We start from the raw sequence: 101,041 nt of genomic DNA, 5'->3' as shown, positions 1-101,041 counted from the left end.
AACATCCCACCAGGGGGACCGGAGATAGAGCAACATGCTTTGATCACATCTACACCAACATCCCACGTCAGTGCTCTGAAGTGACCCACACGAAGGTGGGTTTCAGCACCCATGATCTACTGACTGTGAGCGTGAAGACATCTGCAGCTGATCAACCAGAAGTGGACGACCTCACTGAGGGAGTTGCAGGAATTAATGTCAATGCAAACTAGCAGTGATCAACAGAAACCTGAGCTGTCAGCAGTCATCTTTGAGATGCTTCATCCTGAACCTGTAACTACCAAGGGGGGGGTCTACAACAGTGATTCTCAACCGAGAGCCCGCGGACCCCTAGTGGTCCGTGGTGTAATTGCAAGGGGTCCGTATATCCGTGATGATAAAATGTATATGTTTTAAAAAGATTCTCTGACATTTATAGAAATATATAATTATTTTACTCAAATGTGACCAAGACCTTTATGTACCTAAAGTACAGAGGGTAACATGACCTTCTTTTACTCTTTACAAGTGTAATTCGTTGTATTTAAATAAGAAATCTTGCGCCTGTTTGCAATGTTGAAGTTACTGCATGACACTGTTGATACACACTTACTCATCTGCATCCTTTTCAGATTATAAGCCCCCAAGCATTTCAGGGGGAATACGCCCTTGATCTCTTTAAAATACTTTTATTGTGAAATATTTTAAGCTGTTGGGGGAACTCTTGCAAAGTTCAAGTTAGCGCTCGAAGTTGCAATAATGTTTTTTTTTTAAAAAGACAATAAGCAGAGTAAAACAAAGAAGAATAAGAAAAAAAAAGAAGTAAACGATGATGGCTCGTATTAAAAAAAAAAATGCTTGTTCCGGACGTAGCAGACTTTGAGCCACCGGAAAAGAAAAAGAAAACAGACGGAAAAAACAGATTTTATAAAGAAGGATATATCATGTTGGGATTTACAGGGACTGATTGGGACCATCAGCAGCCTCTGTGTTCTTTATGTGGAGAGGTTCTGTCAGACCTAGCCATGAAACCAGCACATGCAGCAGCATCTGAGCACCAGGAACATCATCAGTGAGCAAGGCTGCTCACTTTTTCACTTGAAACTTAACAGGGTTCAGGGCAGCTGCCACTAGTAAGACTTCAGCAACTTTTCTTCAAGCTTCGTAGCAGGTGTTATTTGAAAGTGTAGCAGGGTGGATGCTACAGGGGCCCGACCGAAGGATGGAGAGGACACAGAGTTTCGTGCAGACCCTTCTTTATTAGCAATCACCAGACACCACACAGTGCACAAGCATGGCACAGCAGCAGCTTCTCCGTCTCCCACCTCCCCAGCTGCAGTCTCCCAGTCCTTATCAAGGCTGGCAGGCTGATGGGACACACCTGTTTCCCATCCACCTGAGTGGCTGCAGCTACTCCACTCTGCCACAGAAAGTTACTGCATATATTCTGTTTCATGGTTTACCGGTAGTCTAAATGTGGTCGTGCTCAGCTGTGTGATTGTGGTTAAGTAGATGAGCTGTGCACCGATTCTCTCTTTCATCATGTAATCAATCAATCTTTTCACTATTTGATTTGAACAAATGTAAAAAGTCCTGCAGCTATGTTTGTTCTCTGTCACTGAGCTCTGTGGTCAAGGTTCTCTGTCACATTTCTTCCTTGGTGCTAATAAAGTGTGAATTATACCTCCTCAACCTCTGAGTGTCTTCTTTCCGGAACGGAGAACCTATCCAAGGTGAGAGGACTGTCCTGTCAGAGACACTTCCATCCACCAGGACACTGAGTCCGGTCGGTGAGGAGGTCCGGCAGCAGAGTCAGAACCTGGTGTGAGAGATGAAAGTGTCTTCTAATTAAAACATGAGGCTGCATTTAGTCCAGATCCACAGACATCTGAGACGTTCAGTGAGAACCCCACTGAGCTGCTCGGCAGTGATGCCAAGTCGACCACAGACTTCTCTTGATACCTGCCCTCTGTCTGTAAGATCACCTGGGTAGTCTCAGGACTATTCTCAGGTATTTATGGATTTAAACAAATAAAGTTGATCTTTATTGAAATGAACTTGAAAAGTGATATGACTGGAAGTTAGAATCAGGACAAACACAAAAAACCTGGACTGATCAGTTTTGATTTTCAAGCTAAATGCACTTTATTTGACCCTGAAATGCTTAAATTTTTTAAACATTTAAATAAAACACATAAAAGACAATTGGAGGAAATAAGAAGGAAGTTGAAGGGTTTAAAGTTCAAACTGCATTTTAGAGTCAGAAAAGACTCAACAGGAAGTCAGCGGTGAGTTGCAGGTAAACAGCTGTTAAAACTTCTGTTTGTTCTGATATCATTTCCTGTCCCCAGGTGGCAGCTGTGTTCATGGATCAGCTGTTGTAGGTCAGCACACCGGCCTGCAGCAGGACCTCAGTCCTGCAATGGTTTTTTTTTTGTCTCAGAGGTGATTACAGGTGATTTTCAGCCTCATCCGGGTCAGTCACAGCAGTATCCGGATCGGTTTCGGCTGTATCCGGTTCAGTTTCAGCAGTACCCGGGTCAGTTTCAGCAGTATCCGGGTCAGTTTCAGCTGTATCTGGGTCAGTTTCAGCAGTACCCGGGTCAGTTTCAGCAGTACCCGGGTCAGTTTCAGCCGTATCTGGGTCAGTCTCGTTAGGGGTGGGCAAAAATATCGATATGTCAATATATCACAATACTTTGCTGGCTGATTCGATATGGATATTCAAGATTTGAATATGGATTTAAACATTTTTATTTCTGGCCTGTATCAGGGTCAGTCTCGGTTGTAGCCGGGCCCCTCTCAGGTGTTTAGCACAGTGACATTCGTTTGCGGTACTGCTCCACCAGCGGCACCAGGCACCTCGGGGGACCCGCCTGCAGCAGGAACGGGTGCTCCAACAGGTCAACGGCGCTGCTGCGCTGCAGCGTGTCACGAGTCAACATGCAGTCCAGGAAATCCTTCAAAACCGGAGACACCTGGACACAAACACAGGGATATAATTTAGTAGACTGATCAACTCAAATCAGAATTTTATAGATAAAGTTCTTACGGTAAAAACAGATTAGCTCGACCCCTCCACCCTCCTACTTTCCCTCCACCCGTGGATGCAAATACTGCACATGAGAGGTCACTAGGACAAAGTCTGTGTTTACTAAAGGAGGGTTGAGTGGATTGTCAAAGGGAGGAAACATGATTCTGGGGTTATTTTTATTTTCAGAAATTAGTATTTATTTAATTAGTCAACTTTTGTGTGGTAGATTTTTAGTTGTCCTTGTAGTATTTGATCATTTATTGGTAGTTTATTTTCCTCCAATGTCTTTTGGATTTTCCTGCCGTTTCTTTTACACTAGTAGACTGTAGTTTTGACTCTTTTTGTTTTTACTGTGTCAATGATCACAGGAAATCACAGGAAACAGGTCAAACTTGCAACACCTTCTGGCCTCAGATAGCGTTTCCTCATAACATCAACCGAGATCTCTGATTCCTCACAGAACAAACCGAGGTCTGGCGTACCCTCAGAGTCTGAACCCACTGTAGAGGACACACTGCAGTGGAGCAGTTTACGATAACATTTATTTTAGCATAAATATCACCAGATAAACAGCAGAAATCTGACTAAATCTTCCACTTCCAGATCTCATATCTGGTTGGATTCATGTAGTCTGAACACTCCAATCCATCCCAGAACCTCTCACCGTCTACTAGACCAGGACTGATGCTCCTGATGAGGAGCTTGTGCTACATTTAGTCACAATTGTGTCACTGAGGTTTTTCATCTTTAATTTGATATAGATGGAACTAAATGATTCCTTTCAAACAGAGGAGTTTATGTTTGTCTGCATCAGTGGCGTCTTCACGAGCTGTTGGACGATGACACAAACCTGGAAACCCAGACCTGTTCTGGGTGATGTGCTGAGATAACTGATGTGTTTAGCTGGGTTTCGGAAACAAATGAATAAACAAAACTACATTTGGATGCAATTAAAGACAGTAGGTCATCCAAGAGTGCGTTATAAAACTGAAAACGTCCAGGGAACGTCCGAGCCTAAAGAACCGGTCAGAAGAACCGGTCAGAAGATTTATGGGGGAATTATGGGGTTCTGGTCTGGAGACCTCGCCCTGTCTGTGTCAGTATGTGTGTCTGACCTTCTGGATTTTCCTGACGCTCGGTGCTGCCTCGTCCCGCAGCTTCTTCATGGCGTTCATGGGTGTTTCATTGAAATACGGGGGCTCTCCATCCACCATCTCCACCACCATTATCCCCAGAGACCACACGTCCACCTGGGGGACGCAGGGTGCTGTCAGAGACGAGTACCAGGACCGTCCACGTGTCCTCCACTTACACATGAACGTGTTTCAGCAGGTTTACAGCTCAACTGGACCTGAAATCACTTTCAACCTAGCAGAGGGTCGGAGACCAGGGAGTTTCTCACAGCAGCTGTCCTCCCTCACGGTTTTCATGGGCGTCTCTGTTTCCAATGGGGAGAGGGTTCGGAGGGTGGACACAGCTGAGGGACCAGTTCTGAACATGTTGGTCACATGATTGATGAGCTGCTGCTGCCCCCGGAGACTAATGGGACCAGTGATGAAGAACTCCCCACCATGTCTCCTCATCATGTCTCTCCATCACGTCTCCCTATCATGTCTCCCTATCAGGTCTCCCTATCATGTCTCTTAATCACATCTCCCCATCGTGTCTCCCTATTGTGTCTCTCATCACATCTCCCTATCATGTCTCCCTATTGTGTCTCCCCATCATGTCTCCCCATCATGTCTCCCTATCATGTCTCCCCACCTTGTCTCCTCATCATGTCTCCCCATCACATCTCCCCATCATGTCTCCATCACATCTCCCCATCATGTCTCCCCATCAGGTCTTCCCCATCATGTCTCCCTATCATGTCTCCCTATCATGTCTCCCCATCATGTCTCCCCATCATGTCTCCCCATCATGTCTCCCTATCATGTCTCCCTATCATGTCTCCCTATCATGTCTCCCCATCATGTCTCCCCATCATGTCTCCCTATCATGTCTCCCCACCTTGTCTCCTCCTCATGTCTCCCCACCGTGTCTCCTCATCATGTCTCCCCACCGTGTCTCCTCATCATGTCTCCCCATCATGTCTCCCCACCGTGTCTCCTCATCATGTCTCCCCATCACGTCTCCCCACCGTGTCTCCTCATCATGTCTCCCCATCATGTCTCCCCACCCACTGTGTCTCCTCATTACATCTCCCCATCACGTCTCCCCACCGTGTCCTCATCATGTCTCCTCATCATGTCTCTCCATCACGTCTCTCCATCACGCCCCCCCACCGTGTCTCCTCATACTGTCTCTCCATCATGTCTCCCCACCGTGTCTCCATCATGTCTCCCCATCATGTCTCCCCATCGTGTCTCCCCATCATGTCTCCCCACCGTGTCTCCCTATCATGTCTCCCTATCGTGTCTCTCCATCATTTCTCCCCACCATGTCTCTCCCTCATGTATCTCCCTCATGTCTCCCCACCGTGTCTCTCCCTCATGTCTCTCCATCATTTCTCCCCACCACTCTCTTTGTATCTTCCTCGTCTAAGTTTAGTCTTGAGTTCGTCACAGCTGTTCCTGTCCAGGTCCAGAACACACAGATGCAGAGGGTCCCTGCAGCCACCAGGGGGCCCCCAAGCTGCAGGACCAACTTCAATATCTTCATTTATTGCTTCCTAATAACATTAAGAACCTTAGTCAGGGGAACTTACAACTCAGATATGCAGCCTCTTAGAGAGTTAGAGTTTTTAAAGTGAGATGTCTTGATGTGCACTGATTGTTCGTCTATCAGTGTCCCATTCAACAGCCCCATTTACATCACCAGATTCCTGTGTTTTACCCCAAATTCAGAGTTTTTTTATCAGACCCGGTTACTTTCCCTGGATGAAGAACTTGTCAGAGTACATGTAAGGGGTGTTATTGTCTCTCTGGGCGCCTGAAGCCAAGTTCAGGCCAGGGGCAGGATCATCCAGAGGTACAATGTAACATGACGTCTCCGTTTGGTCGACCTCGCTGGCCTCGCCAACATCAGAAGAGCTGGCTGATACAGCGCTGGTGTAAATGCTGGATCAGATCCTGGATCAGATCCTGGACCAGATGCTGTATCAGATCCTGGACCAGATCCTGGATCAGATGCCTCTCTTGCTGTTGTGGTCGTTGACCACCAAGAACCATATAGCTTTGAGGATGAGGAGCTCACAGACTCATTGTTAGAATAATTGAACATAAAGTAAGTTCATATTTACTCCAATTGCCTTTACAACTTAAATGTGCAGAGTTTGCTCTGCAGACAGGAGGTGTCAGATGTCAGACAGCGGACTAAGTTATCAAGGAGGCATCTGTGCAAAACAAGAACTGCTCCCCCGGTTGAAGATATACCGGCTGTTTCAAGGTCAAGCACCAGCAGCATGTATCAAGTTGAAGATAAGGAGTTGTGTAAATGTGAATAGTTGCAGCTGCGTGGGTCCCAGTGGCCCCCACCAGTCCTCCTTTCAGATCTAGAAACACTTGTTTCCACATCCAGTTAGCAGCCTGTTTTATTGACTTCAACCATGCAGAGCGGAGCCTGCAGCACCACCTGCTGACCACACCTACACGTACCAGTGTATTAATTCCAAGTCTGACCAGAGTTACTTCAGAACGGATGCTTCACAAGTTAAAGTAAACCTTTCTGTCATTCTGTTGACCTGGGCATGCTCTGGTTCTCACCTCAGTACTGTACGGGGTTTTGGAGATCACCTCAGGAGCCATCCAATACGGCGTCCCAACCAGAGACTTCCTCTTTGGGACGTCTTTACTGATCTGAGCACAGAAACCAAAGTCTGACAGCTTGATCTGCAAAACAGAGAAGCAGCAGTGTTGGATTCTTGTAATCCACACCAGCAGACTCCTGTCAGACCCAGACCTGCAGGTCTGGATCCAGACCATGATCCAGACCAGACTGCAGGTGTTACGACTGCGTGTGTGTGTTACCCTGCCGTCCAGCGCGAGCAGGATGGAGTCGCTCTTGAGGTCTCGATGAATGACTCCCTGAGAGTGCAGGTAGGCCAGCGCCTGCAGGACACCTTCACACACGGTCGCCATCTGCTCCTCGTCCAACCTGAAGACCACAAACGCTGTAAAACCTGAAATAAATGATGGAGAGAACGTTGGTAACTGTCCGCTCACCTGGCCTCGCTGATGAGGTGCGTTAGAGCGCCGCCCTGCAGGTACTCCATGATGACCCACAGCTCCTCCTCCACCAGAGCACTGCGGAACATCTCCACCACGTTCGGGTGCTGGTAGTCCCTCATGATCACCACCTGGGACACAAAAGACAGGTGCTAGAGTCAATCACCTGGGTGTAGCAGGCTGCTGGGATAGATGAAGCTTTCTAGGCACAACATTCAAATCAATTCAACGATACTTTATCAATCTAACGAGAAACTGGTCAATAAAACATGATGATCAACCCAACCCAACAAAGACTCGATTTAAAAACAGGCTCATGTGTCTGTTCCAGACGTTTCCGTCAGTGCCCCACATGTCATAGATGTTCTTGTGGTTGCTAAGCAACACATCAACCAGGGGGCAGCGAAAGGTAAAATACTGACAAACATGTCAAACATGACGACTGAAGAGGAAGTTGTTTTACTTGCTCTTATTCTGAGTCAAACAGTACCGATGAGAAGAGGAACCGCAGGTCTGGATCCAGGTCCTAGTGGTCAGAATAGGATCCGTAGGGCTGGATCCAGGTCCTTGACTAGGAGGTCGACAACCCTGGTCCTAGAGAGCAATAGTCCTGCATGTTTAGGTATTTCTCTGCTGCATCACAGCGTGATACAAGTAGCTGTGTCATGAACGGACTTGAGCGGACCGGGATTTGTACCTGACTGTGACGTTTAATTAGAATCAGGTGTGTTTATCCAGAGAGACATCGAAAACATGCAGGGCTGCAGCTCTTTAGGACCAGGGTTGTCGACCCCTGTCCTAGAGGAAGAACAGGTCCGGATCCTGAGCCTGGTGGTCAGTAGAGGAATTTCAGGTCTGGATCCAGGTCCTACTGGAACTGAAAACACTAGTGGTCTCTGGAGGAACTAGTTTCAACACTTGGTGTTGACGAGTGATGTTTTTTTGTCCCTGATGGATTATCGTGTCATGAATCAGTCTCTGAAGGTAAAATCGACTAATGAAAAACAGTGACAGAGTTACCAAGAACCCGAACCCCCGACTGTACCTCATTAAAGAGCAGTTCTCTGCGCTGCTGCTTCCTCAGGTCCATCATCTTTACTGCCACCTGGCGGCCACTCTGCCTCTCACGGGCGATGCACACAACACCTGTGGAGCCCTCGCCTATCTTCACAAAGTTCTCCAGAGTCTTCCTTGGGTCGCCTGGGTCCACCACCATCTGCAGTGCTTCCTTGAACTGCTCATGTGTCACCTTCTGCGGACCTCCATCAGGTCTGGTCTGAGGGGCGGAGGACTGGGGCAGAGCCGGGGAGCTGGTGGGGGAGGGCCGTGACATGGCGGGGCTGACCCGAGGTGTGGGAGGTGCAGTTCTTTTATGAACACTGACGTTGGGGGAGGAGCCATGTGAGGGTGGAGGTAACACTCTACCTGTGATGACGGGACTGCTGGAGCTGTTGGGTGGGGGCAGCTGAGGGTGAAAGAGAAAAGGTGCTGTTAAACTTTGTGCAAACATAATACATAATTAAAGCTGCAAGCAGCTATGAACGGGCCCTCGCACTCAAGGCCACCGCCCCCCATAAGCATTACAGAAATGACACCACCCACGACTTCCTATGTTAAACCATTCAAAAGTTATAGCAGAAAAAAGGTACAACCAATCAGAAGAATGGGCGGGGCTAATTCAGGCCAATGAAAGTCAAGGACTCCATACAGAATCTGATGACACCACCCACGACTCTCTATGTCAAACCATTCAAAAGTTATAGTAGAAAATCGGGAAAACCAATCAGAAGAAGGGGCGGGGTTAATTCAGGCCAATGAAAGTCAAGGACTCCATACAGAATCTGATGACACCACCCACGACTGTCTATGTTAAACCATTCAAAAGTTATAGTAGAAAATCGGGACAACCAATCAGAAGAAGGGGCGGGGCTAATTCAGGCCAATGAAGCTCAAGGACTCAATACCGATTCAGGTGACATCACCCACAACTCTCTATGTCAAAACATTCAAAATTTATGGCAGGAAATATGGACAACCAATCAGAAGAAGGGGCGGGGCTAATTTTCACCAATTATGGTCAAGGACTCAATATCGAGTCCCATGACACAACCCACAACTCTCTATGTCAAACCATTCAAAAGTTATGGCAGAGAAAAGTATTCTAGGGGGCGCTGTTGAGCCGTTAGGCAACGCCCATTAATGCAAACCATGAAATATCAAATGTATCGCCAGGCCTGGCTTGCATGCAAAATTTGGTGACTATCAAATATGGACCAATCAGTTGAAGGGGGGGCGCGCCTTTTGGCGTCTAGCGTCGCCACGGTAACGCTTTTGAAAGAGAAAAGTAATGCGTGGTGTCGCAGGATGGAGACGCACATTTTGATGTATAACACACCTGGGTGCACGTTACGGTTCGGGCCGAATTAACTGCCGAAGGAATGGCATAAATTTCGCCAAAATGACACGATTAATTCAAAATGGCCGACATCCTGTTCGGTTTCGGCCATGGCACCAAGAGACTTTTCTTTAAGTTGGGCCATGATACAGGTGTGTACCGATTTTCGTGCATGTACATCTAACCGTATTGTGGGGCTTGAGGCACAAAGTTTTCAAGGGGGCGCTGTTGAGCCATTTTACCACGCCCATTAATGCAAACCATTAAATATCAAATTTTTCGCCAGGTCTGGCTTGGGTGCAAAATTTGGTGACTTTTTGGGCACGTTTAGGGGGTCAAAAAGGCCTTCCTTTTGTCAGAAGAATATTAATAAAAATAAAAATTCCTGCAAATACAATAGGGCCTTCGCACTGAAGGTGCTCGGGCCCTAATAAATAATACATAAGAGTTAATAAATACATACTAATACTTAAATACGTAGAAAACCCATCTCACTGTTGTAGTTTTGGCTGGTTGTTAAAAGAAGATCCAGTGAGGGAACACTATCACACCATCACATGGTTAGAGCTGCTACACTGGGTGGCAGACGGCATGGTAGGGACCACAACCCACCCCCGGGTGGGATAGAGTGCCACCATCTCTGTTGGATGGATGTTTGGATGTGTGGAATCCAGAGAAAGGTTGGGGTGGTCATCGCTATGACAACCAGAGTCAACAGCCCTCCCAATGCATAGGACTTCTGGGGACTGCATGGTGGAGTCAGGAAGGAGAAATGTTCTCCTCACTCACTCCCCCTCTTCATCGATTCCCCTCACTGAGTGAGAGGTATTCAAACTTAAACACAGCTCCATCAAACCTACAGTACTCCAAGCCATAGCTCAAACGGCTATGCCGGTGCTCACAAGCAGGATAAATTCTTAACTCGGACACATTTCCACCAGCCTTCGATCACGCCGAAGGAGAGTAACACCTGTCTTGACACCTGACAGGTCTTTGCTGAAGAACCTTCCATAAACTGATAGCTGAGCATTGTCAGACACATCAGTGGACTCGTCTCCAGCTAAGCCTGCACACGAGTCCTGATGGATAGCTTCATCCAGCTGGGTTAGCATCCTGTGGCTAAGATTTCTGCTTTCTCTGTGGTCGATGACGACCACATAGGTACTTGCCTAATTTTGTCAGAGCTCTTCTTTTTGTTTTCCCTCAAGTGAGGTCTGCTACTGCACTCATGCACTCCTTGACATCCCCCCACCCCCCCCCCCCCCCCCCCCCCCCCATCAGTAAATGGCTTTTTGTGTCGACTCAAAATCCAAGCTGGGGGAACATTCATTAGCACGTTGTCGGGCAGTGAATGAACGGGTGAGGATCCTGGTTGATTGCTCATGTTGGGATCTGAGAATGCTTATTTTCTGACCTCAGTTCAGACTTCAGTGGATATGTTTGATGAGAAACTTTGTGTTTTGTCTCATAGTGGCGTTTCACATTGGCACTTTTAATGAGCACCACGGTCTCTGAACATATGAGACACTGGTTTTGTGTCCCAGTGGGAAGACTGAACAAGGATGAATCTGTCCATCCCGGGTCAAAGCTCTATTTTCACTGTTTCACTTTTCTCTTCTTAGAGAGCGCCATTGCTTTTCTCTGTCTTTCTCTGTTCCTCCCGTTCACTCGTCTCTGTCTTTCTTCTTGTCTCCCGCTCACTTGTCTCTCTGTCTTTCTTCTTGTCTCCCGCTTACTTGTCTCTCCATGTCCTCTCCCTCTATTGCTGACTTCCCTTTCCACCTGTTACGTTTCTCTCATCTCTGTAGAGTCAAGCTGTTTACAGAGATTTGATTGGCTGAACAGCATCACGTGGGTACAATCCTTCAGTAATTTATAGATCATAGGTCTGGGTCCGCGTAGGACGGCGTCTGGGTCCGGACCAGAACCGCGGTCCACCTGTTAGTGACATCTGCTTTAAAGGGTTATGTGGCTCAACACCTTCAACTTCTAAGTCTAGGAGGTCCTAGTTATCCCTGGCCATCATTCGCTCAGCCTCGATATCAACATAAATGTTGTTTTCTCTCTAAAACATTCAATAAATAAGACTGTACCTGACTCAATATACAGCTCAACTCCTCGTCCAGGTCATAAGACGTCTTTCCAGGTTATGCTATCAAACCACTACAAAAGGTCCATGAAGGGAGAAAAAATAAATTTTGTGTCCTGAGGATGCCCTAGATTCCCAAAACACAGCTTTAGTTTTTAGTCAGCCACGCACCTGCTGTTTATCATAGCAAATGCCTGTTTTTCTGTGAGAAAGAGCCTGGTTCGCACGGGATTTTGGTCCCGTGGGAGCCGAAACTTGTTTTGAGAGCTTGCGGATGGGGGGGCGAATAGGCCTTCCCCCCCCTCCGCAAGGTGCTGAGGGAAAGGTATAAAGACGCGGTAGCCGGAAGTAGATTTTAGAGTCTGCCGTGGGTTAGTGGAGAACGCTCAGCGCAGGTTTTTTTTCCTTGGCTTACTCAAACCGGACTGCTGGCTCTCCAGTCCCTTTGTCGAGGTAAGATAGGCCTTAAAAACCTTTGTAGTTGTCTGTGATGAATATTGCTCAGCCACTTGCGGGGGGTAACCCGACACTTTATCCTAGCAAACGAGTAATCTTGTGTGTACTGCTGTTTTGCGGGGGGGTAACCCGACAAATTATTCTAGCAAACGAGTAATCTTGTGTGTACTGCTGTTTTGCGGGGGGTGACTTGGCCCGTTATCCTAGCAAACGGGTAGTTTTGTGGATGTCTTCTATGTAAATGCTTGCTTTTTGCTAATAAATGTATTCATATCTCATAGCAAAGAAGAGGTGTGTGTGTGTGTGATTCATTTTGGTACAGCCGACCACTCCTAGAACCTAATTGAGATTTCTCCCAAAACAGTCCAGAATGCAGGGGTGCGTCTGGTCTTTAACCAACTCGCGTCACACCTCTGTTCACTGATCTCCACTGGCTACCTGTGGCTGCTCCAATTAAACTAGTCTCTGTCCCTGGTCTACAAGGTGGTCTCGGGGTCCACACCTGCCTATATGAACTGGAGCGTAAAGGTTTATCCGCCTTCAGGAGCACTGCGCTCTTCACAAGGACACAGACAGGCCTTGTCCTGTCCTCACACAAGGAGGTCTTGGTCCAGACGGTTCTCCACGTGGTCCCTCAGTGGAGACGAGAGCAGTCATCCCCCTCTACGTTCATGATGGTATCGTCCTCTTCCAAGAACTGTCATGAATTGCTCTCTTTAACTTCCTGAACTGCACTTGAGTGCCGTCATAGCTGAACTTATCTGAATGTTTACTTAACTTGACTTTTTGATCTATGATGTTACTTAACTGTAAGTCACTTTAAAATCAAATCAAATCAAATCAACAAAGGCCAAAAGGTACCCAAAGTGCTTTACATGAAAGTCCCAGAACAATAAGCTATAAAAGGGATCATTAAAACCAATGCATAAAAATGGTTAATAATACAGTATGTAAAATGGCACATCATATTATATTGTTTTATAAATTAATTTCTGAGACATCTGAACGAATGTGGAACAAAAAACGTTTTATACAACAAAATAAATCAATCAAAAGAATTCCTGAATGCATTCACAATGATACCAAAAAGTATTTATAAACCCCATTAAAACCTTTTCTGTCGATTATTTCATATGTCAGGCTTTAGAGGGATAAAAATAGTTTGAATGATTTCGGCGTCATTACACTAGTTAAACTCACAGTAAAGTCTCACCTTGAGGTCGTAGGACGAGTGTGGCCTTCCTGAGGACGACAGCAGGTCGGGCAGGTGACTAGGACCTGTGCCTGTCCTCAGGTGAGCCCTGCTGCTCTCTGTCGTCTGCAGGTTGTAGAGACAGGAAGTTGGCCTCTTTCTTTGCCCTGCTGCCTCACTGTGGGTGAACTGTCTCCCTGGGTCACCTGGTCTCTGAGGTTCTGTGGGCGTGGGCTCAGACGGAGAGTTCACCTGGCACGTGGACTTGGCTTTTGGCAGGGCTCCGTTCAGTTTGGGGCTGCCGCTCTCGCTGCGCACCTGTCGAATCCGGTCCTGCCAGTAGGTTGAGCGCCCGCCGTCCTTCGTGCTGTTGCTGCGACCACCAATCTCTTCGTACTGGTAGTGCTCTACCTCTGGCAGCTCTCCCAGACGACCCATTGACCGTGCCCGTCTCCGTGCTGACGGGCTGCCACGGCGCAGGGAGTTGGAGCTGGTGGCAGACAGACGGCTCATCTCAGAGATCACATGACTGATATAGTCACCGTGACCGATGAAGCTGCCACGAACGATATTCTGCAGACACAAACGTTACACGTTTCCCACCACAACTCTTCCAGAATGATAGCTATCACAAGGGATTTAAATCTGATCTCTGACCTTCTTGGGCCCAAGGTTAACATCTGTGATCCTGGACGGGTCCACCAGGGGGCGTGGCCTCTTCAGCGTTTCAATCAGGCTTTGCCACTGCGGCGGCAAACCCACGTACTGTCCCGTGACAACGTCAAACGATGTGTGGACCCGGTGCTGGAAGTCCTTCGGTGCCGAGATCTCCAGCTGCCGCTTCTTTTTCTTGCGGCGGAACATCGCCACGGCAACTCAGCAGCGGCAGCTGGGCAATGAGGCCTGAAGGAAATAATAAAAAAAGCTTTGATCGGCAGATGATCAGAGATGGTGCAGACGCAGCGATAGTCGGAGGAAAGAACCGCGTCCTCCCTGACAAACACAAACCAATCAAACATCCCGGGCAGTAGTTACTGTAGCTACGTGTGGAACTGAGCATTTTCAGAGGTTGTTGATGACAAATGTCGACAAACAAAGAAAAACTTTTTCTACATTTAGTCACACTTCTAAGTATTTGGGCCACATCATCACTGATGATGATTTTGTGATGATGAGGATATGTATAGGCAACGGCGTGTTTTATATACACAAGCAAATGTGCTGAAACGTACATTTTCCTGGTGTTCTGATGAAGTTAAAGTTAATCTCTTCAGAGCATACTGTACCCCACTCTACACTGCCCCCTTGTGGGTTAAGTTAAAAAAGGCAAGCATCCGCAAACTGCAGGTTGCCTATAATGATTGCCTACGTATTTTGATGGGAAAACCCAGGTGGTGTAGTGCGAGTGAGTTATTCTGTCAAATGCGTATACACTTTTCATGCTCTGTTGAGAAAATTGATGTATAGATTCATTTGTCGACTGAATGACACACAAAACTCTGTTTTAATGCTGTTGACCAATCCTGGACTGAGTGCTGTGAGATATCAATCAGCAATGTGGAAACACTGGCATGACTGTCTTTTTTTAATTTTTATGTGTGTTTGTCTTTTTTAAATGGACCCTGAGTCTATTAATAAAGTATATCTATATCACACCTGTGTCATTGAGGTTTTTCAAACTATAAAACTGCTTTTATTTGACATAAATGTCATTAAATGAACAGAGCAGTTTAGGGTTTATTTGTATCAGTGAGCTCTTCAGGACGTTCTAGCGATGATGGACACCTTTATGGATCAGAGTCACAAAGACGTAATTTCAGGCACGAGCCAATCAGAACGTGAATGTTCAGTGGGTAAACCATCAGAAACTGTCTGATTGACCAAAATGGCTTGGATTTGTCTCAGTCTTGTGACTCCATGATCCTAGAGTTTTCCACTGGAATTTGTTTTTTGATGGTGAAACACCAAGGATAAGACTGAATTCAGAAATGGACTGTAGGAGGTAAAATAGTTTTTTGTTAATATAGTACTGCTAGTTCACGCTGCGGTCCTCAAGTCTGATGGGGAGCGTTTCAAAGGCACTGCACTTCCGTCTACTTGTTTAAAGACGTTTATCTCACCATGTACCACTGGTATTTGTACTACTGATCGCAGGTACCAGAGGTACTTGTACTACTGATTCCAGGTACCAGAGGTACTTGTACTACTGATTCCAGGTATCAGAGGTACTTGTACTACTGATTCCAGGTATCAGAGGTACTTGTACTACTGATTCCAGGTATCAGAGGTACTTGTACTACTGATTCCAGGTATCAGAGGTACTTGTACTACTGATTCCAGGTATCAGAGGTACTTGTACTACTGATTCCAGGTATCCAGAGAAATATCCAGAGATATTTAAAATTATTTTTGGATTTTACTTTACTTTACAGTTTTACTTTGGATTAAACTGTCAACTGAATGTCCAGAAGATCAACAAGGACGTCTACATTTGTTCTATGATAAATCAACGCAGTGTTAGATAGTAAAGTTATAACTTTAAGTATAGTATTAGGCAGAAAATAGTGGATCAGAAGTCCAGATTGAACTAATTTTTTTATTTATTTATTTTTTCTACCTTGTCTGCACACATATTAATGATTGATACCACGACGGTAGAAACCAAAGGTATATATATGTGCATTATTACTATATTTAATATATATACATATATATACGCATACATATGCATACACATACATAAATATACACGTACAAACCCAGTTATTTTTTTTTTGGGGGGGGGGGAATTGAACTAATTAAAGTAAATTAATTAAATCTTCCCAGGCGGTACATGAACCCTGTTGATCCTGGATGTTGTCATCTGTAACCATGACGACAGAGAAAGCTTCTGTAAACCCTCACCTCCAGTTTTACCTTACTACCAACTAGATTTATTTTTAGATTTTCTACGTTTCCCTCCAGGACGTATTTAAGTCCATTTGAATGTTCCTCCATGAAAGATGGTCCTAGCCTGAAACATCTGGACATCTTGGACATAAGTTTTCACGGTTGTAAAACTGTTGCTGAAAGACTGATGAGTTTGCAATGGTAACAAAGGGGGCGGGGCTAACATCATGATGATTGGTGTCACATAAAATGAGCTTCGACTTCTTATCTTATCTCCTCTGCGTGTGTGATTACTCTTAAAACCCTGGGAGTTGTTTACCCACAGATCCACAGGTTCATGGAGGCAGCGTCCCTGTGGGCTTTACACCGTTGTGATGACAGCGTGTAGCAGCTGCTTGTGGCGGTTTTCTGATGTGTTTTCGTCTCTTTATGATGCCTTCGTAAGAAGATAGTTCACAATAAGATCACTAAAGTGAATGGTGTTTTAGCTGGAGCCAGCAGAAGGATCTCAGAACAGGACTGATGTGTTCTCGCCTCCAGATGTTTGTCAGTATTCTTCTGAATGAGCTCTATATGTCTGATGCTCTTATTAATAATAATAATGACTTGGATTTATATAGCGCCCTTCAAGGTACCCAGAGCGCTTTACAGAAATCATTATTCATTCATACACATTCTCACCAGTGGTGGTAAGCTACGTTTGTAGCCACAGCTGCCCTGGGGCAGACTGACAGAAGCGTGGCTGCCATATCGCGCCAAACGGCCCCTCCGACCACCACCAAACATTCATACACATTCAAACACATTCACACGGGGCAAGGTGGGCAAGGTGTCTTGCCCAAGGACGCTACGACAGCAAACTGGGACAGAGCGGGATTCGAACTGCTGACCTTCCGATCATTGGACGACCCACTCTACCACCTCAGCTACTGTCACCCGTAAGAAGAGAGGCCAGTAGAGGCCAGTAAGAAATGCATTATGGTTATTATTATTATCATGATTATCATGATATCATGATCAGTATCATATCCTGGATAATCACTCCATTGGCTCCCCGTAAAATGCGGAATCCAATTCAAAATGTTATTACTTGCGTATAAAGATCAAAGCGGCTTAGCTCCAAAATATTAGTTAGTACCTTATGTTCCTAACAGAGCTCTCCGTTCTCACAAACTACAAGAACAATGGAGAACAGTGATGGTTATGACATACTTATAATTAATAACTGAGAAAGGAAAGAGAAAAAGGGGTGATGGGCCCCGCTCAGTGGATCATGTTGGAGTCCCCCTGCAGCGTAGCTCTATAGCAGCATATCTAGGATGAAGCTCTGTTTCAGACCAGTTGCTCTAGTCTGGTCCTGCAGCTGCAGCTATGACTACTGGCCCTAACACACTAGAGTTTACTAACTAGAGGTTTACTAAACATTAACTAGAGGTTTACTGAACACTAACTAGAGGTTAACTAAACAGAAAAGTTTTAAGTTTAGTTTTAAAGGTGGAGGTGGTGTCAGCCTCCTTAACCCAGATTGTAAGTTGGTTCCATAGTAATGGTGCCTGATAGCAGAACGCCCGCCCTCCAAATCTACATTTAGATACTCTAGGAACTACGAGTAAACCTGCACTCTGAGAACGGAGAGCTCTGCCAGGAACATAAGGCACTATCAGGTCTTGGAGAAATCAGGAGTTTGGACGTTTTAAAATCCTTTTATTTGTTTTTAAATAGACTGTTGTGGGCTTTATACGCAAGTAATAAAATGTTGAATTGGATTGGAGTTTTACGGGGACCAATGGAGTGAGGCTAACACTGGAAAGACGTGGTCTCTTTTCAGCACTCGTGCCACTGCATTTTGGATCTGCTGGAGGATATTCAGAGAATGACTTGGACATCCTGCTAATAACACATTACAGTAATCTAGTCTAGAAGATACAAATGCATGAATTAGTTTTTCTGCATCACTCTGCGAGAGGATTTTCCTAATCTTTGAGGTATTACAGAGATGGAACAAAGCTATTTTACAAACCTGATTAATATACGGTTTAAACGACAACGAAAACAACACCAAGGTTTCTCACAGTTGCACTGGAAGCCATTGCAACACCATCTAATCCCTTCCTAAAATGCTCTGGACCAAGAATAATAACCTCTGAATCTGAACCTCTGAAACCATCTGAATTTAGAAGCACAGAATTTCCTGATATCCAGTCATTGATGTCCCTAAGTCATGCCTGAAGTTTAGCTAACGGTCCTTTTTAAATAGAGCTGCGTATCATCAGCATAACAATGAAAGTGTATGCCGTGGTTCTGGATTATACTTCCCAATGACTGCATGTATAAACTGAACAAGATTGGCCCTAGCACTGAACCCTGCGGAACACCATAACAGACCCTCGACTGTTCTGAAGAAACCTCATGTACATGAACAAACTGGAACCTGTCAGATAGATATGATTAAAACCAACGTAGAGCTGTCCCTTTAATCCCAACAACATGCTCTAACCTGTGCAGTAAGATGCTGATCTACAGTGTCAAAAGCAGCACAGAGGTCCAGTAGAACCAATATGGACACTAATCCCTTATCTGAGGCCATAAGGAGGTCATTCGTGACTCGAACCAGTGCTGTCTCTGTGTTATGATGCATTCTGAACCCTGACTGAAAAACTTCAAACAAATCATTTCTATACAAATGGTTACATAACTGACTGCAACTACCTTTTCCAGAATTTTATATACAAATGGAGGGCTGGAATTAATATATTCATATATATTAAGCGTTTTGGTGCCATCTGTTATTATTATTATTTAGTCCACTTCATAAGCTACACCAAGACCTGAAAATCTGCCTGTTGTTCATCCTTTAAATGGGTCAAATGACAATAAAGAAGTTTGAGTGTGAAGGTAACAGAAGAGTGACAATGTGATAAAGACACAACCTGCTTCAACAAAGCTTAAACTTCCAGTCAACATCTGGACCTGCCAGTCAACATCTGGACCTGCTAGTCAACATCTGGACCTGCCAGTCAACATCTGGAGCAGCTCCTCATCTGGATGTGATACCCACCTGGATTTGGTTCCAATTTGGACCTGCTGGTCAACATCTGGGCCTGGTTCTCATTGAACAATGGTCCCGCTCTGAAGTTTAAAGTCCTCACAAGTTTTGAAACTCCAGCTGCTCCTCACAAAGACACACACGCACACAAGTCTCTCACCTGTGTATGTGTTAGTCTGCCGCCCTCAGGTGTTCCAGGTCCAAGTCCCGGTCCAGGTCCAGGCCCTGGTCCAGGTCCCGGTCCAGGTCAGGTCAATCTCCTTTGCCCTGGAGGGAAACAGAAGAGATGACGCTCCTCTTCATCACCCATAATCATCATCCTCCTCCGTCTGACCGGATCAGACCTCTCCACATCCTCCTCCACCCCCCAGAGCAAATAGGAGGGAGGAACAGTCCAGCTGTTGGTCATGTGATCATCTCTTAAACATCAGAGAGAGACAGAGTCCTCCCTCAGCTCTGATTGGCTGCAGCTTCACTCATGTGACTGACACCTGAAAACACCTGAACACACAGATGTTGAAATCACCATTTATAAAAGATATGTGCTTATTTTCATGTGTTTCTTTCCTCTTCCTCTCCTCTGCATACATTTCCTGGACTTCATGTCAGGTATGTGCAGACCGAGAAGAGAACCAAAAAGATCCACTTTGTTGTTCTCTTGAAAGAGTTTATTCACAATAAACCAGATTATCACCAATCATTGTCCTGTGTTGCTGGAGAGATATTCCAGCAGCTGGATCCTGTTACACAACCGCTTGGAGATTCAGTGATGTGACACCTGTGACCACCAGGTGGCAGCATTACTCTGCTTTGCCCCGCAAACAGTGACCATCCATCCATCCATCCATCCATCCATCCATCCATCCATCCATCCATCCATCCATCCATCCATCCATCCATCCATCCATCCATCCATCCATCCATCCATCCATCCATCCATCCATCCACAGACCAGCACAAACCACACAGACCCACACAGTATTAACCATAAATATATATGTAGACAGTTGTTAAATAAAAGCTTGTTTTTACTCATACTGCATGGCGTAATGTTGCAAATATTATATATATATATATATATATATATATATATATATATATATATATATATATATATATATATATATATATATATATATATATATATATATATATATATATATATATATATATAGTATATATAGTATATATAGTATATATAGTATTTTTAGATCTGAAAAAGGCTTTTGATACCATCAATCATGGCGTACTTGGTAAACTTTCCACATTTAATTTTTCATCAGGCACCATTAACTGGATAAAGTCATATTTAGCAAATAGGTCTCAGTTTGTTCGCATAAAGAATTATCAGTCCGAAACTATTTCCTTAGTGGCAGGTGTTCCCCAGGGATCCATTTTGGGTCCACTTTTATTTTCTTTATATGTGAATGATTTGCCAACTGTGTGCCCTAATTCAAACACCATAATGTATGCAGATGACACTGTCATTTTTATGCATGGTAGCAGCGCAGCCCAAGTCACTGATCGCTTAACCAACTCATGGCAATGCATCACAAAATGGTTAAAGCAAAACTGCCTTCAACTCAATGTCACTAAAACAGTTTGTATGTTTTTTAGTAAAACTAAAACTCACTCTCCAGAGCCCGATGTGGTTGTAGATGGGGAGCGACTATGTGTTGTCTCAGATTTTAAATACCTCGGGGTGGTCATTGATAGTAATCTTACATTTAAAGAACATATCAAAAAGGTTTCTAAGTGCATCAAATTTAATCTGGCAAACTTTAGACATGTTCGCAGTTGCATGTCAACCAAAGCTGCACTAATGTACATGCACTCAATGATCTTCTCCCATATAACATACTGCTTGACAACCTGGTCTCAAGCTAGTAACACTGCACTTAAACCACTACTTTATTTATATAAAAAACCATTAAGGTACTGGACAAGAAATCCAATGACTATCATGACTGCCATATTTTATTGAAATATAAGTTGTTACATCTGGAAAATGTCATCAAATACTCACACTTATGTCTAATGTATAAAATCATTCATGGACTTGCTCCTCCTGTACTGAACCAGTTTATAAAGGAGCAGCTAGAGGAGATTGTGTGGTCCAGTTTAGGAAAAGTGCTTTTAGCCAGTCTGCATTTTCAATCAGGGCTGCTCGTGAGTGGAACTTCATACCAAGTGAGATTAGAAACAAATCAAATTATTCTTCTTTTAAATTTTATTTAAAAAAGTGGTTAAAGCGACACTACGTAACTTTTCCACCTTAATATCATATTTCCAGAGTCATTGTGATGGAACATCAACTTCCAACAGGTTTAATGAAACCTCTGTCATGGTCTGCGGGGGTCTGTATCGCCTTCACTGGCACTATGTAACTTTGAGGAGCATGGTAGGAACCCTGCCACACTACAAATCGTTACGACTTTGACTGCTTTACGGCATACGTCACTTCCCCCTCCTTCCCGATTCGCAGTAGAGACGAAAATGGGCGGGGCGTGGAGCTCAGAGCTCCGCAGAAGCTGGTAACCCGTTGCTGCGTTGTGGCTGCAGCAGCTCCACACAACAGACGTGGGGAAAAGATCCTAATGGTTTAACTTTTCAACGGTTTCCTGCTCGGAGGCAGAACCACGCAGGCCAAGTATCTGATATAACAAAGTAAAAGAGTGAAAGAGTCGTCGGCTCGCTTTGGATCGCGGCTGTAACGACCAAACACCGGCTTCCACACAGTAAAGCCTGAATTATGGTTCTGCGTTAGATCGACGCAGACCTACGGCGTAGGGTACGTGGCGACACGCAACGTACGGTGCGTGTCGCCGCGTACCCTACGCCGTAGGTCTGCGTCGATTTAACGCAGAACCATAAACAGCCTTAAACCACAAACACTCACACAGACGGGCGTCGGATCAAAACACAGGTTTTATTCCCCACTTCGCCAGCTAAACGCAGTTGCTGGCCAGCTCTCTGCGGTGCAATTAACCCCAATCTTCAGATAAAACTAGTTTGTTGAGGAAAAAATATTAACTCTTATTTGTAGCTGCAGAGGAAACAAATAATCTCACGAGGAAAACAAAAATATTGCTCACGCCTCGGAGCTTCTTCAACATAATATAGCAGTCAAAAAAAAGAAAAGAAAAGTAAGAGGGATACAAAACATGTACTGTATGTTGTACTATTATACACATTTATTGAAACACATGGCTCTTCAGTAGGGATTAATTATTATTATAATAATAATAATTAATAATCATTATTTTCTCCATATACTGCTCCCGGGCTCCCTTGTTTAAGGTATCCCGGTAAATTCCAGTTCCTTTCCAGCAGTTTAACATCTTTTTTTTTGCGTTCCGTCTGTTCACTTGGTGAAACAGAAAAGCGTCCAGTCTCCTCTCATCAAAACAAATGCAGCGACGGGACAGGAGTTTTCCGGCAGTACGCGCTGGTGCTCATGGGAAACGTAGTGTTCTTTCTGGTAAAGCACTACCGCTTTTGTCCAAAAGATGCCGCCAAACTCAGAAAAGCTGAAAGTTACGTTGTGCTGCTTTAATTAGTGGCCAAGGCTGTCAACATTGAATTTTAGTGCGTAATTTTCCTGGCTTGCTGCCCTGCCTGTCGGTGTTTGTTTGATGTCACCTGTCATGTTGCCTATTAGTTTGTCTAGTTATAATGTTGCTTTTTGTGAATGGCTTTTTATTCTGTGTTTAGTGCTTTTGTCTTGTTTGGTTTTGGCCTGTTAGTGTGTTACTGTGTCTCGTGTTATTAATGTTGATGTTACTGTTGCTGCTTCATGTGGTTTCTGTTTTCGTTTGTAGCAATTGTCTGTTGTTGAGCTTATGTTAACCTGTGTGTGTATGTATTTTAGCTTAGTTTTTACCTTTTAGTCTTTGTTCTGATATAGCCTTTTTATTAGGAAATGTTTTATTGATTGTATCTATTTTTTCTTTTAGGTTGACTATTTTTACACCAGTCCAGGGACAGCGGACACCTACATCAGTCACAGTGAGCTATTCTAGCTTGGCAGCCTTATGCTAACCGGTGATACTAATTTACATGACTACAGTGGAGCTCCACTGGAAGAGGTGTTTGCTTAGTTAGTCCAGTTGTCCCTAACCAAGGCTTGACCCGCTGCTGTTATGGCCTCGCCATGCAGGCAACAGGCTGAGTGATGGCAAATCTCTGCTAGTCTCTGCTACATGTATTCCTCTTACTGTTTTATGCTGGGTGGTGATTTAACTTTAAAAGAAAATGCAATCTAAGTACTTAAATCCAGGTAGTTCTCTGTTGGGATGGTGATCTCTGAGCAGTTGCTGGAAGAAAAACCTGTTAACAGTCTGGAAACTTGCCGACTGGTTACCGGGACAACGCCGATCGTAAAAACTAGAACTGGTGTCAGATGCAGCCAGGTGGTGATTTCAGGGCGTGACTCAGTTAAATACCTGATAAGTCAAACACAACAAGACCAGACAGATCCGTCATGACTCCCCGTCTGACTGGGACAAGACTGAGACCAGACTCAAACCAGGATGGAAACAGGCTGGAACCAGAGTAAACCAACCATGAGATTTTTTATAGGTATAAAGGTATAAAGCATTGTATAATATGTTGTGCTGAGATTTTCACACTCACAGTTAACATTAAAACAAAAATTGCAAGTGAATCTCCAAATGTATTTTGGGTAAAATCGTTGGTCATCAACAGCCGTCTATCAACGTCATACGTCATCATCGATCACGTGTCAATAGAGCACAGTAATCCTACAGCCTAAACATGAGCGGGAGGGAAGAAAAAGAAAAAAGGGAGCAAGAAAAGGCCAAATTGCCCAAGCTAGACACATATTTTGTTGGCCCTAATCCTCCTCCTGTGGCAGATGAACCTGAGGTTGTTAGCAGCGATTCAGCCCCGGGGATGAATGACGAGAGGCTCCAGGCTGCAAAGGGCCGGTCATACGCCCCGCCCCCCGGCCCGGCTCTGATATGTTCCACTACTGCTGGGAACAAACTGAAACCAGGATGGAACCAGGCTGGAACCAGACTAAAAAATTGACTGGGACCAGACTGGGACCAAACTGAAACCAGGATGGAATTAGGCCGGAACCAGAATACAAACCAGACTGGGACCAATTGGGACCAGACTGAAACCAGGATGCAACAAGGCTGGAACCAGACTAAAATCCAGACTGGGACCAGACTGAAACCAGGGAGGAACCAGGATGTAACCAGAATAAAAACCAAACTGGGACCAAACTGAAACCAGGATGGAGTATGAACGTTTACATGAAGATCCCAAACTTGCCATCATGGATGACAATTAATTGTAGATTCTACTTTTTAGGTTTTAAAGCAGATACAATTTATTTATATAAAGTCCTTATTATGATAACTGACCAACCTGTTGGCCCCTCCCCTGTAACACCCTGGAAGGTCACAACAGATGTAAGGGAGTAAGGGAGGTGCAATGAGTGGTGTGATATTTGGCATTGTGGAAGGTGTATCTGGGCATGAAGGATGAAATCAGTCCATCCACAGAGACGAGACACGGTCCATCTGACAGCCATAGCAAATGCAGCAATGGTGATAGATGTAGACACCAGTGGGACAGGCTGGGCCACAAACTTTGTTACTTGACATGTGGGGTCGCTGTTGCTTAGCAACCTGGAAGAACTTTCTGAAAGCTGAAACCAGTCTCCCTCCAGCTGAAGATCCTCCTCCAGCATCACAAACTCTCAATTCCTCTACCGACCACCAGGGTCCTGATGAAACAGTGAGTTCATCTTCATTGACCTTTATGTTAAAATGTTCAACTTTAAAAGAGCATGAGGCTCCTTTTAAGAAATGAGACTCATTAGCGCCCACAAATAAAAAAAAAAGAGATATAAATTAAGAATAAAATAAATAAACAAATAAGATTAAGATAAGAAATAATTTAAAGAAATGTAAATAACAAGTTAATCAACATCTCATACTGGGCTAAAAGCCTGGCAGAAAAAGTCCTAAGAGATGATCTAAAAAGGCCAAAGAAGGAGAGGGTGATATTTACTCGTAACACATTCCACAGCGTCCTACCCCCCGAGCCTCCACAAGTCCTCGGTATGGCCAGAACCAGCCAGAACCAGCCGGTCCGCTGATCTGAGAGACGGAAGTGTAAATGCAGCAGCTCAGAGAGGTGGTAGCGGGGCGAGAACATGGGGAAATTTAAAAACAAATAAAAGAATTTTAAAACGTCCAAACTCCTGGTTTCTCCAAGACCTGATAGTACCTTATGTTCCTAACAGAGCTCTCTGCTCTCAGAGTGCAGGTTTACTCGTAGTTCCTAGAGTATCCAAATGTAGATTTGGAGGACGGCGTTCTGCTATCAGGAACCATTACTATGGAACCAACTTCCAATCTGGGTTAAGGAGGCTGACACCACCTCCACCTTTAAAACCAAACTTAAAACGTTTCTTTCTAGTAAAGCCTATAGTTAGTGTTTAGTAAACCTCTAGTTGGTGCTAGTAAACCTCTGAATTGGAAACTGAATTGAAGTAAACTGAACTGAAGCATGATGTCCTTTGTAGACCATCAGACATCTGTCTGACAGGTGAAGACTGACTGAAACTGGGTCATGTGACAGGAAATTATCTCAAACACAGCAGAACACAGAACCTGGTTGAGAAGCTATGGTGGACCTTCAGAGTCCTGTGGAGACGTGAAGGTCCAAGAACCTCAATGACTTGAAGCAACATTGGCCAGAAGAACTAAGTGACACTGACAACATCAGACAGGAAACATCTACTGAAACAACTTTTGTGTGAGTGGTTTGAAAATGTTCATACAGATACCATGCAGGTTCAGAACCAGACGACAGAACCAGGCGAGACAACCAGGTGACAGAATCAGACGGCAGAACCAGATGACAGCATGTTACCGGTGCTATTCTGAGAACCAGGAACCATGGTGAAAGATTTGTTTGCGGAGAAAAACCTGGAATCCCACAGCTGGAGATCAGCTTCCAACCAAACTGGAGCAACGTGGAGGTCAGACACCTCTCGGATCAGTTACACATTCACACCCAGATCAGCTTACTAGCACACACCTGCAGACAGGTGTAACACCAACACGCTGCCCTCAGTGCTCTCAAGCAAACAGGGTCTGCCAGGAAATCTGACAGGCTAAAGAACCGGCCGGTCCAACAGTTCCTGGTTCTGAGTCTGGTCCTGGTGTGGGTATGAGAGTTAAATCCTGATGTCAATGTCAATGTCAATTTTATTTATAAAGCACATTTAAAAACGACCGAGGTCGACCAAAGTGCTGTACAGCATACAACAAAATAAAACCATACCAAAAGAAAAACACTGTACGCACTGTAGAAACAATAAAACTGAGTCTAAGTCTTTCTCCGAGACCCCCCTCATCCCTAACGTTGTGTTTCCCAACCCTCGAGGGACACTGTCCTGCATGTTTTAGACATTTCTCTGCTCAAACACACCTGACTAATATCCGTCGGCTTGTCAACAAGGTCTACACAGGTCTGGTAAAGGGCCACTCCTGTGGGCCAGGTGTGATGGAGAGGAGACGTTCATGCATCATTACTGTACCGGATTAGCTATCATGATAAGTCATCCATCCATCCATCCATCCATCATCCATCCATCCATCCATCCATCCATCCATCCATCCATCATCCATCATCCATCCATCCATCCATCCATCCATCCATCCACCATCCATCCATCCATCCATCCATCCATCCACCATCCATCCATCCATCCATCCATCCATCCATCATCCATCATCCATCCATCCATCCATCCATCCATCCATCCATCCACCATCCATCCATCCATCCATCCATCCATCCATCCATCCTGGCCCTGCACCTTCTCAATCTTTCCCCGACCCTGCACCCCAACCTGGGACTTGCTGATTGGGCCGGAGCTTCGGGAGCTGCGTCTGGCCTGCGGTCCCCACCCCTGGTCATCCCGTTGCTGCTTCCACCTGCCTGCTGTGCTGTTGCCGTCCCCGACCCCCAGTCTGGCCCTCGGCAGGAGGGTCCCCCCTTAAGATCCAGGTCATGGTCCAGGTTTCTTCCCTCCTAAAGGGGAGTTTTTCTTGCCACTGTTTGGCTTAAGGTTTTTCTCCCACTAGGGGAGTTTTTACCTGCCATTGTTTATGTAATAACTGCTCTGGGGTCATGTTCTGGGTCTCTGGAATGCGTCTAGAGACATCTTTTGCTGTATTAGACGGTATATAAATAAAATTGAATTGAATTGAATTGAATTGAATTGAATTGAATTGAATCCATCCATCCATCCCTCCATCCATCCATCCATCCATCCATCCATCCATCCATCCATCCATCCATCCATCCATCCCTCTGCTCCTCCAAGGTCAGTCCACAGTCCAGACTTCTCTCTTCCAGAAAATCTTCACCAGCTTTTCCGAGCAAATACTAAGGCCTCCCCAGGCCAGCCCAGAGATATCGTCTCTCCAGCCTGCCCTGCGTCTTCCATGGGGCCTTCTCCCGTTGGACATGCCGAAACACACCCTGTGAGGGAGGTTGTCAATGATCTTTGTCATTTTCTAAAGTACCCTCCTTTGCACAATCAACTGAGATGGCGTAAGTGAGCTATTCTAGCTTAGCTTTTACTAACATATGATGCTTATAGGGCAGCTTAGTGGTTAGCACTGTTGCCTCACAGCAAGAAGGTTCCCGGTTCCACTTCCAGGCCCAGCAGGGTCTTTCTGTGTGGAGTTTGCATGTTCTCCCAGTGCTTGCGTGGGTTCACCTCCGGGTACTCCGGCTTCCTCCCACAGTCCAAAAACATGCATATTAGGTTAATTGGTGATTCTAAATTGCCCGTAGGTGTGAGTCTGGTTGTTTGTCTGTCTGTGTATGTGGCCCTGCGATGGACTGGCGACCTGTCCAGGGTGAACCCCTGCCTCTCACCTGAAATGAGCTGGGATGGGCTCCAGCAGCCCCCCGTGACCCTGCAAAGGTTAAAGCGGGTATAGAAAATGGATGGATGATGCTTATAAATATTATTAACAGTATGACATTCGTCCACATTAAATCTGTCCAAACATTGTGATTTCAACTACTAAACATTTGAAACAAGTGGATCTGAAACCTCTGCCAAGCAGCACCAGAACCTTCACTTCATTGCAGCCTCTGGGTCCACTGAGCTCCTCAGCGCCCCCTGCTGGTAGAGGTCCTGGTAGAGTCCAGAACTGAAATGGTTCAGGTCAACCGTCTGTGCTGCAGGACCCGACCGGTCCAGCTGCTGCCGGTGGTGACAGAGACCACCACCTTCTGCCCAGGTGGGCTTCATCCTCAGACCCTTCCGCTGTTAGTCAACATGTTCATGGACCGTGGGAAGAAGCTGGAGAACCCCGGGGGGAACAAGCAAGCGCCACACAGAAAGACTCCCGCTGCCCCAGGAGTCGAACCAGGAACCTTGTTGCTCTGAGGCAACAGTGCTAACCACTGAACCACATGCTACATTGTGACATTAACGGCACAATAACCCCACAAACCAGATGCTGAACCGGTCTTCAGAAACCTCTGGATGACCTCACTGAGGGTGCGTCAGGATTGGTGGACGAGGTGAGAAAGGAAAAGCAGCTGGAGGACGATGTGGAGGACTGAGTGAGGTGGAAGGCAGAAATGCACCAGAAGAAGAAGAATAAGAAGAAGAAGAAGAAGAAGAACTTGGAGGGAAACCTAAGAGTTCTATGGAGAACAGCATTTTTTAGAGAAAATGAGTCACATGAAGTTTCTTATTGATCAGTAGACCCTGGTTCTTTAGAGAACGGATGAACAGGAAGGTTGTAGTTTAAAGTTGCTTACCTGGTACAGGTGAGGCAAGTGCTGCTGGAGCTGAAAGGTGAGTCCAGGAGAGTCCAGGAGAGCCCAGGGGAGCTGGTCCCCTCACTCGTTCTCCTCCGACTTCTTCTCTCAGCTCCTCTCTTTCGTCCCACTGTCTGCCTCTCTCCTCTTCTACACCAGTCATCCCTGTTTCACCTGGTTCCAGGTGGAGGGAGGCGGAGCTAGTCTTGACTACATATTTCAAATTCAAACCAGCTTTATCGACACAGACGGAGAAAAGGAGCCAGAGCTGCACATCGGAGTAGAAAGTGAAGAATTCCTGGATTTCTGGAGGGAGTTTGGTGTGAGACCTCAGCTCAGCTGTCCAGACTCCAACACCTTCACCTCTACATGTCCAAAACATGAACCAGAGGCAGGGAAGCGTGGCGTCAGGCAGCAGTGCAGAAACAAAGCGATGAAGAGGACGATCCTTCCTCTCTCTGCAGGCTGCAGCATGTCCTGCTGCCCTCGGGCGCAGCACGACATGACTCAACCAGACTCCATTCACTTTACTCCACGTTTCACTCAGAACTCCACATCTGCTGCAACCACACCTGTGGATCTGGCATGCTACTTTTAACTCCTTCTGTTCACAGGACTTGACGTATTCTTGTTCATTATTTTCTATCCTTGTAAATCCCCTCAGCTTTAACCTGTAGGATAAGGTGTAACGTGTGAGAAATACACTTGTCAGATTCTGGAGCTTCTGAGGTCAGAAACTAAACTGGAAACCTGAGGAAAAACTGGAAAAGCTGCAGGTTCAGGTTTCGTGTTTTATTTGGGGTCTAAACTCCTTCACACTGGAGCTGCTGCTTCCATGGTGCCCTCTGCTGGTTAAGAGTCAGAATGCTGAAAGAACCTGAGCACTGTCCTGGATGTTATTGAATAAATTCAGATAAACTCTACAATGTATTTTGTAGCATTGCAGTATAGAGCGACAGGTTGGGACTCGAACCTGCGCTCCCGTACGAGGACTACAGCCTCTACAAATGGCGCCTGCTCAACCCACTGAGCTATCCAGGGCCCGTTTTCAACTCTTTCATTTTTATTTGTATTATTGGGACTGCTATGAAAGAGAACACCATTCCTCTCTTGCTCTCCTTCTCTCCTCTTCATCAGGAGGGAGAGCAGGGCCCAGGACTGACGTGGCTAAGTGGTTAGCACTTATCGGGGATAAAAGTTGAAAAAATAAGAAAAAAAACATTTAAAAAAAAGGAATGTCCAAGCTCAGGTGTAAATAATTAAATACAAAGGGAAAACGTTTTCTGAACCTTTGTGGACAGTTTTCCAGAACCTCAGTAGCTTTTGGGCCGGCCCAGGACCGATGGCCTCCAGACCGCCACCATTTCTTCAACAGCCACTTCCTATGTTTCTGCGTTTCTTTTGCGGTGGTAACGTAGCAGATTATATTTTTCAGTTGGATGGGCAGGTGGTTTTGCACATCGATTCCCAATCTTATATACAGTATATACATATCTATACATATCTATATGTCGATATATAGGTTTATAGTAATTTTTATGTATATAATTGGAGGTAAATATATGAACCAGTGTATATAGCATATCTACTCTTATATAGTTATTCAAGGATATTGTTATACCATTGCTGTTTATTTTTCTCTATTATATTGTAGTATTATAGTAAAGTAATGATAATGTAATACTATGCATTATAATTACTTCTATTAGTACATACATAGTAGCACAACTAAATGATGGGCGTTTGTTTTGTTTTCTTTAGTTTACCTTGATTTGTTTGATTTTGACTATATTTATATAATTGAGTATTATATCACAGTATTGAACAGTTATTAAAGTAGGTATGGGTGGTTTATAAGTAAGCTTATTGAAACTCGTCTTGTTATAGAATGTATGTAGATTCAGGGTTAGGACTCGATAAGTGTTTACTTCAATCCTACTCCGTTTTGAGCATGTTGGTGGATCCGTGAGGTCTGCCCCAGTGCTGTACATATATATATATATATATATATATATATATATATATATATATATATATATATATATAATATATATATATATATACATATACAGTGGGGAGAACAAGTATTTGATACACTGCCGATTTTGCAGGTTTTCCCAATTGCAAAGCATGTAGAAGTCTGTCATTTTTATCATAGGTACTCTTCAACTGTGAGTGACAGAATCTAAAAAAATATAATAAAATGCAAACTGATGTCTCAGCGGGACCTGGAGACACTAGTCCAGCATCCATATTTAGTAGCTTGATTATTGTAACAGCATCTTTACAGTCCACCTTAAAAGTCAGTTAGACAACTGAAGCTCTTTCAGAACTCTCTTTCTCCAGTCCTCACTAAGACCAACAAAGTGGACCCCATCAGTCCATCTCAGAGGTCTCTACACTGGCCGCCTGTCTCTCACAGGACTTTAAAGTTCTGATGCTGGTTTATAAAGATCTGAAATATCCATGACCAGAACACATCAGGAACCTCCTGACCCAGTATGAACCTTCCAGACCCCTCGGGTCATCTGGATATGGTTTTTTATTAGTTCCTAGAGTCAGAACCAGATATGGGGAAGCTGCGTTCAGCTTCTATTGGCGCTTTTCCACTAGTACCTACTCAGCCCAACTCGACTCGCCTCCACTCGGCTTGGTCTTTCTCACTAGGGGTCTAGCCGTACCGAGTAGATACTTTTTCTGCAACTATTCTGCCGAGGTTGTAAGTGGCTGAGTCGGCTGTATCTGCCGTCATCACACTACAGGCCACCAATTGGTCGGGGGGTTGGAGTCAGACGTCTGAGTCAGGAGGAGGAAATCAGTGAAAGAGTGACTCTGACGGATTCTTGTTCATTTTATTAGACAGGCAATGGCAACACAAAAGTCTGTTTCGTGGTCCAACTCTGAGGTGCAGATGTTCATAAACCTGGTGCTGAGGAGAGAATTAAAAAGGGATCTAGACGGAGATAAGGAACGACCAGATCTACCAGGAGCTCTGTCACTTCATAGCTGCTCGCGGCTCCAGCTGACTTTCCAGCAGCGCCTAGACAAACTAAAATAAATTAAAAAGCGTCGCTGCTTGCAGCCTCTCTCTCTCATTTTTTAACTTGATATCGAACACAAGCCACAGACCCAGCAGCACATCTATCATCTCCTGCAGGTTCTACATCTTTAGTGTTGTCTTCTTCCTTTAGATACACAATCAAATACATCACAGCAGCTTCACTCCAACCTCCTACTTCTGCTCCAGGTGCTGATTGTTATGGAAAAGAAACCAGGCCAAGTTGAGTCGAGCAGAGCTGAGATGAGTAGAGCAGAGTAGGTGCTTGTGGAAAAGCATCATATGCTCCACATGTCTGGAACAAACTCCCAGGAAGCCTCAGATCAGCTGAAAATCTCTGTATATTTAAGTCCAGGTTGAAGACTCACCTGTTCTCAGCTGCACCTGAATAAAAGATCCAAACCTGACAGGTACTTTTAAACTTTAGAAACTGGATCATATTTTAACTACTGATTTTATCTGTTGTTCGTATTTCTCTTTTTTGATTAAACTTTAAATCATGATTTTTATTTCTATGTGATGTTTTAATGTCTCTGTAAAGCACTTTGAATCACCTCATTGAACTGTGACATACAAATAAACTTGCCTCGCCTAATGTTCTGTATCGTGGCCCAGGTTTTTCCCTTCACCATGTAAATGATCCTGGGACATTTGTTGTTTAGAAACTTGAATCCAAGGTTTGATAAAGACGATGTGAGGCGGTGAAATGCAGGTTTTTACAGATTCTGGTGTCAGTTAGCCCCAGCGTTGCTGTACGACCGTAGTTGTTCTCTAAAAGGTGTTTTATGTGGCTACATAATACCACACCCAGATACTTTACACAACACACAAGTACACACAAATTCTGCTGGTCACTGTTGTCTTTAAAGTGCCTTATACAGGACTGTCTCAGAAAAGTGATAAAGTCCTTTATTTTTGTAATGCAATTAAAAAAAAAAAAAAAAAAGAGAAAAAGGTCATACATTCTGGATTCATTACAAATCAACTGAAATATTGCAAGCCTTTTATTATTTTAATATTGCTGATCATGGCTTACAGTTTAAGATTAAGATTCCCAGAATATTCAAATTTTTTGAGATGGGATATTTGAGTTTTCTTTAGCTGTAAGCCATGATCAGCAATATTAAAATAATAAAAGGCTTGCAATATTTCAGTTGATTTGTAATGAATCCAGAATGTATGACATTTTTGCATTACAGAAAATAAAGGGAGAGAGACAGAGGGGAAACTACCCAACTGAAGTTATTGACATTCTTTCAGGTCCAGTTTTTGAGGGGATTCCTTCAACATCTCAGTAAATGAGCAGAAAGGTGTTTCAAATTGTATTTATTGAGTAGATTTAAGAACATAGATACGAAAACATAGACGAACAGACAGACGTCTCAGCGGTTTACAGGTAAAGTGAGGACAGCTGCTCCTTCAGCTCCGACAGGATGGACGAGGACGACCGACCGCCGGCGTTCAACAGCGAGCGGAAAAACCTCCTCCACATCCCGGAGTACAGGTCGCTGCAGAACAGGGAGAGTTACTTCAACAGGGGCCGGTTTAACGTTTTACTGGTTCAGCACGCTCTCAACAAGACAATAATAAAAACTGGACCGCAACGTTGACATGAGCACGGAAAGAAGGTGAAGACGAGGACTACAGGCAGACGCCGGGGGTTTCCTTGACCCCATTTCCTAAATGAAAATACCCCCACAAAGCAGAATGTCTTCCACAGCGCCCCCATGGATGAAACTGGACCAGATTGGCCAGTAGCCGCTTCCCCACCACAGATCCAGGCTGTGCCGACGCTGAAATCCACAAACCAACCGAGCTTCAACAAGGCCCAGTCCCAATCCCCCCCTACCCCTACTTTTCATCCCTACCCCTAAATTTTGCGCGTTCCCGTGAGGGTAGTGGTGTACCAATTCCTCTTTTCACCTAGGGGGAGTGGCTATGAATCTGGCCCTTCAGAGCGAGGGTTTTCCGATGCTGACTAGCTGATCTAGGGCCAGAAAAATTTCCCAGAATGCTTTTCGTCGTCATTTGCGGACTGAATTTAAAAAAAAAACATGGCGGACATTTCTTATTTTTTGGTGAATAAAATCAATATTTTGAGTTAGTTTCTGCATAAAAATGCGTTTTGATTACATTTCTAGCGAGAAATATATATTTTACTTTCATAATATTCACTCAGTGAATGTACATAATCACTCGTTTGCCCGTTGTTGCGAAGTCTTTTTCAAACCTCGCCTGATTTATGGTTCCGCGTTACACCAACGCAGAGCCTACGGCGTAGGTTACGTGGCGACGCGCGCCATATGCCGTACCCTACGCCGTAGGCTCTGCATCGATTCGTGGAACCATAAATCAGCTCCCGAGCCGGCTCTCTTTTTTAGGGGTAGTGATAGTTAGGGAGGGCTAGTGGTAGAAAGTAGGGGCTGTATTGGGATTGGCCCCAAGACTCGCAAAAACTCCTTCCAGACAAACATCTACCTCCCTGATGTCTGAACACACCCTCTCAATCAACATCCTTAAAGGGGACCTATTATGAAAAACAGGTCTTCTCTTGCTTTAACATATATAAAGTGGTCTCCCCTCAGTCTGCCAACTCAGAGAAGGAAGAAAGCAACCAAATTCTGCAGTGTCTGTACAGCCGCCCGGATGATCCATCCAGTGTGATGTGGATCTACGAGCCGTTCAGATTCTGCTCCCGTCGTTGCGTAACCAAAATGCAATTTGCATCGGTTGGCCTCCGATGCGTGAAACCACACCCACAACTAACTCTGGCCGGAAAAACAACAACTAACTCTGCCGGCTGGAGCTTCCACCATTTTTTCGTAGTGGTGTATCGCGTCATTCAGGCAGCCAATCAGCACAGAGCCTCATTATCATAGCCCCGCCCACTCAGAATCCCTCATAGATAATGAGGTTAGAGAACGGGAAGAGATAGACATGGTTTAGAGGCTGAATTTCTAATTTATTTAGCAAAAACAATCAAAAGCTTGTTTTTAAAGGAGCATGAGGCAAGAATAAGAAAGGAGACTCATTAGCGCCACGACGGCCGTCGGGGTTACTGCAGCCAACAGCGAAGCCGGCACGGGAGCGCGCACGGACTCCTTAATTCTTTGCGGCTAACGCTACTTAGCACGTTAGGCCACTCCGACTCCTTTGTAATCTCATGTGATTTTCAAATCAAGCTTTAAATATGACTTACAATGTTATCTTACCTGGTCAGTAGGAAATGAGCCATGTCAGCATCTGTTTTCAGTCCCCATTCAAGTTGAAGCTGCATCCATGACTCAAACGCGTATCTAATGTTTACTCGTGTGCCTGCCCGTTTTTGCACGTAATTTCTTTTCGATTCGCGACTTGTCTCTGATAAAGGCTTCGTTTTCTTCTTGGTAGCACTCTTTAGTGGGCTTTGAGTGGCGCTGGGTCGTTTGCCGGCTATGGAAGTATCCATGTCTACCCAAACAGAAGTTTGGATCTACCGCGCTCGTCTTCTTCCTGTATCCAAGCCGAGAACGCGCATGCAGCGTCATTTGACGTCACGTCAGCGCGGGAAACTCGGCCCCAGCATTGCAGCACATTTTGCAGCACACAGCCTGTTCAAGGCAACGGAGAGATACACTAGAGGGCTCATTCTTTTGGGTTTGGAACGCTTCATCTGACATTATTACTAGAAAACTTAAAACGTTTACAAATTATTTTCATAAATCCTGCCTCAAGCTCCTTTAAGACATTCAAGGCCTGTTAAAAATAGGTATTAGATGCAATAATAGGTCCCCTTTAAATAGATAAACCCAGAGGAAGAGAAGAGAAGAGACATCGGTGAAGCTGACATTCTGACCCGACGACCACCCGAATGTGGTCATCTACCCAGAGTTCACCAGTAGTGTAACTGAGAAGAGGCTCCGGGTGAGTACCAGGGCTCGCTGCTGCTGAAGCTCTCTGCTGTCCAGCCGCTGGAGTCTTTCACCGGAACCATCCTGCTGTCGGTCAGCAGCAGGTGAGCCGTCTCCGCCACACCCACCAGGTCCACCTGACAGGGAGAGACAGGGAGGCATCAAGGTCTGCTGATCTCAGGGAAGTGGGGGGGGGGTTTCTACGGAGAACAGGTCCGTACCAGCTGCGGGGGTGCGGTTGGTTCCAGGAGACCCAGACTGACGTAGGCCTGAGCCGATGGGAGGTTCTGGACGGCCAAGACGTCCCGCTGCACACCCAGGTGCACTGATGACGACCAATCCACTGGGAAGATCCAGTCAGAGTCCTGGAAACCTCTGGAAGGACGACAGAAGCGTCAGCCTCAGAGCCTCTGAGAGCACACCCCCACCCCCGTGATACTGGCGTACATGTGGCAGCAGGCGAGGATGTCCGGCTGCAGCGCCGCGTGCAGCAGCCCGCAGGAGTGAAGCTGCAGCACCAACTGTAACAACCCCACCACTTTACACCCGACTGACAGCTTGGTGAAGACCGACGCCGGCAGCTCCTGGAACGAAAACACCACAGCTCACAGGGTCGTGTGGTTCCCGGTAGGAATGGGCGATATTTTACCGTTCACGATATACCGTCACGTGACGTTTTTGTGTAAAGCTGATTTGAGCCAAAAAGAAAGAAAGAAATGAGCCAAAAAGAAAGAAAGAAATGAGCCAAAAAGAAAGAAATGAGCCAAAAAGAAAGAAAGAAATGAGCCAGAAAGAAATGAGCCAAAAAGAAAGAAATGAGCCAAAAAGAAAGAAAGAAATGAGCCAGAAAGAAAGAAAGAAAGAAAGAAAGAAATGAGCCAAAAAGAAAGAAATGAGCCAAAAAGAAAGAAAGAAATGAGCCAAAAAAGAAAGAAAGAAATAAAGAAAGAAATGAGCCAAAAAGAAAGAAATGAGCCAGAAAGAAAGAAAGAAAGAAATGAGCCAGAAAGAAATGAGCCAAAAAGAAAGAAATGAGCCAAAAAGAAAGAAAGAAATGAGCCAAAAAGAAAGAAAGAAATGAGCCAAAAAAGAAAGAAAGAAAGAAAGAAAGAAAGAAATGAGCCAAAAAGAAAGAAATGAGCCAGAAAGAAAGAAAGAAAGGAGCCAAAAAGAAAGAAATGAGCCAAAAAGAAAGAAAGAAAGAAATGAGCCAAAAAGAAAGAAATGAGCCAAAAAGAAAGAAATGAGCCAAAAAGAAAAGAAAGAAATGAGCCAGAAAGAAATGAGCCAAAAAGAAAGAAAGAAAGAAATGAGCCAAAAAGAAAGAAAGAAAGAAAGAAAGAAAGAAAGAAAGAAAGAAAGAAAGAAAGAAAGAAAGAAAGAAAGAAAGAAATCGATGAGGTTTTTATGTAACAAACACGGCGGATCTGAGTCATTACAGTTTTGCAGTACAGGTTAATTGGTTTTTATCAATTCAATTTATTTGGAGTAGTTTAGTAGCATTCAGTATTCTTTTAGAGCAGTGATTTGGGGGCTCCAAAGACTGAATGTGGTGATAGATTTATAGTTAAAAAGATGGAGTTGAATTGGTATTTTTTTTTTAAATCGTCATTTTTATCGTTATCAGGATAAAAGCCAGAAATTATTGTGATACATTTTTTAGTCCATACCGCCCATCCCTAGTTCCCGGTCACATGACCCGTCGATGGCCAAGACTCACTGTGAACATGTGATCCTTGGGGGTGGTGTACACTGTGATGCAGCCGTCCGCAAACAGGAAACAGCTGACCAGAGGAAGTCCTTCAGGACGCGAACAGCCCCCCTTCAGACGATTAAACTGATAAAAATCCCAGGGGGCCGAGCAACTGTCCACCTGCAGCAGGTAAGCACAAGATACCACCCATTACCACCTTAAATGGGGGGAGAATGAGGGCTGCAAAGACAAATAGGGTTCGGGACCTCTCAGGACCGTGTTCCCTGCAGGGCTCAGTTCAGGTCTCCGGCAGAGGTGTCAAGTAACAAAGTACAAATACTTTGTTACCTTACTTAAGTAGAAATTTTGGTTATCTATACTTCACTGGACGACTTTTTACTTTTACTCCTTACATTTTCACACAATTATCTGTACTTTTTACTCCTTACATTTTAAAAACAGCCTTTCATTTCGGCCTTTAAATAAAAACTATCCAGTTAAATTGCTCCATCTGGATAGAGTGAATTTGGTTGTGGTTGTTTCAGATGTTCTTGTCCAGTTTTGTTCTTACATCCGTTCCCTCAGATTCCTGCAACTAAACTTGGATGTACATTCCAATAAAGGTTAGGATAAATGATAACATGCCTCTGAAGTTTGACTTTTTTCACCATTACAATACTTATAGGCAACTAGTCATCATATCTCCTGCTCTCTGAAACACATGTTAATGCTCAATAGTACACATATATGGTTCTTTAATATATTTGCATTATACTAAGATGCATTCATTTTCAATGGCTTTTGTCCTTAATGGCTTTTTTCCCCCTTACATTACTTTTATACTTTAAGTAGTTTTGAAACCAGTACTTTTATACTTTTACTTGAGTAAAAAACTTGAGTTCATACTTCAACTTCTACAGGAGTATTTTTAAACTCTAGTGTCTATACTTCTACCTGAGTAATGAATGTGAATACTGAAGACACCTCTGGTCTCACTTTTCCACTAGTACCTACTCAGCCAGACTCGCCTTTGCACTTTCCCACTAGGGGTCTAACGTGCCGGGTAGATACTTTTTCTGCAACTATTCTGCAGAGGTTCTAAGTGGCCGAGTCTGCTGTATCTGACATCATCATCACACTACAGACCACCGATTGGTCGGGGGGTTGGAGTCAGACGTCTGAGTCAGGATGTGACATCAGCGAAGGAGTGACTCGCGGATTCTTGTTCATTTTATTTGACCAGCAACGGCAGCAGAAGTCTGTTTGTTGATCTAACTCTGAGGTGCAGATGTTCATAAACCTGGTGCTGAGGAGAGAATTAAAAAGGGATCTAGACGGAGATAAGGAACGACCAGATCTACCAGGAGCTCTGTCTCTTCATAGCTGCTCGCGGCTCCAGCTGACTTTTCTTTTCAATTAAAAAGCGTCGCTTGAAGCTTCTCTCTCTCTCATTTTTAACTTGATATCGAACACAAGCCACAGACCCAGGAGCACATCTATCATCTCCTCCAGGTTCTACATCTTTAGTGTTGTTGTCTTCTTCCTTTAGATACACAATCAAGTACGTCACAGCAGCTTCACTCCAACCTCCTACTTCTGCTCCAGGTGCTGAATTGTTGTGGAAAAGAAACCAGGCCGAGTTGAGATGAGCAGAGCCGAGTAGGTTCTAGTGGAAAAGTGCCATTTGTCTCGGCCCCTGCAGCGCTCAGACGCCACCCCAGTCCTGGTAGTCAGAGGAATGTTCAGACTCACCTTGAGGAAGACGTAGTCGTCTTCAGTAGATCCTTTAAAAATGGACCAACGGCCTCCATCCAGGACTCTGGATTGGATGTAAACCATGTCGCCCCCTGATGGACAAAATGAGACAACACCACCGTCAACATCCATTTAAAGAAGACTGGGTTGTCCAGTCACCTCTGAAAACCAATCTTGCTGCCAGCTTTCAAAACATTCAATATCACCCCCATAGCAGTCGGTCATTAAGGAACAGGTAACTCCGCCCATGAAGGTTTACCTGTACCCCCGTTTTATTATACGACGTTGCTGTTCTTCACTAGGCCTGTGTTGAGGGGGGGGGGAAACCAAAAGATTTTCCCATTCTAAATCGATTCTCATATTCATTCCTAAAAATCGATTCATATGTCTAAAGATCGATTTTTTTTCATCATTACATTACAACTTTTTGGTATTTTTTTGTTTATGAATGTTTTGTTGGACACGAGAATAACTGGTGCCATGTTTTGGCCTTTGAAGATGTTTTAAAAGGTATGAAAACATTAAAGTTTTCAATTATAGTTGCATACATTGTCTATATTTCATTACTTTATATACTGTCTTGGGGTTACATTTGCATAAAATGCTTAAAACCAAATTCTCAAAAATTAAAAACTGAAATAAACTGAAAATGGAAAAAATTTAAACGGAATGTGGGAAAAAATAAAAGCGATTTCATCCGTCTCCGTTTCCTCCCTGGATCTGTTTGGTAATTCTGACCTACATGATGTTTCTGAAAGCAGTTCTATCAGCATTCTGGGAGCTGATTGGTCCTTACAGCATCATTAGCTGCCAATACTTCCTGTTGAATCTCAATATAATACTAGTATTAACATGTTGCATAACTTCACAGTCATACAATTCATGCAACAGATGAAAAAACAGTTTTAATAACACTAACACAAATCGATATCTGAATCGAATCAAATCTTGGGCCCAATCCCAATACACCCCCTACTTTCTACCACTAGCCCTCCCTCACTACCACTACCCCTAAAAAAGAAGGCACAGATTTTAGGGCACTTGAAATCTTCCCAGGGCCCTGTCCCAATACTCCCACTCCCACTACTCCTACTTTCAGCCCCCCCCCTAAAATCAGGAAGCTGAGAGTCAAAAGCTGTTTTAATTTCAGCTGTAGCGCTGTTAATATGCCACTTTATTAAGTTTTAATATTTTTTCAGGCGTAAAAGTAACCGTTAAGATCCCCAACCTGGGCTCAGTTTATCCAAATAACGCCTGTTAAGAAATTTGACCCGATGTTTTCAGAGATGATAAGAGCCGCCGGCTCGGAGCAGCAGCAGCAGCAGCCGCCGGAGTACAGATGTGATCGCCCTGCGCCGTCGTCCCGGGGGAGAAACCTGCAGCTCTGTTGAGAATTACCGCTGGCTGAAATAAATCATTTAGGAAAATAAATGTTGGTTTAATAGATGAAATTTAACAGTTGTAGCTACGCCTGTTAAGAAATTTGCTCCGAAAATTTCGAGATTTCTGCCTGCCGGCTCTGGAGCTGATTTATGGGTCCGCGTTAAATCGACGCAGAACCTACGGCGTGGGGTACGGCGTACGGCACGCGTTGCCGCGTAACACCGATGCAGAGCCTACGGCGTAGGTTACGTAACCTACACCGTAGGCTCTGCGTTGGTGTAACGCGGGACCATAAATCAGCCTTTATTCTGGCGAGGTTTGAAAAAGACTTTGCAACAACGGGCAAACGAGTGATTATGTACATTCACTGAGTGAATATTATGAAAGTAAAACATATATGTCTCGCTAGAAATGTAATCAAAATGCATTTTTATGCAGAAACTAACTCAAAATATTGATTTTATTCACTAAAAAATAAGAAATGTCCATTTTTTTTTTTTGATTCAGTCCACAAACGAAAAGCATTCTGGGAAATTTTTCTAGCCCTCGGCCATCTAGTGTGCATCTGAAAACCCTCGCTCTGAAGGGCCAGATTCATAACCACTCGCCCTCGATATGTGCACTCCCCCTAGGTGAAAAGAGGAATTGGGACACCAGTACCCTCATGGGAACGTGCAAAATTTAGGGGTAGTGATGAAAACGAGGGGTAGGGGGAGTATTGGGACAGGCCCTTGATAATAGATTCTGAATCTTAAGAATCGGAATCGATTCTTGACATTTGAATGGATCCCCAGCCCTGTTCTTCACTGGACATTTGTCTTTCATTCCCTCATGAACCAACAGATGACCCGGTTCTGAAAGTGAGGCGTGAAGAAACGGTACCCAGCTCTAAGAAGCTGCGCTCCTCCACGTCAGGAAGGGGGCGGGGCTCCGAGTGCAGGTCTGGGGAGGAAGTGATGTCGCCCAGGTCCAACAGCCGTCGTCGAACATCCGGGTCGCAGGGATCCACTGCGTCTGCAAACACGAGAAACCAGGACCACACGGCTCAGAACAGGGCCTGATGGGAAATGTACGGTGGCCTGGAAGTGCAAAACACAACAGCAAAAGAGAAAACACAACGACAAAAGAGAAAACAACACATTAACCAAAACGGAAAGGGTAGGACCCTTGGAGCGACATGACTCGTCGCTGATTGGACGAAGGAACGTTTGACCCGGAAGTACATGACATAAACATGAGCGCTGATAGCGATAGCCTACTCGTTATTATCAAACAATATTTTGATGCAGGACACAAATATGATGTTAGTCGACATGCTGTCAACTACTCACAACATTAATATGAGTGTTTGAACGCTGAAGACCCGTTTGAAAGATGCAGGGTTATTTAGAACAGTGATGCATCAAAATATTGTTTGATAACAACAAGTAAGCTATCGCTATCGGCGCTCATGTTTTTAATGGCCCTTTTCCATTAGTACCTACCCAGCTCGCTTCTACTCGCCACGCCCCCGTCTTGCGCTTTTCCACTACGGGCCGAGGCGGGTGGAGCCGTGCCAAGCAGATACCTACTTTTTCTGCATCTATTCTGCCGAGGCTCTAACCGGGCTGAGCCGGCACTATTTCTGACGTCACCACAATACACGCCACTGATTGGTCAGGGGGCCGTCAGACGTTTGAATCAGGAGTCAGCGCGAGAATGACTCGCGGCGATTTTAATATACAGCGCAAACGTCTGTTTTATGATCCAACTCTGAGGTGCAGATGTTCATAAACCTGGTGGCTGAAGAGAGAATTAAAAAAGGGATGTAGACGGGCGATAAGGAACGATCAAATCAACCAGGAGCTCTGTTTTACTCTCAGCCGCTCGCGGCTCCAGCTGATTTCTGATCAGCGCCGACACGAACAAAGGGGTTGCCCAATCGAGTACGTCACAGCAGCTTCACCCCAACCCGCAAACTTCTCACCTGGCTGTGGAAAAACAAACGAGGACAAAGCGGGTAGAGGCGTGACGAGCCGAGTCGGGCTGAGTAGGAACTAGTGGAAAAGCGCCATAAGTCATGTACTTCCAGTTCTAACGTTCCTTCATCCAATTCTCTTTGCCGTTGTGTTTTGCACTTCCAGGCCACCGTAGAAATGTGTTCAGGTTCTACCGCGGCCAAAGTCTGGAGCAGAAACCACCTGATCTGGTGCAACCAGCTGTGATCAGTTCTGAATGATCTAGACCCGTTCTGGAGGACATGTACGTCGGTCCACCACCCAGCCTGGAACCGGTCCAGACTGCAGTTGGACCAGATCAGGTGTTTCTGTGAACCGTTGGTCTGCAGGGACCCTACCGGTCCCTGCAGTGTGATCACTCTCCGGGTCCAGCTGGTCCAGGTTCTGGCTGGGCGGGTCCTGGTCCAGGTTCTGGCTGGGCGGGTCCTGGTCCAGTGGACTGCAGTTCCCAGCAGACAGTCCCCCCGCTGAGCTCTGGGATCCGGCCTCTACGCTGGCCTCGTGGATTGGACTCAGCTTCTCTCTGGGTTTGGACGCAGCCTTCTGGGAGACGGCTAAGGGACCGGGTGGGTCCGGCTGGACCTGGACGTCCTCGCTGGTCCGGCCTTGCTGACCTGGGAGTCACACGTTCACATGATCAACACATGATTGCAAGACATTCGTCTCGGATAAACACTGAACTCAGTAACTTTCTCCATCAGTCCTATCTTACGCCACTGAAATTGCATAAATATAAACCTGAGATATCCAGCCTGTGTTTTAGATGTGGGATAGAAGAGTAGCTCATTCCTGCACTGCACTTGGTTATGCACAAAACTTAACACATTCTGGCAGGATTTTTCTGACATCATGACAAAACTTCTAGGAGTGCGTCTTCCATTAGATCCTCAAACATCCTTATTAGGAGATACTACAAATATGGATGCTCAATTAAGAAAATCTCAAAAGAAGTTTCTCGCTCTGGCCTTGTGTGTTGCCAGGAAGTGAATCGCCATCACATGGAAGTCCGACTCCCATCTTTCTATAGGAAGATGGTTTCAGAAATGAATAGCTGTGTTCCACTTGAAAAGATTACATATACACTCAGGAAAGATACAAACTTTTACAGAGATGTGGCAACCCTATTTGGCATATATGGACACATTGTCAGCCTCTATGATGGACGGGTTGTAGATTTATAAGCTTTTTTTGCTGTCAGTGCTTACTGTTGTCTATCTTGCCTCTCAACCTCATTTATTTGTTGTTTATGTTTTCTCTCTCTCCCTTTTTTTTGGGGGGGGGGGGGTTTCAAGTTCTGTCTGTGTGTTCATGTATATACTTTGAAAAATGCTGAAAATAAAATAATCTAAAAAAAAAAACAAAAAAACTCTGAACTCAGACCAGTCTGTGGACCTTCCGACATGCAAGTTCTGACCCAAACCATGAAGCAGCACAGCAGAACACAAACATGTCTGGATCTGAAGGCTCTTCTACCTCCAAGAGTCCTACACACTTCAGCCAACGTCGTTTAGCTCAAACTTCAGAACCAGACACCTAATTGATCCTTCTCATAGAGGCAGGGCAAGTTTACTAGTATCACATTTCAGCAACAAGGCAATTCAAGCCTGCAGAGAACTGTGACATCACAGATCAGAACCGGGTTAGAAAACTCCAGAAACTTTCCACAAGAATCAACAATAACAAACCAGAATTGTACAAAACTTTGTAGATGTCATTTAGTTTTTTTGAGTGCACTCTTCAGATAAAATAAAAAATCCAGCTGGTCGTTCCTGAAATCAGAGGTTCGGATCATCTCTAGAGTTCAGGAACAACTGAGGCCCAAGTCCTGGAATATCCTGGGTTTTTAACGTGGCAGCGATGCCCATCCTCAAGGAACTCCTGACATATTAATGTGATTTCAGGGAACTGCACCGATGAAAACAAGAAGCAACAACCAGTTTCCACTACTCTCTACGTCAGTTAAAAACCCTTTGTACTGAATCTGATCCGTCACAAATACGAGGATCGGGATCTGCGAGATCTCTGTTAGGCAAGGCAAGTTTATTTGTATAGCACAATTCAAAACAAGGTAATTCAAATGCTTTACATCAACATTAAAAGCGGAAAGACACAATTAAACTGTAAATAAATACAATGGAATAAAATGATAAGAAAAGAGGTAAAATAATAGAAAGCACAAATTGTTAAAAAGTAAGGGCAGTAGAGTACAGCAGGTACATCTCATTCTTACAATGGCAAGAATTACGTTTCTATACGGTCAAAAGATACAAAGACCGGGTCAAATACATAATTACAAAAGTAATCTGTAACAATTCGTACGGTGAATTAAACTAATTTGACAATTCTATTCTACAATGCCTGTTTCCAGGTCTTATTTCACACAACTGACGATAATTACGTTTATACATACGGTCAAAACGTAAAAAGACCAGGTCAAATACAGTATTACAAAAGTAATCTGTGCCGATTCTGTTAGAGTTTTAAAGACCGGATCTACTCTGAAAATTATTTGCTGACGTCAAATACCACCCCCTCCCCTCCTCCTCCTCCTCCTCCTCCTCCCTCCATGGACCGGTCTCAGGAGGGAGACCAGTCTGGGACCCAAAAGAGGGAGCAGCAGCAAAACAAGATCAGTTTAAACCCGAAGGTGTGAAATGACCTAGGAACAGCGAACTCACCGTCAGTGGTTCTGATCGGAGCACACTCCGGTTCTGTGTTTGGGAGCCCAGGCTGGACCGGGTCTGCGGTCTGGCAGGAACCCAGCAGAAGCAACAGAAAGAGGAACGATGATCAGCGAGCGGAGGGGGAAGGAAATGACTTCTCACAACAAAACATGAACAGAACCAGAGGTTTGTGGTGAGCTGGCAGGTTCTGGAGGTGACGGCAGAGACAAGGTCCCACATGCACGCCAGTGAAGGACGAGACGTCTGGCGGACTCACCTGAGACGGTTCAGAGGGGGGGACAGCACCTGAGGGACAGAACCAGACGGACATCAGGACACCGGAGCTTGGACCCCAATTATATTCCCCAGATATTCTCATTTTATGACGGAATAAAGTTGCACTTTTTTAATGCAAATAGAGCTGAAGTATTAGAAAAAGAATTCTCTCATTTTTACAGAAATTATTTTTCAAATTGTTAATTTCCAAGATTTCTTCTGAATTTTGTAAATTTATATAAAATGCAAAATAAAATGTGAATTTGAGATTTAAAAAAAAAAGTCAAATCATCACTTACAAACACCTGATCACTGCCCACCCTTTGAGCACCTGTGTGCGTGTGCGTGTGCGTGTGTGTGTGTGTGTGTGTGTGCGCGCACTTGCATCCTTTTTGCTTTGTGTTTTTGTCAAGTGTATTTGGGTACCTAGAAAAGCGCCACATAAACAGAAGGTCATGTGACCTGCAGGCGTGTCCATATAAACATGTAGCTAGCAGATGGACCGGAGAATCTTTAACCTCAAACTCTCCTGAACGAGCCTCAGGTGAGAGAACAGGAAGGTAGAGCGCGTCTCACCTGGTCGTCCTGGCAACCGGACCTGCACACAGAGCCCCCTCTCGTCAGGTTGCAGGAAGACATCGTCCGGCAGCTGGTTTGGACTTGCCGCATCGTTCCTGCTGAAAAGACTTGGTCAGATCTGTTACGTCAGCTGACACAGAGATGACGTGTGTGTGTGTGTGGCGCATTCTTTACCCAGCAGGCCGTGCAGCAGCAGACTCGTCATATATGTGGAAGGAGGAGGTGGCAGCAGGAGGCATACCCGCGTCCTTGACAGGAGGGGAGTCATCCTGGCGGACAGAAACCATGTCATGTTCCACGGTTGGTGTTGCACAACATTCAATCACAACGCTCAACTCCATTTCCCATAATTCAACTGTCGCCACCTTGTCCATGAACGATCGGTGCGTCCGAAATGCCATACTAAACAGTATATACTCAAAATGTATACTTAAGTTCGGCACACTTTAGAGTAAATATCAGTAGTATTATGCATTAATTGGGACGTACTACTCAGATCGCACACGGCACTTCCTGCCGTTGGGAGGGGGAGATGTTGCCATGGTAACAACTCCTGTCACAGCAGCAGTAGCAGCGCCGCACTTTCCCGTTTATCCTGGCCGAAATAAGAAATAATGTGAAAAATGATGAACCATCTGCTTAATATGTTATGTTAAATTCTTTTTAGCTTTCTGATCCTTGTATGTTTTATGTTTGTTTCTTGTTTTGATATTTTTTTATTTTTTGTAAAGTTACTTGTCCTTGTATGTATTTTCTTTTATATGAAACTGAATTTATTTTTTGCTGCTATCTTGACCAGGACTCCCTGGCAGAAGAGATATTGTATCTCAATGGGACTTTCCTGGATAAATAAAATGGAAACCAAAGCAAAATCACACCCTATTACTCACATTTGAATAGTAGCGTGATGGTGCTGCTGCTGCAGCTTTGCTTGGTACCGCCAACGTTATCCTCCATTTTTGTTGGTTGCCAAGTATCTGCGCAGCACTTAGCAACCAAACACAGCTGCATTGCATTGTGGGAAGTTTCTGCTTAGCTAGTGTCCATCAATCCATACTAATAAATTTCTCCGGAATGAGTATGGATAGCGCAAACTATTGTGTACGTACTAATGTTTTGGACGCAGTAAAAAAATCTCACATACTGTTTTTGCTACTCATTAGGGTGGAAGTATGGAATTTCAATCGCAGCTATGGTTCTGTCACACATCTATTATTCCTGTCATAACGGTCATCACTTTGAAGTCGGTGCTCGTCCCCCCATGGAAGTCACGTTAAAACCCTGTTACGACTAGGGCTGTTCGATTTTGCCCAAAAATAAAATCTCGATTTTTTTCTCTCAAAATCCAATTTTCGATTATTTTGTGAATTGACAAAAGGCAAAGAAATGATTTCAAATATGCTGTTTTTTTATTGAACATTTGCCCCATTGGGCTTTAAGTGCAAACTTTGCTCTTATTAAACCAAAAATGAATGAATAAAGTGCAAAACTCTGTAAAATAAGTTGAAAAAAAGTTTTAAAAAATATAATAAAATATAAAGTTTTATCTCTGAAATAAAAAAAAAAATCAGCAAATCAGCACTTGCAAACATACAGTAAGTTATATTTCCAATTAAATAAAACAAGACATTTTCTAATTAAACTAAACTGGGTCTTTGCATGCTAAATAATAATGCAACCCATGAAGGAGGTAGAGGTGTGTAATGTCAGTCATTACATTTGCTGTTCACATTTGCAAGTTTTTTGCAAGTAACACGAGCCGGTCTACTGCATCTGTCTTGAGGGATGCCCGGTGGCATGTTCCAACGCCCCCTCCTACACTAAAGAGCCTCTCCGATGGGGCACTTGTCGCAGGTATTGAGAGGTATTTCCATCAATCATTAATATGGTATCAATCATTAATGTGTGCAGACAAGGTTAAAAAAAAAAAAAAAAAAAAGTGAAAAATCGATTTTACGAGTTTCACGTTTTAACATCGTTCTAATAACATAATCGCGATTACGATTTAAAATCGATTAATCAAACAGCCCTAGTTACGACTATTCTGACACAGCCTCTAAAAAACTGGGGCTCTTGTACTTTGGTGTAGTACTGCGAGTCCAGTCCTGAAGTACCTGATGGGTTATGAGCTGTAGCAGCTGCTTCTTCTGCTGCAGCTCCTGCCTGAGCTGCTCCGCTTCCTCCTTCAAACGTCTCAGCCTCTCTGAAACAGAAAAACAGCAGTTGACACAAAACTACAAGTGGCCCTGCTGTCCCAGGGTCATGAACGTGTCACCAACGTCCTGCTGTCCCGTGGACATACACCCACCCTCATTCTCCTTCTGCTTCAGCTGTCTGTATCTCTCAGCCCTCAGCTCCTCAAAGCTGAGCTCCTCCCCTCCTCTCATCAGCAGATCTATACAGTACGCACTGGTCTGGTTGGCCCCGCCCTCATCCTGAAGCCACATCCTGCTGCTCACATGTACCTCGCTCCGATTGGCTGACCTGTAGCTAATAGAAGGAAAAATGGAAGTAAGATTTTCCTCCGCACTTGGATTTTCAGTCACTTTTCCAAGTGAGACTCAGTTACCGTGGTAACAGACTCAAGTAAACCTGTTCCTGACCAGGTTTACCTCACAGACTCAGTTACCATGGTAACAGACTCTGAAGTAAACCTGCTCTTGAGCCTGCCCAGGTTTACTAATTAATTAATTAGCTGCGTCCGAAATCCCATCCTTCCACCCTAATGAGTAGCAAAAACAGTATGTGACATTTTTTTAGTGCGTCCGAAACATTAGTACGTACACAATAGCAGAGACGTTCTATAAACCGAGACAGCCCACTACGGTTGTGTTTTCTGTATCTGTGTCACGTGACTGCCACGCCCCCTTAGGAGACCGGAAGTAGGTCTTGAGTCTATTGAGTCCTATGGGAAAAGTGAACGTGAGCACAGATTATTACCAATTCCTTCGCCCCATAGTAACCTAAGTAAATATGGGACCCATTTTTCAAAAGCCACAAACCTTCTGAACATTCTGACACCAAAATGGAAATTTTCAGACCGACAGATTAGGAGAAAATGAACTTTGTTTGAGACCTGTCTCTGTCTGAGCAACACACTCTCGCGAGATTTGGCTCTCATCGTTTTCCCATCGGATAAAATGAAGTTTAAAACTAAAATAAAACTTCCTTCTTTGGTTAATAATACTGTTATTTTTATTATTTAAGCCTTTTTTGGAAGAAAGTTGTACTGTATCTAGTGTTGTATGTTCCAAAACGATGTGGGGAGAGGGGCGGCCACGAGACCGGAAGTGTATACCATTCCATACCATTGGCAGTAACGGCAATGCGCTATCTTTTGTATAGAGGATCTTTGACAATAGTATGCTCTATCCATACTCATTCCGGAGAAATTCATTAGTATGGATTGATGGACACCAGCAGAAACTTCCCACAATGCAATGCAGCGGTGTTTGGTTGCTAAGTGCTGCACAGATACTTACAGGACCGTCTCAGAAAATTAGAATATTGTGATTTTCTGTAATGCAATTACAAAAACAAAAATGTCATACATTCTGGGTTCATTACAAATCAACTGAAATATTACAAGCCTTTTATTATTTTAATATTGCTGATCATGGCTTACAGTTTAAGAAAACTCAAATATCCTAACTCAAAAAATTTGAATATTCTGGGAATCTTAATCTTCAACTGTAAGCCATAATCAGCAATATTAAAATAATAAAAGGCTTGCAATATTTCAGTTGATTTGTAATGAATCCAGAATGTATGACATTTTTTTTTTTTTTTTTTAAATTGCATTACAGAAAATAAAGAACTTTATCACAATATTCTAATTTTCTGAGACAGTCCTGTATATGTCATAAGTATAATATTAAGTATAATAATATTATATAATATTAATATTATAATATTCGTATATAATAATATTATATAATGTCATCTTGTTTGGGCCAGGATAAACGGGAAAGAGCGGAGCGGTGATGCTGCTACTGCTGCTTGTTACCATGGTAACAACTTCCCTCCCAACGGCAGGAAGGTCCGTGTGGTTCTGAGTAGTACGTCCCAATGAATGCATACTACTGATATTTACTCTAAAGTGTGCCGAACTTAAGTATACTTTTTGAGTATATACTGTTTAGGATGGCATTCCGGACGCACCGCAGGTTTACTTGACAGACTCGGTTACCATGGTAACTGACTCCGAGGCTCAGCCGACCCTCCGATCGGGCTGAAGTCACCTCGGTCTGTCCCCGAGCTCAGGGGGGCGAAACCAGAACCAGCTCTGTGAAACTGCAGTTCTTCTCTGAACTGGAAAATAAACCTTAACATGACAACAAAAGAATGAAAAATAACCCTACAAAAAAATAAAAAACTCAGAGAATCGGGGAGAAAATGAAATCGTAATAAACAAGAACATTTATAGGACAGAAAAAAAATCCAAAGTCAAACCCTGTTAATGTTTAGTGTTGTTGGTATCGAGCTGAAGCCTGGAGCAGGTAGAATTAAACACATCTCTGTCTGTTTGACGCGTTGAACTAAACTCCCTGATGACGTTTGTTTAACAACGCAAACGCTTCTCAACAGTTTGGTGAAACTTCCAGGTCAAACGTCGTTATTGGAGCCGTTAGAGAGCGTTATTAAACCCCGACACCCTGAACCACAACATCCACCACGCCTGGCTGCACCAGGGTTTGAACCCGCGACCACCTACCTGTTATTTTCATGAGAAGTCACGAAAACACCTGTGAAAACCGGGTTTAAACCTCGTCCGCAGCCTGTGATTGGACAAGGCGGTGACGCGACTTCAGGCCGGAGGAGGCTGCAGCGCCGCCGCTGGTGAGAGCCGGTACTGCACACCCAGGAGCACTGTTGTGGTCTCCAGACCCGTCTATCTCAGGTAGACACCTAAACATGTCAGTTTTAATGATCTCTTCACGTTGATGGTTTTTACTTGGGAAAATCAGCAAAAAGTCTAAACAGTCAGGACTTTAAAAAACAGGACTGTTATGGAAATTATTTCTTTAAGGTTACCAAAGTTATACTGCTTCACATAAACTGCCTATGGACATCCACTTAGAAACACCAGGAAACTGGACCACATTACACCGGTCATGAAATCACTACACTGGCTTCCAGTGAGTCAAAGAATAGAGTTTAAAATCTTACTGCTGGTCTACAAAGACCTGAATGGTCTTGGACCAAAATCCATGGTTGATCTGTTAGTTCCTATGAAGCTCCCAGACCCCTGAGGTTCATCTGGATCTGGTTTGTTGTGGCTCCAGAACCAGAACCAAGCAAGGTGAGGCAGCGTTCAGTTATTCTGCTCCTCACCGGTGGAACAAACTTCCTGTAGACCTGAGGTCTGCTCCAACTGTAGATCCTTTAAATCAGGATAAAAACATTACTGTTTACTGAAGCCTACTCCTAAATTAAACACTTATCTGCTGTACTCTACTGCAGGGGCGATTTTAGCATCAGAGCTTTGGGGGGGCTCAGCCTCCCCAAAGTTCATGGACCACAGAACCCCTAGGGGGGTCCGGGGGCATGCCCCCCCGGAAGAAAAATTTGTAGATTTTAAGTAAAAATGGATCAATCTGGTGCACTTTGAGGTCAAAATGAAGAGACTAGATCTATGAAGACCTATACACATCAATATCTTCTTTACTGTTCTGTGGTTTTACAGCGATGAAAAAATAATTGTTTCCCTATATACATTCTGCATACAGGTTATGGTAGAATTTTGCTTGCATAAATAATACCAAAATCACTTCAGGGGAGACTCAAGTAAAGTAACATTTTGCTTTGTAGGCAAAACAAAAGTAAAATTAAATCAAATCAAATGGAACTTCCTAACTTATTGGCTGGAATAATATTCCGACAAGATAATAATATACTGTAAGCTAAAGCAGGAGTTTGCAGTCAACTAGTTGAAATTAATATGTGGCAGTATTTGTGGGGGTCAAAATCTATTTAGGGTGTACCTACTACCACAAATAGATCAGTGTATTGGAAACACTGACTATTCAATTGTGTGACTAGAAAGACACCAATAAATCTGAGAAAATGTACTTTAAGACTTAATTGTCTTGGAAACGAACATTTGAAAATCACATTGTATTATTAAGTTGGGCTACTTAAGGCCATTTCATCACACATTCATGCAAATTGTCTCTTTTTGGATTCACTCAAACTCTTGTGTGTGAATCAGCTTATATAGCAATCAATCATACACATTTTCTACAAATCAGACTGGTTAGAAGTTGGTAGGCTTCAAAATAGGGAAAGAAAGAAAGAAAGAAAGAAAGAAAGAAAGAAAGAAAGAAAGAAAGAAAGAAAGAAAGAAAGAAAGAAAGAAAGAAAGAAAGAAAGAAAGAAAGAAAGAAAGAAAGAAAGAAAGAAAGAAAGAAAGAAAGAAAGAAAGAAAGAAAGAAAGAAAGAAAGAAAGAAAGGCGTGCCAAGCTATAGCATATCGTCATCATCACATCAGACAGGCTGTGTAAAGCAGCCACTTGCGATTCTGAAGGGCTTAATTTCATTCAGAAAACAAGAGACCCGTTTGAAAATATGTTCTTCACTTATGCCCATATTGTTTCTCAAAAGACATTGCATCCATTTAGACCCGCTTTACTGCGAGCTAGCATGATGGCTGGCTGGCTGGGTGTGTCATGGTAGCCTTGCCTATAGTCACCAGATAGTCACCTGTCTGGCAGGCACACTGACAAGTTATTTTGTTTAGCTACTACAACGGTATGCGCTAATTTGCATATCAATATGCGCTAATTGAGTAACTAACGACTCTGACTGCTCAATGCTCACCTCACAGTTTCATCATGAGTGGGGACTGGGGAGAACGATTGTTGACTGTGAAGGGCTACTTCCTTGCTGCAGTGTGTGTGTGACCTGTGTGAAGTGAAGGGATTAGGCACATAGATAGAGGAGGGAGCGCCTGGCAGTAGCGGTTCTAGAAACTTTTCGGGTGGGCTTGAGTCAGGGCCCCCTTGGTGGGCTGAACCCCCTAAATGTTTGTCAGCACACCCTAAGAACATAGAAGGGGGAACTCACACACAGCGCATTGAGTGTAATCAGAAACTGCTAGTAATGACCACCAGAGGGGGAAATAAAAAAAAAAAAAAAAAATTTTTTTTTTTTTTTTTTTGGGGGGGCTGAGACTTCTTTTGGGGGGGCTCAAGCCCCCCCAAAAAGGGCCTAGTGGCGCCCCTGCTCTACTGCCCTTATTTTTAAACAACTTGTGCTTTTTATTATTTTACCTCTTTTCTTATCATTTTATTTCATTTTATTTGTTATTTAAGCGTACTCTTAAATTAAATACTTATGATTTTTGAAAACCGCGCGAAGTTATGGATAAGCCCTGAATGCAGGCATTGTGACGTAGAATTGTCAAATTGGTTTGATTCACCGCTCGAATCGGCACAGATTACTTTTGTAATACTGTATTTGACCCGGTCTTTGTACGTTTTGACCGTATAAAAATGTAATTCTTGCCATTGTAAGAATGAGATGTACCTGCTGTACTCTACTGCCCTTACTTTTTTAACAACTTGTGCTTTTTATTATTTTACCTCTTTTCTTATCATTTTATTTGTTATTTACTGTTTAATTGTGTCTCACTGCTTTTAATGTTGATGTAAAGCACTTTGAATTACCTTGTGTTGAATCGTGCTGTACAAATAAACTTGCCATGCCTAGGACATAAATCCATGGACACGGAGCCGTCTCTTTTTTTTTTTTTTTATATATTTTTATCCCGGTTTTTCCCCCATTTTTATCACCCAGTGCTCCTACCTAACAGTCCTGGGCATTGCTCCCCTCTACCAACCCCGGGAGGGCCCTGCACTGAGCTCAGGTCTCCTCCTTAACCTGAGGAGTGAGCAGGCCGCATCTTTTCACCAGACAGGGTGGGGTTTCTCCGGCCGAACGTAGCGCGTGGGAGCCGTCTCTTATGGTCCAGGACTCGCTGCAGCTCGGACGAGCTCAAAAAAGGTCAAATGATCGAGGCCTAAAGATTACAATCCTCATGGAGCCAGAATGTAGCATCTATAAAAAAAAAACCTTTCAAATCTTAACATGTGGTTTTATTTTATCACAGGCCTAAGAGTTGTAATGATTCAACATGTTTGTATTTTCAAGAGAAAGATGATTCTAAAACAGGAATGCTGGCGGCAGTCTTGAGTGGAGTTGGATGTACGTTTCCGCCGTGTGCTGCCAATCACCAGCATTGATGAAATGATCACCAGCATTGATGACCTGATCACCAGCATTGATGAAATGATCACCAGCATTAATGAAATGATCACCAGCATTGACGACCTGATCACCAGCATTGATGAAATGATCATCAGCATTGATGAACTGATCGGCAGGATTGATGAACCGATCAGCAGGATTGATGACCTGATCAGCAGGATTGATGAACCGATCAGCAGGATTGATGAACCGATCAGCAGGATTGATGAACCGATCAGCAGGATTGATGACCTGATCAGCAGCATTGATGAACTGATCACCAGCATTGATGAACCGATCAGTAGGATTGATGACCTGATCAGCAGCATTGATGAACTGATTCTTCATCATACATTATAGATGAATCACATTTATAATGTATGTGAGAATGTGATAGCGGATTAATTATGAAACTTGACCCAACAGTAACGATGTCCTCATGGTTAATTATTAAACAGATAACGATAACCATCATAATATTAAAACAATTATAGGACTTGACTGAATGTCAAAATGAATCAGTGATTTATTATTGAAGGCTGATTTTGAAAGTAATTCTAAAACAGACAGATAAGAAACATTCACACACAAATGCATCTATAAATATTGAGACTGTTTTAACTCCACAACAAAACATGTTGGTTTCTGATCGGTGTGACCGCTGACTAAACAGATGAGGACCCAGGCTTACCTTACCTGGCTGTTAGCCTGGTGTGGAGCAGGAAATATCGCCATGGTAACGTATGTGCTGCCTACTGCTGTTGTGAAACCGAATCCAGGCTTAATTCAGCCAGGATATCCAGAAAATCCCCACTTAATCCGCTATCCTGGTTTTGTGACACAGCCCAAAATGGCTCAACAGCGCCCCCCGGAAAACTTTGTGCCTCAAGCCCCACAATACGGTTTGACGTACATGCACGAAAATCGCTACACACCTGTATCAGTACACAACCTAAAGAAAAGTCTCTTGGCGACATGGCCGAAACCGAACAGGAATTCAGCCATTTTGAATTAATCGTGTCACTTTGGCGCAATTTATGCCATTCCTTCGGCAGTTAATACGGCCCGAACCGTAACGTGCCCCCAAGTGTGTTATACATCAAAACGTGCGTCTCCATCCTGCGACAACACGCATTACTTTTCTCTTTCAAAAGCGTTACCGTGGCGACGCTAGACACCAAAAAGCGCGCCCACCCTTCATCTGGTTGGTTCAGACAGAAAAAACTTTGTGCCTCAAGCCCCAGAATACGGTTTGACGTACATGAACGAAAATCGGTACACACCTGTATCATGTCGCAACTTAAAGAAAAGTCTCTTGGCGCCATGGCCGAAACCGAACAGGAAGTCGGCCATTTTGAATTAATTGCGTAATTTTGGCGCAATTTATGCCATTCCTTCGGCAATTAATACGGCCCGAACCGTAATGTGCACCCAGGTGTGTTATACATCAAAATGTGCGTCTCCATCCTGCGACTACGCGCATTACTTTTCTCTTTCAAAAGTGTTACCGTGGCGACGCTAGACGCCAAAAGGCGCGCCCCCCCTTCATCTGATTGGTCCATATTTGATAGTCACCAAATTTTGCATGCAAGCCAGGCCTGGCGATACATTTGATATTTCATGGTTTGCATTAATGGGCGTGGCCTAACGGCTCAACAGCGCCCCCTAGAATACTATTCTCTGCCATAACTTTTGAATGGTTTCACATAAAGAGTTGTGGGTGGTGTCATGGGACTCTGTATTGAGTCCTTTACCATAATTGGTGAAAATTAGCCCCGCCCCTTCTTCTGATTGGTTGTCCCTATTTCCCACTATAACTTTTGAATGTTTTGACATAGAGAGTAGTGGGTGGTGTCATCTGACTCTGTATTGAGTCCTTGAGCTTCATTGGCCTGAATTAGCCCCGCCCCTTCTTCTGATAGGTTGTCCGATTTTCTGCTATAACTTTTGAATGGTTTGACGTAGGAAGTCGTGGGTGGTGTCATTTCTGATATGCTTATGGGGGGCGGTGGCCGTGAGTGCGAGGGCCCGTTCATCGCTGCTTGCAGCTTTAATTGTCTGTGGTCTTGTAGAAAAATACAGCGATTTTGGCAGGTTGTCAGACAGGAAATCAGTGAGATTCTATCCATTACTGTCGACTGTGATCCGCTATACATGTTACTTGGGATACCAATTGATGGTAATACTGACAAGTATAAAGGGAAACTCTTCAAAATGTTAACATTTTGTGCCAGAAAGTGTATTCTTTTGAACTGGATAACTGATAGAGCTCCATCTAAATCAGGCTGGCACAACTGGAATATGTTTCATTGGACTATCTGACACGTATGTTACATCACAAGGACAATAACTTTCTCAGAGTATGGGAGCCTTTCATGTCATACATCGGTTTAGACATATCTACAATTCTTACACAAAGCTTTACATAATTGATACCTGTGGAGCACTTGCTGCCCAGACATTTGTTATTCTTGTTATTATTTTTATTTTCATGTCATTCCTGAGTCTCCTGCCTGATTTTTGTGTGTTTGCGTGCCGACTTGTTCTGTTCTGTTTTGTTTCGATTGTGTTTTTATTTATATTTTATTTCTGTCTTTTGGCAACTGCTATTTTGTTCTTGTTTTTTTTCTGCTGGTTTGCTTTGTCTGGACAATATTGTGTGTCTTACTTGTTTTGTTTTGTTTTTCTATTTTAAAAATCAATAAAACATATGTATATAAAAAAAAAAAACGTGCGTGGGTTACGCACTGATCCACACAAAGTTGATTTGTGAACATCCCGACGTGTGCACGATGGCGCACGTTTTTTGTGACTTTCTGTACATGAGGCCCCCCGGGTAAGGGATGATTCCAAGGCCACACACAACTGCTTCCAAATAAATTGTATTTAATTCATAAAAATAATAATATCTACCCACATCTAATGAATTGGGTTATGTGAAAAATGTACACAAATAAAAAACAAAAACAAAAAAAAAAACGGACAGTGCACCAAGAACTTCCCTGACCTCCCATCAAAGTCCATGACTCTGCTTGAGCTGCTTACTTTCATCCATGAGAAAGAGCTCGCAGAAATCTACCCCAATCTGTGGACTGCACTCAGAATTGGTCTGACCCTTCCAGTGACAGCAGCGGAAGCAGAAAGGAGTTTTTCCAAGCTGAAGCTCATTAAAACATACTCTAGGTCCACTATGTCACAGGAGCGTCTCTCTGGACCTGCCATCATCAGCATCAGTCATACAGTTGCACAACAGATGTCGTATGATGATGTAATTGATGATTTTGCTGCAAAGAAGGCTAGAAAAGTCAAGTTCTAGATTGCACTTTACCACTTTACACTTGTTGTGAAAGGGTGAAAGAGCCAGGTTAAAAAATCTGCTACAGTCAGAGCACTCAATTCAGATTATGTGAATAAGCCTGTGTATGTTTTTTATTTATTAATTCTATTTTATTCATTATTTATACATTTGAATGTGTGAAGGATTAGTGTAATTTACACATGTTTTTTTTATACACACTTTATTTTATTTATTTGTCATTCATTTATTTATTAAAGATATATGGCTGTGCATTGATGGGGTGTGGGTTTTTTATCTTTGCAGCGCGGGGGGGCGTTTGATGGACAGTTCGCCCAGGGCCCAGAAGTAGCCAGGACCGCCTCTGTCAGGAGGAACATGTTTAGGTGAATAAAGTTACACTGTTTTACTGTCAGAGGTGTCAAGTAGCGAAGTACAAATACTTTGTTACCTTACTTAAGTAGAAATTTTGGTTACCGGTATCTATACTTCACTGGAGTAATTATTTTTCAGACGACTTTTTACTTTTACTCCTTTTCACACAATTATCTGTACTTTTTACTCCTTACATTTTAAAAACAGCCTCGTTACTCTATTTCATTTCAGCCTTTAAAAAAAAACTATCCAGTTAAATTGCTCCATCCGGATAGAGTGAATTTGGTTGTGGTTGTTTCAGATGTTCTTGTCCAGTTTTGTTCTTACATCCGTTCCCTCAGATTCCTGCAACTAAACTTGGATGTACATTCCAATAAAGGTTAGGATAAATGATAACATGCCTCTGAAGTTTGACTTTTTGCACCATTACAATACTTATAGGCAACTAGTCATCATATCTCCTGCTCTCTGTAACACATGTTAATGCTCAATAGTACACATATATGGTTCTTTAATATATTTGCATTATACTAAGATGCATTCATTTTCAATGGCTTTTGTCCCCCTTACATTACTTTTACTTTTATACTTTAAGTAGTTTTGAAACCAGTACTTTTACACTTTTACTCGGGTAAAAAACTTGAGTTGATACTTCAACTTCTACAGGAGTATTTTTAAACTCTAGTATGATACTAGTATCTATACTAGAAGTATAGATACTAGTAGTATCTATACTTCTACCTGAGTAATGAATGTGAATACTGAAGACACCTCTGTTTACTGTTGGTTCTGTCAACTGACAACATGTGCATGGGGGTTCAGATCAAAGTTGATTTGTGAACGTCCCGACGTTCCCACGTTTTTTGTGACTGTTTTTGTGACTGTTTTTGTGACTGTGTAGCCTACACGAGGCCCCGGGCTGCACCGACATTGCTTCACCTGCATGGCGGGCCGCACCTGAGTGACGTCACGCGCCGCACGGCCTCATTGGGCCTCGGCAGGGAGTGTTCCCTCCTCCTGTCAGCGAACAGGTGACACGCACCTGGGACACACCTGAGACACACCTGAGCGGCGGCGACAGAGTCCAGCTGGAAATAACCTTCTACAGTCCAGACGCGGAAGACGACGCGGGTTCTGTTCTTTCTCCTTTCTTCACCAGAGAGATGCGTCTGTGGGGCTCTTCCTCTCTCCTCCTCCTCCTCCTCCTCGTCCCCCGCTCGGCGGCGGCGCCGGAGGACTGGGAGGACTCGGAGGACTCTGAAGAGTGCGCCGACGGCGGCGGGTTCCGCTCCGGAAAGCGCGACTTCGTCCTGGACGCGGAGGACGCGGTGCGCGCCGGCGCGGCCCCGCTGGCCACGGCGCGCGTCCCCGCCGCGGCGGACTGCGAGCGCATGTGCTGCGCGCTCCCGCGCTGCAACCTGGCGTTGCTGGAGCCGCGCGCGGCCCCGGCGGACGAGGCGCGCACCTGCGCGCTGTTCGACTGCGTGCACAGGAACCGCTTCGTGTGCCGGTTCGTGAACCGGGAGGGCTACGAGAGCTTCATCCGGGGATCCGTGTACCAGACGCACCTGCGGGGCCCAGGTGAGGGCGGGGTGTGTGGGGGTGTGGCTGAGAGAGGGCAGAGGGTTCCATAGAACCAGGGCCGGTGTTGTGCCAAAAAGTGATTGCCTGCCAGAATCTGATTTGTGGCCGCGGGAGCGCGCACAGCAGCCCGTTGAACGATAGTGCTGAAACGTCAGATTTTCAGTTTATGAAGCTCAATAATGAGATCAAGTCATATTTAGGCAGAAACAACTTTTCATTAACTGTATTTGGCCTTCAATCAATTTTTGGCAGGTGAAAATGCCTATTTTGTGTTGTAATGGTCCTTTAAAAGAGTTAAAAGCAATCCTGTGAGCTCTAGTGTTTATATTATGACGCTCAAGAATGAGATCAAATCATATTTAGGTAGAAACAACCTTTCATTAACTGTATTTTGGCCTTCAATCAATTTTTGGCAGGTAAAAAGACCCATTTTCAGGAGAGAAATCAGATTCTGGCAAGCAATCACTTTTTGGCACGACCCCGGCCCAAGCCTCCATGGGGCCCTAAGCAAAATTAGATTTTGGGGCCCTCTATTACTGCCAATAATACTGATTATTGATCCTTCACACACCCACTATAAATAGGGTTGTCACCTTTCAGAAATAGAAATAAGGGACTTCCCGATTTCAGCTGCGCAGTTGCCAAAAAAAGAGACATCCCCAAAACTTCTAAACTGCATAGAAATTTATTTATTTTATATGAAAAAATAAAATGCCTTGACTTAAAGTTTAAAGTGCCTTAATAGCATTGGACTTGCATGACTCTGCAGACAGCCAACCATATAGCAACTGAAATATCCTCCTATATATGTATGTCCACATCAGCCAAGATGTATAGCTACATGTGAAGGTCGGAACATTAGGTGTAAAAGTGAATATATTTCAATAATTCAACTTAAAAGATGAAACTAATATATTACATAGTCTCATTACATGCAAAGCAAGATGTGTTAAACCTTTATTTGTTATAATTTTGATGATTGAATTGTTTATTGATTTCATAATATAGAGATTTTTTATTTGGGGTTTTCATAAACTGTGAGCCTTAATCACCAAAATTATAACAAATAAAGGCTTGAAATATCTCACTTTGAATGTAGTGGGAAATATGTGTTTCACCTTTAGTTGAATTAACTACGAAAGAAGTTTTGCAATATATTCATATTTTCCGACCTTCACCTGTATATTATGACATCAATAAATAATAGCATAATATATGTCCGAATAGGTTAAATACGGAACGCGACTTTTAATTCCCAATTACGTAACAATTCCGTATTTCAAGGGACGGGTGGCGAGCCTAACTATAAACTTATTTCATGTTCTTCCCTGTCATTACAAATACACTTGTAAAACTAGATGTAAGAACTTTTTATTGTAGTTACATCCTAATCCACAGACCATGGAAGTAGACAACAGATTAACAAACTTGCAGAAAAATCTTTCAATTCATATTTTGCAAAGTCAGCAACTGCCCCTACTGGCCACACAGAGATGCAATAGATAAAAGGTCAAAGAGCTGCACAGTTGCAGCAGTGTTGTTTACATCATCCTACTGTCAGCGACCCAGAATATGCAGTCATGGAAAGAAAATGTTGGACCGCCCTTGTTTTCTTCAGTTTCTTGTTCATTTTAATGCCTGGTACCACTAAACTGTATCATGTGACTAAAACAGACAGAAAAGAAAACATTGAATGCATAAAAGCACTGTTTCTGGCACTACAATGCCATAGCTATTGATGTAAAAACTTAAGTGATTTAGGTTATTATCAAGAAAGCCATGGAAAATGGCTAGATATCAGCTCTTAAATATAACTCTTATGAGCTATTTTTGTGGTTATCATTATGTTTGTCCAAACAAATGTAGGGTGGTGCCGGGCATTGGAGTGGGCGGGAGGTTGAGGAAAACAAAGGTGGTGTAATAATCCATGACTGTATATATATATATATATATATATATATATATATATATATATATATATATGCCTTCAACCTACTCCTCAGATGTGAAGTGTTGTGAGCAATGCAGGGTTGAATGAACACATGACCAGCAGCTCTGGAGCCGAGAGGCAGCAGTCAATACGCCAGCAGTATCTACTCTAGTCTGTTAACATAATATTGTTTATGTAATAATATTAATTATTGTGTTTTTGTACAATAACATACCTTTGATAATGTATGAATCATCACTCACACATAAAAAAATAATTGTATTTATTTATTTTAACTCTTGGGGGCCCCCTAGTGGTCCCAGGGCCCTAAGCAGCCACTTAGTTTGCTTATGCCTTGGGCCGGCTCTGCCCCCAGTCCCAGGTCTGGGTCCAGTTGGAGGAGCAGATGTTAGGACCAGCTGATGAGCGGTTCCACACCTAGCAGCTGTAATCAGTCATGTGTAGAAGGTGGATTGAGCGTCCTGGGTGGAGACGTGTGAAGGGTGTCTGATGGAGAGGTGGAGGTGAAGCCTGCAGATCTCAGCTGGAACCTTTGGTTCGGTTTTAGAGTTTAGGTGTAGCCTTGGTTCGGTTTAAAGGCCCTGATCGTGTTGATTCAGTACCAGCAGCCTTTCTACTGGGCTTGATCGGCTCCCTGCTTACTCTGTTATCAATGACCCTTTTAAACCAATCAGGGTGGGTAGATGGATGGTTGGATGGATGTGTGGTGGATGGACGGGTGTTTGGATGGATGGGTGGATGGATCATCCCCAAAGGGTAATGAATTTTATGTTTATGTTTTATGAAAAGCACTTTGTGTTACATTTTTTTGTATGAAAGGTGCTTTACAAATAAAGTTTGATTTGATTTGAGATGAATAGAAACATGGTTCATGAAACAGAGCATGGGATCTGTCGAATGTTGGCACCTAAGATTTAAAGCTAGGCTGCCCCCCCAACACACACACACACACACACACACACACACACAACACACTTCAGAAATGTATACACACTTTTGTTGACAGAAACCAACGCTTGGCAAGATGTGAGAAGGTGTGGGGACTTGTACATGAAATAATGTCTGTTAGCAGAGTATTCTATTGAGTCATTGCAATCCAGGAGAATGATGACTTCCCAAATGCAGTTTTACACTCACCCCTTGTAACCAAAAGTGCTCAGTAGCTAAATTGACAGCGAGCCGTTTGAGAGGCTGCTGCTACTGTGTGTGCCAGACGACCGTTCCATCATGAGCCCCTGTGTCTCCTCAGGTGAACAATCTCCGCCCATTGCCAACGCAGGCCGTGATGTCATCATTCGGCCTGGAGAGATGGTGACGCTCAACGGTATCGAGAGTCTGGCACTGAATGGAGCTCAGATCACCGACTACAGCTGGACGCAGCAGGGTGGCGATGGTGACGTCACAATGGAGGTAACACGGCCGGGGGCGTGGCCTCATACAGGTGTCACACGGACTAAGTGGGCTTTGCTGTAACCATCACATCACACCAAACTCAGTTTGCTTGGTCCTTAACCAGGTCGGCCATTAAAGTGCAAAACCTCACACCTTTATAGAGGGTATGCATTGACGTCACTTCCCCACTGGACCACGCCCCCTTACTTGCACTGAGTGGCAAAACAAACAACACAAAACAAAAAAATGGCTGCAACTAGTGGAGAAGACGGGATAACAGCCGATTATCGGCTTAAATTAAAGGCAGTTGGACTTGACAGTGACCCGTACAGTTACCCCAAGAACCAGTGGTCCATGGACATTAATATTTGGTTTCCTGATATTTATATGTACTTAATTTCTACGCTGGGGAAATACACGAAGCAAAGCTTGAAGGCATACAAAAGTCTTGATGCTTGGTCCTACTTCAAGCAGGATTTGTTGTAGAAATTAAAGTGATGAGGACACCGAACTTTATGATTTGACCGTTTAACATTAGCTACCCAAAAATCCAACAAAATGGTACAAAATTATACAAAATGGGAACCGCAAATCCCCGTTTCGGTGTCTGGAATCCAGTTGTTTCTGAGAATTGCATCGACCCATTTGTCTCTCTTAAGCCTATTTTTTGGCAGTCTGTAAAACGATAACTCAGATTTCTTGCTAAATCTATGAGTACAGTCTATCCCACAACAGCTCTTTCCCATTTTAGATGTTTTCCAGTTGCTCAAACTGAAAGTTTACGCTGACACTCAGTCTTTCTGACACTCAGTCTTTCTACCACTCAGTGGGCGTAACCCGCTGTGAAGTCGCATCTATGACGTCATGCGCATTCCCTCTATTCTGTAGAGGTGTGAGTGCAGGTGAATCAGCAAGACCCACCCCCTGTCCCCCACCCCCTCACAACTCTGCTTCAGCATCTAAACACTGTTGTTTCTGAATGGAATTCCACAGAAGACGGACCTACCTGACCAGGTGAGGCTCTCCAACCTGCAGACGGGCTCATACATCTTCCAGCTGACCGTCACCGACTCCGTCGGCCAATCAGGAACTGCCAAGGTCAGCGTCCTCGTCCTTCGCCCGGAGCAGTCCACCTGTGAGTGCTTATGGGAAATGTAGTCCTCTGTCTGTGTCAGAACTGGATCTTTAGATACCCGAAATGGTTGTTTTTCTCTTTACTGTGACTTTATCGATGAGCCTCTTCCCAACGAGCGCCTCTGAGACCACAGATCCTCCAGGTCCTTCACGCCTGTAAACACATGCTGTAGAATATACGCCAGCCCTGATAGCAGCCCTGTGATGACAGAAACAAGCTAAAGATGGGCCATGTGCCGAAATATGTAAACAGACGTACGAGTGATGGGTAAGATGCAAGTGCTTCAGAAAAGTTGCGGAGAGGCAGGAACAGTGGATGCAGCAACGAAGGCAGGAGCAGCAGAGCCACGTAAACGCCGTCTTTGGATATTCCCACTCTGCACCTCGCTTCAAAAATGCTCGTTTACAGACTCCCAAAACGCCGGCTTAGGACGGACAATACGCTGGTTCTATACGATACTTGAACCTTGAAACCCAACACATAACCTTGAAACCCAACACATAACCTTGAAACCCAACATGTAACCTTGAAACCCAACACATAACCTTGAAACCCAACACATAACCTTGAAACCCAACACATAACCTTGAAACCCCACGTGTAACCTTGAAACCCCACGTGTAACCTTGGAACCCCAACCGTAACCTTGAAACCCCACGTGTAACCTTGGAACCCCAACCGTAACCTTGGAACCCAACCTGTAACCTTGAAACCACCAATTAGCCGTCAGTTGCTAAATGCTTCACACACTAGCCTGTTAGAGCGGGCTGACACCGCAGCGCCATGGCAACACTCAGCGGTGGTCTTTGCCTGCGCTGGTTAGATCCTGGATTAATTCACACAAACCTTGTAGCTGGTCAGATCAACTCAGATTAGTTGTGTCACATGACACCCGACCCACCGACCCAGCTGTGTCAGAAACGGGCCGTGAGGACGGCTTATTGATCAGTCTGAGGACGATGAAGTGGATCAGTGTGTTTTTTAAACCTGATGAGTCACACGCCTCCTCCAGACTGGTCAGACCAGATATCTCTCTCACACACGCTCTGCAGGAACTTGCTCCACCAGGTTTCTGTTTCTATTTTTATTCCAGCAGGTTTCAGTTGATGCTCGTCACATAACTGATCGATTAAGTATTGATCGCTGCTCTGACCAGAGTTGGCTCAGTAACTGAGCTGACGGCAGCAGTGAAGGGCAGTAAACGCCACCCGTTACCGTGGTTACTGAGCGCCAGCACCGCGGAGCTGCCTGCGCTCACATATCCTGCAGATTCATGTTTACATTCAACACATGCATATGTCAGCTGAAACAGGAAGTGATGTCATGCACCTGTTCTCCATCAGCCTACTGTCTGGCTCCGCCCAAGGTGGGCCCGTGTCGCGCGGCGCTCACTCGCTGGCGTTACGACGCTGCGACAGGAAGCTGCCAGGAGTTCATGTTCGGAGGCTGCAAACCCAACAAGAACAACTACCTGTCCAAAGACGAGTGTTTGCTGGCCTGCAGAGACGTCACGGGTAGGACACACACACACACACACACACACACACACACACACACACACACACACCTGACAGGACACACACAGATGGCGCCTGTGACTGGCAGTGCCACGGCTCGTCTCCTGCTGTATAGCTTTCAAATGGTCATTTTTACAACATACTGTATGTGATCATATCAGCCCGTATTTCATATGGATGTGTCTCAGCTTGACGGATCTATGATCGGGACTCTCTGAGTCGATGGAGGGCATGTTTGATACACAGGGCAGGTACAAACAAGCATTCCCTCCTCACTTTTTCATCAACCCCAACTCACCTGAGTTCTGGCTGCTTTGTCGGGCCCCGGGCCCAGTCCGTAAGAAATCAAGGAAAAGAGGCTTGCGTTCCGGTGTCCAGGTTAAGCGAAGACGCGCTGCAGCACGCCTGGGCTCTGCCATCGTCAGCCATGGACAACGTGTAAGGTGTCTGCGCCGGATCCCTCTCCTCAATGTGTGCGACAGCACATTCATGCTTTCGTCTGCTTGGACCACAAGGACAGTCTTGGAGCCTACACAGCGCTGGAGTAGTGGTCAATGGTCCTCATCGCCTCCACGCTCTTCCGTGTTTACACCGGCTCCCGCAAGGTCCAGCTGGAGGCCACGTGGCCGCTGGACGTGCCTTCGACCAATCCCGATGCGCTCCGCGGACACTGCCTCCCTGACGTCATCGACCCTGCGTATCCGCCTGTTGAATGCCCGGTCTATTGCAAATAAATCCTTCTCTCTGAATGATCTTTTCACAAGAGAAAAGCTGGATTTAATGTGTCTTTCGGAGACATGGCAGAGAGAGGAATAGTTTATGCATCTTAATGAACTCTGTCCAGTTGGCTGCTCTGTTGTCGGGAAACCCCGCCCCTGTCGTCGTGGGGGGGGGGGGGGGGGGGGGGGGTCTGGCCGTTATATATATATATATATATATATATATATATATATATATATATATATATATATATATAAGGACAGTTGCACATGCAAAATGACTCAGACCCAGGAACTCACATCATTTGAGTCCCAAATGGTCATGGTGGGATCTTCAAATCCATTCTACTGTGTGACAATCTACCGTCCCCCTGGACCTGCTGCTGTGTTTTTGAAAGATTTTAGTGACTTTGTATCCTCCATAATAAAGTTGGAATCTGTTCTTATCCTTGGAGATTTTAACCTTCATGTTGATGACGGCTCATCTTGCTCCGCAAAGGAACTTTTATCATTGACTGAAGCTTTTAATTTTGAGCAACGTGTTTCTTAGCCCACACACCAAAAAGGCCACATTTTAGACTTAGTTTTTACCCTTGGACTAGACATTTCAAATGTGTCTGTACAGGACGTCCAGCTCAGTGATCATTGTTTTGTTCTGTTTGATCTCCACTTCAGCCCTGAGCCTAAGCCCATAGAAGTTAGGTCTCAGAGGCGTGTTATCTCTGCTAATACTGCAGACAGTTTCTCTGCTATGTTTGACCCTCTTTTGTTCATGGACTGCCTTGATGTGGACAATTTTACTCAGTGTTTTACCAATCATTGTGTTAAAATTCTGGATCAGGTGGCACCTGTTAAATCAAACTGGTCAATACAGAAAAAAGTGTGCCCTTGGACAAATGAAGATACCATGAGTCTAAGGAGACTTTGTCGAAAGACTGAACGTCTGTGGAAATCCACTAACCTTGAGGTGCACAGACTTCATCTCAGGGATCTTGTGGCCTCATACAATGAGATGGTGGAAAATGCCAGATCAGACTATATTCGTCAACTGGTAACAGATAATAAGAAAAATCCCAAAGTGCTATTTGACACAATCAATTCTCTTGTATGTCCTGCTGCGCCAGTTACTCCTGTTTTTTGTGAAGCGGACAGCAATGCATTGTTGAGATTTTTTACTGACAAAATTAAGGCGATCAAGGAGAAAATCCCTCCCCTTTTGTGCGGAACCCCTCCTGTCGTTGACCAGTCACCAGCTTGTGGTCCTCATTTAGGTCTTTGACTCTTGCTGATATCTCAGCACTGGTGACCAAGATGAAACTCTCCTCTTGCTCATCGGATGTCCTTCCATGTAGGCTTTTTGTGAAAGTGTTTGATGTAATTGGCCCCTGGGATACCAAAATGGTTAACCTCTCTCTTTCTTCCGGTGTGTTTCCCAATGCATTTAAGCATGCTATAGTGGAGCCTTTACTTAAAAAGACAGACTTAGACCTGACTGACCTTAGTAATTTTAGGCTGATCTCTAAGCTACCAATCTTGTCCAAGATCCTAGAGAAGGTGGTCTCTGAGCAACTGTCATAATTCCTGGATCAAAATAACATCCATGAGACATTTCAGTCTGGTTTCCGCAAACATCACTCTACGGAGACAGCCTTGCTGAAAGTGTCCAGTGACATTATGATGTCTGCTGATTCGGGAAAATGCACTGTTCTAGTTCTCTTAGATCTGTCCTCAGCCTTTGACACCGTCAACCACCAAATCCTGTTGAGAAGAATGAGGGATGAAGTAGGACTGTCAGGTTCAGTTTTTCATTGGTTCTTGTCATGCCTTTCTGGGCATAGCTTTAGTGTCAAAGCTAACCAAATAAGGTCTGGGTCAGCAGATCTGTTGTGTGGAGTCCCCCAAGGTTCTGTTTTGGGTCCTGTATTATTTTTGTTGTATTTGATCCTCTTGGGAAAAATCCTCCAGAGATTTCCTGATGTCTCTTATCACATGTTTGCGGATGATATTCCGCTTTACTGCTCTTTTAAGCCTACTGAGCTCCACAGGCTAAATTGCTTGGTGGAGATAAAACAATGGCTAAGTGTGAACACCTTGCAGCTAAATGTGGACAAAACAGAAACCCTGGTTATTGTCCATGATTACTCCATTCCTGGCATTAACCAGTATTTTGGTGACTTGGGCCAGTCTGTTAAACCGAGCCTAAGAAACCTGGGTGTTGTTTGACAAAGACATGTCATTATTGCAACACTGCAAACAGCTGACAAGAAATGGCTTTTTTCATCTGAGGAATATCTCTAAACTCAGGAAAATGGTGTCACAAAATGATTTGGAGCTGATCATTCACACATTTGTGTCTTCGCGTTTGGACTATTGTAATAGTTTGTTTTCATGTCTAACCAAGAAGGAGCTGTCTCGCCTGCAGCTAGTGCAAAATTCTGCAGCAAGAACTCTGACCTGCTCTAATAGGAGGACACACATAACCCCTATTCTTAAAGCTCTTCATTGGCCTCTAGGATCAATTTTAAAATTCTGGTTTTAACTTTCAGAGCTTTGCATGGTCAGGCTCCACCTTACATCAGCAAAGTGAAGGGTGCTGTGCCCTAAAATGTACTTACTTACTTACACAACTGACAGGTCACACACACACCTGATGATGATGATGATGATGGCAAATGTTTGTTTTTTTTATTTTGCAGCTTCTTCAGAGAGGAGTCTGTCTCTTCCTGCTACAGGTGAGTCCCTCATCCATCAATCAATCAATCAATCAATCAATCAATCTTTGTTTAGCTTTTTAATTACAACACACAATACAAACAAAAAACAAAACCCTTCCAGCTTCAACCACAACATATTATTACGATTGTGCACATAAAAACATGCACATGGACACGTGCTACTAACATAAAAATAGAGCAACACACACATATACACACACACAATGCACCTCTTCATATCAGCTCCTCAGGATTTCCCCATGTTTATCGTGTGTGTGTGTGTGCGTGCAGAAGAGTGCGACGTTGCGTGTCGTCCCAATCAGCTGATCTGCAAAAACGGCTGCTGTCTGGACCGAAGTTTGGAGTGTGACGGCGTGCAGCACTGCAGCGACGGCTCCGACGAGGACCACTGCACCAAACGTAACACACACACACACACACACACGCCAGTCCTCAGTGCAATACCAGGATAACCAGAGTGGACCTCATCTTCCTCCTCCTCTTCCTCAGTGAACCAGACCTTCAGCCGCCTCCTGAGCATCGACGTGAATCAGAACAAAGGTCAGTTCTGTCTCTACTCCGTAAAGGTCTCCATGGTTACCAGACATCAAGTGAGTCTTAAACCCGCACCTGCGTCTCCTCCTCTCCGTCAGCCCGGTGCACGGAGCCGCCCAGCACCGGCCCGTGTCGGGCCAGCTTCACCCGCTGGTACTACGACCCTCTGAACAGGAAGTGCTACAGCTTCACGTACGGCGGCTGCTACGGGAACGACAACAACTTCGAGGAAGAGCAGAAATGTAGTGAAATGTGCGAAGGAGTGACCGGTAGGCATCACACACCTCTAACCCCACCCCCAACATGTGGTGCCAGTACGAGAACAACCACACATCCTGTGCTACACTAAAAATACTGTCCAGACTAATGTGCAGCACGCGGCTGACCAGTTTAACTCACATCCTCTATCCCATAATGCTATGGGACTGGTCAAAGCTGTCACTTGACTTCCAGTTACAGCTTCACTCCTGTCTTTACGATGGAATGTTACGGCCCAGGGGCCTCATTTCTAAAGCTTGCATGCACACAAAACGGGGCTTGAAAGATGCACATGCCACCTTTTACATTGTTGGCATTTAAAAAAAAAAAACTAACGGGAAAATGTGCGTATCTTTACGCAAACTTTGATCCTAGTGCACAAACATTTTGAAGATATGGGGAACTGGCGACGCAGACGGTGAGGTGATGAAATGAAGCCGGATTCATGTCATACTTTTAATGTCATCACATATCAGACTTGTAATATAATAGCGCTGATCGTGTCCCTCTGTGTTTGAAGCACAGCGTCAGTCAGGACGCTCAGCTGCTGCTGGTGCTCATTTTTGGAGTTTTGGTTGTCCAGGGAACTTTGTTGTCAACCTCCTCCTTTTGTGTCAGACTTTTTATATATATATATATATATATATATATATATATATATATATATACACATACATACAGTGGGGAGAACAAGTATTTGATACACTGCCGATTTTGCAGGTTTTCCCACTTGCAAAGCATGTAGAAGTCTGTAATTTTTATCATAGGTACTCTTCAACTGTGAGTGACAGAATCTAAAAAAAAATCCAGAAAATCACGTTGTATGATTTTTAAGTAATTAATTTGCATTTTATTGCATGACATAAGTATTTGATACATCAGAAAAACAGAACTTAATATTTGGTACAGAAACCTTTGTTTGCAATTACAGAGATCAGACGTTTCTTGTAGTTCTTGACCAGGTTTGCACACACTGCAGCAGGGATTTTGGCCCACTCCTCCATACAGATCTTCTCCAGATCCTTCAAGTTTCGGGGCTGTCGCTGGGTAATACAGACTTTCAGCTCCCTCCAAAGATTTTCTATTGGGTTCAGGTCTGGAGACTGGCTAGGCCACTCCAGGACCTTGAAATGCTTCTTACGGAGCCACTCCTTAGTTGCCCTGGCTGTGTGTTTCGGGTCGTTGTCATGCTGGAAGACCCAGCCACGACCCATCTTCAATGCTCTTACTGAGGGAAGGAGGTTGTTGGCCAAGATCTCGTGATACATGGCCCCATCCATCCCTCCCTCAATACGGTGCAGTCGTCCTGTCCCCTTTGCAGAAAAGCATCCCCAAAGAATGATGTTTCCACCTCCATGCTTCACGGTTGGGATGGTGTTCTTGGGGTTGTACTCATCCTTCTTCTTCCTCCAAACACGGCGAATGGAGTTTAGACCAAAAAGCTCTATTTTAGTCTCATCAGACCACATGACCTTCTCCCATTCCTCCTCTGGATCATCCAGATGGTCATTGGCAAACTTCAGACGGGCCTTGACATGCACTGGCTTGAGCAGGGGGACCTTGCGTGCGCTGCAGGATTTTAATCCATGCCGGCGTAGTGTGTTACTAATGGTTTTCTTTGAGACTGTGGTCCCAGCTCTCTTCAGGTCATTGACCAGGTCCTGCCGTGTAGTTCTGGGCTGATCCCTCACCTTCCTCATGATCATTGATGCCCCACCAGGTGATATTTTGCATGGAGCCCCAGACCGAGGGAGATTGACCGTCATCTTGAACTTCTTCCATTTTCTAATAATTGTGCAACAGTTGTTGCCTTCTCACCAAGCTGCTTGCCTATTGTCCTGTAGCCCATCCCAGCCTTGTGCAGGTCTACAATTTTATCCCTGATGATTTATCCCTGTCCTTACACAGCTCTCTGGTCTTGGCCATTGTGGAGAGGTTGGAGTTTGTTTGATTGAGTGTGTGGACAGGTGTCTTTTATACAGGTAACGAGTTCAAACAGGTGCAGTTAATACAGGTAATGAGTGGAGAACAGGAGGGCTTCTTAAAGAAGAACTAACAGGTCTGTGAGAGCCGGAAGTCTTACTGGTTGACAGGTGATCAAATACTTATGTCATGCAATAAAATGCAAATTAATTACTTAAAAATCATACAATGTGATTTTCTGGATTTTTTCATTTTGATTCTGTCACTCACAGTTGAAGAGTACCTATGATAAAAATTACAGACTTCTAAACTCTTCCTCTATATATATATATATATATATGAGCTTTGCCAACAATAGTTAGCGGCACCAACGGCTAGTCAGATGCTTGCAGAGGTTAATTTTCCAGCTTTACAACTGGAACCTGGTCAGGTCGGCCATGATGTCATTTTGACCGCAGAGGTAAATCCAAGGTCCCCCAGGTTTAGCCCCTCATTGCAGATGGTATGATTCCCCTGATGAGCATCAACTGTTCTTAGAAAAACCTGAAGAGAGAGCAGGAAGATTTATAATAAAACCAAGGACATTTTTGGAGGCTTTTTATTTAATTTGACACTTTAAAAAATTTTTGCTGTTTTTGTGTACATAACTGTAAAGTTTCTTTTTGTGTCCCTGCAGAGAAAAATGTGTTTTCCAGGGGGATGTTTGACCGATTTGAGACGGAAGAGGAATCCAAATCAGGTATTTTCACAAGTATTACCTGTTATGTGTACTTGGGTGTGTTAATACGGAAATGTAATTACTGAAATAACTCTTGATGACCAACCTGCGCTACCAAAGACCAAGACAAACTCTGACCAACGCACGCTGCTAAAGACAAACTCTGACCAACCTGTGCTACCAATGACCAACCTGCCCTACCAAAGACAAACTCTGACCAACCTGCGCTACCAATGACCAACCTGCGCTACCAATGACCAACCCGCCCTACCAAAGACAAACTCTGACCAACCTGCGCTACCAATGACCAACCCGCCCTACCAAAGACAAACTCTGACCAACCTGTGCTACCAATGACCAACCCGCCCTACCAAAGACAAACTCTGACCAACCTGTGCTACCAATGACCAACCCGCCCTACCAAAGACCAACTCTGACCAACCTGCGCTACCAATGACCAACCTGTGCTACCAATGACCAACCCGCCCTACCAAAGACAAACTCTGACCAACCTGCGCTACCAATGACCAACCTGTGCTACCAATGACCAACCCACCCTACCAAAGACAAACTCTGACCAACCTGTGCTACCAATGACCAACCCGCCCTACCAAAGACAAACTCTGACCAACCTGCGCTACCAATGACCAACCTGTGCTACCAATGACCAACCCGCCCTACCAAAGACAAACTCTGACCAACCTGTGCTACCAATGACCAACCCGCCCTACCAAAGACAAACTCTGACCAACCTGTGCTACCAATGACCAACCCGCCCTACCAAAGACAAACTCTGACCAACCTGCGCTACCAATGACCAACCTGTGCTACCAATGACCAACCCGCCCTACCAAAGACAAACTCTGACCAACCTGCGCTACCAATGACCAACCTGTGCTACCAATGACCAACCCGCCCTACCAAAGACAAACTCTGACCAACCTGTGCTACCAATGACCAACCCGCCCTACCAAAGACAAACTCTGACCAACCTGTGCTACCAATGACCAACCCGCCCTACCAAAGACAAACTCTGACCAACCTGCGCTACCAATGACCAACCTGTGCTACCAATGACCAACCCGCCCTACCAAAGACAAACTCTGACCAACCTGTGCTACCAATGACCAACCCGCCCTACCAAAGACAAACTCTGACCAACCTGTGCTACCAATGACCAACCCGCCCTACCAAAGACAAACTCTGACCAACCTGCGCTACCAATGACCAACCTGTGCTACCAATGACCAACCCGCCCTACCAAAGACAAACTCTGACCAACCTGCGCTACCAATGACCAACCTGTGCTACCAATGACCAACCCGCCCTACCAAAGACAAACTCTGACCAACCTGCGCTACCAATGACCAACCTGTGCTACCAATGACCAACCCGCCCTACCAAAGACAAACTCTGACCAACCTGTGCTACCAATGACCAACCCGCCCTACCAAAGACAAACTCTGACCAACCTGTGCTACCAATGACCAACCCGCCCTACCAAAGACAAACTCTGACCAACCTGCGCTACCAATGACCAACCTGTGCTACCAATGACCAACCCACCCTACCAAAGACAAACTCTGACCAACCTGCGCTACCAATGACCAACCTGTGCTACCAATGACCAACCCGCCCTACCAAAGACAAACTCTGACCAACCTGCGCTACCAATGACCAACCTGTGCTACCAATGACCAACCCTCCTTACCAAAGACCAACTGTGACCAACCTGCGCTACCAATGACCAACCAGCACTGGTGCTTCTCTTTGTGCTCCTCAGGCTCTGTCGCATTGGCTGTGTTCCTGTCGGTGGCCATATTGGCACTGCTTGCTATCATGTCCTACTGCTTCATGCGGGCGCGCAAGAAACGCTCCCATAGGCCAGTCTCCACAAACCCCAACCACACGGTGCTGTCAGAGCAGGAAGCCTTCGTTTATAACAGCACCACCAAACCTGTGTGATTTGGTTTCCATGACAACCTGAGCTGGTGCTGATGTCATAGTGTTTTTGTTGTTTTTACCTCAGGGCAGGGGAGGGGAAGTCTCAGGATGTTAGTGAATAACATATACTTTTAGAAAAAACAGCTGGCTTTTATTCCTGACTTGATGGAATCAAGGCAGCTGTTTGTTCCTTTGTTGATTAATCCAATTGATGAAGTCCAAGACGATTAGACTGGATCGTATTCATTTATCCTTTTTTATGTTTCTGGGATTTTGTAGGTCTGTCCTTTCTGAACTGAACTGTGTTGAAGATATTTATAAATCATGTGGGTTTCAGCTTTAACTCATTTTCATGGAAACTGTGTGTAAATATAAAGTTCAGTTTGTTGTAAATACTCCTTCTGTTTTATGTTTTAATGTTTGATATTTGAATAAATGCAAATTAAAGTGTTGTTGACAACGTCTGTGTGGAGCTTCAGTCGCCTAAACCCTGTCCTGTGCGGGTCTCTCTAGTCTCGGTATGTCATGTGAGAATGAGCTGGAGCAACAGGCAAATCCTTATTTGTGCTCATAACAACACTCTCACTGGTGAATCTTCTGAGAGAATCCACTTTGTCCATAAAATAATAATAAAAAGGTGTTTATTGATACGTCAGTCACAGCAGAAGTGCATGGGTTAACAACAATGGGAGGAGCTAGAGAACGTGCTGTTATCACCTGGTTTCACCTGGTGGAGTAATCAACGGAGCCTTGGAAGTCGTAAGTGGCGGTCATACATCAGTAGTAGTCATTTGTGAGATAAAAATGTTAAAAACAGGACAATACACAGAATAGGTAGCAGCGGTAGATGGCCAGCCACACACAACGGTGCCATCTTTGGACTATCACAGCTGGACAGTTGGCTTACTTATACCCCCCAGCTCAGAGCCAGTACATTGGTGTTTAGAAGGTACTCTCCCTACGCCTTTGGGTTGGGGAGTAGGTGCTAACTGTTTGAGCGTATACACCAAAGAGCAGTTGGCATGCCCAGCCGTTGAGTCCCTAGCAAGTGTGCTGGGAAATGCACTTAAAGGAAACTCCATTGTCCTACTGGGAGACTTCGACGCTCATGTTGGTAATGACAGCATTACCTGGAAGGGCGTGATTGGGAGAACAAACCTCTCTGATCTCAACCTGAGTGGGTTTTTTTTTTTGTTGGACTTGTCTGTCTATAACAAAAACCATGTTTGGACATTAGGGTGTTCACAAGTGCAAGGGCGGAGGGGGTGGCCTAGTGGTTGGGGCTTCGGCCTCAAGATCTGAAGGTCGTGGGCTCGAACCCTGGCACTGATGTCACTTTGTGCATCCTTGGGAAAGATGCTTTACTCTCGGCTTTCCTCACTTCACCCAGGTGTATGAATAGGTACCTAGCTTTGCTAGGGGAAGTATCCAGCGACAGACTAGATTCAGAAAACTTTATTTACCCCCGAGGGGCAATTGCAGGACAACTGAGCAGCAATTTTCTATTTGAAAATATCGAATAGAATAAGAAGTAAAATAGAATAAAATGAACAGATAAATGGGGCATGTTTCGTTATGTACAAAAAAAATATATAAATATAAGAATGTCAACAAAATTTTTACAATAGAGTGACTGTAGTCGTATAAATAAAATATAAAGTATAAAAGTGTCAGTGTAAAGTGTTGACAGTGGATGTAAACAGTCCAACAGAAGTATAGAGTAGTCTGGGGGGGGGGGGTCTGTGGATGTGGGGGATGGTGGTTAGCAGCTGGAGTTATAAAGCAGAGTAGCTTTAGGGACAAAAGTGGCTCTCCTCCTCTCAGTCCTGCAGGCGATGCAGCGGAGGCGCCGCCTGGAGGGGAGCCACTGAAATGCGGGGTGAAGTATGTGGGAGGGATCCTTGATGATTTTGGCTGCCTGGCTGAGGGCCTGCTGGTTGAAAACCTGGGACAGAGTACTGACCGGCAGGCCGATGATTTTAGAGCATAGTGATGCAGTGCTCTGCAGTCTGTTCCTGTTCTGGGTGCTGAGGGAGTGGAACCAGCAGGTCATAAAGAAGGTCATGATGCTTTCCAGGAAGGCATAGTAAAAAGTCATCATGATGTGTGTGCTGACTGCGAAGGAGTTGAGTTTCCTGAGGAGGTACAGCCGTTGGTGACACTTCCTGAGAATCTCCTCTGTGTTGGCAGAGAATTTCAGGAGGTTGTCAAAGATGGTGCCCAGGTATTTGTATTCCACGACTGACTCCACTGGCTTCCCGTGGATGGTGGTGGTGACTGCAGCAAAACGTAAATCTGCTCAGCTGACCGACCGGTCGACCACATGAGCAGCGACCCGGAACCGGAAGCGTCCTATCCTGGGGGTGGTTAACACCTGTTCGAAACCAGAGATAAACACTGGCTCTCTGGGCCACAAGGCTCGAAAAGGACATACTACAAGTGCAAGGGCACCAGCACACCCTGGGTTGTAGGTCGATGATTGAGTATATAATTGTATCATCAGATTTGTGACCATATGGTAAATGGCTTACAATGGTGAGTTGGATGGATGGCAAGGGAAGATGCCAGACAGGCCTAGTAGGCCCAAACGTATAGCGAGGGTTTGCTGGGAACATTTAGAGGAAGAACCTGTCAGAAAAGTCTTCAACTCAAACCTCCAGCAGAGCTTCAATCACATCCCAAGGGAGGTCCTGTGCCCCCATTGTTGAGGCAGCTGACCAGAGCTGTGCCTGCAAGGTTGTGAGTAACTATCATTGGGTTAGTTACCGAACTGTAGAAACCTAAATTCAGTTTAGTTCATTCAGATGCGGAGGGTAATTTAAGTTCATGTGTCTAAAGCCAAGGTATCCCCAGACCCGTCCAGGCCAACCTCACGTCATCTCTGAAAACTTAAACTGAAAAACCACATTTGGTGCAGTCTCTGCTGGACGGACAATTTAAAGGTAGATTGTAAAACTTTCAGAATAAAAGCCTCAGCTCGTGTGGTTTCTATCAGACTTTTATTGTGAACGGCACAGCTGAGAGGTTTCGCTGATGAAATCTTGGTGTTTGTCTTGTTTGTGCTCTGACAGGCTGAGACTCGACTCTGAGCTCAGGTTGTGTAACTATTTACTGACTCTGCAGACAGAACTGCTGCGTTTTAATTCTTTGTTTACAGTCGAGGGCAGAAAAGTTGTCCAGCTGGTTTCTGGCAAGAAGAAGCGACAAGGCTCTCAGAAGAACCTAAGAACATGAAAGGGTCAAAGTCATACAAGGAACTTCTCTGGACACCGATTACTCACTCACTACTCACACTATTTTATATTAATCATCCACCAAAATGAGTGTCTAATCATGTTTGAAGTGAGAACTAAACAGCAACTTTACTCATACTTTATAACTTTAAGTCATTAAGCAATAGCAAGGAACTACTGAGTTTAATGTTATACCACAGAAGAAGAGGCCCCTGGCTTATACATGGTTTTACAAAACATAATGAAAAGATAAATCAAGAATAGAGTGAATTATATAGTAAAATATGTATTGCAACTTACATCTGAAACTTACAGGAACGCTACCACAGGTCCTTCATCACGACAGCCATCAGACTCTACAACAACCAACTCGTCATTCAAGTGCAATAACCTGTTTTTTCTGAAAGCACCACCTGTATATTTTCTCTGTTTCATTATGTGTATATATATATATATATATATATATATATATATATGTATACATATTTTACGGTCAGCATTTTTGTCAATTGCTTTCCCTTTAAGCAATGTCTCACATCACTTGAAAAGTAGGGCCTGCAGTTTAAAAGTGCAATAACCTTCTCCCTCTAAATACATCACTGGTATTTTTGTCTCTTTGCACATATATATATTATTTGTTTTTCGGGTTTAGTATTTCTTATGTACATTGCTAATTTTTTAATATTGCTTTTTAATTACTTAGGTATTTATTGTTTTTTTTTTAGGATATACTTTTTTTTATACCTTTTCATACTTTCGTGTATATTTGGTAAAAATTGTTGAGCGTGTGTATGTTTGCTGCTGCACAAGTGAATTTCCCCTCTGGGGGATCAATAAAGTTTATTCTATTCTATTCTATCAAATAACTATAAAATCTTTAATGTAGTATCTTTAATGTAATAGAAAAAATGCACACATATTAAACAAAAAAATAATAAAATAAAATAAAAAAGTACAATGGGATAACAGTTTTGAATAAGATACTTTTTAGGAAGTCAACATTACAATTTCAATAAATACTATAATAAATGTTCCGCCTCTTGTCGGGACTCTGTCTCCCTCTGCTGGTCACACTCGTGCACTGCAGCTCCCAACTTTATCATCAACATTTGGACACTCAATCAAAGTCCGTGGCGGCAGAACTTTTAGGATCCCGGCCCAGGTTCGGTCCGGCGCCAGACCAGGAGCAGAACCAGGAGCAGAGCTGGAACCAGAACCAGCACGCAGGTCCAACTTCTGCACTCAGCTGGGTTCGGCGTTTTGAACGGAGCGCATGCGCGGTGGGCGGCAGCTGTCTCCAGTCACACTTTGAGGAAATCAGTTTAGTTTGAGTTGGAATTGCGCCGGAGGCTCGGAATATTTATTGAACCAAACCAAACCGAACCTGCGGCCCAGGTGAGTCGCCCACGCGCTGCTTCACGCGCGTGTCCGTCTCCCCCGGGGACGCGCAGGTTGGTGTCTGTCACAGCTGGATCCGCTCCGACACACCTGGGACACTTCCGTGTCTCCTGCACAGCTTCACCTGTCAACACGGAACCGGAACCAGCACTGAGATCGGAACCGAACCTGTAGTGGCGGTTAAAAGTGGCTGTGTGCGCACAAGCCCCAACTTCACAGGGTAGGTGGGGCTCCAGTACAGAACTCCTTAGGGAAAACTGGATATTAAAGAACCACGCTTTTTTTAAACCTGAAAAATAAGGCGATCTTTCCAAATGTCATTGTTTTCTACATTAATACAACCATCGTTTAATTCGGCAGATGCCTGGAACTGAACCGAGTTGTCGTTTAAACTAGGTGAAAACTTTTCCTGCGCTCTCAGAGCGGTCCGTGGATAGAAACGGCGTGACGGCAGCAGCGAGCCGGGCTCGGCAGGGCCAGCCTGAACTCTCCTTGTTTGACATGATTAAGAGGTTCCCGGTAATACTGGTTGAGCCGAAGATAGTAGTGTCGAACAGTCTCACGGGCGGCTCAGAAACAGCTTTGATGATGTCTGTGTTGTTGCAGAAAATCCTCTGAATCCTAAAATGGGGAATTGTGAACGGAAGTTCTGTACGGTGGCGGCAGCAGCTGTTGCAACATGTGTTTGGCTGGGAAACATGAAAACTTTATCAAAGCCAGCAAGACTAGTAGAAACTTGCCAGTGTGTTGCCATGGTAACCATATCTGCCGATGGCATGCTGTTTCAGCCAGGACTTGCTGATAGCTGTGGTTGTCATGGGAAGGGGGTAAGCTGGTGGCTGAAAAGATCACTGGGGAGTTAGACGAAACTTTCCTGTTTCAGGTGGATGTGCTTCAGAAACAAGTCCCGTCTGAGGAAGTTAGCAGCAGTTCATCATCGTCGCTCTTGGACAGGAACTGAAGCTGGTTCCCTGCAGGTTCTGACAGAACACAGTTCTGTTGACAGACGATCAAATAGAAGAGTCCAGATGGTTGTGTGTGTGTCACATAGGGGCCGTCATCTGGTTGGTCTACTGAGAAAAACGGATAAGGTTTGTTTTTAGAAGGGTCAGCACCCCTGCCGATGATCGAGTCGTCCTGGACTGATGCTCAGCAGCACCGGGCCGCAGCTTACCCGCTTCCATCTGACAGAAGCACTAATGGCTACTTAGTATTGTCAAAATGTAAAAAATAGATGGAAGGATGGAGTCATAGATGGAGGGATGGAGTCATAGATGGAGGGATGGAGTCATAGATGGAGGGATGGAGTCATAGATGGAGGGATGGAGTCATAGATGGAGGGATGGAGTCATGGATGGAGGGATGGAGTCATAGATGGAGGGATGGAGTCATGGATGGAGGGATGGAGTCATAGATGGAGGGATGGAGTCGTAGATGGAGGGATGGAGTCGTAGATGGAGGGATGGAGTCATAGATGGAGGGATGGAGTCATAGATGGAGGGATGGAGTCAGGGATGGTGGGATGGAGTCATAGATGGAGGGATGGAGTCAGGGATGGTGGGATGGAGTCATAGATGGAGGGATGGAGTCATAGATGGAGGGATGGAGTCAGGGATGGAGGGATGGAGTCATAGATGGAGGGATGGAGTCATAGATGGAGGGATGGAGTCAGGGATGGTGGGATGGAGTCATAGATGGAGGGATGGAGTCATAGATGGAGGGATGGAGTCATAGATGGAGGGATGGAGTCATAGATGGAGGGATGGAGTCGTAGATGGAGGGATGGAGTTGTAGATGGAGGGATGGAGTTGTAGATGGAGGGATGGAGTTGTAGATGGAGTCATAGATGGAGGGATGGAGTTGTAGATGGAGGGATGGAGTCATAGATGGAGGGATGGAGTCATAGATGGTGGGATGGAGTTGTAGATGGAGGGATGGAGTTGTAGATGGAGTCATAGATGGAGGGATGGAGTCATAGATGGAGGGATGGAGTTGTAGATGGAGGGATGGAGTCATAGATGGAGGGATGGAGTCATAGATGGTGGGATGGAGTTGTAGATGGAGGGATGGAGTCATAGATGGTGGGATGGAGTTGTAGATGGAGTCATAGATGGAGGGATGGAGTCATAGATGGTGGGATGGAGTTGTAGATGGAGGGATGGAGTCATAGATGGTGGGATGGAGTTGTAGATGGAGGGATGGAGTTGTAGATGGAGTCATAGATGGAGGGATGGAGTCATAGATGGAGGGATGGAGTTGTAGATGGAAGGATGGAGTCATAGATGGAGGGATGGAGTCATAGATGGAGGGATGGAGTTGTAGATGGAGTCATAGATTCATAGATCAATAGATTCATAGATGGAAGGATGGACTCATGGATTTTTAGGTTCCAATGCGTTTGAATCTTTGCATGCTTCCTTTTGGTGATGTCATCAGGAGTGACGACATCAGATTTCATAGCTACGCTGATGAAACAAGACTTTATATGCGTTGCTGAATTCAGGAGATTCAGGGTCTCTGGTCGTTTCATCAGAGTGTAAATACTCGTGAAACACCAAGGAGGCGGAGCTAACTATGGATGGAGCACGATACTCCGCCCTCTCTCCTCCCTCAAGTAAACCAATCTGAATATGATAATGAGAATAAACATCCATTAAAAACCACTCATCCTAACAAGGAACTTGCAAAAACAAGTGAAATTAATTTAAAAAAAACATCAGCTGTGAGCTGGAGACACTCCTGTCAGAAATTTAGGCTGGAAAAATAATTTGTTTGGGGGCATTTATTCTGATTTAAGCTGTAAAAGAAAACAGAGTAACGCGTGTGTAGTTGTGTTGACCGCATTGCATTATGGGTTAGATTGTTCTTTGCTTTGTGGTCTTATTATGTTTGTAAGGGTTTGTGAATGTTTATGGGCAGCATTAGTGCATCATTACACTCTCCTTTTCTTGTTTGTATTTGTGGCAGGGTGGAGAGGTTGATGGGACACACGCACCTGTGTCCCGTCCGCCTGAGTGGCTGCCGGGCCTCCACCCTGCCTGCCTTATAAGGCAGAGCTGGACAGCAGCAAGGGGGTCGGAGGAGTTGCTGCTGGCGTGAGGTGCTTGTGCACTGTGTCCTGGGTGATTTGGATTAATAAAAAGGGTTCTGCACGAAACTCTGTGTCTCTCCATCCTGTTGGTCGGGCCCCGTGGCACTCACACTGCTACACTGGCGCCCAACGTGGGGCCCGATGGGATGAGAGGCACGGAGCGGGCCCTGGAGGTGCTCGCCCTCGCCATGGCGGACCTGACAGCCGTTTTCCGTGAGCAGGGCGAGCAGCAGCTGGCGAGGCTAGAGGCGCTCGTGGCCGCGGGGAGACCCACCCCTGCGCCACGCCGGAGGGTCGCCGCAGCAGCGCGGGAGGAGCTGGCGGCGCCGCAGCTGAGAGGCCGGGAGGCAGAAGCTGCGGGCCGCCAAGCGACGGCTCCCGAGGCGGCGGGACCCGCGGAGCGACCCACCCCTGCACCCCGTCTGAGGTGAAGTTGGTGGGACGAAAATCGTGTCCTCGTTCTGTTTTATTGTCATGTGATAAACATACTAACAGATTAAGCTCAACGTACACGTGTTTTGAGTTTTACAACTTGTAGAATATGTGTCCATGATATCCACTCTCATAAGTATAACGTGAACAACATAAACTTATATTTAAAACATGAAGCATCACAAACTCGGAGTGTTGCAGCCGCAGGAGAAACCGGTCTAGATCCCAGTCCATCACCGGGAGGAGAGGGGTCCAGTTCAGGGCAGAGATCCAGAAGGATCCTCTTGGTGACCTAAACCAGCTGATGGTCCAGTCTTAGTCCTGGACCAGCAGGTCTACATGGTCCTTGAAGACTCCCTCCTGATCCTGCATCAGCAGGTTCCTCTAAGGCTGCTGTTGTGATTGACAGGTTCCATCGTTGTGATTGAAAGGTTCCATCGTTGTGATTGACAGGTTCCATCGTTGAGCTCCTACCTTTATGTTCATGTGGTTGATTGTGAGATTGTTGCAGCTCCACTCTTGTGTAACTTATCTGGTGATGTGGGGACTGTCGTGTCCTTCTTGTGGTCGTGAACTTTTTGCTGACGTCACGTTTCCTAGGCCCATGTTTCAGTAGCAACATCTGAACTGAGGACGTTTGGACGGATGTGATCAGAATGAATAACAAATGACCTAATCATAGGTTAGCCTCAGCTAACCCAGCCAAGCTAAAACAGCAAGCTTGACGTAACTGAACTAAGGTGGGCGTGTTCCAGTCGGCTTCTATGCCTGTTCACTCCGCCCATCTGGCCATTTTTTATTTACAGAGGTTGGGTGCGGTAAGATGAAATAGAGGATTCAAAAGGGTGATGCCACAGACTAAGGGTGCTTTCACACCTGTCCCATTTGGAGCAGTTGTTCCAAAACAGGGAACGTTTCCCCCTAAAGATCAGTTTGTTTGGTATATGTGAACACAGCAATCGCGCTCGGATGCGGGACAAAACAAGCGAACCGAGATCTCCTAGGAGAGGTGGTCTCGGCTCGCTTCCATTCCAGACCTGGAGCGGTTCGTTTGCAGTGAGAACATAATCGACAGCAACCGACACAACTCACTCATAACTGTTATGTTGTCTTGTCATGTGTTTTTCCCGGGGTACGGAAGAGGAAACTCCTTCCGCGTTCATTTCTCAGAGTCAGAGTCATTTTTATTGTCCCTCTAGGGGAAATTCTTTTAGCAGTCTGGGAAAACAGTCATCATACAAACACAGACATACCAATAAGAACAATTAAAACATTAAAACGTGACATAGTAACCATAATAAATGAGTAAAAGCAAAAGTGCTTTCAGCAGTGCAGGCAGAATGATAAAAATGTATTAAAAATATTAAAATTTATGCGAGTTGATCATTTTAACAGCGGTTGGTATAAAAGAAAATGTATACCTATTGCTATTGGCCTTGGGAAGCCTATAGCGCCGCCCAGAAGGGAGAAGGACAAACTCTTTTGACAGGGGGTGATCAGGACTGGCCAAGATATCTTGTGCCTTATTCAGGACTCGACCTTCGTAGATGTCAGTCAGAGAGAGCTGCTGAGTGCCAATGATTTTACTGGCTGCTCTGACAATGTCCTGCATCCTCTTTTTGTTCTGCACTGTCAAGTTGCCATACCACAATACAGTACAGAAAGTTAAAATTGATTCAATAAAAGACTTATAAAATAACACCATTAGTGTTTTCTCCACATTAAAAGTGTTCAATCTGACCAATGAGAGAACAGTTGGTTCGCGCATGGCATTTGTTAACCGCTTTGAACCGCTACAGACGGTTGCCTTGTGAACACAAACGCCACAAACGAAAAACGAAACAACTGCATCGATTTAACCCCTGAATCGGAACAAAACAAACGGGCCACAGGTCTGAAAGCACCTTAAAACTGCCCCTGGACGTCACTGGATTGTCATCCAACCAATCAGAGAAAGGAAATATGACATAGGTGGAGCTACAATCAGAATAATCCTAAGAAAATACATCTTGCAGATTATGCAGATTGGTTGCAGTTCCTCGACTGGCCGCTAGAGGCTGCAAAAACAGGTCCATCTCTACTGACCTCCACTAACCTCCACTGACCGCCATGTTAAAATGTCCAATTTTAGAGCAGTGTCATACCACATCAGGAGAGTTTATATAAAGCAGAAAATGTATTTTGAATACGGTTGATTGACAGTTGGTTCAGCCAATGACTAGCCGTTATCACTTCCAGCCTCGGCTAAACGTGACGGTCACCTCAACTTTGTTTCACTGCCAGGTTGACATGTTTCACGGTTTATCCTGGTGGAAACGTCTCGGTGGAAACGTCTGGTGGACGTTGGAGATCTTTCAGCTGATGGAAGTGGAAACAAAGCTAAGCTTTGATTGAAATTGGGTTGCTGAGCAACACAACAGGTCCGGATCTGGACCCTAGTGGTCAGTAGAGGAACCGCAGGTCCTGATCCGGACCGTAATAGTCGGTAGAATAACTACAGATCTGGATCCGGACCCTAGTGGTCAGTACAAGAACCGTAGGTCCTGACCCGGAGCCTAGTGGTCAGTAGAGGTACTGCAGGTATGGATCCGGACCTTGGTTCTTACGCTCCCTTCACACAGGATTAAAATTATCTAATCTCGTCTGTTTCAAATCCGAATGCGTCCTGTCTGTGATTTGAAAAGTACAATTTACAATTCAAGCTTAACTCTGAGACTTTTGAGAAAAGGGCAGTTTCTCAACCTGCGTCCTTGAGGGTGCTAGTGTTCCTGTGGGTTCTTGTGGATTCTCGTGTCCTTGTTTGGCCCCGATCCGATTCCGAGTCATTGAATTTTGAGTATCTGCCGATACCGAGTCCCGATCCAATACCCTCGTAACACATTTAAAATAATGGACAAATGCAAAACAAACGGATCCAGGTTGTCCCTTATTTTATTTTTTTTTATTCTTATTTTATCATTTAGCACTTAAACAGTGCAGTTTTCTTCAAGGTACCTTCAACAAGCAAGTAATAATAGTGCAACTATTAACTAGTAAAAATAGTGCAAATTTAAACATAAATTGCATTAAATAAAAACAGCAGCCCAACTTAAAATACCCAGCAGGCATGTAAACAAATAAGCAAATAAAAGTGCAACAGTGTTTATAAAGTAAGGCAGTAATGTGCTTTTTAGACTGTACTCTTACTTCTTACTGTCCTTTTCTGTCTTAAAGAATAAAACGTTTGTGTTTGAAGGACCTACGATTTTCCTCGCAGTAGCAGGGTGTCCATCACGCTGGCCTCGTGCCGTAAAGTCTGCAAAAATGCGCGACGCCGCCTGCAGCGTGTTTCTGAACACTCAGCTGAGGATGTTGACACAAACGCTTCGTTCGGGTTTCAGTCACAGTTGTAACTTAACTTTTATTTATTTGCCTCTGCTGTAACACTTCTTTGTGCATAGCTTTCTACATATTAGCAGCGTTGTCGCGCACAATTACATGGACCCGTTGCTTGTTGATACTCCGGTTGTGTTTTTCATTTTCAGGGGTCTGGGAGCTTCATAGGAACTAACAGATCCAGCATGTATTTTGGTCCAAGACCATTCAGGTCTTTGTAGACCAGCAGGAAGATTTTAAACTCTATCCTTTGACTCACTGGAAGCCAGTGTAGTGATTTCATGACCGGTGTAATGTGGTCCAGTTTCCTGGGGTTTGTAAGGACTCTGGCGGCAGCGTTCTGGATCAGCTGCAGCTGCCTGATAGATTTCTTGTTAAGGCCTGTAAAGATGCCATTGCAATAATCCAACCTACTGAAAATGAATGCATGAATAGGTTTTTCCATGTCTTGTTTAGACAGAATCCCCTTTCAATTCTAGCAATGTTTTTCATTTGGTAACAGGCAGATTTAGTGATAAACTTTAGATGGCTGTTGAAGTTCAGATCTGAGTCAATAATTACACCAAGTTTTCTGGCTTGATTTGTAGCTGTCAATGACACGGAGCCAAGGTGACACAAAAGGTAGTCGTTTAATGAAAATGCAAGGCTTCGATCCAGGGGCGGGCGACACGCCAAACATATATCAGGATTTTTTTTAAATAAAATCGCAATTTTGATTTTATCACAATCTTAAATTGGAAAAACCCCTCCTTTTCTACCTTCTTGAACGGTACCATATCCTTTGCCATATAAAAGGCAACATCTTCTGCTACCTCTTTCCATCGCTTGCTTGACTTGTCAAATGTTAATGTTGTCGGTTTGGTCTCACTATGCTGCTGCCTGCGGCGCCGCTGGGCCCCTGGCCGTTTGGCCCTCACCAGACTGCTCGGGGTGCTTCCTCTTCAGGGGATTAAACCGATTCATCGTGTTACCACCCGACATGCGAACGGGTTCCATGCAAACTTTGCAAATTACATTTGCTTGAGCTCGATCACAAAATCCAACCGATTCCATATAATTGAGGTGGATTTTTTGCGACCAACTCCGTTTGGCTTTCAGCCATCTCTCTCCATGCGCTACCTCTACATGCACAAACAAGGAGGCGGGTAGGAAAGCAGGTCACTGCCCGTAATTTGCTATGATTGGTCGGTCAGGTTGACAAGGTCAATACGCCTGGTGAGTCGGTGCGTCAGCATAGAACTGCAATTTCTAGAATGTGCCTAGATGATCCCACGATCTCTGCAGTTTGAAAGATCATCTTCACGTTGTAATCCTTCACGATCTAATATCGTCATATCGCTCACCCCTAGTTCGACGTCACTTCCGGCATCGATGTCGGGGTGTGGTTTCAGAATTACTGCAGGTCCTGGAGTCATCTAGTGTGAACAGGACAACAGTTGTAATTCACCCACTAAAGTAAATTGGTCATCGTTACATCGTTGCTCGTCGCCTCAGTCATTGGTATATGTTCATTTATAAAGCCATTCTGGGTAAAATTCCTTCTTATTTATCTTCTCTTTTAACATGGAAACAAGGAGGTTACAATCTCCGCTCAATGAACATTTTGCATTTGGTTGTTCCAAAAATAAGAAGGGAATTTGGGAAGAATGCTTTTAGGTTTTCAGCACCAGATGCTTGGAGTAAACTTCAATCCGAACTGCTTTTATGAAAGTTCAGACTGTCTGTATGCAAGTGTTTTAATTAATTATGTCTTTATGTAATTAATGTATTTGTTTGTCTGTTTTTTATCTTTGAATTCTGTAACTATGTTGCTGCTATCTTGGCCAGGTCTCCCTTGTAAAAGAGACCCCCGATCTCAATGGGACTAACCTGGTTAAATAAAGGCTAAATAAAAAAAATCTCCTTCCTGTCTTCATATGTGTCGAAGAAGAAAATAAAATTAATTGATTAAGTATTTTGAATTTGAACTAGGGCTGCAACTAACGACTATTTTAATAGTCGACTAGTCGCCGACTATTGAAACGATTAGTCGCCTAATCGGATAATTAATATTTTTTCCTTAAATTTAGTACGAGGTTGCTTTAATTATGTGGCAAATGATAATAAACGCAAGAAAGATGGGTAATTCAATGAAAACTAGATATTTTATTCAACTTCTTCGGACTACATGCATTTAATTTAAAATACTTTTGTCAGGCACAGTCAGGCATAACGTTAAAGCTCTCTTTTAAAGCCAAAATACGCTTAATATCTTACCAAGGCAAGTCCGTTTCGTTCAACTGTCAGAGGTGCTTTCTCTTCAAATGCTCGTGCATTACCGACGTGCTCCCGTGATAAGCAAGGTCGGCTTTGCAAACCTTGCAAGTCATCTTTTCGCTGTATCCAGGCTAAAAGGCTCCCAAACATTTGAAGCTTTGTTACATGCAGCTGCTGTACAGGACGCCGTCATTTTTGTTTACCCAATACCACTCGGCCGAGACGCTATTGTGCATGCTCGACTCTTTGTATTGAAATGAGATTGTATTGAAGTGAGATGCCTCACTCCATTGGAAAAAACACGTCTGGCGACAATTGTCGACAATGGAATTCATTGTCGACAATCTAGATTATCGATTTTTGTCGACAACGTCGATGAATCGTTGCAGCCCTAATTTGAACTTGTGTGTTGTTGTGTGTGTTTGGGACAGGTGATGCCTGAGGGATCTCGTAGCTCCGCCCCCCACAACTCCATGGGTGAAGGTAAGAACCTCCTCCTCCGACTGCACAGACTCATCTGTGGTTGAAGATTTCCTGGCCCTCCTGACCGAGAGCTGGCGGTTCAGTTCTGGTTCTGGTTTTAAACAGCTGAAACAGAAGAACCAGGGGAGGTTCTGTTCTGGTTCCTGTAGACCCGTGTCTTCCAACGTCTCAGAGTTCAGTTTCTAGGAGTCCGTCGTGGTTTGGTTAGTCTTACGATGAAGGCGACCTTCAGAAGGACTGTGAGGGTTGGAGGTGGACGGGTTTCAGAGGACGCTGTGATTGGATGGAAACTTCTAGAACTGCAGGCCGTCCCTGCAGCCGATGCGGGATCTGCACGTCTGCAGCTCCAGCGGATCACAGATCCGTCTTTGTCAGACAGAATCAGAGCCCTCTTTCTTCTCGGGAGGGGGGAGCCGGCGGCGCTCACGTCCCATCGACTGTCTGCAGGACAAAAGACCAGTGTCCGCAGAGCGTGGGGGGCGGAGCCAACAGTACACCTGTTACACAGGTGTGGGATGTCCTGGTGCTGAGGGAGGACCACGCAGACAGGAAGTACACGTCAGTCTGAGGTGGTTTACGCCGAAGTGCTTCCTGTTTTGGTCCAGGTTCAGGTTCAGTCCTCCTCTGGAGGAAGGCGGTTCTGTCGCATCTAGGAGGTGGCGTCTCTCTCTGCTGCTCTCTCTGAGGATTACGCAGACAGGAAGTACAAACATCCTCAATCAGCATGTTTATCAGTAGCTGACTCACCACTGCCCCCTGGTGGATATGTTGCTCAGCGACCAAGACGAACGCAGTCTCAGGTACAAAGAGAAGTGACGTTAACAACGTTAACGGACAGAAGTACAGACGTATGAACCTGGATCCAGACCCCGGTGGTCAGTAGAGGGACTGCAGGTCTGGATCCAGACCCTGGTCCATTATGTACCAGGTACCCAGTTGTTATGTGTCTGCTGCAGTGACAAAACAGTTTCCATCCATCCACCCATTCATCCATCCATCCATCCGTCCATGCATCCATCCATCCATCCATCCATCCATCCATCCACCCATGCATCCATCCACCCATGCATCCATCCACCCATGCATCCATCCACCCATCCATCCATCCACCCATGCATCCATCCATCCACCCATCCATCATCCATCCATCCACCCATGCATCCATCCATCCACCCATGCATCCATCCATCCACCCATCCATCATCCATCCATCCACCCATGCATCCATCCATCCACCCATCCATCCATCCATCCATCCACCCATCCATCATCCATCCATCCACCCATGCATCCATGCATCCATCCATCCACCCATCCATCATCCATCCATCCACCCATGCATCCATCCATCCATCCATCCACCCATCCATCCATCCATCCATCCACCCATCCATCATCCATCCATCCACCCATGCATCATCCATCCATCCACCCATGCATCCATCCATCCACCCATCCATCATCCATCCATCCATCCATGCATCATCCATCCATCCACCCATCCATCCACCCATGCATCCATCCATCCATCCACCCATGCATCCATCCATCCACCCATCCATCATCCATCCATCCACCCATGCATCATCCATCCATCCACCCATGCATCCATCCATCCACCCATGCATCCATCCATCCACCCATGCATCCATCCATCCACCCATGCATCATCCATCCATCCACCCATGCATCATCCATCCATCCACCCATGCATCCATCCATCCACCCAACCATCATCCATCCATCCATCCATCCATCCATCATCCATCCATCCACCCATCCACCCATCCATCCACCCATGCATCCATCCATCCACCCATGCATCATCCATCCATCCACCCATGCATCATCCATCCATCCATCCATCCATCATCCATCCATCCACCCATGCATCATCCATCCATCCATCCATCATCCATCCATCCACCCATGCATCATCCATCCATCCATCCACCCATCATCCATCCATCCACCCATGCATCCATCCATCCACCCATTCATCCATCCATCCACCCATCATCCATCCATCCACCCATGCATCCATCCATCCACCCATTCATCCATCCATCCACCCATGCATCCATCCATCAATCCACCCATCCATAAAGGTCCTGTCACTGATTGAGGTCTGGGTTTCGGGTTCTCTTCTGGGTCCGGGCCCTGGTCCATGCACTGGTCCTGGTCCTGGTCCAGGTCCTGGTCCTGGTCCTGGTCCTGGTCCTGGTCCAGGCCCTGACCAGGTCCTGGTCCAGCTCCTGGTCCAGGTCCAGGTCCTGGTCCAGGTCCTGGTCCAGGTCCTGGTCCTGGTCCTGGTCCAGCCCCTGGTCCTGGTCCAGGTCCTGGTCCAGGTCCAGGTCCTGGTCCTGGTCCTGGTCCAGCAGGGTCTTACTCCGTGGGTGGAGGCGGCTCCACCTCCTGACCTCCAGCAGGTGGTGTTTGTCTCTGCTGCTCCTCTAAAGCTAATTGGATTAAGCCCCGCCCTCCTCGCGCCGGGCCAGCAGGTGGATTCTGTCAGGCCAAATAGACCAGAGTCGGCTTGGATCAGACAGTCCTGGTCCTGGTTTCCGCGGGACCTTTTCCCTCTGCAAACGGCGCTTCCTTCCAGGTAGCCTGGGACTTTACAGCTTGGTGCAGGACTGTTTCCAGAGCAGAGCAGTCTGAAGGTACGTTCTGCAGGTGGACCGGCCCTTCTGTGTTTGTGTTGGTGCAGCCGGACCCTCTGGTGGGGTCTGTTGGGGGGTTCTGGTGGAGCAGGGGGTCCAGAGACACCTGTGGCTCAAATCTGAGGGTGTTGTCAGCTAAGCTTGGTTGTGGGGGGGGGTCCCTGCAGGACAGCAGCTCTTTCATCCTGAAGGTCAGAGCTCTAAATGGAGCGGTCACCGTAGCAACAGCCTGTGACACAGAGCAGAGAGGGGGAACCTGTGATTGGATATTGATCTGATTATTAGATATTGATCGCAGCAGGGGTTGTGTGACTGTGTGTGTGTGTATGTGTGCGTGCATGTCCTATCTCTCTCTGCACTTGAGGCTAATCCCAGGTCACATGATTCTTAATCACCATGGGAACCAGCTGGCCGTAACTGTGTTACATAAGACAGGTGCTGCAATGTCACGCATGCTTCATCATCACCATGGCAACAATGGTTTATAGTGAACTGATGCCGTTTTGTACTGGTCTTCCCCGAACCACCGCTGATCCACCGCTGAGAAAGACATGATCAATATCTGCTCCAGTAGGATGCAGCTGCAGCCAGGTGCTGCTAATCATCATCATTGATAAGCGCGTTTACTGGTCTGGAGTTTACTGGTCTGGAGTTTACTGGTCTGGAGTTTACTGGTCTGGAGTTTACTGGTCTGGAGTAGTAGCAAAAGGGAAGGACAACAACAGTGACCTTAGAGAAGCAACTGCTGCCGCATCAGTCTGGAAAGGGTTAGAAAACATTTCCAGACTGTTCTCATTTCCTGAGTTCTTTATTATATAATGAAAAGAAGATTTTTGAGTGACAGTTGTCAGTGTTCCCAGTAGTGGACATCCCAGATCAGACCATGACACGGTCAAAGAAATACAAAAACCCCAAGAGCTGAGGTGTCTGCATGTTGTGCAGGTGAAGTCCTGCCTTTTTTTTTTTAATATTTATAATTTTTATTTTTCAAAATTTAGACAAAGAAAAAAAAGTTAACACCACATTTCACATAACAAAAAGAAAAACATTACAATGACAAAAAAAAAGACGGGGGGGGCGGGGAGGAAGGGTTGGTACAGATAAACTTTGGAGATGGTGGTGCCTCTAGCGTCAGTTCAGGTCCAGCTCTAAAAGAAAAATAAGTAACATAAAATAAAAAGCATATTCATTGTCTTTAAGGATTGAGGTTGCCTTTTCCATTGACAATAAATCCAAAAAGTCCTTCAGCCAATTATATTTATGAAAGCAGTTTGACTTGCGAATCTTCCAATTCATAAGTATTGTCCTCTTCACAGACAGAAAAGCTAGGGCAATGATACGTTGCATGATTTTTACATGTATATTTTCCACTGAACTCCCCAATACACATACAACAGGACATTGAGGAATATGAATATTCAAAATAGCTTTTAAAATGTCAATTACTTCAGACCAGAATTGTTGGACCGCTGGGCAGAACCATAGTAGATGCATAAATGTACCAAGCTCACCACAGCCATTAGTCCTGCCTTTAACCCAAAGAGAGCTGGGAGGGATGGACTCCAGCAGATCCTGGTGGCCCTGAATGAGCATGAGTCTCCTGGAGGAAACCTCCTCTGTCTAAAGAGAACCTGGAAGCAGGACGGAGGTACAGAAACCTGCACCTGAACAAACCAGCAGACTTATGGACCCATGAGACCAACGTGGACATGTTTGGTTTGGTCAGACCAACTGTCAAGCACGGAGGTGGAGGGATGCTGGTCTGGACCTGGACACCTGTCAGTCACTGAGGAGACCATGAACTCCTCTGTAGAGCAGAGTCTTCTAGAGACACATGTGGGGACTTCTGACTGATGGATGAAGACTGAAACCGGGTCATGTGACAGGAAATGATCCCAAACACAGCAGCAGGTCTACATCAGAATGATGAAAATAAAAGAATCCAGGGGCCAGATTCACCAAAATGTTCTTAAGAACGATCTTAAGAAATGTCTTAAGATCTAAAATTAAAGAGTTCATAAGAAAGTTCTTAAGTGCAATTCCTCAATATTTTCTTAAGAACCGTCTTAAGAACTGTCATTTCTTATGGATTTCTTATTTTTATTCTTATTTTTCCTACTTAAGAACTTCTTAAAATATGTCATTGCATTGCACGCGCGAACAAACAACATTTATACAGGTAGTTTGCATCTTAACCCTCAGTCACTCACTAAACATGGAGAAGGAGAGAAAGAGATGCAGGAACTTTTCAAGGTTATGGTGGATGAGATTAATGTGCGAAAAAAAAACTATTGGGGAAAATTAATAATAATTAACTACCACGCTAACTAACATGCTAAAAAACAGTTAACAGGCTCTTTATGTAATTAATTACAAAGTATATCCTCAAACTATGACCTACTAGTCTAAACTTGTCTAAAATGTGTTGAAAAAGATGATATTAGAGGCTTTACCTTTTCACAGAGGAAACTTTAAGACAGGTCAAGGTTGTCTTAAAGTTAAGAAAAAAGTCAAGAACAAATTTGAGAACTTTTATTTCAAGAATACCACCAAGTTTTTTCTTAAGAAGAAACTTAATAAGAAAGTTGAGAAAATACTTAAGAACTTTTTTGGATAATATGACTTCTTGTCTTTTTTCTTCTTAAGACTGAACTTAAGAAAAAAAAATGACACTTAAGAAGATTTTTTTTCTTAAGAATGTTTTGTGAATCCGGCCCCTGTTCTGAAACGACCTGGTCCAAGTCCAGACCCGGACCTGGTTTGGATGCTGAGTGCCCCCTCCCCCTGCTATCCTCTCTTTCTGTCATTGATTATCTTCCTAAACCACTCAGACACATTACTGCCAGTCACGTTGCCATGGCGATGTTTGAGAAGCAGGAAATTGTTTCATGGGGCTCCTTCCTGTTCAGGTCACATGACTCAGGCGAGCTTCCCCTGACTGTTGTTGGTTCACCTGGTCAGAGCTGCAGCCGGCGGGTTGTGGAGTCAGCTGACTGATTGGTGGGCTCAGGACCGGTGTGGCTGCTTTCATCCGAGCAGATGGGTTCTGCGTTCTGGATTAAGCGGCGACCTCATCCTCATTAGATTACACAGATTACACGTTAACTCGGCCGTGTTCCTGACCTGTGAGGACATTCCTCCCGCCAAACATCCTGCTGACCTTTGAAGACGTGGTGTGTTCAGGGACAGGTCGATGTCAGACTCCTGATAGGACTGACAGTCTAGCTCTGACCTCAGAAAGGTTCTTGCTGGAGATATAATAGTAATAATAATGATAATAAACTTTATTTATATAGCACCTTTATTAAAAAGGTTACAAAGTGCTTCCCAAGAACAATAAAATACATCAAGATAAAAATACAGTGCTGAAAGATCCTACGTGTTCGTTTGTCTGATGCACCATAAGAAAACCAGTGAACATAAATCAAAGTTATTACAAGCTTTATTATATCATGCACAATGTTTTCCAGCCGGAGGTGCACTTTTCTCAAACCACATAGGTAGGAGAGAAAAATGCATGCGGTAGTCATCGATCCAGTCGTATTTATACTAAAAAGGGAGGTGTTCTTTGTACGTAAACCCCATCTACCAAACATATCAGACCTTCAGTTGTATGTCCCTGTTTATTGCTTCCTACTTAAGATGTCAACCCAGATTACGGATGAGACCCATCAGTGTTAAAACATCTGTTTATCTTCATTGTCTTCACTTAACGAAGAGTAAATATCTGAACTATTTTAAAAGCCTAGTCATAAACCCTGCAACTAGAGAAAACAGCCTAAACTATAGCTGAACTCCTGAACAGGCAAACAGAGAAAAACCACCAGTGTAGAATCTTATAGAAAAACCCTTCAAACTCTTAAACAATTTAATAAAATCCTAACAGTGCATAGTGGATAAGAACATAAGACAGCAACAACCAGGTCTAAAATTAATACCAATATTCACACCACAATGAAAGCTTTTCTAAAAAGGAATGTTTTTAGTAAATATTTAAAGCAGTGGGGGATTTAGCTGATCTCAGCAGGTAAAGAGTTCCAAAGTTTGGGCCCTGGGAACGATCAGATAATAATAATACCTTTATTTATAGAGCACTTTTCAAAAACAAGTCACAAAGTGCTTTACATGCAATTAAAAACAGGAAACAAACAATTAGTACAATATTAAGACACAATTGAGAGATAATAAAAACAGACAAATAATACAATCAGTTAAATGCAAGTCTAAAATAGTGAGTTTTTAAAAGTGACTTAAAAGAAGACAATGTGTTAGCTCCCCTGATCTCCTCCGGCAGGTCATTCCATAAGCGAGGGGCTAAAACAGAAAAGGCCCGGTCACCCTTGGTCTTTAAGTTAGACCAAGGAATGGCCAGGAATGACCCACCAGAGGATCTCAGGGTGCGTTCAGGCTCGTATGAGGTCAGGATCAGAGGCCACTACTGGCTGATCTGAGGGAGCCCTGGCAGGTAGGGGGTTAAAAGTTCTTTAAAATAACTAGCGGCTTGGTTATTTAGGGCCTTAAAAGTCAGCAATAGAATTTTAAAATCAATGCTATATTGAACAGGAAACCAGTGAAGGGACAACAGAATTGGAGTGATATGTTCCAATTTTCTTGAGGCAGTGATCAGACGAGCAGCGGCGTTTTATACTGACTGAAGGCTCATGGAGATGTGGTGTTCATGTTCTCTAAAAGGGGCATTTGAGGCCTGCAGGAACCCAGAGGCTCCTCGCTGACAATCACCCCCTCTTCTATCTCTTGTGGTGCAGTTAGCCGACCTGGGAGGGTTCTGGAATGATCTGGTTGCTGCCAGAGCTAGAACCCGATGATCCGGAGACAGTCCAGCGCTGGTTCCTGCTGGTTCCTGCTGGTTCCAGCTGGTTCCTGCTGGTTCCTGCTGGTTCCAGCTGGTTCCTGCTGGTTCCAGCTGGTTCCTGCTGGTTAACAGCTTTCAGCCAGAGATGATTCAAGGATTCAAGGAAACTTTATTGTCATTCGAATCACATTTGCGTGAGGTGGAACGAAATTGCGTACACACGGTCCCGGTTAATCCAATATAATGAAAGAACATGTAAACATGTGAAAACTAATAAAAATAGAAGAAAATAAGTAAAAGTAGAAGTGATAAAATGAGTGCAACAACTTGAGTATCAATATCCGTGTATATATAATACATGGAGTGTAGGTATGATAAATTATATAACAAAATGACTTGGCTTGATGACCAGCATCGATAAAGTGAGTGTCCATTAAAGTTTCAGTAAATTGACAGGACAGTGTCAGTAAAATGTTAGTAAAGTGACATTCAAATTTTAATAAAGTGACAGTAAGAGTCAGTAAAGTGTCAGCAGTGATCACAGCGACAGCTATAATTTCTGTCCATTTGTATTCAAGAGACTTCCAGCTTCCAGAATGAAGCTGTTTCTCAGTGTGGTGGTTTTACTTGATGCTCCTGCCTGAGGGGACTGGGACCAAGAGTGTGTGTGTTCTGGGTGAAGGGGAAGGGGGTCCGGCGTGATGCATCTGGGGGTGTATATGTCCGTAATGGTGGCTGTAGGTGCACCAGTCCTCCAAGTGTTCCACCTCCTGCCAGTAGCCAGACTCGTTTATTGTTTGTGATGCATCCAAGCGCTGCTATGTCGTCTGCAAACGTTACGATATAACAGTCTGGACAGGTGAGCGGTCATATGTAAGTAGCTTGTAAAGGAAGGGACTTGGCACACAGCCCTGAGGGGAGCTGAGGACTATGGGAGATGAGGAGACACTGACTACGTTTCCATGCATCAATAACCCTTTTCTAACTGCAATATTAGCAATAACCCGGTTTTGCACGGCCATGTAAACACCAATAACCCCTTTGAATAACTGGAATTTGCTCATATTCCGGTTTTTAAAAACCCCAAAATGACCCCTGGGTTACTCCTTTTCTAACCCGTGTATTTGGTCATGTAAACGCCTAACGGGATATCCATATCAAAAGGAACAGGAATTTGTTTTCTGGGCATGTTCTTTTTGCAAGGAATCTTGGTCTTTTGAGTCCAGGAAGTTCTTATAAACACGGAGAAACGCAAGACCAGGAGGAGACTAATCACTTCATAAATGTAATGAACAATATGAACATTTTGGCATTTGTAGACGGTAGAAAGTACCGGGATAGCCAGATTTACAAAAAGGTGAATCAAAAGATGCGCGAAGCAGGATTTGTAGGAACGCCAGACCAGATCAAGCTCCGCTGGAAGACGCTGGAAAAGGAGAACTACAGGACCGAGAAACAAAACGACTTCTACTTGGCTGTTCATTATCCACCGTGCTGCTGTTATTGTTGTTTTGGATTTGGATACAGGAAGAAGAAGCGGAAATGACGGTAATTGCGTCATGACGTTCTCCGCGCGTCGCTGGTTTGATCCAGATATCCCAAATGATTAATTTCCATGTATACAGGGATAACCCCGTTTGCTCATACATGGAAACAGATTATTCCCAATGTTTCAGTAACCGGAATATTGACCTTAACCCGAATTTTGGCTGCATGTAAACGTAGTCACAGTGGGTCCTCACAGGCCTGTTGGTCAGTAAATCCAGAAGATAGCTGCTTCATGCTGGTTAGCTAAGCTTTAACCCAGAACCTTTCCAGACCAGAACAGGTGTAGACGACAGACAATGACTGCGTTTACATGCACTCAATAACCCTTTTAAAACCTGAATATTGGCAATAACCCGAATTTGCACGGCCATGTAAACACCAATAACCCCTTTGAATAACCCGAATTTGCTCATATTCCAGTTTTAAAAAACCAGAATACTGGGTCATGTAAACGCCAAACGGAATATCCCCATCAAAAGGAACAGGAATTTGTTTTCTGTGCATGCTCTTTTCGCAAGGAATCCTGGTCTTTTGAGTCCAGGAAGTTCTTATAAACATGGAGAAACACAAGACTAATCACTTCATAAATGTAATGAAGGATATGAACATTTCTGCATTTGTAGACGGTAGAAAGTACCGGGATAGAAGATTTACAAGAAGGTGAGCGAAAAGTTGCACGAAGCAGCATTTGTTTTGAATTTGGATACAGGAAGAAGAAGCGGAAATGACGGGAATTACGTCATCACCTTCTCTGCGCGTCGCTGGTTTGATCGGGATATCCCAAATGATTAATCACCATGTATACAGGGATAACCCTGTTTGCTCACGCATGGAAACAGAATATTCCGAATGTTTCAGTAACCGGAATATTAGTAATAACCCGAATTTTGACTGCATGTAAACGTAGTCACAGAGGTGTTCAGAGGGGGGGACTGCAGGTCAGGGTGCAGCTCTGGAAGCTCTGGATGCTCTTGAAGCTCTGGCCTGCAGACGTGTACAGAAGAGAGAAAGAGGGGCAGACCAGCACAACAAACTACCAGAACAATGCAACCCAGTTCATCCTAGAAACATTGCTTGTGTTAGTTGTTTAACTTTATTCATTCTTTGAGTCCAGAAAAAATGTGTCATGAAACCTCCAAGGCTGTTTGCAGTTTCAGCTGCGTTTCAGGGTCCCCGTGTTTGTTTTTATTGAGTCCGTGTCCACAGACGGCCCTGGCACTCGGTCCTGGTGGTGATGAAAGTCACAGCATGACGACACGTCACAGCTGAAGAGCCCCGTTGTCTCCGGAACAGCTGACCATTGTACTGAGCCGTAGCTCCGCCCCCCTGAGACGCTGCGAGACACAAACAAACAAACCAGAGACGCTGCTTTCAGGTCCGCAGAGACTCGGTTTCTGTCCTACGCTCAGACCGAAACCAGACACAGTTCTGCAGATGCACAGGAAGTGTTCTGGTCTCGGGGGTGAAGCAGCGCCTCCTGCTGGTGAACGTCAGGATCTGACGCTGAAGAACCAGCTGGGACCAGTGGATCTCCAATCACACCTCATCCAGAGGGATCGTCTCAGCTCCGGTGCCTTGGCTGTTGTTTGTTCGTGTAGTTAGACCAAGCTCTTAGTGGTTTTATTCTCTTCGGAGCACAAGCTGAAGATTGGATGAAGGTTGTAATAAATCTACGCAACCGCTCAAATGTTTGAACATACTTTCCCAGCCAATAAATAAGATAAGATAAGACTTTATTGATCCCACAGGGGGAGTTTTGTGCATATCCACAGCTCAAGAACAAAGAAAGATGAATGAAATTAGATAAGACAAAATACAATACTATATACAACGGTAGCTGATATTTATGTACAAGCATACACCGTACGTATTATGAATGGAGGGTTGCGAAGATATCGAAATAAATAATGTTTTACTATAAATAAGACACACATATATATATATACACACGCACACACACACACACACGCACACACACACACACACACACACACACACACACACAGTGGGGCAAGTCAGACACCAATTGTGCAAGTTCTCCAACTTAAAAAGATAAGAGAGGCCTGTAATTTTCATCACAGGTAACTTCAACTATGTTACACGGATCAGTCGTCCTGGTCCCTTTGCAGAAAAACATCCCCAAAGCATGATGTTTCCACCCCCGTGCTTCACAGTAGGTTTGGTGTTCTTTGGATGCAACTCAGCTTTCTTTCTCCTCCAAACACAACAAGTTTCTACCAAAAAGTTCTATTTTGGTTTCATCTCACCATATAACATTCTCCCAATCCTCTTCTGCATCATCCAAATGCTCTCTAGCAAACTTCAGACCTGGACATGTCCTGTCTTCAGCAGGAACGTCTGGCCCTGCAGGATCTGAGTCCCTGATCGTAGTGAGTTACTGATGTTTCCTTTGTTACTCTGGTCCCAGCTCTCCGCAGGTCATTCACTAGGTCCCCGTGGGTTCTGGGATCTTTACTCACCGTTATTGGGATCATTTTTACCCTCCGGGGTGAGATCTTGGAGCCCCACATGGAGGGAGATTATCAGTGTCTTGTATGTTTCCATTTTCTAATATTTGCTCCCACAGTTGATTTCTTCACACCAAGCTGATTCAGTCTTCCAGCTTGGTGCAGGTCTACAGTTTAGTAAAGAAGAAGTTACAGGTCTGTGAAAGCCAGAAATCTTGCTTGTTTGTAGGTGACCAAATACTTATTTTACCCAGGAATTTACCAATTAATTCCATAAAAATCCTACAATGTGATTTCCTGGATTCTTTCCTCCCATTCTGTCTCTCATAGTTGAAGTTACCTATGATGAAAATTACAGGCCTCTCATCTTTTTGTGGGAGAAGTGGGAGAACTTGCACAATTGGTGGCTGACTAAATTCCCCTAAATTGTTTTTTCATATATATATATATATATATATATATATATATATATATATATATATATATATTAGGGCTGCAACTAACTGTTATTTTAGTAACCGATTAATTGGTCGATTATTTATCCGATGAATCGGACTAAGCACACAAAAAACTGATGCCC

At 44.5% G+C, this 101,041-nt stretch overlaps 4 protein-coding genes across 9 annotated transcripts; 1 reads left to right on the top strand and 3 right to left on the bottom strand.

Moving 5' to 3' along the window:
- Window positions 1-2,123: 2,123 nt before the first annotated feature.
- LOC133418393 (serine/threonine-protein kinase PAK 6-like) lies at window positions 2,124-29,461 on the bottom strand. 4 transcript variants are annotated; one of them, XM_061707036.1, is made up of 10 exons: window positions 29,081-29,461; window positions 19,407-19,513; window positions 13,969-14,214; window positions 13,333-13,884; window positions 8,225-8,644; window positions 7,177-7,310; window positions 6,982-7,108; window positions 6,718-6,843; window positions 4,129-4,263; window positions 2,124-2,957 (listed from the first exon to the last, which is right to left on the bottom strand). In XM_061707036.1, the coding sequence occupies exons 3-10, from the start codon at window positions 14,173-14,175 to the stop codon at window positions 2,790-2,792; spliced, it is 1,869 nt and encodes a 622-aa protein (XP_061563020.1). In that variant the 5' UTR covers window positions 14,176-14,214; window positions 19,407-19,513; window positions 29,081-29,461; the 3' UTR covers window positions 2,124-2,789. The 4 variants fall into 4 exon arrangements, with proteins under 4 accessions (XP_061563020.1, XP_061563022.1, XP_061563021.1 ...); XM_061707038.1 differs by having other exon boundaries at window positions 13,969-14,217; window positions 19,408-19,513; XM_061707037.1 differs by lacking the exon at window positions 29,081-29,461 and having other exon boundaries at window positions 19,407-19,571.
- A 4,015-nt stretch (window positions 29,462-33,476) lies between these two features.
- bub1ba (BUB1 mitotic checkpoint serine/threonine kinase Ba) lies at window positions 33,477-42,077 on the bottom strand. The gene is made up of 7 exons (XM_061707133.1): window positions 41,742-42,077; window positions 39,474-39,568; window positions 37,749-37,901; window positions 36,476-36,612; window positions 36,250-36,403; window positions 36,050-36,165; window positions 33,477-33,646 (listed from the first exon to the last, which is right to left on the bottom strand). Exons 2-7 carry the CDS (start codon window positions 39,558-39,560, stop codon window positions 33,529-33,531), a joined length of 765 nt encoding a protein of 254 aa, XP_061563117.1. The 5' UTR covers window positions 39,561-39,568; window positions 41,742-42,077; the 3' UTR covers window positions 33,477-33,528.
- An 884-nt stretch (window positions 42,078-42,961) lies between these two features.
- LOC133418381 (mitotic checkpoint serine/threonine-protein kinase BUB1-like) lies at window positions 42,962-59,782 on the bottom strand. Of its 3 annotated transcripts, none has more exons than XM_061707017.1 (8): window positions 59,356-59,782; window positions 48,683-48,858; window positions 48,489-48,577; window positions 46,549-46,643; window positions 46,372-46,472; window positions 45,797-45,825; window positions 45,535-45,604; window positions 42,962-43,470 (listed from the first exon to the last, which is right to left on the bottom strand). In XM_061707017.1, the coding sequence occupies exons 2-8, from the start codon at window positions 48,819-48,821 to the stop codon at window positions 43,079-43,081; spliced, it is 915 nt and encodes a 304-aa protein (XP_061563001.1). In that variant the 5' UTR covers window positions 48,822-48,858; window positions 59,356-59,782; the 3' UTR covers window positions 42,962-43,078. The 3 variants fall into 3 exon arrangements, with proteins under 3 accessions (XP_061563001.1, XP_061563003.1, XP_061563002.1); XM_061707019.1 differs by having other exon boundaries at window positions 46,372-46,469; XM_061707018.1 differs by lacking the exon at window positions 59,356-59,782 and adding an exon at window positions 51,089-51,134.
- Window positions 59,315-75,153, top strand: LOC133418382 (kunitz-type protease inhibitor 1-like). The gene is made up of 10 exons (XM_061707020.1): window positions 59,315-59,872; window positions 63,076-63,236; window positions 64,212-64,353; window positions 65,697-65,867; window positions 69,286-69,321; window positions 69,595-69,723; window positions 69,814-69,864; window positions 69,957-70,127; window positions 72,716-72,778; window positions 74,541-75,153. The coding sequence occupies exons 1-10, from the start codon at window positions 59,455-59,457 to the stop codon at window positions 74,720-74,722; spliced, it is 1,524 nt and encodes a 507-aa protein (XP_061563004.1). The 5' UTR covers window positions 59,315-59,454; the 3' UTR covers window positions 74,723-75,153.
- The last annotated feature ends 25,888 nt before the right edge of the window (window positions 75,154-101,041 follow it).

Source organism: Cololabis saira, chromosome 18, assembly GCF_033807715.1.
Source record: "Cololabis saira isolate AMF1-May2022 chromosome 18, fColSai1.1, whole genome shotgun sequence".
NCBI lineage: Eukaryota > Metazoa > Chordata > Actinopteri > Beloniformes > Belonidae > Cololabis > Cololabis saira.
The sequence above is the reverse complement of the archived record's forward strand: the minus strand, read 5'-3'. Positions and strand labels throughout refer to the sequence as shown.

What these genes read in the sequence shown, in the direction of transcription:
- LOC133418393 (XM_061707036.1), bottom strand. Translation starts at nt 14,175, where the DNA reads ATGTTCCGCCGCAAGAAAAAGAAGCGGCAGCTGGAGATCTCGGCACCG. An exon ending in ACTCGTCCTACGACCTCAAG is followed by an intron (nt 8,645 to 13,332) that starts GTGAGACTTTAC and finishes TTTCACCCTCAG; the next exon opens with CTGCCCCCACCCAACAGCTC. An exon ending in TGCTCGCGCTGGACGGCAGG is followed by an intron (nt 6,844 to 6,981) that starts GTAACACACACA and finishes TCTGTTTTGCAG; the next exon opens with ATCAAGCTGTCAGACTTTGG.
- bub1ba (XM_061707133.1), bottom strand. Translation starts at nt 39,560, where the DNA reads ATGGTTTACATCCAATCCAGAGTCCTGGATGGAGGCCGTTGGTCCATT. An exon ending in ATCCTCGCCTGCTGCCACAT is followed by an intron (nt 36,404 to 36,475) that starts GTACGCCAGTAT and finishes TCGTCCTTCCAG; the next exon opens with AGGTTTCCAGGACTCTGACT. An exon ending in CAACCGCACCCCCGCAGCTG is followed by an intron (nt 36,166 to 36,249) that starts GTACGGACCTGT and finishes TCTCCCTGTCAG; the next exon opens with GTGGACCTGGTGGGTGTGGC.
- LOC133418381 (XM_061707017.1), bottom strand. Translation starts at nt 48,821, where the DNA reads ATGTGGCTTCAGGATGAGGGCGGGGCCAACCAGACCAGTGCGTACTGT. An exon ending in GCTGCTGCACGGCCTGCTGG is followed by an intron (nt 46,473 to 46,548) that starts GTAAAGAATGCG and finishes AAGTCTTTTCAG; the next exon opens with CAGGAACGATGCGGCAAGTC. An exon ending in CCCCCTCTGAACCGTCTCAG is followed by an intron (nt 45,605 to 45,796) that starts GTGAGTCCGCCA and finishes GGTTCCTGCCAG; the next exon opens with ACCGCAGACCCGGTCCAGCC.
- LOC133418382 (XM_061707020.1), top strand. Translation starts at nt 59,455, where the DNA reads ATGCGTCTGTGGGGCTCTTCCTCTCTCCTCCTCCTCCTCCTCCTCGTC. An exon ending in TCGCCCGGAGCAGTCCACCT is followed by an intron (nt 64,354 to 65,696) that starts GTGAGTGCTTAT and finishes GTTCTCCATCAG; the next exon opens with CCTACTGTCTGGCTCCGCCC. An exon ending in AATGTGCGAAGGAGTGACCG is followed by an intron (nt 70,128 to 72,715) that starts GTAGGCATCACA and finishes GTGTCCCTGCAG; the next exon opens with AGAAAAATGTGTTTTCCAGG.